Source organism: Clytia hemisphaerica, unplaced genomic scaffold (assembly GCF_902728285.1).
Source record: "Clytia hemisphaerica strain Z4C2 unplaced genomic scaffold, Clytia hemisphaerica genome assembly, whole genome shotgun sequence".
Classification (NCBI taxonomy): domain Eukaryota; kingdom Metazoa; phylum Cnidaria; class Hydrozoa; order Leptothecata; family Clytiidae; genus Clytia; species Clytia hemisphaerica.
The window spans coordinates 34423-177009 of NW_027104146.1; the positions used below are offsets into that span (position 1 = coordinate 34423).

Consider the following 142587-nt stretch of genomic DNA (forward strand, 5'->3'; position numbering starts at 1 on the left):
GTTTTTTAAGAAGTCGTTGCATTGACTCGGGCAAAGACTTTGGAATGTTGACTCTGAATTCGAATGTTGACTCTGTCTTTGAAAAATAAATTCATTGTTGTTTTGAAATTGAAAAGAGACGGTGCTTGATGAAAAGAAATGAAGAAAGCAGCTGAACTGTGGAATGAGAAAGAAAGAAGATGGAATTTTTATTGTTTCATCAACAGGACAGCAGCCTCAACGGAGTTGTTGCTTCGTTGCAAAAAGAGGTTCAAAGCTGAAAAATGAACTGTATTATGATGGTGGGAGAACCATTTCTTGGATGATTGGATCTTGATTCTAGAGAGCACTTAACATGAATTTGGACTTTTAATATGTTTTGAAATGGGAAAAAGATAATATATTTTGGATATGGCTAACCTGGAAAAATTTATTCCTCCCTTTATTGAATGGAAGAAGAACTGTTTGTTTGTTGTTGATTTTTAAATTCTGGCTTGGCCGACCCTCGCTCGATGATGTGGACTCCGTGGTTGTTGTTTGTTGTTTATGAATACGCATTGGTGGTCAGAGAAATAGAACATTGACATGTGATTGTATTTTAAAGGATTTTATTGTTGATAATGATAATGGTAATGACTTGTAAAATTTCAAAATACATCGACAAAACTTGACATTATTCTGTTTTAAATTTCTGTGCTACAATTAATACAGCCTACAGCCGAGAAAAAAGTCACAGATTTTTTTTTACTTTTTTATGTGAAGAGTTTGCTCCTGTTTGTCTCCAACATACTTAAGATTTTAAGAGCCTTTAGATTTCCCAACTTTGAAAAAATACACAGCCAGTAAAACTTAGAGATTTTGCTTAGTAGAATCGTTGAAGAATACTTTAAAAATCTCAGATCTTTACTTTTTATCTGGTTTTTCATTATTTTCATCTCCGGATTTTACAGCGCTAATAGTTTTGATATAATTTTAGAACGTTGTTAAAATTTTCAGAATTTATGATGCAATTAAACGATATTCCTAATTGCTTATGATTATTGAATTTTGAAATCGCATAAAATTCTAGTCTTGAAATTCTCTGTATTTCACATAAACTTTTTGAAGAAGCTAGAGGGTAATTTTTCCACCAGAGACTTTTGCCAAGTTTTCCAGCGGGTATGTGACACAGGGGTACGTGTTTATGTTAGTTCTTTCGTTAAGGGGTTTGTCAAAAACTTGCATTTTGGAAAAAGAGTTTTCGAATGTGCTTTTTATAATTCGAACGTTCGAAATTAAAGATTCGAAAGTTCGATTTCGAACGCAAGGAATTCGAAACCGGAAGTAAAACAAGTTCAAAACAAAAAATAATCACTAAAATTACTTAATGCTTTTAAGGCAGACAAACTTTCCCGAGCAAAAACGATTATTGAACTTTTTATTGAATATTCTTAGAGAGTAGAGAAGAGCATAATGGATTAGATTAGGGGAATATTTTTAACCTCTAAGTCACATTCATTTGAAAGTGCTCATTTTCCAACGATTCATAAAAAGATTTGTATAATTTTCCTCAAATCCGTAGAAATAAACATCGTAGGTTTGTACGCCTGAAGTGTTTGAGTAAATCTCTCAAGTCTTCCTGGACCCTAGCAGTTGTCGGGGTTTCGTGGGGTTACGAATCTATTTTAAAATCGCGTGACCCTATAAATATTTTGCTTGCAACTTGCGAATCGAGTGACTTCCCTGGATCGCTTCGCAATTCTTATATATATACACTAGTATATAGCAGGGGAGCGCCAAGGAAAAATTGATGTGCGTTTTCTACGGTACTGAAAACATCATTTCGATCCATCAGGCGGCACTTTCTCATACATTTCTATCCGTCGCTTCAGTAAATTTGGAACAATTGGTTTTTAGTAGAGGATGTATACCAGATCTAAAATGTTGCGGAGATAATCTTGCCTTGAGTTTCTGTTTCGATTATCTCCCTAATGTTTAAATTAGGAAATTTAAAAAAGAGATTGGAAAATCAGCGCGGGCTGGAGCGTTCAAACGCTCGTTTTTCAAGAAGTCGTTGCATTGACTCGGGAAAAGATTTTCGAACTTTTCCAAATTCGAATGTTGACTCTGAATTCGAATGTTGACTCTGTCTTTGAAAAATAAAATCATTGTTGTTTTGAAAAGAGACGTTGGTGCTTTGAAAAGAAACGGTGCTTGATGAAAAGAAACGAAGAAAGCAGCTGGAGAAAGAAAGAAGATGGAATTTTTTTTGTTTCGTCAACAGGACAGCAGCCTCAACGGAGTTGTTGCTTCGTTGCAAAAAGAGGTTCAAAGCTGGAAAATAAACTGTATTATGATGGTGGGAGAACCATTCCTTAGATGATTGGATCTTGGTAGTAGAGAGCACAACATGAATTTGGAATTTTAGTATGTTTTGAAATGGGAAAAAGATAAAATATTTTGGATATGGCTAACCTGGAAGAATTTATTCCTCCCCTTATTGAGTGGAAGAAGAACTGTTTCTCTGTTGTTGTTTTTAAATTTTGGTTTGGCCGACCCTCGATGATAATGGACTCCGTGGTTGTTGTTTGTTGTTTATGAATACGCATTGGTGGTCAGGGAAATAGAACATTGAAATGTGATTGTATTTTAAAGGATTTTATTGTTGGTAATGGTAATGTTAATGACTTGTAAAATGTCAAAATACATCGACAAAACTTGACATTATTTTTATGATGCACTTTAACTGTTTTTAATTTCTGTGCTACAATTAATACAGCCGAGAAAAAAGTCACAGATTTTTTTAAACTTTTTTATGTGAAGAGTTTGCTCCTGTTTGTCAACAACTCAAGGGTGAAAGACTTGTCATACTTGTCTCCAACATACTTAAGATTAAGAGCCTTTAGATTTCCCAACTTTGAAAAAATACACAGCCAGTAAAATATAGAGCTTTTGCTTAGTAGCATCGTTGAAGAATTCTTTCAAAATTTCAGATCTTTACTTTTTATCTGGTTTTTCATAATTTTCATCTCAGGATTTTACAGCGCTAATAGTTTAATATAATTTTAGAACGTTGTTAAATTTTTCAGAATTTATGATGCAATTATACGATATTCCTAACTGCGTACGATTATTGAATTTTGAAATTGTATAAGTCGACTTATTTCCATTAAATTCTAGTCTTGAAATCCTCCTTCTTTTACATCCCTGTCTCAATAAACTGGGTGATGTTTTAAGTTTGTTTAATTTTGTTGCCTCTGGGTTCTCTGCAAGGGAAACTTTTTGAAGAGGCTAATAAAGGGGTATTTTTCTACCGGAGACGAAATTTTTGCCAAGTTTTCCAGCGGGTATGTGACACAGGGGTGTTTATGTTAGTTCTTTCGTTAAGGGGTGTATCAAAAAATTGCAATTTGGAAAACAAGTTTTCGAATGTTCTTTTTATATTTCGAACGCAAGGAATTCGAAACCGGAAGTAAAACAAGTTCAAAACAAAAACTAAAGTCTGTCCAGATATAATTGGCAGTGGAAACAAGAATGCCTGGAACTTTTGATAGTCAAATATAATTATGGAATTTTTATTTGCTTGTTTCAGAGAATCAAAAGTGCTATATTTGAATGAATTTTTGGTTGAAAAATTCGCGATTTTTAGCGGTTAAATTTGCGATTGCAAAAATTGAGCTTTTTTTCTACTTATGCTATAACGCTCATTTTTACACCAGTGGTAGTTCAACCTTAGGTTAAGAACTTTGTTAAATTTCAAGGCAAACAGAAAAGTCCTTCGGAAGATATGGGACCCGAAATACCCCTTGGTAGCACTTTTCTGTGAAATATCGTATCTCCAACTTATTACTAAAAACGGGGGTTATGTTATCTTTTTTGAACAGTGCAATTAAAAGTTGGAAAGTGTTGGTGCATTGGTATAATTGGTATCATTGATTATTTCGAAACGAAGTGAAATCACAGTATAATTGTTTTTATTGAAAAGATAAGCATGAACTTATATTGCCTTTGCTATTTTTAAGGCATTAAAGAACTTTGCTAATTCCCAAAACACTAAACGCAATTTGGCTATGAGGTCATTAAAGAGATCGTAAAATGTGTTATGATCGAACAACTGTTTTATCATGTCACTACCCCCGTTTTAGTAATAAGTTGGAGATTTGATATTTCACAGAAAAGTGCTACCAAGGGGTATTTCGGGTCTCATATCTTCCGAAGGACTTTTTTGTTTGCCTTAAAATTAAATAAACTTCTTAACCTAAGGTTGAACTACCACTGGTGTAAAAATGAACGTTATAGCATAAGTAGAAAAAAAGCTCAATTTTTGCAATCGCAAATTTAACCGCTAAAAATCGCGAATTTTTCAACCAAAAATACATTCAAATATAGCGCTTTTGATTCTCTGAAACAAGCAAAAAAAAATTCCATAATTATATTTGACTATCAAAAGTTACAGGCATTCTTGTTTCCACTGCCAATTATATCTGGACAGACTTTAATAACTAAAAATACTCAATGCTTAAGGCAGACAAACTTTCCCGAGCAAAAACAATTTTTGAACTTTTTATTGAATATTCTTAGAGAGTAGAGAAGAGCATAATGGGTTAAAGAAATATTTTTAGGGTATATAAATCACATTCATTATTTGAAATTGCTGATTTTCCAACGATTTGTGAAACAATTTGTGTAATTTTCCTCAAATTCGTAGAAGTAAACGTTGTAAGTTTGTTGTACGCCTGAAGTGTTTGAGTAAATCTCTAAAGGGGCACAGTCTTCCTGGACCTGAGCAGTTGTATCTAGGGTTTGTATTTACGATTCTAGTGACCCTATAAATATTTTGCTTGCAACTTGCGAATCGAGTGACTTGCCTGACATATACACTAGTTTGTTAAAATGCAAAGTACAAAAATAGTATAAAGTAATCCAAATTTTACGTAAAATAATCAGAAAAGGTATGGCTAGTGAGGAAAGTCCCCTTTTTCAATGATATTATATTTTGATCACAGACAGAGTCTTTGTGACAAGATCAACACTCGCAACACACCACAGGAAGATAAAATTTTTAGTGATTCACAACAATATCTGACTAAAGTTCAGCTTATTTAAATAGAGTGACTTGAAAAAGTTATATCTGAAAAAATCGATAAGAAACATATTAACAGCGGTGCTTTGTGTGTCTGTATGTCACCACTTTTGTTTTCGCTTTGTTTGTGTTTTAAAATTATGACTTTTAGTCTCTTGCTCCACAAATTTGTTCTATTGGATTCGCACACTTTCGATTTCGCAAGCAATGTTTTGTTCTCGATAATTTTGTTTTGATTGACAGATCGAATAGAGCATGGTTTAGACTTTATTCAGCCTTTGTTTTGAAATTTCAGGCCCATCTACATTTATTAATTTTAATTTCTGCCCAGCTTTGGCCGATCCTGTTTTTTCTTTTCTTTTGTTTGAAATATTTTCGCGAATGTATTTATTAATGACATTCGAATTCTTTTCAAAACAAAACAAGTTTCTTTTATAGAAAAGAACATTTCAAATGTAAATCAAAACATAAAAATTAAAAAGTATGGCGAACAATAACAGCATTCAAATATAAAATAAAAAGCAAGAGAAGAAATTAGTCCATCTTTTTCTTTATATAAAAACATTCAAGTGGTTGATACTGTTAAAAACTGTGTACGTCATTTTACATGTTTAATTTTGAAAAGTTATGACAAGGGTTTAAAAAAAGCAATTTAGAATTGACTTATTTATCTTTTTAAATCTGATAAAAACAAAGTTCGAAAGTTGCACTATTCTTTGTGGCTTTCCCGCCTTTTCCTAAAGAATTGTCATTTATACATTTCATTCCTCTTTACCATGACATTTTCTCAAATTGTTGAAAACTGGACGGCGTATTTAATGCGAGCGAAGCGAGAAAAAGATCTCCAGGGGAGGGTTAGAGTCAAACTTTGAAGATATCTTTTTATTAATTTGACCATTTTTTAAGCCAGCTTCAACATTCAAAGGACTTTTAGTGCGTTCAGCTCCGGGGGGGGGGAGGTACTAGGGTTGGCGAATAAGGGGTATGTGCGGACGGGACCTCCGAAAACCGACCCTTAGAGAGACTAATTTTTGCTGAAATAGTGACCCTTAGAGAGACTTTTTGAATTTTTTTTTCGATTTTTGAAAAAAGTCATACCCTTAGAGAGACTTAATTACAATTTTTTCTCTGGAAATCAAAAGATTTCCTAAAAATCCTGAATTTTCCGACCCTTAGAGAGACTAATTTAAAACTTTCAGATTTTTCCGACCCTTAGAGAGACTTTGAAACGTGAAAAAACCAACTCTTACCGTCTGTACATACCCATCATCCATTTTTGCCTAAGTACCCGGGGTTCAGCTACAGCTTAACTGGCTTGCGGTTTGACATAAAGGACAAAATTCTTATACTAGCCATATTAAACCCCAAGCAATACAACTATGTATATACATGTAGCATTTCAGCGTTGAAATAAATTTAATTTGAACAACTCTATATACGAAAATCAATGAGCTGCCTTGAAGCTTTCTCTATATTTCAAAAAGTGAAAGATTTATATACACATGGTTGTGTAAGAAGGAGTTGCAGATCTCAGCAGCAAAGTACACGCTTTATTAAATGCTACAGTTTATCAAAAATTTTAACTGCTCTAGAGTTTTGCAACTCCTTCATCCCACCCCTACCCCATTTCCCCGGATAAAAAAGTATGCCTCAAGTCATTCAAATAGGTCAAATCGGTTAAGTAGATCATTTCGCCTAAGTAGGTTAACTAAGTTAAACAGGTTTTAAAAACTAAGTGTTGTTGATATGGTGAAAACAAACTCCATCGTGGTCAGAAAAATAAATGTCCTTTATAAAACACTTGACTTCTTTTCTATCCATGAAGTTATCCTTTAAATAAACATGGTCAAGAAGACCACCTGCTAAATGAGTTGGTTCATTCACTACCATTTCATATGAAGAAAGTACTTCACCCAGATGTGCGTTCTCAGGATCTAATGCGTCAATATTGAAATCTCCCACAATAATGTCTATATCATCATATAAAAGTTGCAACAATTCTTCACGTAAAGTATTTTTTGGATAATCAGGAGATTTGTACAAAAGCAAGAGGGAGATTACTAGGGGTTGGTTACTAAATGTCTCTTTTAAAAACTTTACAAGTGTGTAACCAGATGCTTTAAGGCAGTCTAAATTCTCAATTTAGGAATTTGAACAACATGCAGTGTTTTGAAATCTATTAATCAAATTGTTGTTGTATTCAATTTTGAAATTTCCCAGTGTTTGATCAATGTCAGTAGTTTCACTTGAAGGTGATAGTTGAGTTTCAGTAAGGCATAACAAGTCACTGCTCATTAGACTTTCAGATTTAGTTAGGTCAATCACATGTTTTTTCAAAGAGCGGATATTGAGAACTGAAATATTTGAATATGGTTGAAGGACGCCATAGCAGGTGAAAAATATTCAACTTTATGCAAAGGACTATTTTCTCGTAATCGTTCATACTCAATTCCTGCTTCACTGTTAGCACGGATAGCTTTTCTATTGTACTCACCAATCAGGAACAATCCATTTATGTCTGTCACTCTGGATAAACTTACGTACATTTGGCCTTAATTGAAAGATCTTTGTGCAAATAAATCAAAACTTACTACCGCTGATTGCAGTGTTAGTCCTTGGACTTAATGACTTGTGCATGCATAGGACAATACCAGAGGAAAGTTCTCCGAACCATAAAAGGTTTTTCCTTTTTGCTTTTCTTTTTTCCCTTTCTTGTGTTAAAGGTAGATTCCGCCCTTTCAATCAAAGTCCAATTGTTTTCTCTACATACGTGATCTAAATTGGATCCATTTTTGCCTGCTGTGACATCATCAAGCTTAACATAGATACCTGATATCTTATTATATCAAACTTAAATCCCATAACTTGACCGACTTGACCGTTAACCAGTCTATCTGTAATGTCAATGTTTTTGGAGATTAAAATGCGAGCACCTATTCTCATTTCAAGTATGCAGGCCAAACCACCTGATCCTCTTGCCTTAGCATTTTCAATAAATTTCAAATCTTTACTAGTAAAATGTTTTGGAATTTCATCTTGTGCAAATATCAAATGCTTTTCAGTTGATAATTCATTAAGTTTTTGCAGATTGTACGCATCAAATGGTTTATTTTCAGCATAAATATGAGTTGTATCTGAGGGATAGTCTGGACTATCCTTAGCAATGAATCTGGAATTTAAAAGCTCTTCTTTCTTTTCATCACCGTCACGGATTTGGTTTAAGAGGTCTATGAAATCTATATCATCTCTTTTGTCTCATAACTTCAGTTAGTTCTGCCATTTGGAAGCTTCACCACAATTTGAATGCAATTATGCCATGGACTGTTGAACAATCTGGTTTGTAAATAAGATCTCTAAAAATTGGTGGTGGTTGATATAAATCACCACACAGCAGGACTGATTTTCCACCAAAAGGCTTATCAACATCAAATATTTTTCACAATCTTTCGTCAATATTTTTGAATAAACGACTGGGCACCATACTTACTTCATCAATCATGATAATTTCAACACATGAAAGCTTCTTTTGCAAGTTTGATTTGGATGAAGCATTAAGTAGAAAGAAATCAGTTGTTGGGATAATCAAGCCTGTATGTATAGTGGTCCCCCGGGGGGGGGGGGTACTAGGGTTGGTGAATGAGGGGTATGTGCGGACGTCCCGAAAACCGACCCTTAGAGAGACCAAATTTTAGTGAAAAAGTGACCCTTAGAGAGACTTTTTCGAAAAATTTTCTTTGATTTTCAAAAATTTCCTACCCTTAGTGAGACCTTTTTGTAATTTTTTCTCTCAAAATCAAATTTTTTTTCTAAAAATCGTGATTTTTCCCACCCTTAGAGAGACTACTTTGAAATTTCCTGATTTTTGTAACCCTTAGAGAGACTTTGAAAGGTGAAAAACCCGACCCTTACCGTCCGCACATACCCAGCACCTATTTTTGCCTAAGTACCCCCCCCCCCCCGAGTGGTCCCATTCGGTGCAAGTACTAGAATTCTTTCCTTAGTTGTTTCTTCTCCTCTGTACATTAGAAGTTTTGACAAAGAATGATAGATGGTAGTGAGTAAATGGCTTTTTCCCACGCCTCCCCCACCGGTTAGGAATATGTGGAATGGTTCTATATCTTTAGGACACTTAGAGGACATGTTTTTAATGAAATCTCTTCCCCATTTGTGAATTACATCCAAAATTTCTCTTTGTTGATGATTTAATGATCTTATACGTGTATTTATTTCATTATCTGGGAGCAAAATAGATTCAATTAGAATTGCAGCTCTAACATCAGATTTCTATTTTGAAGCTCGCCATTTGTTTCATCGTTCTCCCTTTGCTCATAATCATTCATATTGAGTATCAAGTCGTTTCTGTACCTTTCTAATGCATCATCAACTAAACCAGCATACGGTTGGATCATAGCTCCATTCATCTCAATTGTTTCATTAATACCAGGTTCCAATAGCTTTGCGGGGGTAAGTCTTGTGTTCATCTAAAAGTAATTCGTTTTCATCGTGGAACGGCAAGTACAACATCAAGAGATGACGTGCATAATCCTCTGGTTGTTTATTCCTATTGGGTTGGTGAAGGCGAAGGACAAGTGGAACTTTGCGACATTTTAATTTATCTTTCATTGAGCGGAGTTTAACAATCTTTGGGTATTCATTTGAGGGATGATTTGATTCTATAAAATTATCTTCCAGTTCACTAGGCTGACAATCATTTTCATCACATTCATTGTAAACAACACTGTAAAACCTCCAAAATTCAGCATAACACATTTCAGAAACTGGTTTATAAATTCCGTTTGTATCTTTTGGTCTATCACAGTACCTATCCAGCATATTTTTTTTGAAAATTAAAGTACTATCCTCAGGTAGCTCGCTAATTTCATCTTCACTGTGACACATTCTGAATCTTTTTTCTGGAACATTTGTATTTGCAAAAGTTACACCAAGTTTTCGAAGCCATAACTGTGGCATACTAAGGTAAACTGCTCCTTGTACTGATACTTCCCGTTTTGAGACGTACGCATGAGCAACTGATTTCATTTGTTCAGTGGCGTCACTAGGGTGTCGCTCCTGAAGACTCAGCGACACCCTTTTTTGACAAGCAAAAGTTTTTGAAAGACAAGAAATAAAAAGCGCTGGTAAGAGGAATACGCGCGGTGACTAGCGCTCGTACGGACACGCGCGGCGTGCGGCTTTTTTAGAAAATCACGTCGCCTTCAATGGGCGGTTTTCAATTGGCGGCGATGTTTTAAATTGGCGGAGATATTTAGATTTTAATAAATTTACGGCACCGAATCAAAATTCAGTATTGCGATTCCTTAGCTTAGTAGAGCTCGGTAGAAATGAAGACAATTCCGGGACCGTAAAATAAGAAATTTTTCTTCACTTTGGCCTTCATCGTCTGCACAAAAACAATGACACGGCTACCGACTTTAATATTTATTGTTATCCTCTTTGTTAAATTGTTAGCAGAACAAAAGAGGTCTCGTCGGTGACCGTAAATTATAATTATTTTATCAGAAAACGAGTAGAAGAGGGGACTCATTGATTGCAAGATCTTTCTTCGATTATATTATGATGTGAGACTATTACCATGAGAGCCGAGAGATATATTTGGAATACTGTATCAGAAAAAGTTTTCAAGACCTGATCCCGACCTGATAGTGCTTCTCTTGTTTTTGGGAAGAATTGTACTGATGAAGAAAAAAGAATGCTATTCGTCGTAAAGACAGCAAAAGTTGCTTGTTTCCAGAATGGCAAATAATAAAGTAAAGATTTGTGATCACAGCGTGAAAAGGTCGAATATCCGTGTACTTTAAAGCTTCGGATACGCAAGGATATTGGGAAATATCCTTGCGTATCCTTGAGTAACGCATATTAATATCCTATGCCGAGGATACTGGATTTTGGGAAAAATACAGGTTAGGATACTACAGAATACGAATACATACGTATACAGACAGATGCATACCCGTATGCACGTTTTGTATTCGTATGCATACGATATCAATATCCGTGTAGTAAATCCCGAGGATTCCTATATGAAGGGTCGGATTCTTACGAATATTGAGAAAAATATCCGTCAATATTCACAACTACACACCAATATAACGAGTATTTGACAGTACATATTGGAGGATATTTAGGGGAATTCTGAAGGAAAAATAGAAAATATCCGAACTTGTCTACTCGAGAATCCAAAAATATCTTTTAATTTGACACTAGTTGTTTTTCTCATAATTGTGGAAAGACTGGTCGAAAGAAATGCTTCTAAAATTCTTAGGCTTTTTGTCGTTTGAAAGTAAAAAAAGAGAACAAAATGCATATTCATAGTTATGTATTTTTAAGAATAATGTGTACTACAAAATTTCAACTTATGCTTGGGAAAAAATAAAAACAAAAATTTAGAAAAATAACATTGGAAAAAAATTGAAACAATAAATATGATAAAAAATCCCGATGTTTTTATGACAAAAATATTTCCAAAATAAAAAGTGGACAAAACTCTTTACAAAAAAATACTCTTTATAATTCTTTACAGACTTCAAGATAAAAATTAGAAAAGTTATTTAAAGGTTTAAAATTCTGCTCAAACATTTAAAACAATATAAATCGCTTGATTCTCGGTTGGAATCTGGTAATACTTGTACGGCAAATAAATCCAAACTCATCTCTATCTTGATCAAAAGCGTAGTCCTTGTGACTTCATTTACAGACTTAAGATATCCATGAAAAAAGTTCCTTTCCTCTAACTGGTATACTTTTTGTCTGATGCCGTTGACATAACTAGTTTGTTGATCATATAAATCTGATTGTATGTTCGGGCAAACGTTTCATTTCATTGACCAGATTCTCTTGGCACTTATGTTCCATCCTTCTTGTTGGTCATTACAATGCTAAAAAATACAGAAAATCAATTTGACTTGCAATCTTGGAACTAGTTCCTTTTAAATCTTTAAGAGTGACATAATGGAAAAACTTGGAACTGCTGGAGAAGTAGGCCAAGCATAAATATTCATATGAAAAGGCCATTGGAAATAGGGAAGTATCCTCTGAAGGAAAAGAAGGACACACCAGATTCTTGACAACCTCTATGCCCGAAAACTGAATGTTTGAAAGATAACATAGTCTGACAGGTTCACCAGGATCAATGCAACAATGTTTAAATGAAAACATAAGAATAAAACAAATATAACATACAAACCTATGTCATGTTGCATGTATGGAATTTCATTTGATGGGTGAAGTTTTTCTAGACGATTCGTTTAACTTTGTTTGTGATGTCTACTCTGTCCTCGGTCCTGCTGCACCTGAAAATGTGCGAAGTTTGTTATAATTTCTGATTATGTACCATCAGAACTGGTAACTTACAGTGGAGGGAAACTCTGAAGTGCCTGGCCTGACTAAAGCAGCAAAATTTCAAAACCAAATGTAAGAATATGTTTGACGTGCCAGGACGTGCGATCGTTTTTGGCAAGTTACTTGTCAACCGGTGAATTGCCGATAAGTGTCATTGGATAGTAAAAACTCTTGCAAAATCATGATATTTCAAGAAAACCAAATGTAAGGATACTTTTCACATGCGATCATTTTTGGCAAGTTACTTGTCAAACGGTGAATCGCCAGTAAATAAATAGTGTCATTGGATAGTAAAAAATCTTGCAAAATCATGATATTTCAAGAAAACCAAATGTAAGATTTAAGAATACTTTCACATGCGATCATTTTTGGCAAGTTACTTGTCAAACGGTGAATCGCCAGTAAATAAATAGTGTCATTGGATAGTAAAAAATCTTGCAAAATCATGATTTCAAGAAAACCAAAGGTAAGAATATGTTTCACATGCGATCATTTTTTGGAAGTTACTTGTCAAACGGTGAATCGCCGGTAAATACATGGTGTCATTGGATAGTAAAAAATCATGCAAAATCATAATTTCAAGATGGTGGAAGTTTAGATCTTTGTCAAACTTAGACTTTTTAAAAGCTGTAATCAAAACTTTATTGGAAAATTCAACGTACCATGTGTGTCCAGGTGGGTGTCTTGGTGTCTTTGGCTTTATTGCTTCTTCTCCAATCTTGAAATCAATTACTTGTGATCTCCTAAAAAGAAGGTAGATTTAAGATTGAAAGGCACCCAATCTCTTAAGGCAATATTATAATTTTACAGTCACACTGAAACCAAGTCAGAAGATGAAAATGAGAATTGTATCTATCGCCGATCACAGCCTGCTTCACAAAATAAAAATGTACAATCCACTTCACACTATGTCAGGAGACACTAATGTCAATTTTGCAGACAGAGTATTATAAATCTGAAAATACAAAGATTTCTACAAAATAAGCCTAAAAAATATCTCAACTTTGAGATTGCCATCAACTGATCGAGTGGATTTCGTCTAAAAGTATATAAAAGCTAACGAGCATACGTCTGTAGCCCTTCAAGTTCAACTCACCTATTTAGTTTGAGTGAAAGTGTAACACAAATTCCACACCAACATCTGAAAATATCTTTGTGATCAACACAGTAAATTTCTTGAAATCACTTCTAATGATAATTGAAGTCATTAGGATTCATCTCAAATAATTATTCATCACTAATTGTGCGAAAATTATATGAATTTCTTCGAAAGTCGAGCACTGATGTTGTAAAGTTTCAGCCGACAGTGTTTTGAAGTCTGACATATTGATTTCAACTTTTTACCTCGATAACCCCAATCATACAAAGAAATTGCCTCCAAACGCCAAGCAACTTCGTTTGAATTATCAAGACGCCAACCGGTTGCGGTCCTTGACGCTCAGTGGCCTTTGACGCCAGAAAGACTAGGGCCCCCACCGCCGCGAAGAATTATAAAAAAGCAAAGTAAGGGGCTGTGTGCGAGTTTGAACTTTCTTCCTCTGAAGCAATCTTTTTTGTACAATTACAAAATGGAAAATGCTATATTTTTTGAAAACTAGGCCTCTGATACTCAGGATGAAAGTCACTGGGATCTTGGATGATATACGGGGTTATGTCTCAAAAACCGAAGGGGTTTAATACATTAAAAACCTAAAAGGCTGTACTGGAAGCTTATTTAATGGGTTTACTTGCATTAGTCCTATACCTCGTAGATCACTCCAAGGTCCTCCAATGCAAAAGGCTCGACTGGTTTAAGTCGGTTGAAGAGGGGCAGGAACATTGAGTTTCAAGCCCGAAGGGCTAGAGGTCAATCTCTAACCTTTCTCAGGCAAGAAAAATTGAAGCCTTAAAATATGCGCCGTTTTTGATGACGGATTGAATCTAGCAATTCCTTTGTTTTCGAGTGATATATTTTTCGAAATTAAGCGGTAAATTTTAGTTTCAATCTGTCATTTGTGTAAAAACCAGGCGGGTCGCTCAAGGCCGCGCAACTTTGGTAGGATTTGTTGGCTTCAAATCCTACCAAAGAGATTGACCTCTAGCCCTTCGGGCTTGAAACTCAATGGGCAGGAAGCGAGAAATTTTCAAGGTTTTTAGCTGACAATGCTTTTTCATATGATATTGATATACATCACTCAAATGCAACCACTATATAGTTGTTGAGTGTTGGGTCTTTGCAAAATTATATGCAGTGATCATGTGACAATGAATTTAAGCGAATTAGGCGTTTTTAGAATAGCTAAAGCGTGAATCTACGTTGCTGGCCAAAACTAGCGTTTAAATTTTCGCCGTGAATTTTGAATTTCCCCCGTACCTACTAATTGATCTTGAAAAGTACGGGCGTATTTTGAAAATCACTGGCAACATTATATTGCAGCGTTTCACGGTGTAGAATAGCAAGAAAGTTGAGAATAGGTGATCTCCCCCGGTAACGTCACTGCAACATTTTTCAAATTTAATTTTACCTGGTAAGAACTATCCGCATTATTTCAAATATTGAACCGTAAAGCTACCAGTGCATTATTTCGATTTCTCCGTGAAGTACGTCATAAAATTTTCCATGAAAACTATCAGTGCAGTTTCCCCTTTTATGAAATGATCCGTGAAAACAATCCGTGAATTTCCACGCTCTAAAAAAGGGTGTAAAAATGCCATTTTCACCGCGAATTCACCCAAAAAGTCTTTTCCTTTCCATCGGAGGATGTGCGCGAACATGGTTTTGCACCGACGAGAGAAAATTTCGATTTTGACTTTTTAACAAATGGCTAAAAACGCTTGTTTTGTTCTACATAGATTCTGTATGTGCGCTATTTTTAGCAAGGAAATTTCGATCCACGAATTCTTTTTAAAAAGTAAGGACTTGCCTTATAATATTAGACACTGTTGATACTGTCGATCATGCTGTCAATTAGTGATGATTATTATAAACAACGTCGATATAAAGACTCAATTTGAGATTAACAAAAATCAGGCAGATGGGGCTAAAATATCGGGTTTTGGGTGAGTATGAAAAATCGGGCAAAATATTTTAAGACAGAGGATTAAAAAGTCGGATGAAATTTCTACAGGGGCGTTGAAAGTCGGCTGACAATTTTTCGGAAAGTTTTAGTCACTAGACCAAATTATTTGCTACTTACACCCTTTTTCCTATGATGCATTTTCAATAGTTTGATTCGCAAACCTCTATAGATATATCTCCTATATACGGGAAAGTTTGTCGAATCTTCAAACATTACAAGCGGTTTTAAAAGTTCCGTTTGATATTAATTATCGGAATTAATATATGCGATAAATTATAGAATTTTTTCTATAGTAACATCCTTTAGAAGCAACTTTATCCAGAAACAACAGTCTCGATTTTAGAAACAAAATACTCCCGAGTCAACGTCCTCGCGATGCAACATTCTCCCAAGGCAAAATTCTTTATCCAGAAGCAGTATTCTCAATACACGTTTTTTTTTTATAAGGAACCTTAACTTTGCTCTGAGCCTGGAGTTCCTAATTTTTCCAGAGAATTTCAGCCTCAAAGTTCCTTATCGAGTTTCTTATGACATAGGAAATTTTGAACTTTTTGCCCCTTGAAAGATCAAAATTTGGTCCCAATAAGGTACATTATTTTCAAATCCACTTATTCTCAGCCTGAGCAGTTCCTTAACAATTCCTTATTTTTTGAACCATTCTCAGCCTCGAGTTCCTTATAAACGTGTTCCTTATAAAAAAAAAAACGTGTAAACAACAACATTCTTTCGAGCCAACCTCAAGGGCTCTTCCGAAAAAACTTTTTACATGGGGTATTGACGAACTTTTTTCACTAACCCCCTGGAAATTATGAATAACAAATTATCCCTGGAAATCAGGGGCAGACCCCTCTGGAAAGTGAAAGTTCTTGAAAAGGGGGCTAGTAAATAATTATTGATGTCAGCTAATGAAGCTAATCTGAAAAAGAAATGAAATTCCCTTGGAAAATCAAGGTTAAAAATGGAATAGCGCAATTTTCTCAAGACAAAATATCCTCCAGAACAAAGACCTCCCAATGCAACTTTCTCCATTACAATAACATTCTCCACCGAAGTATTTTTCCAAAAGCAATATTCTCCAGAAAAAAATGTTCTCTCGAGGCAACTTTCTCCAGAAGCAACATTCTCCCGAAGCAAGGTTCTCCCGAGCCAAGTTTTCCATAGAAGCCACATCTCCCGAGCAAGGTTCTCCCGAAGCAAGGTTCTCCCGAGGCAACTTTCTCCAAGACAAAATTCTCCCGAAGCAAGGTTCTCCCGAGGCAACGTTCTCCAGAAGCAACATCTCCCGAAGCAAGGTTTTATCGCGAATATGCATGTAAATGTGAATTGGATATTCTTCTTAAACTGTATCCAAGGTATTCTGACGGATATTCATAAAGTATACATAAGTATCCTCGATGTAAAACAATATACATTCTAAAGATTCTAATACATAATAGTATCCGTGCGTATACTCAGGTAAATATATTAATTGGTTAAGTATCCGTACGTATCTACTGTAACGGATACTTATTAATGGATATTTTTACGGATATTCATGCATACGCAAAAATATCCATATTTAAATACTACAGGATATTCGACCTTTTCACGCTGTGTTTCAAGCATAATAATTTCAATTCTGTTACTGTATCTTTCTTTTATCTTAGAGTATTTTGTTTAAAAAATGAACGAGTTTGAAGAAATAAAACTAAAAATTGAACAAGAAGAAGATCATGGTTGTGATGAAACGAATCATGAACATTTGGAAATTGTTATCAAACTAGAAGATGAATCAATCGGATATCCAGATGACAAAAATATGGAACCATTCAAAAACTGCGAAGGCAAGCTATTCAAAAATTCTTCTAGAAATGTAAAGGGAAACGATGTTACATCATCCGAAGAAACTGACCCACAAAATTATGAAATCACCATTAAATTTGAACATGAGTCAAAACCACAAGCTAATAAGGATGAAAGTCTAAAATTAATGAATATTTCGGAAAATAAAAATTCAGAAAATATTAATGATGGTACGAATCATTTTGATCAGTTCTCCGTAAATGAAGAAATGATTTCACAGATCGGGGAGGAAATCACTATTAAATTTGAAGATGAATTCTTTCAAAACCATGAAAATGAAACTCTACAGGAATGTTTTGAGGCAGACAAGATTGAAAATCAAAACATTGATGAAATAACGAATGGTTTGATTAAGGAACATCAAAGAACTCTACATGATAAACCTTTCAAATGTCAGAAATGGTGGTAATTTTTTCTGCAAGAGAAATTTGTGAGACACCAAAGAACAGTCCATGAAGGTATTAAGGCATTTGAGTGTAAAGAATGTGGCAAATGTTTTGTAGAAAAAAGAGATTTAACTTCTCATCAATTAACAGTCCATGAGGGGATAAATCCTTTTGAGTGTCAAGAATGTGCTAAATCTTTTGCTACAAAGAGTTGTTTGGTGAGGCATCAAAGAACAGTCCATCAAGGTATAAAGCCTTTTAAATGTCAAGAATGTGGTAAATGCTTTGTAGATAAAACCAAGTTAACTTTTCATCAAATAGCTGTCCATCAACTAGGTATAAAGCCTTTCAAATGTCAGGAATGTGTCAAGTCTTTTACAATGAAAAGTTATTTGAAGGCGCATCAAAGAACAGTCCATCAAGGTATGAAACCATTTTTGTGTCAAGAATGTGGTAAATATTTTGGAACTAAAACGAAATTAACTGTGCACCAAAGAACAGTTCATGAAGGTATAAAGCTTTTTAAATGTCAAGAATGTTGTAAATCATTTGGACTTAAATCGACCCTTACTACGCATCAAAGAACAGTCCATGAAGGTATTAAGGCATTTGAATGTCAAGAATGTGCTAAAAGTTTTGGGCAGAAAACGACCTTAACTTTTCATCAAAGAACAGTTCATGAAGGTATAAAGCCCTTTAAATGTCAAGAATGTGATAAGTCTTTTACGAGCAAAAGCTATTTGAAGGTGCATCAAAAAACGGTCCATCAAGGTGTAAAAGCCTTTAAATGTCAAGAATGTAGTAAATGTTTTGCAGAGAAAAAAAACTTAACTTCTCATCAAAGAACAGTCCATCAAGGTATGAAACCATTTTTGTGTCAAGAATGTGGTAAATCTTTTGGGCAGAGAACAAACTTAACTTCTCATCAAAGAACTGTTCATGAAGGTGTAAAGGCCTTTAAATGCCAAGAATGTGATAAGTCTTTTACGAGAAAAAGCAATTTGAAGGTGCATCAAAAAACGGTCCATCAAGGTGTAAAAGCCTTTAAATGTCAAGAATGTAGTAAATGTTTTGGACAAAATACAGACTTAACTTCTCATCAAAGAACAGTCCATCAAGGTATGAAACCATTTTTGTGCCAAGAATGTGGTAAATCATTTGGGAAGAAAACAAACCTAACTTCTCACCAAAGAACAGTACATGAAGGTGTAAAGGCCTTCAAATGTCAAGAATGTGGTAAATGTTTTTCTACAAAGAGTAATTTGAAAAAGCAACAAAGAACAGTCCATGAGAAAGCCTTTTGAGTGTCAGAAATTTGAAAACATTTTTGGAAAGAAATGTTCGTTAAAGAAACATCAAAGAATTTTGAATTTCATTGGTGTGGAAAGTTATTGATGTGGTAGGTCTTTCTTTCTATTGTTCACAGACACGTCAAAAGGAAGTTCAAGAAGGATCGAATGTTTCAATGTTTGAAATGTGTTGCAAACTTAATAAAGATAAAGAGCTACCTTCGGTGCCTTTTTACCTTGTAAATTCGAATATTTCTTGAAAAACACTCAAATTTTCAAGCTAACTTTTCTCCTAAATTGTCCATTATTGGGTCAATGTTCCTACCAAAGAACTTTCATCAAGGAACATGAAAGAATTTATAAATTTCATTGGTTTGAAAAAAGTCAAAACGTGTAAAAGCTTTTCAATGTCAAGAATGTGGTAAATCATTTGGACATAATTCGGCCCTAACTTCGCATCAAAGAACAGTCCATGAAGGTATAAAGGCTTTTGGACGTCAAGAATGTGGTAAATATTTTGTAGAGTAAAGAAACTTAACTTTGCACCTTTGCACCAAAGAACAGTCAATGAAGGTGTAACCGTAAAGGGCTTGAAATATCAAGAATGTGGTTAATGTTTTTCTACAAAGAGTTGTTTGAAAAGGCAACAAAGAACAGTCCATGAGAAAGCTTTTTGAGTGTCAGAAATGTTGAAAACCTTTTTGGAGAGAAATATTCGTTAAAGAAACATGAAAGAATTTATAAATTTCATTGGTTTGAAAAAAGTCATTGATGTGGTATATATTTTTTTAACTTTTATCCACAGACACGTCGAAAGGAAGTTCAAGAAGGATTGAATGTTTCAACGTTTGAAAAGTGTTGCAAATTTAATTGAAGATAACCAAGGAGCAGGCTATTAGCGATGGGGGCGTTTTATTATCTTTAAATATCAAAATTTCAACGAATCTTGTCATTGATAACGCGCTACTGTGCCTTCAACGGAACTTTCTACTGGAAAATTGAAACAAATGATCATATACTTACTGCCAACCTTTCTTAGAAACCCAGAAATTTATAATAAACCTGCCAGTTGAAGCTAATTTTGTCCTAATGAGCCTTCTTTCCATATTTAGACAGACTTTAGTGTTGTTATGGTTTTGCTTATATGCGTGTGATTACTTCTTTTCATCTTTTTGCTAGTTCTTGTATATTCCAAGATGGAATAAAGTATTCTGAAGTAAAGAATTAAGGGCTGTCATTTTTTAAATTTCTTCAACAATTTTACTTAACACTTCTTTAGACATTTTCAAGCATATTAATTTCAATTCTGTTACTGTATCTTTCTTTTATCTTAGAGTATTTTGTTTAAAAAATGAACGAGTTTGAAGAAATAAAACTAAAAATTGAACAAGAAGAAGATCATGGTTGTGATGAAACGAATCATGAACATTTGGAAATTGTTATCAAACTAGAAGATGAATCAATCGGATATCCAGATGACGAAAATATGGAACCATTCAAAAATTCTTCTAGAAATGTAAAGGGAAACGATGTTACATCATCCGAAGAAACTGACCCACAAAATTAGGAAATCACCATTAAATTTGAACATGAGTCAAAACCTCAAGCTAATAAGGATGAAAGTCTAAAATTAATGAATATTTCGGAAAATAAAAATTCAGAAAATATTAATGATGGTACGAATCATTTTGATCAGTTCTCCGTAAATGAAGAAATGATTTCACAGATCGGGGAGGAAATCACTATTAAATTTGAAGATGAATTCTTTCAAAACCATGAAAATGAAAGTCTACAGGAATGTTTTGAGGCAGACAAGATTGAAAATCAAAACATTGATGAAATAACGAATGGTTTGATTAAGGAACATCAAAGAACTCTACATGATAAACCTTTCAAATGTCAAGAATGTGGTAAATTTTTTGCTGCAAAGAGAAATTTGGTGAGACACCAAAGAACAGTCCATGAAGGTATTAAGGCATTTGAGTGTAAAGAATGTGGCAAATGTTTTGTAGAAAAAAGAAATTTAACTTCTCATCAATTAACAGTCCATGAGGGGATAAACCCTTTTGAGTGTCAAGAATGTGCTAAATCTTTTGCTACACAGAGTTGTTTGGTGAGGCACCAAAGAACAGTCCATGAAGGTATCAGGCCTTTTAAATGTCAAGAATGTGGTCAATGCTTTGTAGATAAAACCAAGTTAACTTCACATCAAATAACTGTCCATCAGCTAGGTATAAAGGCTTTCAAATGTCAGGAATGTGTCAAGTCTTTTACAATGAAAAGTTATTTGATGGCGCATCAAAGAACAGTCCATCAAGGTATGAAACCATTTTTTTGTCAAGAATGTGGTAAATATTTTGGAAATAAAATGAAATTAACTCTGCACCAAAGAATGTGGTAAATGCTTTGTAGATAAAACCAACTTAACTTCTCATCAAATAGCTGTGCATCAACTAGGTATAAAGGCTTTTAACTGTCAGGAATGTGGTAAATCTTTTGCTACAAAGAGAAGTTTGAGGACATTTGAGTGTCAGGAATGTGGTGAATCTTTTGCTACAAAGACAAATTTTGTGAAGCATCAAGTAACAGTCTATGAGGGAATAAATCCTTTTGAGTGTCAAGAATGTGCTAAATCTTTCGGAAAGAAATCGAACTTTACCTCTCACCAAAGAACTGTCCATCAAGGTATTAAGGCCTTTAAATGTCAAGAATGTAGTAAATGTTTCGCAGAGAAAAGAAACTTAACTTCTCATCAAAGAACTGTACATGAAAGTGTACAGGCCTTCAAATGTCAAGAATGTGGTAAATGTTTTTCTATAGAGAGTAATTTGAAAAAACATCAAAAAACGGTCCATCAAGGTGTAAAAGCCTTTAACTGTCAAGAATGAAGTAAATGTTTTGCAGAGAAAAAAAACTTATCTTGTCATCGAAGAACTGTTCATGAAGGTGTAAAGCCTTTTCAATGTCAAGAATATGGTAAAGCTTTTGGATGTAAGACGACCTTAACTTCTCATCAAAGAAATGTTCACGAACTTATAAAGCCTTTTCAATGTCAAGAATGTGGTAAATCTTTTGGACGCAAGGCGACCTTAACTTCTCAGAACTGTTCATGAAGGTGTAAAGGCCTTTAAATGCCAAGAATGTGATAAGTTTTTTACGAGCAAAAGCTATTTGAAGGTGCATCAAAAAACGGTCCATCAAGGTGTAAAAGCCTTTAAATGTCAAGAATGTAGTAAATGTTTTGGACAAAATACAGACTTATCTTCTCATCAAAGAACAGTCCATCAAGGTATGAAACCATTTTTGTGTGAAGAATGTGGTAAATCATTTGGGCAGAAAACAAACCTAACTTCTCACCAAAGAACAGTACATGAAGGTGTAAAGGCCAAATATCAAGAATGTGGTTAATGTTTTTCTACAAAGAGTTATTTAGAAAAGCACAGTCCATGATAAAGCCTTTTGAGTGTCAGAAATGTTGAAAAAAATTTTTGGAGAGAAACGTTCCTTAAAAGTGCAAGTAAAATTATAAAATGAGACGAAGTATAAGCACAAAATCAAAATAATTAAACCATCAAATCTCATCAAACTTTTCAACGTTTTCTGGATATTCAAGACACCTCTTAAACGTTCATTCCATAAGTACTCCCTTTCAGACAAAGAGTACTTTCCTCTAGAGTACACGTTTTCAAAGGTACTGAACTGAGAAATCAGTTTTCTCTTTACCAACACTACAAGTTTTCGAGTGTTCCAAAACTGTTTCGTGATTTTTGCAAATGTTCCTTAAACCTTTGACCAAATTTTGTGGTAGTTTTACCAACATTTTTTTTCAAAAAGCATTGAACCGAAATCAATTCAAACAGCCTCTTTTGTCTCCTCTGCATATTATATTGCGACAGACTTTAATTTTGGCGAGGGTGTCACTTATATGTGCTTACTTCGTTTCACCTTTTTGCTTCTTCTTGTACATCACAAGATCAAATAAAGTATTCCGGCGAAAACAATTTAGAGCCGTCATTTTTTAACTTAAACACTGCTTTAAATCTTTTTTAAATAATTTCAATTCTTTTACAGTACTGTATCTTTCTTCTATTTTAGAGTATTTTGTATAAAAAATGAACGAGTTTGAAGAGATAAAGATAAAAATTGAACAAGAAGAAGATCATGGATGTGATGAAACGAATCAAGAACATTTGGAAATTGTAATCAAACTGGAAGATGAATCAATTGGATATGAAGATGACGAAAATGTTGAACCAATTAAAAACCATGAAAGTGAACTATCCGAAGAAACTAACCCACAAAATTATGAAATTAGCATTAAACTTGAAGATGAGTCAAAACCTCAAGATAATCAAAGTACTAAATCAATGCAATTTTTGGAAAATCGAAATTCAGAAAATCTTAACGATGGAACAAATTGTTTTGATCAGTTTTCGCCGACTGCAGGAGTGAGTTCACAGATCAGGGAGGAAATCACTATTCAATTTGAAGATGAATTGTTTCAAAACTATGAAAATGATAATTCACAGGAATTCTTTGAGGCTGATAAGACTGAAAATTCTAATAATGACGATTTGACAGGTGCAGATGGTTTTGATTACGATCAAAGTATTAAACCTTTCAAGTGTAATGAATGTGGTGAACGATTTTACCAAGAAAGCACTCTAACTCAACACAAGGGGATCCATAAACTTAAAGGATATAAGTATAGATGCAAACAGTGTGACAAAGGCTATAATGCTAAAAATGCTTTTATTCAACATCACAAAGATATTCACAAAGATTTGAGACCCTTCAAATGTGACGAATGCCATAAAGCTTTTAGTAGCGAAACTTACTTGACAATCCATCAAAGAACAGTTCACGAGGGAGTTAAACCATTTGAATGTCAAGAATGTGGTAAATATTTTGCAGAAAAAAGACAATTAACTTCTCATCACAGATTTGTCCATGAAGGTATAAAGCCTTATAAATGTCAAGAATGTGGTAAATGTTTTACTACAAAGAGTTATTTGAAGCCGCATAAATTACTAGTTCATGATGAGATAAAGGATTTTGAGTGTCAGGAATGTGGTAAATGTTTTGCTACAAAGAGTTATTTGAAGCGGCATAAATTAACAGTTCATGACGGGATAAAGGCTTTTGAGTGTCAAGAATGTGCTAAATCTTTTGCTACAAAGAGTTTTTTGGTGAGACACCAAAGAACAGTCCATCAAGGTATAAATCCTTTTGAGTGTCAAGAATGTGCTAAATCTTTTGCTACAAAGAGTTGTTTGGCGAGGCACCAAAGAACAATCCATGAAGGTATCAGGCCTTTTAAATGTCAAGAATGTGGTTTTTTTTTTGGGCGGAAATATGATTTGGTGAGGCATCATAGAATTGTCCATGAAGGTATAAAAGCATTTGAGTGTCAAGAATGTGGTAAATGTTTTGTAGAAAAAAGAAATTTAACTTCTCATCAATTAACAGTCCATGAGGGGATAAATCCTTTTGAGTGTCAAGAATGTGCTAAATCTTTTGCTACAAAGAGTTGTTTGGTGAGGCACCAAAGAACAATCCATGAAGGTATCAGGCCTTTTAAATGTCAATAATGTGGTAATTGTTTTGCAGAAAAAAAGACAATTAACTTCTCATCACAGATTTGTCCATGAAAATGTATAAAGCCTTATTAATGTCAAGAATGTGGTAAATGTTTTGCTACAAAGAGTTATTTGAAGCTGCATAAATTACTAGTTCATGATGAGATAAAGGATTTTGTTTGTCAGGAATGTGGTAAATGTTTTGCTGCAAAGAGTTATTTGAAGCGGCATAAATTAACAGTTCATGACGGATACCGTATTACTTCGAATAAACGCCCGGGGCGTTTATTAAATTTTTTCGATTTTAGGAGGGGCGTTTATTCGAGGGGGGCGTTTAAAAGAATGGGGCGTTTATTAAATTATTTGAGTCTAACGTCGAATATTTTGGGAAATCTACTCTTTATTTTAGTTCTATATCAATATTTCAGTGCAGATTTCTTTGGTTTTGGTGACTAAAATTGCATCAAAACTACTCTAGTTACAAAAAATGACTAATATCTTCCTTCAATCCCAATCAATACTTGTAATAAAGTATTAAAATCACAAGTTTCTAATAAACGCCCCTCCCTTAGAGGGGGCGTCTATTCGAAGGGGCGTCTATTTGAGGGGGCGTTTATTGAATAATTTTCCGTTTAGGAGGGTCGTTTATTCGAGGGGGCGTTCAAAAGAAGGAGGGCGTTTATTCGAAGTAATACGGTAAAGGCTTTTGAGTGTCAGGAATGTGGTAAATCGTTTGGAGAGAAATCGAACTTAACTATGCATAAAAAAACTATGGAAATTATTTTGCTGAAAAAGGTTCGTTATAGGAACATCAAAGAAAAGCACATGATAAAATCTAAACTTTTCAATGTCATGAATGTAGTCAATCTTTTGCATTTAGTGTTTTTTTTACAGAGGCGTCAAAAAGATGTTAACGAGAGAAAGAAAGCTTTTACGTGTGAAAGTGTTGCAAACCTTTTGCAGGGAAAACTAATTTGAAGACACACCAAAGAACAAGCGCTTAGGCGATAAGAACATTTTTGGATCCTAAAAACGAAAGTCTCATCGGTTGTCATCGATTAAAGGGCTCCCTACGGTGTCTTAAATAGAGCTTTATTCTTACAAGCTGGAACAGATGATAATGCGCTGCAAACCTTTCTTAAAAACATTCAAACTTGTAATAAATTACCAAATCTACAAAGCTAACTCTTCTCTTGAATTATCGTTTTTTGGCCAATTCTTTCTTGATCATAGATGTGTTTTAGTTATGATGAAGTCATAGTGATGTCAACATAAGCAAGTTACAATTTTGTCTCTTCTAAGGGTGAAAGTTTTTGGATCGAAAAGATTTTTCAAAAGTTTATATTGTTGAAGGGGTCCCTATTATTAGAAAAGTATTGTATGTATAACCCCATTCCTTAATGAGTAATGAAGATGACAAATGAAGAAGAAGAAATTTAACTTCTTGTAGAAAAGTGCTATGATCTTCATTTTTGTATCGGAGATGCTTCAATATTACAACGTCATAACTGCTAAAAACAATTAAGAATATTCATTCAGTCAAAAACTACAGTTTAAAACTTTATTATTTCCGAATTTTTGTTAAATTTTTGTTTTTATTTTTATCATCATTTTTATTTCTATTCCACTCATTTTTATCTTTTCAACAAGCACTAAACTAAAATTAATTAGAATCAAAATTTACAGCCTCTTTTGTCTTCGCTGCAGATTATATTGAGACAGACTTTAGTTTGGTTATGGTTTTACTTACATGTGTGTGATTATTTCTTATCACCTTTTTGCTAGTTCTTCTACAAGGTTGAATAAAGTATTCTGAAATAAAGAATTTTTTAGAAGTCATTTTTTAAATTTCTGCAACAATTATATTTAACACTTCTTTAGACATTTTCAAGCATATTAATTTCAATTCTGGTACTGTATCTTTCTTTCATTTAGAGTGTTTTGTTTAAAAAATGAATGAGATTGAAAAAATAAAAATAAAAATTGAAGAAGAAGAAATTCATGGTTGTGATGAAACGAAACACGAACATTTGGAAATTGTTATCAAACTGGGAAATGAATCAATTGGATATCCAGACGACGAGATTTTGGAACCATTCAAAAACCGTGAAAATGAACTATTTAAAATTTCTTGTAGAAATGTAAAGGGGAATGATGTTACATCATCCGAAGAAACAAACCCCAAAAATTGTGAAATTATCAATAAACTTGAAGCTGAGTCAAAACCTCAAGATGATGAGAATGAAAGTCTAAAATTGATGAACATTTTGGAAAATAAAAATTCAGAAAATATTAACGATTGAATGAATTGTTTTGATCAGTCTATACCGATTGAAGAAATTAATTCACAGATTGGGGAGGAAATCACTATTAAATTTGAAGATGGATTGGATTGCTTTCACAACCATGAAAATAAAATTTCACAGGAATGTTCTGAGGCTGAAAAAAAAAGGAAGTTCAAGAAGGATTGAAAGCTTCAATGTGTAGAGGTGCTGCCAATCTCTTTTAACGTATTTTAATTTAAAGACGTCCAAGTAGCAGGCTATTATCAATAAGAGCGTTTTATTATCTTTAATTATCAGAATTTCAACGAATCTTGTCATTGATAACGAGCTACTGTGCTTTCAACGGTATTTCTACTAAAAAAATTGAAAAAATTAATCATATACTGCCAACCTTTCTTAGAAACACAGAAATTTATGATAAACCTGCCAGTTGAACCTAATTTTGTCCTGACATTTTTTTAGTATTATACAAGTATTTTATTTATAAACATAGGGAAAGTTGATGCCAGCTAGCAAATTATATTTCACAAAAGACGTTATAAAATATAAAATAATGTCTGAAAGGTAAATAGTCTAGAATTATAAGCTGAATTTATTTGGATACTCAACCTCCAGAAACAACCCCTTTGATCTAAAAATCGTTTTGTTAATCCAGGTAGAATTAATTGTTTAAGAGTGAATAATTTAGGTGGACCTTTTTTTATAGTGTGCTAACAATTTTTGGATCTTCTTTCAAGCATGATATTTTCAATGCGTTTATTGTGTTTTTCTTTCATTTAGAGTATTTTGTTTAAAAATTCTGTGAATGAAGAAATAGAAAAAGAAATTGACAAAGAAGAATGTCATGGTTGTGGTGAAACCAATCCTAATAATTTGAAAATTATTATCAAAATGGAAGATGAATCAATTGGATATCCAGACGACGAATTTTTAGAACCATTAAAAAAACCATGAAAGTGAACTATTTAAAAGTTCTTCTAGAAATGTAAAGGGGAACAATTTAACCTCATCCGAAGAAACAAACCCAAAAATTATGAAATCACCATTAAACTTGTAGATGAGTCAAAACCTCAAGATGATAAGAATAAAAGTGCAAAATCAATGGAATTTTCGGATAATCGAAATTCAGAAAATATTAATGATGGTATGAATTGTTTTGATCAGTTTTTACCGACTGAAGAAATTAATTCACAGATTGGGGAGGAAATCACTATTAAATTTGAAGATGAATTGGAAAGCTTTCACAACAACGAAAATGATAATTCACAGTAATTTTTTGAAGCTGACAAGATTGAAAATCGATTTCCCATCAAAGAAATGTCCATCAAGGTATTAAGGCCTTTAAATGTCAAGAATGTGGTAAATCTTTTGCATAGAAAAGAAATTTAAGTTTGCATCAAAGATCTCTCCACCAAGGTTAAAAGGCTTTTAAATGTCAAGAATGTGGTAAATCTCTTGCTACAAAGATTTATTTGAAAAAAACCCCAAAGAACAGTTCATGATAAAGCCTTTAGAGTCTCAAAACTATGGAAATTCTTTTGGTGAGAAATGTTCGTTAAGAAACATCAAAGAAAAGTACAGTACGTGGCCCCCAAAACGTCTATCAAATTTAAAATTTCTCTCAAATCTAGCGGAAAAGAGGTTTTACAAAAATTTTTGCTGCATGAAAAACTTTAACATCTCTACTTTATTTCCCGGAAGTTCTTTTTCAAAATTTTCAATTTCAACAATATTTTTCAATCGCTTAAAGATAGGTAGCTTTTTTCTAATGGCCCCCAAAACGGAGGTTTGCGGTTTGCGGGGGTTTGGAATAAGAATGTCCTGGGTGGAAAATTTTCGAAAATTAATTAGCGGGGCGGGGCGGGGCGGCTAATAGGTACCCAAGAGTAGGGGAAAAAACTACGAACATATTTGTGTTTTCCCTTAAATTTACGACCCGATGGATGTAAAATTTATGATTTTTATGAAATATTTCAAGATTTTTGATATTACAAAGTCCAAACTGAAATTTTAGAAATTTTCAAAATGACAATTTTGATTTAACAACGTCTAAATGAAGTTTCTGAAAACCAATCTCTTTCTAAAATAGTCCCATTTACGTATGGCTGTGAAAATTTTAGAAAAAAAGCTTAACTGAAACTGAAAATATTAAGCTTTAAAGGTATTTTTCTCCTATATTTTGCAAAATATGGCAGAATTTGCCGTTTTCGCTGATTCAGCAAAAAAAATTTTATATATAATGTTAATTTTTTGTTATAAACTATTAACTCAAGCTGATAGGAATGGAATTCCAAGGTTTTTTGCTGTTTCTCATATTTAGAATTTTCGGTTTTATCAATGCTTATCCAAAATACTGGTTGAATTTTAAGATGCTATATCTTTTACCCATCCTCTGAAGTCACAGTTGTATCTGCATTTTCTGAACGGCATTAGGTGTAGAAAGTTTCCTATACCCCATTTTCATAAGTTATTTTCAATATCCAAGGAGCTAGAGTGAGTTATATGCAATTTTTATCTAATTTTGGTGTTACATGATAAAATCTAGCCTTTTCAATGTCATGGATGTGGTCAGTCTGTTGTATTTGGATTTTTGTTAGCAGACTTATCAAAATAGTGAGGTCTGTTAGCACAAAAATACTTCAGATGGTGATTAAAGCATGAAATTTGGCACAGATGATCCTTAGAGGGTCTAAAACTTAATTTTAAACAGTAACACCAAATTTTGTCCCCTGGCCACCTGCCAGACGACGTCATCAGGTGGCTTAGCAAAAATTTATTTTTTTGAAAATATTCAAATATATATGAATATGAATTCATGTATAAAACATGAAATTTGGTCAATTTGTACCAAAATTACGAGGTTTTTATGTTTTGGCTGGAAAGGCTTATGATGACGTCATCAAAAAACTTTCAACCTCCATAACTTTAGGAAGATTTTCAAGGCATGTTTCATACCTCGATTTTTATCAGCATTTCATGCTCTTTCCGCTGGAACCATCATATTTTGAATATTTTCAAAAAAATAATTTTTTGCCCAGCAACCTGATGACGTCATCTGGCAGGTGGCCAGGTGGCAAAATTTGGTGTTACTGTTTAAAATTAAGTTTTAGACCCTCTAAGGATCATCTATGCCAAATTTCATGCTTTAATCACCATCTGAAGTAAAAGCTTAATCTCTAATAAAGATAATCCTGAGTGGGATATTGTCAAAAAAGTACCGGTATAAGTCAGCCCCTTTTGTCTCCGCTGCAGATTATAATGAGAGAGACTTAAGTTTTGGCGAAAACTCCAATCTATATTTTCTTCCTCTATAAGAAACTTTATTCGCTAGAGGATGAGCAGAAGCCTACCTAATTTTTTGGGCCCAAAACAAAAACCGATGTTTCACTTTTTAGTTCCATCATTGATTGATTCCAAATGAAGACTTTTTTCGACCCATCAGTCAAACTTAATTTTAGTAGGGCATCATTTCAACCTCTCAATATAGATTTTCACCGAAATTTAAGGGGTCCGTGTTTTCGCCGAAATTTGAGGGGTGTCCATGTTTTCACAAAAAATTTACGGGGTCCGTGTTTTCGCAAAAATTTGAGAGGGGTCCTTATTTTCGAAAAAAGTTGATGGGGTCCGTGTTTTTGCTAAAATTTTAGGGAGGGTCCGTGTTTTCGCGAAAATCTACGGGGGGTCCGTGTTTTCGTAAAAGTCCGGGGTCCGGGTTTTCTTAGGGTCCATGGTCCGGTCCGGGTCCTGGTTACAGTACGCCTTCTGAAATAAAGAATTTTTTAGCAGTCATTTTTTAATTTCTTCAACAGTTTTACTTAAGGTGGGAGTCTACCCAAAAATAAAAAATCATCGAAAAAATTGTCGAATTCTGGTTTTTGGGTGTTTTGAAATCCTTAGGTCTTTCTGTGTTCTGAACATCTCCTAAAAATTTCAGAGCTATATCTTTATCATTCAGGCCGCAGTGAGCATTTTTATCCTGCTGGGTGCTTGAAAAATCGCCCTAGCAACGAAAAAAAACCCGTTGCTAAGGACTTATTTCTTTAATCTTGGCCGAAACATAGCAATGCGATACACGCCAAAAGAAAGCTCTTTTTACGCCCTTTTCGCTCGAACGTCAAAGTATTATTTTCCGTGGCATTACGTAATCCTTAAAATTAAAGATGGTAGCTTCAGTAGTGTAACACATCAAAACAAGTTGACTAGCCGTATTGTATAAGGGTTGCGAAGCGATCCAGACTCCGCCTCAATTCGCAAGTTGCTAGCAAAATAAGAGACACTCTAAAAATCCCTCTAATAAATAAAGGCAATATAGAGACAGGGTCGTAAGCTAAGAGCCTTAATGCCCCAAACATACACAACATAATCTACGGAGAGGCACAACCACTGACCTTTATATAACCCTGGACAAAGCTTCTCAATCCCAGCCAAGCAAAATCTTTGATCGGAGTTTTTTGAAAATTGGTACCCTAATGTCGGCACTACTCGATAGTGGTGTAAATGCATCGAGAGCGCTAGGTATACTTTTCCTCAAATTCTTTTGATGATGTAGCGGCGTTTTAGACGTTAATTTTTAGCATTGCAATGGCTTCTCCTTGGGTACCAATTCTAAAAAAACTCCAATCAAAGATGGCAGATGTTACTTGGTCCAGGGTTATATAAAGGTCAGTGGGCACAACACCCGCCACCGCCCGCCGCGCATCGCTCTTATTTTCCTTCTAGTTATTCTAGTGTAAATGGTGCCTTAATAAAATCGAACGATATTAGTCGAACGATCGAACATTTTTATTCGAATCACGAATCGTCTGTCGTCATCAAAACATAAAAATAAAACAAAAACAAAAATGTACAAAGATGGCTTGTTGGTTCTTGGGCAGTTTTGATTTATTTCTTGACAAATTGACAAATTTGATTACCTCCGTGCTTCTTTATCATAGAATATCCACTTGGTTTAGCAAGGTAAGTTTCGTTCATTAAAAAAGAGCACTCCTCCCGCCCGCCCGCGCGACATGCAAAAACCTCTCATTGATTGACCTTATTTGATACTTGATACTTGCTGCTAAAAGTCGAGGGATGATGAAGATCCTTTCTGTCAACGTTCAAACTAATTTTTTTTCATATAACAGCAAAATAAACATTTACAACCGAAGAACCACTGCTTAGATTGCTTAGATGCGTGCCGCCCGCGCGGCAATTTGATCAACTTCAGATTCTAAGTCCGTGTTTCGGCTTCCGGTAATTTTGTTGCTGTTCACTGTTAGGGTACACCATTTTAAAACGGCATTTTTCGCAGTCCTAGCTACCAAACCGAGAAAGTTTCTGTGGCTTCAAGGCAAACCATTCAAGGTCATTTTGATAAAATCATCGGTTTGGAGATGTGATTTATATAGCAAATTTTATAGCAAATTTTCGCTTGGGATAGAAGTTAAAGGTACGTGCACAATATAGCAAAACTGCTTCGCTCATAAATTCGCTTCGCAACAAGCCGTATATGTATAAAAGTTGCGAAGCGTTCCAGAGCCTCCTCGATTCGCAAGTTGCAAGCAAAACATTTAATGACCAATGACATACAAACACGACGCAGCATTTGTGCAGTTTTCCTTTACATTTGCTGCAGCCTTTCCGAATATCCTATCATTTGCAAATGTTTTATAGTTCCTCTCTGTAAAAATGACATCTGTAGATAATCTCTCATTGATGAAAAATGAAGCTTCGACCGTTCTATGTACTTTTCATTTTCTAGAATAAATAGCAAAAAAGTTTAAAGAAACAACAATATAAGAAGTAAGATGAAAGTACTACTACAGTAAACACACTCAGGGCCAGTACTGCTCAGGGCATTTTGAACTTAGAAATGAAAACAAACTGTACCCTTATAATCATAAAGGTTGGTGAGTCCAGTCAAAACACAGATTTGATCTATAGCATCACGCTTCACCTTTACAAAAAGGAGGATATCATAAAAACCAAAATGAACTTAGCGTCATATTGGTAGCGTCATATTCAGATTCGTAGCGTCATATTCACTTTCAAATCGAAAGTGCTATCAAAAAGTGTTCTGGCCAACTTGGATCAAACTGTATGTGTTCCAATTATAGAACGGACGGATGCCATACCCATTGGTGACCTTTTAAAGAAAAAATGAAGTTTATAGCTATTTCCGTTCCTGAGATCGGATGCGGAACGTACTACATGGTGAGGTTTCCGAAAGTGTGGAAAAGTGGAATTCTAGTGTTCTGGCCAATTTGGATCAAACTGTTTGTATTCCAATTATAGAACGGACGGATGCCATACCCATTGGTGACCTTTTAAAGAAAAAATGAAGTTTATAGCTATTTCCGTTCCTGAGATCGGATGCGGAACGTACTACATGGTGAGGTTTCCGAAAGTGTGGAAAAGTGGAATTCTAGTGTTCTGGCCAATTTGGATCAAACTGTTTGTATTCCAATTATAGAACGGACGGATGCCATACCCATTGGTGACCTTTTAAAGAAAAAATGAAGTTATAGCTATTTCCGTTCCTGAGATCGGATGCGGAACGTACTACATGGTGAAGTTTCCGAAAGTGTGGAAAAGTGGAATTCTAGTGTTCTGGCCAATTTGGATCAAACTGTATGTATTCCAATTATAGAACGGACGGATGCCATACCCATTGGTGACCTTTTAAAGAAAAAATTAAGTTTATAGCTATTTCCGTTCCTGAGATCGGATGCGGAACGTACTACATGGTGAAGTTTCCGAAAGTGTGGAAAAGTGGAATTCTAGTGTTCTGGCCAATTTGGATCAAACTGTATGTGTTCCAATTATAGAACGGACGGATGCCACCACCATTTGTGACCTTTTAAAGAAAAAATGAAGTTTATAGCTATTTCCGTTCCTGAGATCGGATGCGGAACGTACTACATGGTGAGGTTTCCGAAAGTGTGGAAAAGTGGAATTCTATTGTTCTGGCCAACTTGGATCAAACTGTATGTGTTCCAATTATAGAACGGACGGATGCCTTACCCATTGGTGACCTTTTAAAGAAAAAATGAAGTTTATAGCTATTTCCGTTCCTGAGATCGGATGCGGAACGTACTACATGGTGAAGTTTCCGAAAGTGTGGAAAAGTGGAATTCTAGTGTTCTGGCCAATTTGTTTCGAACTGTATGGGTTCCAATTATAAAACGGACGGATGCCACACCCATTGGCGACCTTTTAAAGAAAAAATGAAGTTTATAGCTATTTCCGTTCCTGAGATCAGATGCGGAACGTACTGCATGGTGAAGTTTCCGAAGGTGTGGAAAAGTGGAATTCTAGTGTTCTGGCCAATTTGGATCAAACTGTATGTGTTCCAATTATAGAACGGACGGATGCCACACCCATTGGTGACCTTTTAAAGAAAAAATGAAGTTTATAGCTATTTCCGTTTCTGAGATCGGATGCGGAACGTACTACATGGTAAGTACGGCGTGGTATGACGAAATTCTTTTGTTTTAGGCCATATTATGCGTAAACTTTAGGGGCTTATATTTTGGGGAGACCTCTTTTATACCAAAAGATACCTATATTTTCTTGCTCAGAATTTTCTAGCGATTCTAATGACATAACGGTATCATGACCGCATAATTAGATTAAAAGCTAAAGTGCACGAAAATAAGAAATCAAATCTGTCTTTGATGAATTTCTATCAATTTTTTTAGAAATAATTTTGGTATCATTTTGATGAGAATTTTTTAGACTGCAAGTTAGTGTAAAATTTGTTACTGGATACTGAAAGTTTAAAAAGTAATGGATCAAAAACGAAAAACATAAAACCACTTTTATAAAAACAGCACATAGAAACCAGCCCTCTTCGCATGACGAGCTGTTTTTTTTCTGAACTTTTTGTAACGACCAAATTAAAGCTAAAACAAAAGAGTTTTCAATAGACACGATCAGAACACTTCGGGTAATCAGAAGCACATTTTCTATTCCATCCCATTTCTTTGACTTATCTGGAATCAAATTATCGCTGACTATGGGTGCTTTTTCACTACGCTAGATAGATAAATGGTTCTCATCAATAGTCCTTTTCATAAATTTTTAAGGGTTGTAAAAAATATACAATGAAGGTCAATGAAGATTCGTGCTTAACATCAGATTTTGATCGCTTCATGTTAAGATTTCAGATTTAACGTCGAAAATTGGTCATTAAACTTTTTGTTCTCCAAGAGAGGGGTAGAGCTCTCTTGGCTTAATGACCAATTAAACCAAAGATACACCGAAAATAAATTGTTTGCAATAAAATAGCATTCAGAGCATCAACATTTGTCAGCAGTGAAATGGTTTGGTTTTTGCATAAAATGAAAGAACTGGCTGCGTTTAGACCAGCCTGGCATTTGTAATTGCTTGCAGTATTCTTTTGAATTCTATTGTTCCGCGCAATTGTTCGGTTTGTCAAATGCCTAATGATGCCAGCGTGTTGGCATTTCGTTGGCATTTTAAATGCCATTTTGAGCAAAGGAATCCCCTTTTCTGGCATTTCAAATCAAACAAAGGAATCAAAACAAAGAGAAAAAATGACATTTTTGATTTTTTAAAGTATTTGCACGTTTTTTATTCAGTTCTTTCTATAGATTGTAAAATTCGCAAGATTTGCCATAGCCTAGCCCTACGGCAAAAAGTTTCAGTCTTAATGACTGCAGTTTTTGAGAAATTCCATGCTTTTCATTGTTTGATCTGTCAAAGTTGAACTTGAGGGAATCACCTTTTCAGTAATGGACTCTAAAAAGACGATTCCTTAAATGCCATGACAGAAAATACAATGGAAAAGCTATTAAAATCGAATCCCTCATGAGTAAATGCCAAATTACAAATGCCAGTTGGTCTAAACGCAGCCAGTGCCTCCACTGTTGGAGAACTGTTTTTAAAAACGACTGACTTATAATTACTTTCAGTTAAATTTTGCCAACCATGCTGCAATTAACTCCAAATTCAAAGGGTCGTAAACGCTTTGACAACTGTTTTGGGAGTCAGTAATATTTTCCTATCAATTTTTTTGTTTCAGCTAATCGATTCTCGCCACACAGTCTCAATGAAAAAGCACCATATGCTAGCTTAAAATACCTGTTAGAGGCGATTTCCGGCTGGACAAGGGTGGGTGGGTTCGATAACTGGGGCGGTGGATGACTTAAACTTTCTAATGATTAGTTTTGAGTGGTCGAAATTGCAGGAAGTAAAAAACGTTATCTCAAATAAAAAGGGTACAGTAGCCCTTGCTCCTTTAGCAAATTCGAACTAACTGCAAAATTAATCACCTCGTTTGTTGTCATAGGTGTCTCTTTATGAACAGTCTGAATTGATCAAAGGAAATTTCTTTTTTGTTACAGACTGAATAAACTAGGAATACTTTTTAAAAAGCAATGATATGATATCAGTACCCGTTTGATTTAGGAAAAGATGAATTTTGTAATTAAGGATTAGAGTTTAACTCTGGTGGAAACCCGAAATTAAGGTCATCCCACCACTCCGTTCATTTTTATGCAAGTTTTCTTACATTTTAAGACTATTCTTAAAAGACATTTATTCTTTGAGGAGGAAGGCTATTTTCTGCATGAACCAAAAGGGCTCTGTTGAATTCGACTTTTGCAGATGAAGTTTTTGGGGAGGGTGTGAGAAATAGGCCAAATATATGCGCGTGTCCTTTATGGATGGTCTAGGTCTCTTGGTAGAAAAAAATATATAAACAAAGAACAATTAGCTGAAAAATGCCTTTCATTAATTTCTTTTTGGTTGATTACTATCTCGTCAGGAAGCTTACATACCTATGGATATGTACCGTGAATAGCACAGGTCAAAATCATATTTTGACGCTGTGCCGACGAATCGAGATTCTATTCAGCGCGCAATCAACGAAAACAAAACCATGACGACCATCCAAGATCTTGGATGAAGTTCAAAGTTGATATTTTTATTCCCGTCTTTGAAAACACAACTTAAAAAATTCATTAATGCTTTGTAAAAAGAGTCAGTGATAGAGAATCATAACATAAAGTCTGTCTATTATTTCGATTCAATTAAAGTGACATTTCCATAACTAAAAGTTTAGTAATTACTGTTATACATTTGGGGATCATGTAAAAGCTTTCTTTTGAAAGAAACTCATTTCAATTACACTTGGAGGTTTCTGGGGAATTCGTAAATAAAGTCTGTCTCGAAATAATTTGCAGCTGGAGAAAAAAATGGCTGTAACTTTTGATAGAATTCGAATCAAGTTGCGGTTTTGTGCTCGTTAAAAAGATATTTGTGAGTGGAATATTATCAAGTAAAAAAATTGAGAAAAAAAAGGAAAATAAAAATGAAAAATGAAGAAGAAAAAAATCAACTTCTTGTAGAAATGTGGTATAATTATCATTTTCACAGGAGTGATTCTTCAATCTTAGATCATTACCACTGTCAAAAAATCTTTCAAAAATATTCATTCAATCAAAAGATATCAAACAAAAGTTATTGCTGGTTGACTATATAAAGTAGTAAAAAACGACAAAAAAAACGAAAAAAACTGCCTTTTGTCGATCAACCAGCAATAAACTTTGTTTGATATCTTTTGATTAAATGAATATTTTTGAAAAATTTCTTCACAGTGATGATGATCTAAAATTGAAGAGTCACTCCTGTGAAAATGATAATTATACCACATTTCTACAAGAAGTTGATTTTTTTCTTCTTCATTTTTCATTTTTATTTTCCTTTTTTTTCTCAATTTTTTTTAATTGATAATATTCCACTCACGAATATCTTTTTAACGAACACAAAACCGCAACTTGATTCGAATTCTATCAAAAGTTACAGTCATTTTTTTCTCCAGCTGCAAATTATTTCGAGACAGACTTTAGTAAACTGCAAACTGATACAGTCTGCTAGATATTAATATGGTAATATTTGCTCTTCATCTTTGATTTTTTTCTACAGTGATTAGATTGACACATGCGCGATAAAATTTCTTTTATTGGTCTTCAGAGGTTAAAATATTCTTTGAAAACTTAACCTCTGATACTCAGGGTAATGGATATGGCCTTTAATGTATTATTTCAATTTTTGTGTTATTTATTCCTATTTTTACAGCAACCATTTTTCTTTTGTTTTCATAATTATTATATTCAAAACAAAATAATATTCTTCGTTTTCTTGTATTCTTTTTGTTCTTCATTTGCCTACTCAAAAATAAAAAAGACTGTCACAGAGTTAATAAAATAGACAATATGGAAATTGACATGGTAGTGCATTGCAAGTGAATTGATTAATCTTTATATGTGGTATGCATTTTGGTTGATATCATAAGTCACATGTGGATATATGTATTTCTATTTTGAAATTATGACGATTGCTGTATCGCTTATCCCTAATGAAGCTTATATTCATTGAATTTCAAATTATCGTAAATTGTCGTCATTTTCAGTCTTCATTAACAAAAAGTCGAATGGATTCGAAAGTTTTCATTACAATCACTAACATTCGATACTGCATATACGCTTGAAGTAATTTATCAATATTGTTTTATTCTGTTTCAACCGATTGCGATATTCTATATTTGCTCATTGGAAACATAAAATTTTATGATTTTCAGCATTTCTATCATAAATCAACTGTCGCACTCAGCCACCAACCGACCATTGACAATAGTAAAATACAGTAACAATTCTTATCGCGATTTCTACGATTCCACTGTGACTTCTTTCGACCTAAGTATCCACACTTGACCTCTATCTTCGAACACTAGAATTCCACTTTTCCACACTTTCGGAAACTTCACCATGTAGTACGTTCCACATCCGATCTCAGGAACAGAAATAGCTATAAACTTCATTTTTTCTTTAAAAGGTCGCCAATGGGTGTGGCATCCGTCCGTTTTATAATTGGAACCCATACAGTTCGAAACAAATTGGCCAGAATACTAGAATTCCACTTTTCAACACTTTCGGAAACTTCACCATGTAGTACGTTCCGCATCTGATCTCAGGAACAGAAATAGCTATAAACTTCATTTTTTCTTTAAAAGGTCACCAATGGGTGTGGCATCCGTCCATTTTATAATTGGAACACATACAGTTTGATCCAAATTGGCCAGAACACTAGAATTCCACTTTTCCACACTTTCAGAAATTTCACCATGCAGTACGTTCCGCATCCGATATCAGGAACAGAAATAGCTATAAACTTCCTTTTTTTCTTCAAAAGGTCACCAATGGGTGTGGCATCCGTCCGTTCTATAATTGGAACACATACAGTTTGATCCAAATTGGCCAGAACACTAGAATTCCACTTTTCCACACTTTCGGAAACTGAACCATGCAGTACGTTCCGCATCCGATCTCAGGAACGAAAATAGCTATAAACTTTATTTTTTCTTTAAAAGGTCACCAATGGGTGTGGTATCCGTCCGTTCTATAATTGGAACACATACAGTTTGATCCAAGTTGGCCAGAACACTAGAATTCCACTTTTCCACACTTTCGGAAACCTCACCATGTAGTACGTTCCGCATCCGATCTCAGGAACGGAAATAGCTATAAACTTCATTTTTTCTTTAAAAGGTCACCAATGGGTGTGGCATCCGTCCGTTCTATGATTGGAACACATACAGTTTGATCCAAGTTGGCCAGAACACTAGAATTCCACTTTTCCACACTTTCAGAAATTTCACCATGTAGTACGTTCCGCATCCGATATCAGGAACAGAAATAGCTATAAACTTCCTTTTTTTCTTCAAAAGGTCACCAATGGGTGTGGCATCCGTCCGTTCTATAATTGGAAAACATACAGTTTGATCCAAATTGGCCAGAACACTAGAATTCCACTTTTCCACACTTTCGGAAACTGAACCATGCAGTACGTTCCGCATCCGATCTCAGGAACGAAAATAGCTATAAACTTTATTTTTTCTTTAAAAGGTCACCAATGGGTGTGGTATCCGTCCGTTCTATAATTAGAACACATACAGTTTGATCCAAATTGGCCAGAACACTAGAATTCCACTTTTCCACACTTTCAGAAACTTCACCATGTAGTACGTTCCGCATCCGATATCAGGAACGGAAATAGCTATAAACTTCATTTTTTCTTTAAAAGGTCACCAATGGGTGTGGCATCCGTCCGTTCTATAATTGGAACACATACAGTTTGATCCAAATTGGCCAGAACACTAGAATTCCACTTTTCCACACTTTCGGAAACTTCACCATGTAGTACGTTCCGCATCCGATCTCAGGAACGGAAATAGCTATAAACTTAATTTTTTCTTTAAAAGGTCACCAATGGGTATGGCATCCGTCCGTTCTATAATTGGAACACATACAGTTTGATCCAAGTTGGCCAGAACACTAGAATTCCACTTTTCCACACTTTCGGAAACCTCACCATGTAGTACGTTCCGCATCCGATCTCAGGAACGGAAATAGCTATAAACTTCATTTTTTCTTTAAAAGGTCACCAATGGGTGTGGCATCCGTCCGTCCTATGATTGGAACACATACAGTTTGATCCAAATTGGCCAGAACACTAGAATTCCACTTTTCCACACTTTCGGAAACTTCACCATGTAGTACGTTCCGCATCCGATCTCAGGAACGGAAATAGCTATAAACTTCATTTTTTCTTTAAAAGGTCACCAATGGGTATGGCATCCGTCCGTTCTATAATTGGAACACATACAGTTTGATCCAAGTTGGCCAGAACACTAGAATTCCACTTTTCCACACTTTCGGAAACCTCACCATGTAGTACGTTCCGCATCCGATCTCAGGAACGGAAATAGCTATAAACTTCATTTTTTCTTTAAAAGGTCACCAATGGGTGTGGCATCCGTCCGTTCTATAATTGGAACACATACAGTTTGATCCAAGTTGGCCAGAACACTTTTTGATAGCACTTTCGATTTGAAAGTGAATATGACGCTACGAATCTGAATATGACGCTACCAATATGACGCTAAGTTCATTTTGGTATCATAAAATGAACCAAGGAAAATTTCATAATTTCAAAAAAGTCATTTTGCACTATCATAATATAACTACCTTAAAAGAAATTTTGGCGGAAAGAAAATTTGGCGGATTTGGCGAATTTGGCCAGAATCCGCCAAATTAAGTTCCCGCCAAAATTGTTTTTTCTGCCATCCGCCAAATTAAATTCCTGCCAAATTATGTTTATGTTTTACTTTTTGAAAATATGATCTCTTTTAAGGTGGTTTTGCATTTTTTTTGCTGTTTTTACGCCATTTTAAGGATAAATTTTTCTGCAAACGCCAAATTAAATTCCCGCCAAATTTAGTTTTTTCGTCCATCCGCCAAATTAAATTCCCTCTAAAAAACCTTTTTGGCCATCCGCCAAATTAAATTCCCGCCAAAATTTCTTCCTTTAAGGTAATAATGTTAAAAAAAGGAAAAAACTTTCAAAACAGGACAAATGCAATTTCATATTCATAATTTCCAACAGATTGCAAGGAGGGAAAAAAATCTTATGGGAAACATTTTTGTAATCTAAAAGAATGCCCAAAGTGGAAGACAACTTCAATTGCCAACAAAAGTTTTCCATATTAGACGTCAAACGTGGAAGAAAATTTCCAAATTGACAAAAAAAGCTTTCCACATTTAAAACACAGATACCGTGAGTGGTCCTAAATCCTACAGCCCTGCCTAAATCCGACCAAATAACTGTTATGAAAAAATGTTTATGTTTACAAACATGCCCTCTCCAAGTTGAATAATAAACTATTGCAAGAACTCTCGAAACAAAACATCTAACAATATGACTATAATGTCAAGATGTCAACTAATGTGATCAAAAACGTGTGAGTTGTAAAAATAATTACTTGTATTCCGTATTCTGAACCCGTTGCTCGTGTTTAATGTTAACAATTTGGACAATTTTTAAATCTTTGAAAGACCTCGGATTTAGGCAGGGCTGTCGGATTTAGGACCACTCACGGTACCAAGTAAGTTCAAGACAGAAGTTTTCCACATTTGAAAAGGTATGCGATCAAAAATGAGAAAAGAGACTTTTTAATCTAATGTTTCCAGACCATCTAAAAAAGAACGACAAACCCTAACTATCAAAGAACGACACATCACCATCCACAACCCTGACAGAAAGTGACTGTACCACCCCTACAGATTCATTCATCATTGTTTGATTCACGGGAATTAACTATGAACTACATGTGGTTTAAAAGAACGCAAAACTATGTATGCATATGAGTCTCTATTAGGGTGAGCTGGAAAGATTAAATGAATTATGAAAAATGATTCATTTGAATGAAGAATGGACTCTACAGAAGCTATAAAGTTGCTGTACATTGGTAATGTTGCAGGATTTCTGCGAAAAACATTTAAGTTGTCCCATTTTGTTTTGAGCATAGACAGTGTGCTTTTGGTGGCTCACATAATGCTTTGTAGTGGATTTAAATGTAACTGAGATATTTCCAAGCACATCATGATGTAACAGAGATAGAAATGTGCATTATACTTTAATGGGATAAACTTTCTCTTTAAAGAATTGAAGCTATGTACCTGATTTAAACAAGGGAACAACAACATCATTCCCTTTTTTGTAGAATCATAAAGAAGTAATGTCAGAAACGGTTGGTTCGAAACGCAGGACACAGGACCCAGGAGGCAGGACACAGGACGCAGGACAGTGCTGACAGGTCAGCTTTAATTGATGTAAAAGACAAAGAAAATGTTTGAAAAACACTTGTAATTGTTAGAAATATCATTCTGAAGGTATTTTATTGGTCTAGAACCTTTTTAAATGTCAAAATCTATCCACATGCTTGCCACGTGCTTTTGCATTTTGTGCCGTGTATAACACGGACCTGTAATACTTGTATTATATATTACACATAAATCATGCATTTATAATAGCAGTTATCTTTTCACATTGGCATGTTACATAATATGTTATATACAAAATACATGTGTTAAAAATATTTATCTCATCTTTAAACAGCCCTTTAAACAGCCCCTGACAGGAAAATAGCTATTTCACAATCACTTTATCATATCTCATTATATCTCCTGCATCACCTTGGGTATGATAACAAAAGTTGACTAAAATAGCGTCAAAGGTTTGTATTTTATTAATATATCAATATTTTTATTCCCTATCTCGTATTTTTGATGAAAATGACATCACTATTTTCATATCTCTAAAAATGCTCTCTTGGAGCATTTAATGTATTCAAAATATTTAAATCTATATCTACTTGCACCGTCAGCATCCTATTTAGCATGAAAAAATATTTTGTTGTAAACTGATTTACACACCTTGTATTTTGTGATAGCGTCATCATTTACATAATTTAAATGTCATTTTGTCAATATTTGGGATTGATGGCTTGTCATTTAAAAATCTTCTAAATAGCGTATTTTGTATAATTATATGGTATAATTTTCCATTGCGTATAATGTTTTTAGAAACATTTTATGAATTATATGTTACGAATGTGTTACAATTTTCCGGTCTGTAGTTTGTATGACCTGCGTCCTGTGTCCTGTCTCCTGCGTCCTGTGTCCTGTCTCCTGCGTCCTGTCTCCTGCGTTTCGAACCAACCGTGTCAGAAATATTCTATATAACTTCCAAAATGTACTAAATATACATAATTAAAATACCTTGAGATAATCTGCAACATATTCTGTAGAACTAACAAAACAATTATATGGAGCCAAAGTGATCAACGAATCCAGTGTGGTAAAAAATTATACACTCATATAAGTCCAAATTCAAGCATAAAAAAATGTAGTTTTATGAAGCAAAACTTTGTTGGTGCTCACAGAAGATGCATCAGGGCACTCAAAATTCAATAAATCTAATTTCTCATCTTTTACAAAATCTCCACATTAAACAAGAAAGAAGTTAGAAAAACAAGCAAACTTCCTTCCGCGTACTTTTTTTGGAAAGCGAAAAAACAAGCAAAAAGAGATAAAAATTGTTATAATTTCTGACGTCAGAAATAAAAAATGAGAGGAATGATGTCAACGCATTGTTCATTTTCCTTTGAAAAAGTGACGTCTCTGGCCAGTGTAGGGTAGACGGCGGGGTCATGCGAAAAGAACCAATTGCATTGCAAAAGTGGTGTAGCCCGCTTTGAAAAAGTAACCGGTTAACAAAAGCAAATTACAATTTTTGATCTGAAATACATGTAACATCTAAGGGTGAAAGTTTTTGGATCGAAATTTTTTTTCAAAATTTTATATTGTTAAGTTGGTTCTTATTCTTTAGAAAATAATTTTGTGATAATCCTGAGTGGAATATTTCCAAAGAAATAAGTCAATAGCAAGACATAATCGAAAAAACTTAACAGAAGCAATGTTAATTTTTATTTTTAGACATGTTTCGATATATTAATATCATCATCAGTAATTATTTAGTGTTCTAAAAAGAAATAAGAATTAGGTTATTAAAAGTGCAAGTAAAATTATAAAATGAGACGAAATATAAGGACAAAATCAAAATAATCACAAAATCAAAATAATCAAACCATCAAATTAACTTTTCAACGTTTTCTGGATATTTAAGACACCTCTTAAACGTTCATTCCATAAGTACTCCCTTTCAGACAAAGAGTACTTTCCTCTAGAGTACATGTTTTCAAGGTACTGAACTGAGAAATCAGTTTTCTCTTTACCAACACTACAAGTTTTCAAGTGTTCCAAAACTGCCGAGGTTCATGATTTTTGGAAATGTTCCTTAAACCTATGATCAAATTTTGTGGTATTTTTACCAACCATTTTTTTTCAAAAAAAGTTGATGAATGAAGATGATGAATTAAGAAGAAGAAATTTAAGTTCTTGTAGAAAAGTGCTATGATCTTCATTTTTGTAATGGAGATGCTTCAGTATTACAACGTCATAAATGCTAAAATAAATTGAAAAAATAGTCGTTCAGTAAAAAGTACAGTTTAAAACTTTTTTATTTCCAAACTTTTTTATATTTTTGATTTTATTTTTATCATCATTTTTATTTGTATTCCACCCATATTTATCTTTTCAACAAGCATTGAACCGAAATCAATTCAAACAGCCTCTTTTGTCTCGGCTGCAGATTATATTTAGACAGACTTTAGTTTTGGCGAGGGTGTCACTTTATGTGCTTACTTCGTTTCACCTTTTTGCTTTTTTCTTGTACATCACAAGATAAAATAAAGTATTCCGAAGTAAACAATTTAGGGCCGTTGTTTTTTAAATTTCATCTACTTAAACATTTAACTTAAGGACTGCTTTAAGTCTTTTCAAGCATAATGATTTCAATTCTGTTACTGTATCTTTCTTTTAGCTTAGAGTATTTTGCTTAAAAAATGAACGAGTTTGAAGAAATAAAAATAAAAGTTGAACAAGAAGAAGATCATGGTTGTAATGAAACGAATCATGAACATTTGGAAATTTTAATCAAACTGGAAGATGAATCAGTTGGATATTCAGATGACGAAAATATGGAACCAATTAAAAACCATGAAAATGAACTATCTAAAAATTCTTGTAGAAATGTAAAGGGGAACGATGTTACATCATCCGAAGAAACAAACCCACAAAATTATGAAATTAGCATTAAACTTGAAGATGAGTCAAAACCTCAAGATAATCAAAGTGCTAAATCAATGCAATTTTTGGAAAATCGAAATTCAGTAAATATTAACGATGGAACAAATTGTTTTGATCAGCTTTCACCGAATGCAGGAATGAGTTCACAGATCGGGGAGGAAATCACTATTAAGTTTGAAGATGAATTAGAAAGGTTTCAAAACCATGAAAATGAAAATATACAGGAATGTTTTGAGGCTAACAAGACTGAAAATTCTAATAATGACCACTTGACAGGTGCAGATGGTTTTGATTACGATCAAAGTATTAAACCTTTCAAGTGTAATGAATGTGGTGAACGATTTTACCAAGAAAGCACTCTAACTCGACACAAAGGGATCCATAAAGGATATAAGTATAGATGTAAACAATGTGATAAAGGTTATAATGCTAAAAATGCTCTTATTCAACATCACAAAGATCTTCACAAAGATTTGAAATCCTTCAAATGTGACAAATGCCATAAAGCCTTTAGCAGCGAAACTTACTTGACAATCCATCAAAGATCAGTTCATGAGGGAGTTAAACCATTTGAATGTCAAGTATGTGGTAAATGTTTTGCACTAAAAAGACAATTAACTTCTCATCACAGATTTGTCCATGAAGGTATAAAGCCTTATAAATGTCAAGAATGTGGTAAATGTTTTGCTAGAAAGAGTTATTTGAAGCGGCATAAATTACTAGTTCATGATGAGATAAAGGATTTTGAGTGTCAGGAATGTGGTAAATGTTTTGCTACAAAAGGTAATCTGAAGCGGCATAAATTAACAGTTCATGACGGGATATAGGCTTTTGTGTGTCAGGAATATGGTAAATCTTTTGCAGAGAAAAGAAACTTAACTTTGCATCAAAGAACTATCCATCAAGGTTAAAAAACTGTTAATGTCAAGAATGTGGTAAATCTCTTGCTACAAAGATTTATTTTTAAAAACCTCAAAGAACTGTCCATGATAAAGCCTTTTGAGTGTCAAAACTATGGAAATACTTTTGCTGAAAAAGGTTCGTTATAGGAACATCAAAGAAAAGCACATGATAAAATCTACACTTTTCAATGTCATGAATGTGGTCAATCTTTTGCATTTAGGTTTTTTTTACAGAGGCGTCAAAAGGATGTTAATGAGAGAATGAAAGCTTTATGTGTGAAAGTGTTGCAAACCTTTTGCAGGGAAAACTAATTTGAAGATGCACCAAAGAACAAGCGAATAGGCGATAAGAACATTTTTAGATCCTAAAAACGAAAGTCTCATCGGATTTTGTCATCGATCTATAGAGCTCCCTATAGTGCCTTCAACAGAGCTTTCTTCTTCCAAGCTGGAACAGATGATAATGCGCTGCAAACCTTTCTTAAAAATGTTCAAATTTGTAATAGATTTTACCAAATTATATTTAACACTTCTTTTGACATTTTCAAACATAATAATTTCAATTCTGGTACTGTATCTTTCTTTCGTTTAGAGTATTTTGTTTAAAAAATGAATGAGATTGAAGGAATCAAAATAAAAATTGAAGAAGAAGAAATTCATGGTGGTGACGAAACGAATCATGAACATTTGGAAATTGTTATCAAACTGGAAAATGAATCAATTGGATATCCAGACAACGAAATTTTGGAACCATTCAAAAACCGTGAAAATGAACTATTTAAAAATTATTGTAGAAATGTAAAGGGGAACGATGTTACATCACCCGAAAAAACTGACCTCAAAAATTATGAAATTAGCATTAAACTTGAAGATGAGTCAAAACTTCAAGATGATAAGAATGAAAGTCTAAAATTAATTGATATTTCGGAAAATAAAAATTCAGAATATATTAACGATGGAATGAATTGTTTTAATCAGTTTTCACCGATTGAAGAAATTAATTCACAGATTGGGGAGGAAATCACTATCAAATTTGAAGATGAATTGGAAAGCTTTCACAACCATGAAAATAAAATTTCGCAGGAATGTTTTGAGGTTTATAAGATTGAAAATCCAACCGTTGACAAAATAATGAAAGGTTCGGTTAAGGAACACCAAACAACAGTTCACGATAAACCTTTTACATGTCTTGTATGTGGTAAGTCTTTTACATTGAAAAGTAATTTGAAGGTGCATCAAAGAACAGTCCATCAAGGTATAAAACCATTTTTGTGTCAAGAATGTGATAAATCTTTTGGAAATAAAACGAAATTAACTTCCCATCAAAGAACTGTTCATCAAGGCATAAAGGCCTTTAAATGTCAAGATTGTGGTAAATGTTTTGCTACAAAGAGAAATTTGGTGAGGCACCAAAGAACAGTCCATCAAGGTATAAAGCCTTTTAAATGTCAAGAATGTGGTCTGCTTTTTGGGCGGAAATATGATTTAGAGAGCCATCATAGAATTGTCCATGAAGGGATAAAGGCATTTGAGTGTCAGGAATGTGGTGAATCTTTTGCTACAAACAGAAATTTGGTGATGCATCAAGTAACTGTTCATGAGGGGATAAATCCTTTTGAGTGTCAAGAATGTGGTAAGTCTTTAGGAAGCAAATCAAACTTAACTTCGCACCAAAGAACTGTCCATCAAGGTATAAAGGCCTTTAAATGTCAAGAATGTGGTGAATCTTTAGCTACTAAGAGAAATTTGGAGAGGCATAAAGTAACAGTCCATCAAGGTCTAAAGGCTTTTGAATGTCAAGAATGTGGTCTGCTTTTTGGGCGGAAATATGATTTGGTGAGGCATCATAGAATTGTCCATGAAGGTATAAAGGCATTTGAGTGTCAGGAATGTGGTAAATCTTTTGGACAGCAAAAGAACTTAACTTCTCATCAAAGAACTGTTCATCAAGGTATAAAGCCATTTAAATGTCAAGAATGTGGTAAAAGTTTTGGGCAGAAAACGAACTTAACTTCCCATCAAAGAACAGTTCATCAAGGTGTAAAGCCCTTTAAATGTCAAGAATGTGGTAAATCTTTTGGACAGAAAACGAACTTAACTTCCCATCAAAGAACTGTCCATCAAGGTATAAAGGTGTAAATTGTCGAAAGTGTGGTAAATCTTTTAGACAGAAAACGACCATAACCTCGCATAAGAACTTAACTTCGCATTAGAGTACCTTAAAGGAAGAAATTATGGCAGAAAGAAAATTTGATGGATTTGGCGGATTTGACTGAAATCCGCCAAATTAAGTTCCCGCCAAAATTTCAACTGAATTCCCGCCAAATTAAACATTTTGAAAATATGATCTCTTTTAAGGTGTTTTTGCTATTTTTTTCGCTGTTTTGACGCCATCTTAAGGTTAAATATTTAAGCTATCAAATTAAATTCCCGCCAAATTTAGTTTTTTCTTCCATCTGCCAAATTAAATTCCCGCCAAAATTTCTTCCCTAAAGGTACTGTCCATCGAGGTATAAAGTCTTTAAAATGTCACGAATGTGGTAAATATTTTTTAGAAAAAGAAATTGAACTTCTCATCAACGATTTGCCCATAGGTATACCAAATTTAAATGTTCTTAATATTGTAAATTTTTGTAGAGAAAAGAAACTTAGTTTTTCACCAAATAATTGTTCATGAAGTTGTAAAGACTTCTAAATGTCAAGATTTTGGTAAATATTTTGAATGGAATATAAACTTCTCATCAAAGGATTGTCCATCAAGGGATAAAGGCATATGATTCTCATTAATGTGGTAAATCTTTTGGGGATAAAAGTAACTTTTTAAGGCTCATCAAGAAAATTTCACGATAGAATAAAACTTTTTTAAAAAATGTTAAGAATGTGGTAAATCTTTTGCACAGAAAAGTCATTTGAAAGCACATCAAAGAACAGTGTATAAGATATAAAATCGTTTGAGTGTCAATAATATGGTAATTGTTTTTGAGACAAAGGTTTGATAAAGAAACATCAAAAACAGTCCATGATATAAATTTGCAATTTTTTTTTGGTCGTACAAATCGGATTTTCTTATTTTGGGGAAATTCCCTCATGTCATATTTAGGGAAAAAGAGCATTACTCGGGATTGGATTGATACTTTTTTATAATTTTTTGCACTTTGATGTAAAATGGTAATATTTATAATGTGATGAAGCCCGATTTTCAAATAATACTTTTTTTGGGCAAATATGGGCCAAAATAATATGCCTAAAAATGGGGTTTTCTGGACTTTATGTGAAATTGCTTCATTTAGTTTGTTCCAAATTTTCGAACTGATCGCTACACTTTCCTACTCTCTTGCTATTTATCTCTTCATCTTTATCTGATTCCGACCACACACGTGACAAAACTGAAAATTGTTCACTGTTTTAAATGGTAAATATCTCCCACAGATGAAAGGATACTAGGGAAATCCTGATAGAAGTTCACTCTAACCCCTTCCTCCCATTGGGGTTATCCATATAGTACGTACGCAAAATGTTTTTAAATATTGGATACCCCATTCCCCCTTAAATGACGTCATTTAAGCAATAATTTTGCTAATTCCCCCTCTCCCCCCTTCACTGCGTACGTACTATGTGGATGGCCCCTTTGAACTTCAAGCTTCAAATAATTTTACGTCTACTTTATTTGTCTGTATCAGATTCATATTTTTCTTTTGTTTACTTTATTTTCAGAGATAACACAACTAAATAATAATGAGTGATATAATTGAAATAAAAATAGAAGAAGATGTAATCGAAACCGAAGAAAATGAGTTTCCACAAACATTATCATTGATTGTGAAGAAGGAAATTGTTGTTTGTGATAGAGTATCAAGTATTCCAATGGTTAAAATCGAATGCAATGATGGAACAGAATCAAACGAAAAAGCACCAGGGTTGAAGTATGGAGAACAGTCTAAAACTGACGCGTTCAAGAAGTTTAAGTGTTCCAAATGTTTTATAAGTCTTAAACGTAAAAGAGATTTAATAAAACATCGTCAAATGGTCCACGGTAGAATTAAGCTTTTCAAATGTAAAGAATGTGGTAAATGTTTTACATTGAGAGTTAAACTTAATGTACATCGAAATCGTGTCCACAATCAAAAGAAATCATTTAGGTGTCAGGAATGTGGTGAAACTTTTACACACAAAACTTACCTTGAGGAACACAAACGATCCTTACATGGAGCTGCAAACCATATAACTACCAAGAAAACTGCATTGTCCATTGAAAAGAAGATTAAACATAAACATTTTGAATGTCAAAAGTGTGGTAAATCTTTTGCTTGTAAGAGATCATTAATGAAACATCAATTAATTCACACTGGCAGTGACTCGCCATGTATGGACAATCTTCCTGATCATACTCACGAGAACTTAAAAGCTTTCATATGTAAGACATTTAAATCAAAGAAGAAGCTGAAAAAACACGTTGACAGAGTGCATAAGAAGATAAGACCACACGTGTGCGATGAATGTGGTAAAGGTTTTACCATGCAATATGAAGTTAAAAAACACCAGGATGCTGTTCATAAAGGTATAAAGCCGTTTGAATGTCAAGAATGTGGTAAATTCTTTGCTACAAAGGGAAATTTGGCGAGGCACCAAAGAACAGTCCATGAAGGTATTAAGGCATTTGAATGTCAAGAATGTGCTCAAAGTTTTGGGCAGAAAACGACCTTAACTTTTCATCAAAGAACAGTTCATGAAGGTATAAAGCCTTATAAATGTCAAGAATGTGGTAAGTGTTTTGCTAGAATGAGTTGTTTGAACCAGCATCAATTAACAGTTCATGACGGGATAAAGGATTTTGAGTGTCAGGAATGTGGTAAATGTTTTGCTACAAAGAGTTATTTGAAGCAGCATAAATTAACAGTTCATGACGGGATAAAGGCTTTTGAGTGTCAGGAATGTGGTAAATCTTTTGGACATAAATCGAACTTAACTATGCATCAAAGAACTGTTCATCTAGATTAAAAGACCTTAAATATCAATAATCCACATTAAATATCTTGCTACAAAGAGAAATTTAGAGAGTCATCAATTTAACAGTTCATGGTAAAACCTTTTCAGTGTCAAAACTATGGAAATTTTTTTTAATGAGAAAGGTTCGTTATAAAAACATCAAAGAAAAGCACATGATAAAATCTAACCTTTTCAATGTCATAGATGTGGTCAGTCTTTTGCATTTAGATGCGTCAAAAGGATGTTAACGAGAGAATGAAAGCTTTTACGTGTGAAAGTGTTGCAAACCTTTTGCAGGGAAAACTAATTTGAAGACGCACCAAACAACAGCCGGCAAGGCGATTAGAACATTTTTGGATCTTAAAAACGAAAATCTCATTGAATCTCAATGCCATTGACAAAGAGCTACCTATGCTGCCTTCAACAGAGCTTTCTCCTTACAAGCTGGAACAGATGATAATGCGCTGCAAATCTTTCTCAAAAACATTCAAAAATTTGATAAGTTACCAAGTTAACAAACAAAGCTATATTTTCTCTTAAATTGTGCTTTTTTGGTCAACTTTTCAAAATCATAGGTGTATTTTAATCATGAAGACAGTCATAGTTATGTCAACAATGTTATAAGCAAATTACAATTTTTGCTCTGAAATACTTGTAACATCTGAGGTTAAAAGTTTTTGGATCGAAAAGTTTTTCAAAATTTTATATTGTTAAATACCGTCAATCCTCAAATAAGTGCTCTGACGCTTATTTAATTTTTCAGGCTCTAAGGGGGGCGGCGCTTATTCAAGCGGGGCGCTAAAATTTTTCATTTCAGAAATTCGTATATCAACAAATTCGGAATCTGCTTAAACTTAACTTTTTCAAAAAAGGTTGGTTTTTCAAAAAAGGATGAATAAAAGAATAATTGGAAAAATCCAATTGACAATGTCTATCATTTTATTCTTAATCGCTTTCTTTCTTTTAAAGACACAAGTATCTACTCAATATCTTATTCAATCAATAACAATATTCAATCAATAACAATATTCGAATAAGCGCACTTCATTTTTGTATCGGAGATGCTTCAATATTACAAAGTCATTAATGCGAAAAAAAAGAAAAATTAAATAAAGTTTATTCAATCAAAAACTACACTTTAAAACTTCTTCATTTCGGAACTTTATTTACATTTTTATTTTCATCAATACTCCAAAGTAAACAATTTGGGCCGTCGTTTTTTAAATTTCATCTACAATTTAACTTGAGGACTGCTTTAAATCTTTTCAAACATAATAATTTCAATTCTGTTACTGTATTTTTCTTTTATCTTAGAGCATTTTGTTTAAATGAAATGAATGAGATTGAAGAAATAGAAATAAAAATTGAAGAAGAAGAAGATCATGGTTGTGATGAAACAATTCATAATAATTTGGAAATTATTATCAAACTGGAAAATGAATCAATTGGATTTCCAGACGACGCAATTTTGGAACCATTAAAAAACCATGAAAGTGAACTTTTTAATAATTCTTGTAGAAATGTAAAGGGGAACGATGTTACTTCAACCGAAGAAACTGACCCCAAAAATTATAAAATCGCCATTAAACTTGAAGATGAGTTAAAATCTCTAGATGATAAGAATCAAAGTGTAGTAAATATTAACGATGGAACGAATTGTTTTGATCAATTTTCACTGATTAAGGAAATGAATTCACAGATCGGTGAGGAAATCACTATTAAATTTGAAGATAAATTGTTTCAAAACCATGAAAATGAAAATAAGCAGGAATGTTTTGAGGCTGACAAGATCGAAAATCCAAACATTGACGAAATAACGAAAAGTTCGGTTAAAGAACATCAAAGAACGATATATCATAAACCTTTTAAATGTCAAGAATGTGGTAAATCTTTTGCTACAAAGAGAAATTTGTTGAGGCACCAAAGAACAGTCCATCAAGGTATAAAAGCCTTTAAATGTCAAGAATGTGGTAAATGTTTCGCAGAGAAAAGGAAATTAACTTCTCATCAAAGAACTGTTCATCAAGGTATAAGGCTTTTTAAATGTCGAGAATGTAGTAAATCTTTTGCTACAAAGAGTTGTTTGGTGAGACACCAAAGAACAGTCCATCAAGGTATAAAGGCATTTGAATGTCAAGAATGTGGTAAAACTTTTGGACAGAAAACGAACTTAACTTCCCATCAAAGAAATGTCCATCAAGGTATAACGGCCTTTAAATGTCAGGAATGTGGTAAATCTTTTGGACAGAAAACGAACTTAACTTCCCATCAAAGAACTGTCCATCAAGGTATTAAGGCATTTGAATGTCAAGAATGTGCTAAATGTTTTGGGCAGAAAACGAACTTGTCTTCCCATCAAAGAACTGTCCATCAAGGTATAAAGGTGTAAATTGTCGAAAATGTGGTAAATCTTTTAGACAGAAAACGACTATAACCTCGCATAAGAACTTAACTTCGCATTAGAGTACTGTCCATCGAGGTATAAAGTCTTTTAAATGTCAAGAATGTGGTAAATATTTTTTAGAAAAAGAAATTGAACTTCTCATCAACGATTTGCCCATCAAGGTATAAGAGCCTTTAAATGTCCTGAATTTTTTAAATGTTTTGTAGAGAAAAGAAACTTAATTTTTCACCAAAGAATTGTTCATGAAGTTGTAAAGGCTTCTAAATGTCAAGATTGTGGTAAATATTTTGAATGGAATATAAACTTCTCATCAAAGGATTGTCCATCAAGGCATAAAGGCATTTGATTCTCATTAATGTGGTAAATCTTTCGGGGATAAAAGTAACTTTTTAAGGCTCATCAAGAAAATGTTCACGATAGAATAAAACTTTTTAAATGTTAAGAATGTGGTAAATCTTTTGCACGGAAAAGTCATTTGAAAGCACATCAAAGAACAGTGTATATGATATGAAATCACTTGAGTGTCATTAATGTGGTAATTGTTTTTGAGACAAAAGTTTGATAAAGAAACATCAAAAACAGTCCATGATAAAACTTTGCAGTTTTTTTTGGAATTTTTTTTTTGGTTGTAAAAATCGGATTTTCTTATTTTGGGGAAATTCCCTCATGTCATATTTAGGGCAAAAGAGGATTACTCGCGATTGGATTGATTCTCTTTTATCATTTTTTGCACTTTGATGTAAAATGGTAATATTTAAAATTTGATGAAGCCTAATTTTCAAATAATAATTTTTTTGGGCAAATATGGGCCAAAATGTGCCTAAAATTGGGCTTTCTGGACTATGTGAAATTGCTTCATTTAGTTTGTTCATTTAGTTCTCCCTTGTGGTTATCCATATAGTACGTACTCAAAATGTTTTTAAATATTCGATACCCCCTTCCCCCTTGTACATAGTGAACAATAGAAATGACGTCATTAAAGCAATAGACATACGCCCCCTCTCCCCCTTCACTGCGTACGTACTATGTGGATGGCCCCTTTGAACTTCCAGCTTCAAATAATTTTACGTCTACTGTATTTGTCTGTATCAGATTCATATTTTTCTTTTACTTACTTTATTTTCAGAGATAACGCAACTAAATAATAATGAGTGATATAATTGAAATAAAAATAGAAGAAGATGTAATCGAAACTGAAGGAAATGAGTTTCCACAAACATTATCATTGACTTTGAAGGAAGGAATTGTTGTTTGTGATAGAGTACCAAGTATTCCAATGGTTAAAATCGAATGCAATGATGGAGCAGAATCAAACGAAAAAACACCAGGGTTGAAGTATGGAGAACAGTCTAAAACTGACGCGTTCAAGAAGTTTAAGTGTTCCAAATGTTTTATAAGTCTTAAACGTAAAAGAGATTTAATAAAACATCGTCAAATGGTCCACAGTAGAATTAAGCTTTTTAAATGTAAAGAATGTGGTAAATGTTTTACATTGAGAGTTAAACTTAATGTACATCGAAATCGTATCCACAATCGAAAGAAATCATTCAGGTGTCAGGAATGTGGTGAAACTTTTACACACAAAACTTACCTTGAGGAACACAAACGATCCTTACATGGAGCTGCAAACCATATAACTACCAAGAAAACTGCATTGTCCATTGAAAAGAAGATTAAACATAAACATTTCGAATGTCAAAAGTGTGGTAAATCTTTTGATTGTAAGAGATCATTAATGAAACATCAATTAATTCACACTGAAAGTGACTCGCCATGTATGGACGATCTTCCTGATCAAACTCACGAGAACTTAAAAGCTTTTATATGTAAGGAATGTGGTAAGACATTGTCATCAAAGAAGGAGCTGGAAAAACACGTTGACAGAGTGCATAGGAAGATAAGACCACACATGTGCGATGAATGTGGTAAAAGTTTTACGATGCAATATGAAGTTAAAAAACACCAGGATGTTGTTTATAAAGGTATAAAGCCGTTTGAATGTCAAGAATGTGGTGAACGTTTTACATATAACAAATATCTTCAAAGGCACTCGTTGAAACATAAAGGAATTAAACCCTTTAAATGCGACCAGTGTTCTGCGAAATTCATAACAAAGTATTCCCTTACCTCTCATGTCAATATCGTTCACAAAAAACTGAAACCTTTCCATTGTACTCAGTGTAGTATGAAGTTTTCTATGAGTGCAGGATTGAAACGTCACATCAACGCAATACACAAGAACCTTAAACCATTCAAATGTAATACTTGTGATACAGATTTTTCACGCAAAGACCATCTTCAATTACACCAAGACACTGTTCATAAAGGACTTAAAAAATATTCCTGCGATCAGTGTGGTGTTAGTTATGGATGCAAATCTTATCTTAAACAACATATAGACTTTGTCCATAAAAAATTAAAGCCACTTAAATGCCATGAATGCGACTCTAAATATAGTAGAAAGAGAGATCTCGATGCTCATATCAATACAGTACACAAGAAGATCAAATCTTTTAAGTGTGAAATTTGTGGAGACCGTTTCAGCCAAAGTAGTTGTCTCTACAGACACCAACAAATTCATAAAGGGACAAAATTCTCATGCAATGTTTGTGGTAATTCCTTTTCAAGGAAAGATAGTCTGAAGAAACACATGGAAACTTGCGAGTAGCCATCAGCCATCAGCCATTAAAACGTGAGGAAACTGGGTTCGAGTTTGTCAGGGAAGAATGACGTCAAAAAGTTGTTGCATTGACATCCTTATAGACAAAGAACGTGACGTCATATCCTTGTAAATTCATTACCAAACCCCTTTAAAGTCGACGATGTCGCTTAAGGGCTAATTAATAGGTGTGTTCAAGGTTACAATTTTCATTTTTTTTATTCACTTGTCTATTCTGTTTTCTTAGGATTTTCAAAAAATTTCATTTCTATTTCATTCCTTTTTAAATAAGAAAACAAATGTCGGTACAGTGCTCCATACGGAAGTATTTTTAAAATACAAGAAATTCAATTCAATTCACATAATGTTTTTTTGTCTCATATTGCTGTTCTTATTTCTTCAATATCCAATTGGCTTTGAGATCTGACGATTTTAGAATTTAGATATGCTCTTAACAGCATTGATAAAATCCCAAATAATACTTATCTCTTTTTTAGATAATCAGGGTTATCTAAAGTCCACCTGCCTTAAGTGTGCAGTGATATTTGTTTTACCTGTCATTTTTCGACCGAAATTCAAACATATGATTTACACACCCCTGTCTCGCAGCCCCGCGGTGGAACTTTTTTCTCAATGGGGATTAAAATTCATATTGAAATCTCAATGGGGATAGGATAATTATTTTTCACTTAAACGAATTGTGAAGCTTTTTTCGGTCTTTCTGTTCCGACAAGTGTAGTATGTATGTTACACTATATTGTTATAAATTTTTTTCTTTTACTTTTTAATGAAGAACATCTGTACTAATTTTCACATTGATAACTCTACTAGAACAAAGATAATCGAGGGTGGTAGAGTCTAATACCCCCCCCTTCCCCCCCCCCCCTTGGGGCTAGAAAAAAAGCTTGGGCTTAATAGGGGTTAAACAAGGTGTAGAGGACATTCTTAGATCTTCTTGCTGCTCGTAAAACGATAAAGGTCATTTCTACGTTTATATTTATATTGTTTTAGAAAATTAAGAAAACATAGTCAATAATACACGAAGTTGCTTTTGGAAGTAAAAAGATAAAGAAAATGTGTCACATAAGCAAAATGATTGCGTCATCAGTATTGACGAGTTGGAAAACGTCAATGAAAATTCAGGAAAATTACGAAAGTTGCAGATGTAAACATGGGATAACGTTGTTTCGAAGATCGAATGTACGAGATTTGGAAAACCATTTACACGAACCAACAACAACTCTCAAAGAAGAATGCCAGATGATGTAGTGAGTATTTCTCTCTTTTTTTCATCTCGTCATTTTTATGGGATTTTACAATCTAACGTGGATATCAAAGGCCGCGTTGGGAGCAGAAAGTTTAAGTAAGTAGTACTAAGTTGATATGGGAATTCAATTCTGATTACTCTTAGTAGGGGGCCAATCCTTAGGATCCGTGACATCTTTTATGCGACGCAACCGCATCTTCTTTTAAGATAAGAACATTCTTAGGCTTAAAACTGAATAAGTTAAGAACATCCGAAGGTTTTAAAAGTTTCGGATGTTCTTATAAAATAACGTGTAATGATCTTAATCTTGGCTTGATCTTAATATTGGATTAGCCCCTTTCCTTTAGAACTCTAGCATGAGTGGCCGCAAATACGCCCATCGAAATATCAGATAAGAGAAAGCTAAACTATGATGCTCACGAAAACTCAATTTTCTGAATTTTTAGTTTTCATCTGTGAATATTCTCATCAGGAAAAGCATGTCACGACTTAGGATTCAAAATCAATTAACACGTGACTGCTTCAAATAACCGAATTCTTAACATGTAATGAGATGTTGTCATGTCTATTGCTTTCTCATTAGAATCTATATAAAAAAATGCGTTCAAAAACTGGAACCTTAGTTATTTAGTCATTTTGAATACATCATCATAAGAATATAAGAATTCGATGGCCAAGAAGCTAAGAACACATAGTCCCCTCCCTTTTATAAAGAGGGGGAACCAATTTTCCAATTTTGAATAGGTGAGGGGGAAATGAAAATTTGAATAGTAAAGGGGGGGGGGGAGAGAGGAGGGAAAACATCGATAGTTGGCAATTTTTTTTTTGGGGGGGGGGAGTGTAAAATCACTTCAATTTTATCTCAGCAACCAGGTCAGTCCACATGATATCATGTGATTAGATCATGATTGAAAAATTAACCAATTTTCGTTCTATTTTGTCTAGTATTTCTTTTGCAGCAAAATTTTACGTTTGTGTCAGGTTGAAATTTGAGATATTTATACGGGTATATGGGGGGAACTGATATTTTCAGAATTTTCTGGGGGGGGAAGCAAAAAAGAGGGGGAAACGAAAAAACTCAGTCATAGGGGGGAAAAAAAGAGGAGGGAGATTTAAAAAAATCAAGAATTTGGTGGGGGGAACAAACCCTGGATGACACTATGGAACATTATAATAAAAGGCTATATGAACTCTAAAACACCCAATTTCCTATAGAAAATTGATTCTACTGTCACTTTCAAGCGGGATAGTGGTTCTGTCAGTTAAAAGATAGTTTGCGGTAAGTTCACTTGTTTTTACGTCAATAAAAGATATTTTCCGTTCCCCTAGAAAAAACTCTATTAAAATTTTTAGCCGCCTATCCCGGAAAGAAACAGTTGAAAACATCTCTTAAAAGTGAGGAGATCTTATCCAAGATAGCGCATCCTGTATCACCCCGAAATCCCACAGGTGATACTGTAAAAAAATTCACAAAATCTGTAAAAAAAACTTGTGAGTAGGATTGCTTTTTTGAAAATTGAACCTTAGTTGAAGCAGTTGGCATGCTAAAAAATGTAAAACCACTCCACGGCAGAGACTTGCGATGAAATGTCTCATAAAAAGAACATTATTCTTTTTAACCTAACCATAACAGACCTAGACTATGCTATAGTCTAAGACGAGTTTCATCTAAGAGGAACAAAGGTGAAGACGGGAATTTTTTACGGGAGTAGCTGTTGTCAACAGTAAACACAGACTCTATCCGCCGCGAAACATATTACGTTTTAGATAATATACAAACTATATTATATCATAATAATACATTATACGGACGATAGCATCGTCTATAACAGACCGTTCGTCGGGGTTCTTTTCGTGCGAGGAAGAGTTTGGTACAGGCTACAGAACGATGGTACATATGATTCAGTTAACATGGCAATACACGAATTTCCTGTCAACAGGTTCATGTAAAAAAGTCACAAAAAAACGTCAAGTAAAGGCTGAATCGGCTGAATATTGCACGCTTAAGCATATTTTTTTAAATGTCTACAAAGCTCTACTCGTCGTTTTTGGCGACTTTTTTATATGAATTTTTTATAGGAAATTTTTATAATTCTGAAAACTGAGTTCACATAATCAAATAAAGCTGACATGTAAATAAGAGCAATCGAATTATGTCACTGTTATTGTTTACATTGTCATCATGTAAAACAACCAAAACGTTACTTTTCAATTTAAAGAAAAAAAACATACAAAAAGGTATTAGAGCTTGTATAACTATCAAATGATTGGTTGGACCTGATAATCACTGGCTCATGTTGAAGAAATACAGTGGAATCTCCATAACTCGAACACGCACGGGAAAACACAAATTGAGAGTTAAGGAAATTTTGAGTTAAGGAGTAAGGTTTATGAGGCATTGTTAACTGACATTGTCAACTTGTTCGAGTTAAGGAGACATTCGAGTTATAGAGTAAAAGAGTTTTCATAAGAAAGTTTCCATCGGCTCGTACGGGATACTCGAGGATGGATTAACTTATACTCGAGCAAAAATTGACTTATCTATAGATAAATATAGAAGATTTTTTAGCTATAGTTAACACTTATAACTCGATTTTTAAGGGCGATTAGTTATTCATCGAATAAGAGCGTCTTTTATCAGAGTTTCTTGTTTGCGGCGACTTTAAATATTATCGAATAATGGAGCGTGTCGAATAGACGTCGTTGAATTAGAGAGTTTCAACTGTATTGCGAGTTTTGCTGAGATCGCGAAGATGTTTTTTTTTTTTTTAACTGACTTTTTAGCCTGGTGATAGCTTGATTTCTCCACAATTAGTAACGATCACGATAGAAGTTTTGAAGCCTTAGGATGTTCTTAGTCTTTTGAGTTTTAAGCCTAAAAATGTTCTCAAGTTGTTCTTATTCTCATCATTTTTTGAGTATTTTTGTCCATTTTTTTAAGAAATCGGGTGCTTAGAGTCTGCAAAACCTTGAAATATTATCTATCAACTTGTCCTTGATATTTTGGCCATCAAAGATTTATGTTCTACTTTTATAGATTGTTCTTATAAAAAAATGCTCAGGTGGTCGAGGGTCAACATTACTTTCGGTACGTACTAGAACTAGAAGTTGGGGGGGGGGGTGATAGAGCTATTTATGTTAAGGGGACAAGGAGATACGCTCAGAATAATCGGTTACGCATAGGGTGCCCAACATTGAGTTTCAAGCCGAAGGCTAGAGGTCAATCTCCTTGGTAGGATTTGAAGCCAACAAATCCTACCAAAGTTGCGCGGCCTTGAGCGACCCGCCTGGTTTTTACACAAATGACAGATTGAAACTAAAATTTACCGCTTCATTTTGAAAAATATATCACTCGAAAACAAAGGAATTGCTAGATTCAATCCGTCATCAAAAATACGGCGCATATTTTAAGGCTTCAATTTTTCTTGCCTGAGAAAGGTTAGAGATTGACCTCTAGCCTTCGGCTTGAAACTCAATGGTGCCCAACAGTTTATGCTACAGATTTTTTTATAAGAACAAATTATATAAGAACATAAGGCTTTGCTGGCCAAAATGTTAAGAACAAGTTAAGAACATTTTAAGGCTTTGTGGTCTCAAAAACACCCTATTTCTTAGGAAAACGGTTAAAATTATCCACAAAATGGTCAAAATTAGAACATTTTCAGAACATTTTTAGGCTTAAAATTGAAGAATTTAACAACATCTGAGGGTTTCAAAAATTTTGGATATTCTTACAAAAAAATGTGAAGGGTGCCCAACAGTTTATGCTCTGTGTCAATTTCACCTTCGTCCACGATTTCGCTGACCAAATATTTACTTTGTCTGTTGATTTTAAGTATACTTGTTGATGAGATGTTTGTTTGTCATCTAATATATAATGGTTGTATGATGCTACACGTTTTTCTAAGAACAAGCTATATAAGAACATAAGGCTTCGATTGCCAAAATATTAAGAACAATTTAAGAACATTTTAAGGTTTCTTGGACTCAAAAACATTCAATTTCGTACAAAAATACTCACAAAATGAATTGCGTAAATAAGAACATGCTAAGAACGTTTTTAGGCTTCAAACTCGAAAAGTTAAGACCATCTAAAGGCTTCAAAAATCTTTGATGTTCGTATGAAAAACGTATAATAAAAATGTATGTTTTCAATGATGTTATTGACGCCGTTGTCTGACTACAACAGTTATCCTGCGGTTGTTCGTGTTCGAAGTTCGTTGCATTTTTACATCAGACATACCTTAAGAGCAGAAATTTTGGTTTTGGTGCAATTTGACGGAATTTATTTTGGCGATTTAATGAAATTTTCTAAATTTGACGAGAATTAATTTTGGCGAACGACCCATTTTTTGTTGAATATTTAAGCTTAAAAAGGACGAAAAAGGGGTTTTTAGGAGAAATAGAGACAAGTGTGAAATAAATTTAAATTTGGTGAGAATCAATTATGGCGAGTGGCCTATAAATTTAAATTTGGCGGAAAGAAATTTGGTGAATTTGGCAAATTTTTTAAGCAGTTTGCCAAATTCGCCGAAATTTTTTCTCGTCAAAATTTCTTCTCTTAAGGTAATTATATCTCCAACAAAGAATACAAGTCAAGGAAAAGTTTTTAAAATTATTATGTCAGATGGAGTAAATATATCATATATTTCTTGTAAAGGTAATAAGATTAATATATTTTTTGTAAGATTAAAGAGGTTCTTGAAAGGTGCTACTTCGAATGTTGTTTATGTTGGACCTTCCCGGTCCCACTAAGGGTCACAAAACCCATAACATCAAATTTCACCGGGGAAGGTTTTTTATCAGGTTCGCCAGGTTGCTGTCACGGGGCATCATATTGATTCAAAGAACTGTCAAGGGTAGAAAAATTCCCACTAGGTCATCTCCCGGGAGACGGGGCACTGACCTTGACGGCCGACGGAGACGTGCCGCTGGAGTTTGAAAAATGGACCCTGTCAGATATTTGGTAAATTTGGGACCCTGTCAGAAAGAAAAATCGAAAAGTTTTCCTATTTTTCCACCCTGAAAAGTGGCCAAAATGGATAAAAGTAGACGAGAAATTGGACTCTGTCAGATATCTTCAGAGCCTAAAAAGGGACCCTGACCAGCGGCACGTCCCCGTACCCAATTTCGCCTGTGTGCCGGGGTCATCGACTGAGGGATTGGAAAATTGCATTTCATGTGTGAGATCGTATGAAAACGTTATAGCATTTGGTCTCTCTGGATTTTTGCTATTTTTTTCCCGTTCAATTGCTGTTTTGCGGTTTTTCAAGCTTGTTGTTTTGAAGTGTGTTTAGCTTATTTCAAGTGATGATTTTCACGTTTTTTTTTATAAGAACATCCAAAATTTTGAAAGCCTGCGAATGTTCCAAAAAATGTTCTTAAACATTTCAGTTCTTATTTTCACTATTTTGTGAGTATTTTTATCCATTTTTCTAAGAAAATAGGTGTTTTAGGGTCCGCAAAGCCTTAAAATGTTCCTAACTTGTTCTTCACATTTTAGCAATGAAAGTGTTATGTCTTATGTAGTTTGTTCTTATAAAAAACGTGTATTTTTCTCTCAAGAAGCGTGAAAACCTCATATTTACCACAATTTTTATTCGGATCTCCTTCTTTCAGTTTTGGTACCCGTTTCATAAAATGTTCCAAACTTATTTTTCTTGAAGAAGGACTCCAAAACACCTACCTTTTGAAAGATTGACCCAGTTTTTGGATATGAAAAATTTCAAATTTTGTCTCAACAATGCTTTAACCAACTTTTTGACGGTTTACACTTTTATCCACCCTGATAAAATATATTTGTCCTGTGTTTTAATGAAATGGGGGCTTGTTGACCGACGAAAAACATCAAAACAAGCTTTAATTCAAATAATAACTGAAAATTCAAATCGTAAACAAGTATATAATAAGGAAAAGACTAAAATTGAAAGTTTTGGATTTGAGAAAGGTGATAAAAGAGAACATTTTTGAGTAAAGATCTTACATTGTTGAACTATTTCTTAACAACTGACACTTGCGGTACTACATGCATTTTACCAACGTACCGACTTCAAGATGAGAACTCTAGCTAATATTAAAATTCGAATTCCAGCAATTATTGTTTCAAAAAGGTAAGAATTTTGAATACTTTTTGTATTTAAAACACCCCCTTCTCACAGACTCACCGGGACCCCTTCCCACTCTGGAAAATTGGTAAAAATATCGTTCCCACTGGAAAATTATGCTTTGATTTTTGTCATCACTAAAAATAATCAGATAAGAAAATCGTCATTGCTAAATTTCGTAATATTTTTTCCATACCACTGAATTTTTTGGCTCGAGAACAATGGAATTCAAACCCCAGCCATAAAAACACGAGAATAGCAATCCCCATCGAGTTTTGGTCCGTTATTTTTATCCCCAGCTGAAAAGATCCTACTGGGTCTGTGAGAAGGGGGTGTTTAAAAAAGATCTTTGTCAAGACCATAAACCCAGGGGTTACTGCCCTCGCCGATTGACATAGATTTTGATTGGGAGGCAAGTGAAGTTAAGTACCGGGTGCAGCAGAAAAAACTTTGGACGTTTGGCGAGCCACTGAGGCCGAACAAAGTCTTGTTTAGACTCAAAACCACTTTTATTAGAAAGAGGACATGCTAACTTAAATTTTGCGGTATAACTTTTTAAGTTTGGTCAAGTAGTTGTCAAGTTATAAGCTTTTGAAGTCAAAATTCACTTTTCGAAAAGTGTAAAAAACACGTAAAAAAAGGTGTATTAAATTTATGCAAATAATGAAAAATAGCTCAGTATTTGACTTATTTAACGACTTTTACGACATAATTAATTGTTAAAATACTTTTAAAAGTAGTTTTCGTTTACAACATAGTCAGTTTTTAGTAAATAGTCAGTTTTTAGAAATATTTGAAAAAAATTCTTATCGAAAACGCTTAAAAATGCTTAATTTAATACCCTTTTATTACGTGTTTTTACACTTTTCGAAAAGTGAATTTTAACTTCAAAAGCTTATAACTTGACAACTACTTGACCAAACTTATAAAGTTATACCGCAAAATTTAAGTTAGCATGTCCTCTTTCTAATAAAAGTGGTTTTGAGTCTAAACAAGACTTTGTTCGGCCTCAGTGGCTCGCCAAACGTCCAAAGTTTTTTCTGCTGCACCCGGTATTATTACGACTCAAAAATATCTCTGTAAACTTAGACTACACAATAGACAGCTCCAGTCTTTTAGGCCTTACTTTGTAGGAGTTTTAAGGCCGGTCTCCACTTGCGCGTGCTGCGATCGCAACTTTGGCTTCAATCATTTTTGCTTGGAGAAAAGATTACGTCATAAAAACGCAGAGCGCGCTTGGAAAAAAAGTTGAATGTATTTCAACTTTTTTTTCAAGCGCGCGATCGTTACGTCATATCGCACCAATGGAGTTGCTTCATTTCTCTTTTGACCAATAGCGTGGAAGCTTTGCTCGAAGAAGTGCGATCGCAGCGCGCGCAAGTGGAGACCGGCCTTTACGCTTGAATCGAAGGAAGATATGACGTAGCCTACCTAAACTAAGACCAGAGGAAGTTGGTTTTGTTTATTCAATACACACACCTCCCAGCTGACACACAACGTTTTAACGTTTTAACGTTCAAATGACGTCATTTGGACGTTATGAATGTCACATGGACGTTGTTTTGACGTTGTGTGTTGTCTGGGTACTAATGGAAGTTTAATGACCAAATTTTAAGTGTTGAAAATGATAACTAAAGGGGTGGTAAAGATATCGCGTTTGTTGAAAAAGATTTAATTTAGATTATGGAAATTTTCGGGGGATTAGAACGCGACAGAGAAAACGGTAGTATAGTAGGGGATTCATGCCAGTGTTTGTATGTAACATAGGATTCACTTTTTTCGATTTTTCTCAACATTTTTGAAGCCTTCAGATTGTTCTTAACTTTTTAAGTTTTAAGCCTAAAAAATGTTCTTAACCTGTTCTTATTTTCACAATTTTGTGATTATTTTTGTGTAATTTCCTAAAAAACTAGGTATTTTAAAAGCCTTGTTTTATTTAGTTTTGACCATCAAAGTCTAATGTTCTTATAAAGTTTGTTCTAATCAGATAACAAGTATTTTCAGAGAAACTTTTGAAATGTTTGTCAAATTATTTAAACTGAAGAATTTAAAATTTTTATCTCCGAAGGATCTTGACACGATCTTTTTTATTTCTAGCGTCTTGGATAATGTTTTTTTTTTCAACGAATTTCATGTTTTTTTTTTGGTTTCCTTGTATTACCGTCAAGTTTTTATAAGAACATCCAAAATTTTTGAAGCCTTAGAATGTTCTTAACTATTTGGGTTTTAAGCCTAGAAATGTTCTTAAAATGTTCTTATTGTCGCACACGGAGATTTAGGTGTGGAACTCCCTGGATATTTCACCAGACAGTTTCACTAAACCCCGAGGCGCAGTGTACCCTGAAAGAGTACAATTTAAGAAGATAGTAACTGGACGATAGTAACTTCGACCGAATGAATTTTATATTTACATAAAAGTGATCACTAATATTTCAATAACTCCAAATAACTGTTCCTTAATATAGTTGTCTAAAAAGTCGATAACACGATAATATCTCCAATTGATGTTATGGAAGGTTCCAGATCTAAATCAGTAACAAGTCTCTTTACTAATAGTACGGTTCGTAACTCTCTAGCTTTCCAGCATGTTTCGACTCTCCAGCACGCTTCCGACTCTCAGCACGCTCTCCGACTCCCAGCACGCTCTCCGACTCCAATAATGATTTTGTGATTCCGGTATTTATAGTTTTTAGTTCTATGAGTATTTAGAGGACTGGATTTAGAGCCTGGGATCAATAGTCACGTTGGTTTAGTTGTCCGCGTCCATTCATTTGGTTGGGATTGCTTCCTCGATCCCAGTTCATAAATCTTTCAGTGTTGTGCGTAGATTGATTCAGTCTCTTGGTTTTGTTCTCGATTATCTCAGTGTGTCAGTGGTATGTAAGATATTAGTCACGCTTGGGCTAACGGGGTTGCAGTCCGTTTTCCTCGATGATCTTCATGCGTAAATCTATTCAACGTGAATGGTATATGATGATTTTCCATTGACTGAATGCTGGTAGCTAGAGAAGGTCTTTTCATGGTCTATTCCTGCGTAAGCACGTTGGACTTGAATGGATAATGTAGATTGTTTATTTTGGGATGAGTGATATTTTCTCAAAATATCTCTACTGTCACATTATTCACACCATTTTGTGACCATTTTCCTAAGAAAACGGGTGTTTTGAGTCCACAAAGCCTTAAAATGTTCTTAACTTGTTCTTAACATTTTTGCCATCGAAGCCTTTTGCAGTTCTTATATAGTTTGTTCTTATAAAAAAACGTTGCTGTCAAGTTTTATTTGAAGTTTGTTTCGGTGTCTGTCTATCATCTTTCTTTATCAAGTCAAATTTGGCTTTCTACACGTTTTTTTATAAGAACAAACTATGACCATAAGGCTTCGAAAGCCAAACTATTAAGAACAAGTTAAGAACATTTTAAGGCTGTGGACTCTAAAACACTTGACTTCTTAAGAAAATTGCACAAAAATACTCACAAAATGGTGAACATATAAGAACATTTTTAGGCTTAAAAATTAAAAACATGGGAAGGATTCAAAAATTTAGATGTTCTTATAAAAGAACGTGTACATCACTCTTTACAAAAGGTTTTTGAGTTTTCTTTGACTTTATGAGAGACAAACTATGGATCGATTCCTTTTGGTATTGACACTGTGAACAAAAAAAGCCAATAGGGTTTATAATTTCTCAATTTTTCTTTTTCAAAAAAAATTAATTCAATTAGTTATCTTTTGTTATTGACAAATAAGAAATAACAAAATTCAGGATTTTTCTAAATTCCGTTCTGTGGCTTTTTGAAAGTTAAGCAAGACCAATTTTATTTGTTGTTCCACGGGCAAATCGTTAGCAAAATATGAGTCGGTCGGTCGGTAAAATAAAGGTAAGATTTTCATTAATCATGGAAGGTAATAAGGCTTTAAGTAATATTTTCAAATAAACTTGATGGAAAATTCATCATTCATCTTTGATGGAGTTTGTAATAAAATCTTTCGTGCATAGAATTCATGATCCTAGATTGTTTTCAACATTAAGCGTAAATATTTTAAATGTACTAATATTAGAAATTTGTGGCATAGGAAATCCAATATTATTACTTTTACGTTTGCAGCAAATGCAGGGTCGGTCAAGCCCGTAGAACAACACATTAAATTGGTCTTGCCTTAGAGGTATGCTGGTTTTTATCTCTCCGTGCAGAGGGTCCGAGCTTATCGAGAAAGACAATGTTTTTCTGCTAAGGTTATCCATCCATTTAAAAGAATGGAGGTTGATGACATTTGATTTTCGAGACGAAGGCTAAAGCTGAATCTTAAACCTTTCTCAAGTAAGAAAATCTGAAGCCTTAAAATTTGCGTGGTATTTTGGATGTCGATTTAATCTCACTTTTTTTTCGTGTTTTAAATTTTTTAAACTATGGCGATTAATATCAAGCTAAGCATTTGTATTATCTGGTACCAGATGTTGAAATTTAATATGACACGCATTGCTCTGGACTGAAGGTCGTGCAAATTTTCGGAATATCAAATGAACATTTGTATAAAAACAACAAATCTAATTCATCAAGATTTAAAAACACCTACTTATAGCCAACACCTTTATAAGGATTATGACTCCCAAATAGTAATGCATTTAAACGTTTTGTACATCCTGTGGACGTTAGATGAATGTTAAAATAACGTTGTGGACTTTAGATGGATGTTAAAATAACTTTGTGGACGTGGGATGGATGTTTAAATAACGTTGTGGATGTTATATGGATGTTAGAATATCGTTGTGGACGTTATATGGATGTTAGAATAACGTTGTGGACGTTAGACGGATGTTAAATTAACGTTGTGGACGTTATATGGATGTTAGAATAACGTTGTGGACGTTAGATGGATGTTAAAATAACGTTGTGTGTCAGCTTAGTATGAAAAATATCTTACTCAACTTTAGAGAAAGAAAAACAGCATCTGTGGCCGGCAGTAGATTTTCTGCTGATATTTTTCTTGCATACGTTATGCAATTTCTCATCAAGTTTTCAAAAAAAAGGATAATTAATTTCTCAATAATGCTTCTTAGATTTTTTACAAGCACAACACTCTCTAAGATACCAACGTTCCGTGAATCAGTGCCTTTTCAACTTTTTGAATTCTGAAAAAGCATCGCTCTCACATTAAGAATATCGCATTTAAAATCTTAAAATTTCTCAAAGAGCGCTGTGGCGATCATATGAGGAAATACTGCATAGATTGGGGCTCAAAAACAGTAGATATTCATATCTATTGAGTATCTAACATAGAAAAATGGTTTTATCTACATAATGTCCCAAATTGATAAAGCTGCTTATTAAAAAAAAAACCGCTATATGTTTTCATAGAGGTATAAAGAAAAACAGGAGTTGAATGTGTCGGTAATTGGTCGTTAAAGTCTTTTGATTTCTTTTATAAAATGTATCAAAAGAAATTCTAAGCTCGCCCGATGAAATAAGACTTTTTAGTTGAACTCAAGTTTGCGCTGAACATTCTAATAATCAGTATTGAAGATTCTAGCCTTTAAATATACGAAAATTAGATAAAACTTCGTCCACGAAACAAGTTTATGTTCCATTTCGCTATCCGTTCAATTTAGTTTTGAAAAGATATTTTCTCATGCCAGAAAATGAAAAGTTCTTTATAAGCACACACGATCTCAGACTCAATTTGTAGACATAAAGTCGCTGGAGAATTTTGGAGGAAAGTATCAAGCAATAGAGGTCACCTTAAAGAAAACATTGATCGAAAAATCTTATCATTTGATGAAGGATTGCCAAGTTTACAGGTCTTTTTAGTCCAAATATTTTCTTACACTGATGTCAGAAACAATGAAACTCGTCTCATCTAATTTCTAAAGCTTAAATGAGCCAATAAGATTTCACCTATGGATAAAAGAGCATTAAAAATGCACGATATATATGAGATTATGAGCATGCATACATCGTAACTTTTTTAATCGGAGGGCGAGCTTGGTTACAATAGCTTACTTCTCCTGTTTCTTTATACCTCTATGATGTTTTGCAATATTGCAAAAATACGAAAAAAGAATCAAGATTTTCCGCGTCAAAAATAAACGTAAACAGAAACAGATTATTACACACTCTTTCTTCAGAAGAACATTTTTATAAGAACAATGAGTCTTAAAAAATGCTAGTAAATAAGAACAATTTAAGAACATTAGCTAGGAAATTTTATTCTACCTACAGTACCTCTGTTTTGCCATAGGAATAAGAACAAAATAAGAACAATTATAGTCTCAAAGTGTCGAAAAAATAAGAACATCCGAGACTGATAAAAGCTTTACTAGTTCTTATGAGAAAGCTTGCAACTGCTGTCTGATTTCATAGGTAAGTTTAGAGGGGAGATTTAAGGAGAGAATTTTTTGAATCTTTGCGGTAAATTCTAGTAGGCAACAAGCGAGTGAATAGATAGGAATGTGGATAGAATGATGACAAATTGTGAAAGAAAATCTGGTTAAGTGGTCGTCGAATGTAATGAAAAGACCTGAAAAGACCGAACTGTTCGTGTCATTGTTTTCTGCGAAAAAGAAATATCCTCTGAAGGGTTTTTTTAACCTGGTATTTGAGTTTTATTGACATTCCTTTGTTTAACAAGATTATGAAGTGCCTCGAATTCTGTAAAGTTTTAACTACAATTTTTACAATATAAAAGTAGCGACTTTTAGTTAGAAAATATATAAAGATTTATAATAAATTTTAGAATATAACTATTTTAACATACTTTAAAATATCAGCATGTCATAATATTTAGACATGATGAAAGGTCTTCAATCTCCCAAGAGTCTTTGGTTTTATTGAACTTTTCTCCTATATATATGGCTTCTATTTAACAGGGGACACCCGGCTCTGTATTGAATGGTCTAGGAGGCTTCTCCTTAGAACCGTCTGCGCTATAGTTTATACTGCCTGCAATCTTTTGAAACACTTTTTTGGATGAGTGCATTAATCCGTTGTGAACCACTAAGGAACAAGGTCAGCACTCCCAACCCATCCACGTTGTATTGTGGAATCGATACTTAACACAGTCACAGAAATAGACTAGTAAACTAGTCGGTTATTACCTATAACCTTATAATAAAACTGTCAATCAAATAATGTAAACACTGACATTCAGCGTGAGAGAAAAGGAAAATAACCGACTAGAAGCTACTTCCAACGCCTTTCTTTCTTCGCCTAAAATCGTAAGGAGAGACATACAGATTTCTGTATGTCTGACCCGTGCGGGATTGCATTTATTTTTCTTTCTGTTTATTGCGTTTTTAGAAATGCTCATTTATTTATATGTTCCCATGTTCAATGTTACTATGAAATATCATTTAGTCAAAAAAGTTGGATGGATTCTCAAAAACCTAAAAAATGTTGTAAAATTAAACAACGTTTTTTGAGGGAAGTAGCTTCTAATCGTTGAAATTCAGAAAAGACACGCAACTTCATCCCTTCGATTCTTTTTATTTGGAGCTTGATTTTTTGTATTATATAGGTCTGTTTTCAACGACTAGTTTACTAGTCTATCACAGAAAAGCTTCTTGAATTTACTTGCCAAGTGATTAACATTCCTTGTGGGAATCGAGCACCAACGATGCCAACAACTACAGTATTACGCCTTTTAAGGCTTGGGAGACGAGAATTTTTTTTCGCGTTGGTGCAATGCAACATGCTCCGTCCCACCAACCAGAAACGCTTTCTCGTGTCTCTACCCCATTTTTCTTTCTACCAATAAAAGTGAGATCTCACTTTTGTCCAAGGGACGAAATCAGCGTGTCTTTTGGGTATTTCCTTAAATTTTTGTCCCATGAAACAAGAAGATAAATCATGAGACACGCACTTTTTCTCTTGTTTTTGTAGGATGGAGCATGATACATTGCATCAACGCGAAAAAAAACTTTTAGTGTTCCCAAGCCTTTAGTGTTAAAATTTACAAAAGTCAATAAATACTTTATCCTTTTTTCTCTAGTCGCAAGTTATTAAAAATGGTGACTACATTCAACAACAGCTCAACCAGACAAAATGGTGGAATCTCTAATACCAATATCACGGTAACCGAAGCTCTAAATGGTTTGTCAGATGGATTGTCATTGGAAACCAAATTAAGCATCTTATGTATCATCTTAACGTTCGCGTTGCTTGGAAACGTAATTTTGATTGTTTCTATATTAAAGACACCACGCATGCGTAAATCATTGACCAATCAACTGATTCTAAATCTAGCATTGTGTGACGTAGTAATCGTTATTACAGGTATTCCAGGCGAAATCATTAACCAGACATTAGGAACCTGGGTACTAGGAGAGATCGGATGCCGTTTACTATATCCCGTATCAACCTACGCCGTAATTGCTGCCGTCACCACGTTACTTATGATCGGCGTAGACCGCTTCTTTGCGGCTTCATATCCGTTCCGGTACCGTACCCTGAAATCGAAATCACATCTTACGCTTGGTATAGTGCATGTGTACGCTCTCGCTTGCGTCGTCCCGTATGCTTTTCATTTGACGTTAACGGAAGATGACGGCGTCATTATATGCGACGAGACGTGGTCAGATTCTACTAGCACTATTTATACTATATTTTTATTCGTGATTCAATACGGCGCTCCTCTTCCCATCATCGTTGCGTTATACGCTAAAACGTGGATACGGATCAAACACCAAAACGATAGCGTCATCAAAAACGCGGAGAGTATGCATCGTGGGAGTAAGAAACGTCAAGACGCTAGAAAACGGGAGAGTGGAGAATACGCCCGGCAAAGTCTTTTATCCGTCGATAATAATTCGTTAGCCCCAAATCACAGCACCCGGCGTCGATCACGGTCACTTTTAGATGCAATACGTGAAAGTTTCATTTCCCTTACGGGGGAAGACGGGGAACACTCGCATAAATACGTTTCACAGACGGCGATAGATCGACATAAACAGACAACGAAACTGTTGAAGCTTTTCATCTGTGTTATTCTTGTGTTTGCAGTTTGTATGTTACCTTATCATATCATTTGGTTAAATATCGCTATAACGGGTAAATCACTTTTATCAAATGAAACTCATTATCTAATAGCGTATTTGTTAACATACGTTAATTCCGTAATTAATCCGATTATATACGGAATTCACCCACGTTTCCGTATTCTTTATAAAAATTGTATAAAAGAGGTTTTAAATTGTTGTACTAATGTATGTTTCAAAAGACAATTTTATGAAACGGAGGAGATACGTGGCAGTACTGCAGACTCTGTCTATTCCGTTTGGACACCAGAAACATTTCGGAAACGGATTTCCCGGACGTTTTCCACCGGTTCAAAGTCTTCACTGAAAAAGCGGAACAAAAGCCGATCAGACAGTTTACCTAAAAATGGAACGTCTAGGCGACGGAGTAAGACTGTTCCACCGACAAATATTCCCGTCAAAAAACGAAGTTTAACGATACCACAAATCACGGTGACGGATATTGAACACGATATAGGCGACGTTTTTACCGACGAGAACCGAGTAAAAGTATCGGTGTCGTCGAGTTGTAGTAGCGAGAACGATGACGTTTTCGTTACGAACAATCAAGCTTTAACAGAATATCGAGCATCTTTTTTTAACAGTAACGATGAAGGGAATTCGAAATTTGACCAACGTGGCCTATTATATATTGACAAAGATTTTGTTATGTCTAGAGAAGGTTTACTATTACTTGAGACAATGTCCGAAAGTGATTGCTAATTATCAGAGTTTGATGAAGAATAGTACACGATTTTTTATGAGAGCATCCAAAATTTTTGAAGCCTTCGGATGCTCTTAACTTTTTAAGTTTTAAGCCTAAAAATGTTCTTAACATGTTCTCACCATTTTTTGAGAATTTTTGTCCATTTTCTTAAGAAATTGGGTGTTTTAGAGTTTGCAAAGCCTGAAAATGTTGAAAGTAAGATAAAACTTTTTGTCTTTTCTTATTCCTGAAAATGTTCTTAACTTGTTCTTAGCATTTTTGCCATCGAAGCCTTATGTTCTTATATAGTTTTTTTATCTTTTCATAAATTACACTACGAAGCATTCGCCTCGTTTCGAGACAATTGTCAAACACACAGATATCTAAGCCCGAAGGGCTAGATAGGCAACTTTAAGCTTTCTCCAGCAAAAAAAAGTGAAGCAAAAATTTGACTTTTTAAATTTCGTGCCGATGGATAGGATCTAGCATTTTAATTGTTTTCGGAGCGCGAGATCAAAAAACGTACGCGGCAAACGCTATTTCACATCTCTCAAACCGGTGAAATTGCATATTTTAGTCAAGTGACTTTGGTAGGAAATCCTTCCAAACCTAGGCTTCACTTTTCGATAAAAGCCGCAAATCTAGCCCTTCGGGCTTTACAGATATCTGTAGTCAAACATCATCAGGAGGGACGGGAAGGAGTTTTTACAAGCTCTTATTTGATTTGTTTGGTCGTTAACCAGTAATAAAACAACTTTGTTACTTTTTCTAAAGAACGCGTCATTTTTATTACTTCAAATGACCAATTATTAAAGCATCTTATAAAAACTCCATTTCATCTGCATCAGGAGTGCTGTAAGTGAAATGCGTCGAATGCTGCTGATTGGAATAGAATTCTGGTCTTGTGGAAGGAAATTTGTAACTTTTTCATTTTTATTTCAATTTTTGGAAAAAAAGGGGACAGAAGAAAAAAGTAAATTTACTCTAATTAATTACGTTTTTCGATATTATTTTTGACCCCACCAACCCTTATACATTATAGATAGTGAATTTTCTGGACGATGAAAACTTTTATTTTGAATACACTCTTCTGGAAAAATCAGAGCCATATTTTTAGAACCCAGGGACAAGCGAAGAACGTATCAAATACATCTTACACTTTCTATCTTTTATTAAAAAAAATATATAAAAACAATGAGGCTCAAAATCGTGAAAAAAAAAAGGCTTCGAGAACAATTCTGAGCCTGAAATTACTCAATTTCAAGCAATTTAGGGGTAGGTAAAAATTGAGTAAAAAGGCTGAAATACCTCAATTACACCCTATAAATAAGAACAGGATAAGAACAATATAAAGCTAAAAGTGTAAATCAATAAGAACAGCTAAACCTCATCAAAAATCTACCGGTTCTTATAAAAAAATGAGTGCGACCTAAAGGTTCCTATAATTTCTTTCAGTACAGTTCCCAGGAGCAATAATTCCATCTCTACTTTGTCATAATTTATATTTTATACTTCATAATATTTACATAATGAAACGTTAAGATGCAACCCAAGCAATCATTATATATTTTTGCTTATAATTTTTAAGATACAAAACTCACATTTTGGCAAAATCCTAACCAATCCGAGAAGATCATGTTTTTTTACTTTTTTACTCGATTTCTACATCGACCGTACTATGCTGTCCAGGGTTTCGGTAGCGTGGGATGATCTATCCCATGACACAGAAATCTTGAAAGCAGACGGGTAAATCTATATCAATCTAATTACCAGTAGTAGGTTTGTTAAAAAAAAAATTGAAGTCAGTGCTGCTTAAGGAAGAGGTGAGAAAGTGTTCTGGGAGCCGATTGGGCTGGGATTGCTTGAGCATAGAAGGTGTAATCAGAACAATGTTTTGAAGAAAAGAAGATGGGCTTTGAACCAAGGTGTCATTGAAATGTCAGACGTGTATGCTAGATAAATCATAACATGGGGCTGTGGGCCATAGAACAAACTTTGAAAAGATGAAGATCCTATTTTTGTCTTGGAGTGGAGACAAAGTCATGTGGCTGTCTAGGCTTTTTGAATGGCCGTAATGGAATAGAGTTGTAGACAGTTGTCTAGGCGAGAAGAAGAAGAAGCATTTAGGACTTCCCCTAGAGTTAGGTGTGCCGGCAGGAGTAAACACTCTTTGCTTTTCTAGAACCAATCCGAGAAGATCATGTTTTTTTACTTCTTTACTCGATTTCTACATCGACCGTATAGTGCAAAGGTAGAGCGTTCGGTTACGTTGCGCAAGGTACTGGTTCAATCTCCGGTCATATCATATCTAAGGCTTCGCACTTAGTGTAAATTACCAAATCTGCGGTATGTGCCGGATAACTTATAATGATGTAAACCTAATAAGATCTCATACAGTAATTTATATACATAATCAATATAATTCATATAATTTTTAGCATTGTTTCTTGAAAAAACTTGTTTGTCTCCCATTCAAATTTTTGGTAATTTTCTCAACCTCTTCAAGCATTTTCTTGTTCTTCTCAGGGACATATCGACATGACTTTGACATCAGATCCGGTGTGAACAGATCAGGACATTGAACGTTACCACTTGTAATTTCAGTACACATTTTCATCAAATCATAATTTATTTCTTCACTAACAACCGAATCAAATTTATATTTCGGATGTGATCGAATGAATTTTCGCATCCAGCTTGCTGTTGTAAGGACCTCCCCTAAAAAGGTAAAAAGGCAAAAGTTTAGTTTGCGCTTATAAAGCGAATGTACTTAAAGAGCCTATAAAATGAAATAATTTGATTGCCACTAGCCTGACAGGTCCCCGGTGGGACCCGAAATTTAGCAAAAATTTCGTCCCAGGTGAAAGGAAACCCAACAAAAAGTTCAGCCCAACTGGGAAATTGACTATGTTGTTATCTCCTTTTTAGATTCAATGGAAACATTGCACTCCAAAACTATCTCAACTGGATTTTTGACCCGGGAACAATAGAATTTCTATCAGTATCACCATTGGGATTTCAATGAAAACATTTATCCCCACTATGGGAAAGAGTTCCATCTGTGAGACGGGTAATAGATAGGCAGCAAACTTAAAAGTATTCAAAATTTGTTCTCCTTGATATTCAAAACTGGATTAGCGAGAATAGAATGTTACAAACCTGAAGCCCTTGCACTGATCAACTTTAGATATTGGCTGATCGTACATCGTGTGTCTGCATCGATATCCAAATGACTCAAATAAAATTGAATCACATTCAACAGACCAGGAAACGTTGTGCCCTACAACAAGAGAAAAAGGTTTTTTTTACAGTTAACTCTTGCTAATTCGAACTCAAACAGGAAGTCTGATTAGTTCGAATTATAGAGAGTACCTTATCGGCCAAAACTTAGTCGGCCTTAATTATTAGTCGGCCCTAATTTTAGTCACCTCGTCAAAATTTAGTCACTAAGGGCCGACTAAGCGGGTTCTATTTACAGTTAATTCGGCTCAAATTTTTAGTCGGCCCTGCTTTTAGTCACCAAGCCAAAATTTAGTCACTTAGGGCCGACAAAGTTTTGGCCCATAAGGTATTTTGCGAAGCCTTCCTCTTGACGGGAACTGAGAATTAGATCTTTTCATAAACTACGTCACGAACATCACTTGCCTTGTATTCAAACAAACAATTACCATGGTAATTATGTCCCTTGCTGAGACATTTAATTATTTTTTCATGAATGGGAAGCAGTTTTGATAAATTCCGATGGGAGTTAATCACCATGGCAATAATTTCAAAACGAGGCAAGTGATGTTCGTGACGTAATTTATGAAAAGGTCTATTGGTTCGAATTATAATACATTCAAATAATAGAAGCTCGAATTAGCGAAAATCCACTTTATTTCTCATCTTTAATGGGTCTAATTTAAGTCTCTGTACTTCTTTTTATAATTTGATCCGAATAGAAGTAGAAAGATATTCACGAGTCTAACTGTATACATTCTTTTTTCTATAAGAGCCAATAGAATTTTGACGAGGCTTGGCTGTTCTTGTTTTTTGGCACTTCGAGTCCCAAATTGTTCTTATTTTGTTCTTATTCAAAGAGTAAAATTGAGGTATTTTAGGTTTTATATCCAATTTTGACTACTTTGACTCCTAAATTACTTGAAATTGAGTAATTCCAGGCTCAGCATTGTTCTCAAGAAAGTGTTCTTATTTTTCGGCAATTTTGAGCCGCATTGTTCTTATGATTAAAAAAGAGTATATCTTTTCGTCTTACCCCGTTGATAATCTCGTTCATTGTCATTTCTTCATTACGTGATTCTGTTTCTTCGGGACCTGAAAGGAAATTGAAGGGTGTTAATTAAAGCTCAAAGGTTATAAGTGTCTTTACCACAGAGTAACCAGAAAAAGGCATTATTCAAATCTAAATGCACTTTGACATACACAGTACATGTTATTTCATAAAGTTTTCATAGGCGTAGCGAGATAGGAGATACCCTGCAAAAGAGCGGTTTTTACGACACTGTAATTATTGTCTTTGTTTTATCAAAAGATAATGAATATGTCATTACCGTCTGCACTACCTCGTAAATTTTGCAGGGTATCTCGCTACGCCTATGGTTTTAAGCCAAGAAATGTTCTTAACCTGTTCTGATTTTCACCATTTTTGTGAGTATTTTTGTTTGATTTTCTAGAATTTTCTAAGAAATCAAGTGTTTTAGAGCAAAGAATTTATATAAAAGAGTCTCCAAAACGTTAAGAATGTTCTTAATTTGTTCTTAATATTTTGTTAATCGTAGCCTATGTTGTTCTTATAAACAAAAGTGCGGTGTACCAAAAAAAAGGGTACCATAAAAAGTAAGATTACCTAAATTAGTTCTAAAAAAGAATTTTTCTTGGCGAGCAGCATCCCTTTTCGAAGCTCTTTCCATATTCTTCTCCACTTTAGACATTGGGATTGCTAAGTTCAATTCATATGATAAACAAACTCTTGTCAACAACACCACGAAACATGTGAAAGCTGCATTTTCGAAGTCTGTGAGTTGCGACTGATAAAAAAAGTTGAGATTTAAATATTTTATCAACATCTAGAATTCTGGACAAAACCCTGTTCATAAACCCTTTTCAACTTCTAAAGACCCTCCTCTCAATTTCAATGTTGTTTTTAAACTTTTCCCCAGTTCCAAAACACTGAAATTGGGGAGAAGGGGTAGACACCCAGTTTTGTCCAGCAGAATTGTAGTGAGTTATCTTTTTTAGCCAAAAAATATTTGAAATAAGTGAAATATAATGGTCTAATAGAATGGTTCAAATCTTCAATTTTTGACCTTAAAACTGATTCTTGATCATTTGAACACAGAACTTTAAGCATGACTACGCACTTAACTCTCTCTAATCGTAATTAAAAAAAACATCGGTCCCTATAAATCTTCTATAACTTGAAGAAGATTCCCCGTCCTTTGAAAATCGAATTAGAGAAAGTACACCCCTTCTTACAGACCCAGTTGGACCTCACCCACTAAAAAAATTGGCCGAAATTTCGATTCGATTGGAAAATTTTATACCAATTTTAAAACTCGCTGCAAATAATCAAAAATATAAATCCTCGCTCAAAAATGTTGTGCACCTTTTTCCATCCCTAATGAAATTTTCAAAACAATGCAATATTCAAATCCCCAGCCTTAAAAAACATAGTAATATCTATCCCCTTATCGAGTTTTGGTGCGTTTCATTTTTACCCCCACTTGTTTAGAACATCCTACTGATTCTACGAGAAGAGGATGTGGAAGTCGGCGATTATAAATATACGGAAAATCCGGAACGAGTGAAATATTTCCATATTGTACGAGCAAATGTCTGATAACTGGTTTATCAGTGACCCAAAAAATACACTTTTTTAGTTGGAAAAAAGCGCAGGGCACTTTTGTAGCAAAGTGACGTTAGATTGCTGCTACCGCTACAATGCAACAACATCTTTTCGTCAATTTATATTTTATACATGTAAAATACAAGATATATTGTACTCTTTTTAACCAATCAGGCCCAATCGCATTGCAGATATTTTTTGGATCGCCGATAATCGTTCTTATTCCTAGAATATTTTCTTATTTTTTTACCTCAATAGGTCGCATCTCGACACGCCATCCCATATTAGCGCCTGGCGGTGGTGGTTTGAACCTCACTGTTTGCCAATTGGTCGAGTTGAACAATTCAAAATGATCCATTTCTTGATCTTCTAACATGTGTTTATAAACGGCAAGTGGGTCACGTGTGAAAAGATGAGCAATATGGCGGGCGAGCTGTTGATCGATGCCTAAAATATTGATTTTGATTGGTCAAAAGGAATTACAATTGACGCTCTTTAATTCGACGTTCTATTATTCGATACGCTCTATCATTCGATAATATTGAAAGTCCCTGTCAACAAGAAACTTTTATAAACGACGCTCTACTATTCGATACGCTCTATCATTCGATGAAAATCAGATTCCCCTTGAAAATCGAATTAATGAACCTCAACACTGTATGAGTAATCAGGACCAAACTATTTTTTTTTTTGCCTCGGAAATAATTTATAAATTTAGCTGATAGATAGATAAAAATCTAAGCCCAAACGTACCCTCATCGAGTAGTATTTTCAAATGTTCATCACGATAAATGATATCAATGTCGTTGTACTTGTCATTCTCCTCAGATAAATACATATCCACGCTTCCGTAGCGCGATTTGTACAAACGACGACGTGTCTTGTCGATCAAAGGCTAATGCGAGAAATGAAATGTGATATCAAGAAGTTATCTATATCTCGGCCTACTGAAAGACCCACTGGGAATCCTTCCCAATAAAAAAATTGGTCAAAAATATCGTCTCCGGTGGGAAATAATCCTCCAATTTTTGTCCCCACTGAAAATAATCAAATAAACCAATCCTCACCAACAAATATTATGCTATTTTCCCATCCCCACTGAATCATTTGACTTGAAAACAAAAGAATTGAAATCCCCAATCATAAAGAATATGAGAATATCAATCCCCATTGAGTTTCAGCCCGTTATTTTTATCCCCCCTTGCTGAAAAAATCCTACCGGGTCTGTGAGAAGGGGGAAATCTCGTATATAGATTGTATCACTTTGTGATTTTACTGATGGAACGTAATACGATCAAAATCATCAAAAGTGAACTAAGGGACTGGGTTCGAGTTTACTATATTGTCCATTTTGTTCAGGAATAATTGAACCAAACTTAGTATTAGCTGGTAATTACTGACTCTTGATTTACCAATTTACCAGCTGAAAAACATTTCTTTGCTTCGTTTTCCTTTTGAAATGATTAAAGCCTTACTTTGAGGTTTTAGAGCACTACATTTAACAGAAATCAGAATTCTCGATTATTTGATCAAGAATAAATTTGTTGAAATCTCACCACTTCACCGAGTTCATCTGCTCTTCGATCGTCACACAATCCAGAAATATTTTCCCATCTGGTGTCTGTCTCCAAAAGGTATCCTTTAATACAAGGAGAACTTGCTGACAATGCCATCTGAAAGTAAAAAATGTGTGTATATATTGTATAGTGAAGTCTCTTTAACTCGAATCTCTGTAACTCGAATGTCTCCTTAACTCGAACAAGTTTTATGGTCTCTTCAGTTAACAATGCCGTCTCAACTAAAGTCTGTTCACGATAAGTGTGCACTCTTTTTTCTTTTACCTATAACTTTTGAAGGAATTCTTCAATCTTTATAAGTTTGGTATCATTGGAAAGATATTAGTAAGTGGAACAATTTGAAATAAAAAAGTCTTTAAAGAAATCCTAAAAACGAAGATGAAAATGAAGAAGAAAAAAATGAAGATCTTGTAGAGAAGTGCTATAACTTTCATTTTCACTGGAGAGATTCTTTGATCTTAGGAGATCATCACTGTGAAGAAATTTCACTAAAATATTTATTCAATATAAAGTTATGATACAAAGTTAATAAGTGATTGACCCCAAAAAACAGCAAAAAACTGCAGAAAACAGCGTTTTTAGACGTCAATCAGCTTATAACTTTGCTTGATATCTTTTGACTGAATGATTATTTTTGAGAAATTTTTTCACAGTGATGATGTTCGATAATCAAGGATTCACTTCAGTGAAAATGATAGCTATAGCACCTTTCTACAAGATCTTCATTTTTTTCTTCTTATTTTCATCTTCATTTTTAGAATTTAAGATTTTTTTATTTCAAATTGTTCCACTCACTAATATCTTTCCAATGATACCAAATTTATAAAGATTGAAGAATTCCTTCAAAAGTTATAGGTAAATGAAAAAAGAGTGCACACTTATCGTGAATAGACTTTAGAGCCTATACAGAACCTGAGTATCAGAGGTTAAGTTTTCAAAGCATATATTAACCTCTGAAGACCAATAATAGAAATTTTATCGCGCATGTGTCAATCTAATCACTGTAGAAAGAATCAAAGATGAAGTTTACTATTTACAAATTCCCCAGAAACCTCCAAGTGTAATTGAAGTGAGTTTCTTTCGAAAGAAATCTTTTACATGATCCCCAAATGTATAACAGTAATTACTAAACTACTAATTATGGAAATGTCACTTTAATTGAATCGAAATAATAGACAGACTTTATGTTATGATTCTCTATCACTGACTTTTTTTAAAAAGCATTGATGACATTATTTAGTTGTGTTTTCAACGACGGGAATAAAAATATCAACTTTGAACTTCATCCAAGATCTTGGATGGTCGTCATGGTTACTTTTGTCTCCATTAATTGCGCGCTGAATAGAATCTGGATTCGTTGGCACAGGTCGATATATGATTTCGACCTGTGCTTTTCACGGTACCTATACAGGCTAAGATTTAAAGAAAAAACTTACGACAATAGGAGCCAAGACTGTTTGTTGATCATACAGAGTTCGTGCTTCTTCGACATTGCATGCTTGGAACGTGGTCTAAAATGGAAAAGAAAATGCTATGAAACCATGGTGAAACGAAACAGTGAATAATTGATGTTATAACTGCTAATTTATCATCCGGGGGTTACTACCTTTACCAAACGAGGGGGTGTTCCGCTGGGGTTCGAAAATGGACCAAACGGGGTACTCGTTTTTTTTTTAATCTTGCCAACATTTGTGAATCCTGAAGCCTGGTAATGAATTATCATTTGTGAAAAAAGTCAACCTATTTTAGTGTTTTTACGACTTTTTCTTACCTGTAAACATCCACAACCGAGACCATTGCATACTGAATCTAAATGAACATGATTCGGTTTCATCACTTCAATATCTTCTGGTGAATCTTTTGGAACGTCAGGATCGATGAAGGGATTTGGTGTGTTTGTGTCACGGAAAACTGAAAAGATTCCAATGTTGTAGAATATCATATCAGATTTGATGATAATTTAGGATCACAGCCGTTATACCACCCGCTGACATCGTTAATTAAGATAAGACTTTTTTTGATGGCTTACTTACTTAGAACATTTCTGAACTGTCTCCGCCTTACGTTTAGTCATCATTTCAGCATCCACCCACCGCCCTTTGTTTCCCGCCCTCTGGTCTACTTACTTGGAGCATTGTTGAACAGTCTCCGCCTTACGTTTTGTCATCATTTCAGTATCTACCCACCGCCCTTTGTTTCCCGCCCTCTGGTCTACTTACTTGGAGCATTTCTGAACAGTTTCCGTCCTTTACGTTTTGTCATCATTTCAGCATACCGCCCGCCGCCCTATATTTCCCACCCTACGGTCTACTTACTTGGAGCATTTCTGAAGAGTTTTCGCCCTTTACGTTTTGTCATCATTTCAGCAAGTTTTCTGAATCGAATATGTGTTTGGTTGAGAACTTCATCAGGGATACAATAGGATCTGGTTGCGTCATTTTCCTCTACCTTGTTTTCCATTGGTGGATAGAAGACATCACGACATCCTAAACGTGGATACGTCGATAACGACAATATACGTTCTTTATCGTCATTGAAATACGACATAAGTTCATCACGTCTGAAAAATAGAGAAACGTTACAGTGGAATGGTGTATTAAAGAAAAGACATTCTGTTTGCAATTCCATGACCATACCGGAAAAAATTCGTCATTAAAAATAGACAAAGAAATCGCTTGGTGAAGAAAACTTATTACCGCGACAAAATCTTTAGCCGTTGGTTATATTTCTAAAATTTTTAAATTTTAATACTTTCGCGACTAGATTTTGGGTTTATGTGATACTTATGACATGGATTGCCATACAAACTAAAGGAAATGCAATAATTTCTAATTTTACTGGTATTTTCCAGCCTTAGTCGATGTTACGCTGGAAAATAATCATCGGTAAAAACTATTCATCGGTAAAAATAGACGATATCGGCTTAACGAAATTCTCCCCGAATGATTACCCATGATGCATTGCGCAAAAAAATTCAGTAAGTCAATATAGTCCGTGAATTTTTTTGCGCAATGCATCATGGGTAATCATTCGGGGTGAATTCGTTAAGCCGATATCGTCTATTGACGAATTTTTTGGCAAAAGACAAAATTTAGACATAGACGACGTTAAACCAACAATACCTTATTTTCATGTTAGCTTCGACTGTATTGAAGTGATCAATGTTTCCTCCATACGGGCGTCCAGGAGATGCTATTTACAACAAAAACCATTGATTTAATGGAAATGGAAAATATAGTCTTTTATGGGATTTTGATAAATATTTTTTTCTATAAGTATAACATATAGAGGCTTTTGGTATCCAAACAATGGCTTTATTGTTAGGAAGAACAATAAAATGCGGAGAATGGTGCGAGCCTGATATAAATTTTCTAAATTTTAATAAACGGGGGGGCCTAATTGCCGGGGGGTTGGAAATTGTCCTTGCAAAAACCCAAAAATAAGGTAAATATAGGCTAAAATCAAGTTATTTAGAGCAGAATAAGGGACCTTCTCTTTGAAAGCTGAAAAAATTCTTAAAAAATAATAAACGGGGGGGGGGGTCCTAATAAGGTCCGGGGGTATCGATATCAATGATGTAATATCAGAGAAAAGCTTACATTCAATCATCCATTCCGTCATTTCAGGTCTCCAGGCAGTGTCTGTGTTGCCAGGGTTAAGATTCTCGGCTTCCGTTAAAGGGCCGATGATGTCTTTAGCTTTACAAACCAACGGAGCGGACTTCTTTTCATCGTCCAATCGAATCATCATCATCTCAATCTAAAGAAGGATAAATTATATTGTAAATATATTGTAAAGGTGTCCATGATATATTACCAACTTGATTTGCGATTTTCCAATAATATAGGGGGATTTTCTAAAGAGAAAAAAAAACCTCATTGTATAGTCTAAATATTGTTCGCCAAATATATTGTGTCGTCTAAGAAGCCTTAGCCATCTAAGAAGTCTTAGAATTTCGACCACTTTTCGTTACTGCCTGGTAGACAACTACCTACTCGTAGCGTAGACATTATGAGTTTTTTTACCCTAAGATTGACTAGTTTTCAAACAAGTAAGCTGAAATTTTGATTATTTCAATTTTAGTTTTAGTCCAAAGAAATCAATTTTGAATTTTTTTGTGTTTTGTAACCCTATAAAGACTCAATTTTATGTGTAACTCTGAAAAGCGATCCCGCAATATGCCCGGAATGTTTGTTTTTGCTTGAGTTAACCTCCAGGGGAACTGATTCGCTATGTTAAGGTGTGTGAATCTACCTCGTCACCCCATTTGAGTGTTTCATAATTCTTATCTTTGATTTTGTTGTAATGTCTGCAGAATTGTTGAATTCCATGTGTCTTCAGAAATTCTTTGTATTGTTGAATCTCTTCAAATGTTAGAGGTGCGAGTTCTCCTAAAATATATGGTTCAGTAAAGAATTAAAAATACTCATCGATAATGTAAATTTGCAAGATTTGACCAAAATTACCTTTTCGGTGGTAAAAAACCGTAAAAAATACCCGATACAGTCTTAATCTCCAATTGGAATCTCAGGAAAAAATATTGAATTCCAAAACCATCCCCACTAGATTTTTTGAGCTGGGAACAAAAAAATTTCTTTTCCCACTGGGATTCAATAGAAATTTTCACCAACACTGTGGGAAGAAGTTCCACCGGGGTTATGAGACAGGGGTGTGTTAGTGTTTGTGACTGTATTTTCCAACCCCCTCCCCTCCTCTGATAATTTATGATGACCCTTAGTCCATTTAAGGTGGCCATCCACTGGGTTTGAAAATAGTGATACTTTTTTGGTGGTTTTTTATTTTTTTGGCTTAAAGTCAAGTACAACTTCTCTGGAACAACCTCTGAAAATTTCAATTCATAAAAGTAAAGAATAAGCAGAAAATTTTAGGTTTTAAAATACCTGCCTTTAAGCTTTTAATGCTTCGCCCACAGACGCCCTGTTTCCCGCCCGTTAGTAAAACAGCAATTCTACCTTCTCTAGCAGCTCGAACGGCTTGAAAATCTTTACGGGTCGTCTTCAAGTCGCTAGAAACATTTCTAGAAGGTTTGAAGTCGCTTGGTGTACCCATATTCAGTTTTCAAATGTTGTAAACAATGACCGCCCTCGAATTTTAAGGTGAATTTTAAAGACAGAAAGATGGTTTTTGGAGGATGAAGCTTACTGACTTTTGCTGAGTGTTTCATCCCCATTTGTTGCTGTAAATGATGTTTTATGGTTCTCTTATTATACAAGGAGGTTTGTAAAGCTCTAAGGAATATTTAATCATGATGTAACTTATGATTTCTTTTGATTAAGAGCACAGTCGGTTGTCGTGTAGTGCGCCAAAGGTATGTAGAACTTTTGTTTACTTGTTTATTCTTTTTAGGGTGCTATTTTAATGTATTTTTGCCAGGAATCTCTTAAAAAACAACACAATCATCTTCAAATTACTTTTTCAAATGTGTGGGATTGGATTGTGGCGGTTTCATTATGTTTTCAGCGATGGCATGAAAGTGAAAGTGAAAGTGCCTGTAACACGATAATGAGTCTTCAGTTCCAGAGCTTTTTGAATGAATATTTTAACTTAATTGATTCCCTGCTGATAGGAATAGTCCAAAATAGTCTTACAATGAATGTGGGCATTGTTATTTACATTTCGGGGTGGTTTTCGTGGTGAAAATGAGTTTTGCGGTCTTTTTTCAAAGTTTTGCGGTTTTCTGGAAATGATCAAAATGTCACTCAAATTGGCCAAAATTTTCACTGTAAATAGATTTTAATCCTTATTTCCTTTGAAATAATGTAGAAAACTCCCTTATAGGCTCAAATCATAAAAAAATCCCTATTGAAAACTATAATCTTTTCATTTAACCGCAATTTATGTTTTAAAAGCACGATTTCTCAAAACGCAAATCTTGGGGTTCGCAATCACTGTGGCGGAAAAATCTCAGGATGTAGTTGACCGATTGGTCTGATTTTTTCAGGGTATTTGCACATCTATCACAGGAAAAAGTATGGAAATCACATGCGTGTGAAAACCAATTTCCGAGCATGTGATCTTGCAAAAAATCACATGCGTGTGAAAATGTAATTCACAATCCATCTTTTTTCACTTGTTAAATAGAATAGAAGTGAGTTACTTTTAGGGTATTAAACCTCTCTCTCTAAGAAAGACAAACAATCCTATTTGTGATTTTAGATCTAGTCAGACACTCCATTTAAGTTGAGAAAAGATGGCTTGTGAATTGTATTTTCACACGCATGTGATTTTTTGCAAGATCACATGCTCGGAAATTGGTTTTCACACGCATGTGATTCACAGATTTTTTCCTGTGTATGAGAGCTATGGAATGAGCGAATGATTTTTCAGATTTCACTAATTCCAGATCTCATATTTTGAAAAAACAGTTTTTTTGGCTTTTACCCCCGGATTTTGGATTTTTCAAAAAAAAATTTCGCTCATTCCATTCTTTGTCCCAAAGTGCCTCAACATACCAAAAATCATTAACCAAGTATTTGTAGTTCTATCTAAAACGTTGACACAAGATTATTTTGATTTTACTGAAAAGTCGTACCAAACCCCCGTCTTCCATTTTTTTTTTTTTTTTTTTTTTAATATTAACTTTAGGTCATAAATAATAATACCTGAAAGTTTCAAGCCCATATCATTTTTAGTTATTGAGTAATCAACATTTAAAGTTAAAAGGTCGATTTTTCAATTTCCAGTGGATGGCCACCTTAAATACTCTAAGGATTCAATGCAGGGTTGGAAATTTCTACAAATACATTTCCGATTAAAAAAAGCCAAATTCGGAAAAAAAGTTAAATTAGGACTTACCTTCTGTAAGAATCCCCATCTCAAAATAAATTTTACAGAATTACAATGCGCTAGCTAGTAAATGAAAAGTCACACTAAAAAACTTGACCCAAACGCCTTATAAGCTTTATCAAAAATGAAACCAAATTCTCTAAAAGCAAAATTTCGAAATGATTTTTCAGCAGTATTGAAAAGTAATTTATTAATTATTAATCTTTATTGAATAACCGTAATGAATGAAAGATATACAATTGAATAAATTATTCAATAATTTCCGAAAATTCTGTATACCTCTACGTAGAGATTTAAGCAACGGCATAATTTTAATATTTAAACACCTTAATAAGCTTTTTCAAACAAATAAAGTATCTTTCCTTCTTCCATCAATCTAAATCACCAGCATCTATTTAAATAATTTGAATACGTCAACCGTTTATTTCAATTATTGATGATTTTTCGGCATCAGCTTTCCACTCTATAAAGTATGGTAACATGTGATTTCGTCATTGATTGGCCTTCTTGTCAACGTACCATTGATTTCAAAGCTCCAAATGAGCTAGATCCGAAACTCCAGGACAGGGAATGAAGCCGCTATTTCCCATCCAGAACACGTGACCCGTGTAAGCCTTAACATTTGCGCCGCATCCAGAATGATGGATTTAATCTATCACTTTCTTCGTTTTTTAAGCAGCATTTCATACTTTTTGAAATATATGGCGATGGATTTTATTTTCATTTTCCATCCAAGAGTATCGGATTTATCTAGTCCCTGCGGGGCTTTAAATTTAATGCTATACAGGGTGCCCCTAATTAAAGTATCGAGTTTGAACATGCGATTGAGTAGAAGAGTTTGTGTGTGTTATCGCTAAAATATAAGAACGTTCTCCATCACACAGGCTTATTAGAAAAGGTAGTTACAACGTATAAATTAATCGTAATGACAAAGAAAAAAGAGGGAGAGCTTAAAATACAATTTTGTGAACACGCACATAAAACTTTCTACTCATAGTTGTGTTTCGACTCGATACTTTAATTAGGGACACCCTGTAGAATATACAAAGTAGCATGATGAAATTTTCTAGATTTCACAACGAAATGTTTCCTAAGTGTCTCCTTTAGGCGTACAAACTTTTCGAGATTTTTGTGAAGTTTAGCCCTTTTCACGAAAATATCGGCTCGCGAAGGTTTGCACGCCTAAAGTATTTCATTTGATCTTTTGTTTTAGAATTTCTTTTATTTGTCCAGCCAACCTTCCAAACGAGGCATGGTTTTCAGGTTTTCAGGTCCCCCCATCTGGGGTCTAAAACCCTCATTTGGTTTTCTCCCTCCACCTACCCCTTTTCCAGGGTTCCCCCTATTGGAAGAATATTTTTGTGAAACCAGCCGATTTGCTATATTTTGCATAAGAACTTAACACAAATAACAATTTTCTGCAATGAATGTACAAATGCTGGAAATATAGACACATTTAATCATCTGTTCGAAATATTATACCTAATCTTTGCACTTTCTATACTCAGGCAAGTTACGGCCTGTGCAAAAATTAACGAATCAAATAATGCGTGACGGCCAGTTGTTCAACCCCCTTTTCGGGAAAAATTTTTGGTTTTTCTCACTCATCATATTAATGCCTTTTCAAAAAGTCCTGGGCCAAAAATTGTGTTTCAGCCATTTTGGTAAAATTAAGGAAAAACACTATTTGCTGACGTCAGCAAAAATTTAAACTGCTAATAACTATTGGAATATTTATCCAAATGAACTCAAATTTGGTACGAAGTTAGGGTTTATAAATATCTCTCGGTTCATAAAAAAAAATTCTCAAAAAATTGATGACGTCAGCAAAAATCAGCAATTTTCTTTTTTCCTCAAAAAATGCTGACGTCATCAATTTATAGGGAAATTTTTTTTTGGAAATGATAGATATTCATGAACCCTACCTATTTACAAAGTTTGAGCTCATTTGAATGAAAATTTCAGGAATTATGGGCATTTTAAGTTTTGACGTCAAAAATATCCGACATTTCCATGACAACCAACACAAAAATCCAACAGTTCATAAAACTCGTGACGGCCAGTTGTTCCACCCCTTTTCTGGAAGAAATTTTTACTGAGTTATGTTCATCATATTAATACCTTTCCAAAAAGTCCTGGGCCAAAAATTCTGTTTCAGCCATTTTGGGAAAATTAAGGAAAAACACTTTTTGCTGACGTCAGCAAAAATTTAAATTGCTAATAACTCCTGGAATATTTATCCAAATGAACTGAAATTTGGTACGAAGGTAGAGTTTATAAATATCTTTTATTTCCAAACAAAAATTTTCCAAAAAATTGATGACGTCAGCATTTTTTTAGGAAAAACGAAAATTGCTGATTTTTGCTGACGTCATCAATTCTTTAAAAAAGATATTTGTAAACCCTACTTTCGTACAAAATTTGAGCTCATTTCAATGAATATTCCAGGAGATATTAGTATTTCAAATTTTTGCTGACGTCAGCAAAAGTGTTTTGCTTTAAATTTCCCAAAATGGCTGAAACAGAATTTTTGGCCCAGGACTTTTTGGAAAGGTATTAATATGAAGAGTAAAAATAACGAAAAATTTTCCCATAAAAAGGGGTGGAACAACTGGCCGTCACGGCCGTCACGATTTATCGATTTTTTTGCACAGGCCGTAACTTGCCTGAGTAAAATTTCCTGAAATCCCCCATTTGCATTTGCATTACATAATACAATACTTTAGGCGTAAAAACGTTCGCGAGCATAAACTTTCGCGAGGACGAAAAATCGCGAAATTCACGACATTTACTTTCGCGAATTTAACGGAAAAATATTTTTCGCGAGCATAAACTTTCGCGAATCAAGACGTAAAATTGAGAATCTTCACATGAAAAAATGGCTTAGAGACACAAATGCTTCTTGGGTTGGCTTGAAACAATTGTCCTTTGACTTATTAGTCTTTTAGCAGGCTAAAAAGTGCCACAAAAGTTACATTTTATTCAAAGTTTGAAGTTTTACAGATTTTCTATTTTGTCAAGAATTTTTCGCGAGCATAAACTTTCGCGAATGGCCGTTCCTAGAATTTTTAAAGACATTTACTTTCGCGAAAAGGGCCAAAATTCGCGAAAATCGCGAAAGTTTCTGCTCGCGAAAGTTTCTACGCCTAAAGTAGTCCCCCAATCAAGGTGAAAATATTCACTTCCCCCTCCATGGCAAAAGTTGACCCCCCATCTTCCTGGGGGGGGGGGGGGGTGATGATCCCATGCGAGGAAGGAACTTGAAAATACAAAACTAAAAGAATAGTTTCATTTTCTCTAAATAAGACTTCTTTTTCAGTTATCATCAAATTTCAATCAAATAATTATCTAATAATAAGCCAACAAAATATTATTTTACAAAATTTTTACTTTCTGCTAACTATAATATCATATATTTACAAAACAAAAAAACTGTTTCAAAAAATACCAAAATTAAAAAGAAAAACGTAATAAGCTTTTCACGAAAACGAGGCTGATAAAAAGCCTAGATGTAGGCTTCAGGCATCCACTAACGGATTCGAGCTCCTTATAGAGGATGCTTAAAGATTTTATTTTTTAATAAGAGTGATATCGTTTGCTTACTCATCAATCTTAATTTACAAGCTTCTTCACATTGAATCAACACAGATGTAGAGCAAGATTGGTCAGAAAGAGGAAAAGAAAAACACTTTTTTGCTTATATCAGCATAATATAACAATGGCAAGACACCGTCCTGGTATGAAATATGTGTCTGTTATGAAACGGAAACACTTATGTAAAAATAAAACCTTTAATAAGTACATCGGCTATAAAAGATTTTTAGCTGACAACAATGGATTCTGTAGACTTCATCGAAGTAAATAAAAAAACCGAACCGAAAAGTAGTTGGTAGAATATTAAGCAAACCTATATTACCTGCAGTTTTGTAGAGGTCAGTGATTCAGACTAAAACCTATGTGGCTTACGAATGGAATCAAAGTCAAGAATCGTCAATCAAAAGAAATATTTGTTAACTAAAGAATTGAAATCACACTAAATAGATCCGAATAGATGGATAAATCAAAATAAACCCCTATCACTTCTGAGATTCGAGCTTTGAATAACCATCTGAAAAACGAAAACAAAGACCGCTCTGCCCCACGCAGTCATCTAGCAACTCGCGAAGAAAGAAAATTAAAAACTTAAAACTATGAATGATCCATGTGTAGATGCATTAAAAAAATAAAAATTATTATAACAAGCTAAAATCCCAGAGTTGTCACGATTTCCAATCAAACGAAAATGTTGCCAAAGTATGCTGATTCTTCAATCAAATCTCCTGAAAGTAGAGTGAGGAAGAGAAAAAGAAATTAAAGATATTCTTCTTTTTTCATCTACATAGGAATGAGGCAAGTCTTGATAGAACTAAAGAATTTCTCAAAATGGGCCATTCCATTTTATATCCATACATGGAGGTGAACGGACATTTCCAGAGGGTAATCCGAGAAAAATTTCCAGGAGGTGTTTTTTCATTTTTCCAAGGGGGGTAAAAAGCTATTCTAAAATTTCCAGGGGATAAAAGACTGATTTTAGTTCGTCCACCCTCACTTTATTTAAGGTATGAAAAGTTCTTTTCTAAGGGTATTTTTGGAAATTTTACTATTTTCCAGGGTGTATCCACACATTTTCAATATTTTTTTTTGACTTGAAAAGGTGCGTCTACCCCCCCCCCCTGTATGGCTTTTTAATGGGACAGCCCAATTTGTGCTCGCGCGGCGTCGAAAGTTGTTTTTTTATCAAAAAATGCTATGTAAGCAAATCTAAGGAGACTGGTTAAATGATTTGTCCTTTAATGAAGATCAATTTCGGTAAATTTCCACCTTCTTTACCCTTCAGGACCAAGGCCAAAATTCAAATTGACGATAGAAAAGTACACAAAAACTTCTTGAAGAAGGTTGTACTATACCCAACTTCCTTTTGATTTAGAAAATGGTCACAAATATTCGCAGTTCAAATGTTGATCAATACTAAGACCAGAAAGGGTAGAGGTTGGTTTGAGCATAAAATTGGGCAAAATTTCCTGAAATTTCATCTTTTAAAAAGTAGGAGCAAAAAAATACACGCTTTTTTTATATGAATAGTGTCCAAAGTACTGAGGGTGAGCATTATTCTTATTTTTCTATTGTTCTAAACAATAGGCCTATTGTCCTAACTCTGATATTCTTATAGAAGTTATTCTTATAAAAACAAGTGATACTTTTATGGACCTACCTGGTTATGCATTTAACACATATATAATTGATATCTATGTGAGCATGACCATTAAACAATCATTCAGAACACAAATAATGATGATCTATTAAAATTAGTCGTTTGTTTCTTATAAAAAACCGTTTAGAAACCAAAATTTCATACTCTTGAAATATTCTTTCATATTCAAGACTTCGTGATCAAAAAAACATATCTCATCAAAAAATTCAGTAATTTTAATAAGAACATTGATTATGCTTATTAATAGTGATTCTTATAGATAAACATGCATTTTTTGAGCTGAAAAATTCTTTTTTTACAAAAATCTGCTTGAACGATCTTTTGCCTACTTTCATGCAAAAAGTCAGAAAAAAAAAAAGATCCAATATTTCACAAAGTCCAAAAAACCTAAAATTAAAATTATTTTAGCCGTTTTCTAGCTGGAATTTACCCCAAAATTTTTTTTTCTCCAAAAATCGAGCTCCGTCACATTCGGGGGTTTATAGTTATGCATCTTTGTGCAAAAAATCATAAAGAATGAAAGAGCCAATCTCGAGAAAAGGTAATACCTAAGTAATTGATAATGGCTTTATCAGGTCCATTATGTGCTAATGAAAAAATATCGAATTTGGCAGGTTTTTCTATAAAAACCTGCCAAGCAACCAAAATTTCACGTCTAAACACACGTCACATTCTTCAAAAGTAAGCCCTCATGAGCAAAAAAACATCTATCTCATAAAAAAATTGAATAATTTGACTAAGAACATTGATGTATGCTTATTAATAGTGATACTTATGGATAAACATGCGTTTTTTGAGCCAACAAAATTTTTTTGCAAAAATCTGGTTGAGCCATCTTTTACCAATGATGTTAGCCTACTTTCATGCAAAAAATCAGAAAAAATTAATGATCCAATTTTTCACAAAGTCCAAAAATACCGTTTTTTAGCCGTTTTTTGGCCCAAATTTGCCCAATAATTTTTTTTTCGAAAATCGGGCTCCGTCACATTTTGGCCACTACCATTTTGCACCTTTGTACCAAAAATCAAAAGATTCCTATGATTCAATCCTGAGAAAAGTTGGTAACAGACGAACGAACGAACGGACGGACGGACTAACACAGGTTAATTTATAGGACCTCCACCCCACCGGGGTAGGTCCAAAAACTAATGAGCCAATCATGAGGAAAGCTAATAACGAACGAACGGACGAACGGGCGAACGGGCGAACGGACGAACGAACGGACAAAGGTTAATTTATAGGACCTCCACCGGGGTAGGTCCAAAAAGCGTGTAATTGAATTCATGATATTCATGACGTAATGTTTTCTACGGAAGAGCCCCGGTTTTTGCAAGCAGTGGCAAATTTTATACAACTTTTGTCTACAGTTTAAATTTGCCACTACTGGTTAAAACCGGGGTACTTCCGTAGAAAACATTACGTCATGAATATCATGAATTGAAAAATAATAGACTTACCATATAATCTGAACTGTTAGAGAATCGATTCCGTTCTTTTCGCGACAAAAGTTGAACATCTTCATTCTTGGAACATACTAAGGGTTGAATAGGCGGTCGTTCCTCTGTAACTAAACGAAAAGAAAAAGTATAGTGGATCCAAGAGGAATTTTCGACAAACTACCAGCATGAGTTATTTCGGCCACCTACCTATTAGCGAGTTTATGTATTTGCACTTTTGCCTCAGTTGGTCAGGATCTAGTCAAATTAGACCCTTACCGTCTTCGCCGCAGAAAAACACACAATACATACATAAACTCGGTATTATCTGCATCAAAGGAACCTGGTTTTAGTGACGTTGGAACTGTCTAAAGGGACAGTGTTTGTAAATTTTCGTAAATTCTCCTAAGCATGGTAAATAAAAAACATCGTACATTGCTTTCCGGGCAGCAAAAAAATACAGACTTCCAGTGTTACAACGACAAGGATGGTTATTTGAACAAAAAAATTTACTTGTATCTCAACTGGACGGATTTTGGTCCACAGAGTAGACGAAAAAGTTGTAACACTAAATTTCCCTCCCATCATAAAGTTGACAATCTCACCTTCAAGTTTTGGATTATTTTGAAGAAGGGCTTCTCGTTCAGCCCGCTTCTGATGTTTCAACTCCAAATCAACGACCGCATAATCCGGGAATTCCTCCACCTCTTCTTTGAGTTGATCATTTTGCGGAACGGGTTCGTTCGGTAAAATACGCTTCTTCAAATCACTATCAACTTTTGTGTATTTATCATCAACATTGTTACCGCTCTGTGAAATATCACTTTTGATCGTGTTATCAATGGTTGAATATTTATCTTCTTCTTCGACCTCAACACTTTTCTTGGGCTCCCCAACCGTTGAGTATTTCTCATCCACCTCCACATTCAACAAAAGATCATGTTTCAAACCATCATCAACAGTTGAATATTGCTCTTCAACATCTTCCTGTTTCAACAATTCACTTTTCAATGTGTTATCAACGGTAGAGTAATTCTCATCTTCTTCATAACTGACTTCCACACTCCGACGAGGGATGAAATGTTCGCTCTCCGAAAACGTTCGACTGGTGTCGCGACTGCTCATTTCGTGTGAGATTACATGAGATCGCGAAGACATCGAATACATCATTGTGGAGGAGAGAGAATTTTCCAGAGGCGTTCTTGGACTACTCCTCGGTGACGAATCTGAAAACAGAACAAATAATGTAGGGGAGGGGGTTTTGGATTTTTTAGCTTATCCATTCATTTGAACACTCCAAGAAAATTAGATTTAGTTTAGAAGGCCGACATTCTGACCTTCCCTATTTAAATTGTGTTTATAATTCATATAGCGGTCATTAAGTAAGCCATTAAAGATTTTTTTTTTTTTCTTTATTGAAACAAAGACACGTGTACACTACGAACATATATTACAAAACATTACTTAAACATAAAATATAGTCCCTCCCCCCGCTAGGAACTAACGTTATATCGCCAGAGGTACTAGACTATGTAAAAAATAAATAAATAAGTAAATAAAGAAAATAAAAAGAAAAAATCTTGGAGAAGGAAGCTACAGTTGTTAGGTAAAAGCCTAAAATAAAGCACCGCTAAACCTTCCAGTTTCGTTAAGAAATTCAACAACAGAACAAAGAATAGATTTATTTAGATTTGAAGTCAAACTTTCATCCCCATATAATAAAAGCCGACAGAAAAAAGGAGGGTTAAGTGGCGGATGAAAAATAATGCCTAGGGTCTGAAGTTTGTCGAACAAAGATTGTCTTGCATGGGAATATATAGAGCAGTGCAGAAGAAAGTGTTGAGTGTTTTCAACAGAGTTAGTTCGGCAACCACAGAAAGGGTCTAAAGTGTCGCGGAAGCCATGTCTAAATTTATGCTCGTTGAGATGGCTGAAACCGACCCGAAGTCGATTAAGAAAGATCACTCCTTGAATGTCAGGAACATCAAAAACATGGAATTGCTTGGGTCTCAAAAATTCATAGATTGCTTTTTTGAAAGTTTTAATTGAAGGTAGATCTCGTATATTACCTCCCAGAACATTCCACTGAGATATGCAGTACGGAAAAAAAGTGTTACGGAAACGTTCAGTTCGTATATTAAGAGGATAAACAGGATTTCTTGTTCTAAGGCCACCTGGTGCTGTAAGTCTTACTGGCAGGTAGTTACGTAAATACGAAGGGGCTAAATTGTTAATAATTCCATAGAAGAATGTCATTCTTCTAGCAAAGCGCCTGTCAGCAAGACTTTCAAGACCAAGTTCTGAATATAGTTTTTCTTGAGACGTTCCACGAAAACAGCCTGTTATAGAAAGGCAGGCATTATATTGAATAGATTCAAGCTTCTGCACAAAGGTAGCATTTCCTGGGCGGTCATATACAATATCACCATAATCAAGATGAGGCCTAATGAAAGATTTATAAATGGTTAGTAGAGATCTCCTAGGCACATGCTTGCGAAGTCGGTTAATAAGACCAATTCCTTTATTGGCCTTTTGTATCTTCTCATCTAGATGGCGATCAAAAGAAAGTTTTGAATCTAAGATTAAACCAAGATGTTTCTGGTACTCACTGGTCGCGATATTAGAGTTATTAAAGGATATTACTGGAGCATTAGGAGGAGTGAGTCTACAGGTAAAATAGACTTCAACAGCTTGCTTAGATGGGTCAGGGTTAAAAGACATCTTCCATTGATGAGCCCAATCAGTTATCCTGGAGAGATCTCTGTTAAGTACATCAAGGCTCAAGAGTTGATCAATCACAAGAGAGAATAAAGAGGTATCGTCAGCAAAGATCTTGGGTTTTGACTCAAGGTTTTCTGGAAGATCATTAATATAAATTAAGAAGAACAATGGACCAAGAATCGAGCCTTGAGGTACCCCTGCATTAAAGATTCAAACGGCGAGCGGTATTGAAAGGTTCCGTGACTCAAATAGTCATACCCGCGCTGAGAAAAGTAAGGCATGTCACGTCAGAGGGCTGAAATATCATTAACCGCCCTGATTGCAGGGCGTTATGCTCATTTGAAGCCCTTTTTGACCGGGCTTTATCGCACTGCAAGGACTTCTTTTTCTTGATTTTCGAATGCTTGGACATTCGAATTGTTTTGAACCCTGGAAACCATAAACACAACACAAAAAAAATCAAAAACCAGCAAAATGGAGGAGGAGAAGGTTGTCAACTTCCACTTTGAAGTTGAATTTGGTCAACTTCCACTTTGAAGTTGAATTTGGTCAACTTCCACTTTGAAGTTGAATTTGGTCAACTTCCACTTTGAAGTTGAATTTGAAGAGCAAAAAGCAGCAGCAGAAGAACCGAGCAGTCAAACGTCAGATTTAGATGAAGCAGAACTGGATAAGCTTGTACTGGACTCAAAACCAGGAAACACAAGGAAATGTACAAACTGGGGATTTTCAAAGTTGAGAACTTGGCTGGAAAAACGAAACATTCCGATTGACTTCAAAACCGTTGAAGCAGACAAGCTTAACGACATCTTGAGGAAGTTTTATGCTGAAGTTAGAAGTGCTAAAAATGAAATGTTTACACCGAGCTCGATGACTGGAATTCGTGCTGCGATAAATAGAACACTCTTGACTCCACCCTATTCCAGAAATATGAACATCATAGCAGACAGAGAATTTAGTACTGCCAATGATATGTTCTCTGCTAGATGCAAAATTTATTATAAGACCAACAACAAGAATCCAAAACATAAAGATTCCATCGAACAGGCTGATATGAATCGGTTGCAAATTTATTTCTCGAACTGCTCTGACGATCCTTCTAAACTTTAAGAATGTGTCTGGTTTAATCTATGCTTAGGACATGAGGACATGAGGGTTAGAGAGAGCTGCAAAAAGAACATTTCACTGTGATGACAGCTGCTAAAGGTAATCGTTATGTCACTATGGTCTTGACAGAAAAAGTACCAAAAATAACCCAGGTGGATACAAACAGAGTGCTCAGGACTATTCTGATGTCAGAATGTACGAAGTAGCTTCGAGTCAATTTTGTCCAGTGAAAGTTTTCCAGTTTTATGTTGAGAAGCTACATCCGGACAATCCAAATCTTTTTGCCAAGTCCAAAAAGTCATTTGTCAAAGACGAAACAACCTGGTATACCTACGAAGTCATAGGGAAAAATCTGTTGGTTAACATTATGAAACAGATTTCAAACAAAGCTGGCCTGAGTAAAGTTTACACGAACCATTGTGTGCGAGCCTCGACGGTCACAAGCCTGTACCAAGCTGGTATAGATACCCAGCAAATTTGCTCGATCACGAAGCACTAAAACGAATCAACACTGAGCCACTACATTTCGGTGAATTTCGATATTGTGATAATTTTTTTTGTTATTTTCGGCATGATAGAACCAGAAATATTTTCGAGCATTGCTCTGAAGGAAGATATTCCCCAAAGCCAAAATTTTCGATAGAAAAGTAATAAGTTTTCTTTTTTCGAACATTGCTCTGACGGAAGATATTGCCCAAAATGTTGGAAATAAAAAAGAAACGTAAATATGAATAATAATAGTAATAGCGCTAAGTTTTCGTTCGTTGTTATTATTTTTGTCCCTTGCAGTTTTTGATTATCGGCCCTCCAGTGCCATTTGCGCGGGCCAAAAATAATAACAACGACCTCAAACTGAACGCTATTGTTATATTAGAGTAGACAAAAAGTGCAGAAAGTTGACAGTTCAAATCTTTGTTAGGAAATAGATTGAAAGAAATCATTACATTGATGTCAAACAGGGGCGATGCATTTGCTTTAGACAGCCAGTTTTCTGCCCACTTCAATTCACAATAAGAATAATAGGCAGGATGAAAAGTGGGCCGTCTAAATCAGAGCTTAAGAAGAGAAAGAACAGACCTCCTATAAACCCATATCAACAAAGATATAATTACAGCATTTCTAATTCAGATTTATTTGCGTCGGCAAAAAATTCTGGGTTCTATAGTACAGTGAGCACTTTTACCTCGGCAAAAGCCAATTTTACGTCGGCATTTGCGTCGGCAATAGCCGAATGCCGACGCAAATTAGAATGGCTGAATTAGGTCATTATAGGTCACATATTACAAGGACGAGCAGCGTCACAATTCATTATCTGTCAGATCTCCTCAACCTTGTTCCCTTGTATTCCTGGTTTTATTTATGTTGCTGATAGACGCCAGATAATAACAAAAAAATCGCAAAAATTAAAAACTTATAAAAATTGAAGAAGACTGAAATACGAATTACCGAACAGTTACCATGAAACCGATTTGCTGTGAATTTCGAGAACACTATTTTCAAGAGAACGAAGAGATGATTGTTCAATTTGTTTTGTTAAAACAAAGGCTATGTGTACTGTTGGATATGTTTGTTATTTACTTGGTTGTTTGAAGAAGCTGCTCACTCTTCTCGATGACTTGCGTGTATTTTGGCTTGTCACCCCTAATGCTTTCAGGACTTGATCGGTAGTTACTGAACTCCACGTCTATCCAAGCTTGGACTTAGCGAAACGCTTACACTCAAGCTCTGATAGACCAGGCAGTCACTCAACTCCGATCTTGCGAAGCAAACAGATATCGAACAAATGTCTTGCGGCTAGAAACATCGATATGCCGAATTATTGAATTTTGATCGAACACTTTCTGAATGGTTTGAGATTACTTTCTACACCCGATCTTTGAAAAGGGCGTGGCTGTTTTTGGAGTCGTTATGGTTAGAAACAAGCGAAACGGGAAGTTCCCGAAAACCGAGAATTCTTGTGGGAAAGAATATGTTTCCGATATTGACAATCATTTCGATGAATTAGCAGCTGCCTGTTGTTAGATAAGCCATGAATGCTATCCAAAGCGAGCTTGCTGAATGAAAAACAAGTTTTGCATGAATGCCCATTCATGCATTCAATGGTACTCTTGCTTGAAGAAACTTTACGAGCCTATTTTCAAACTTATCTGATTGTTTCTTAACAAGATCGACTCTATATTTCAATCAACCTGTTGGCATCTGTCGCTGCTAAAAATTTAATGAAAGGTTTTCACTTCAGTGACTTGTTACAGTAGTTTGGGTATGTCGGACATTCTTGGCAAGATCTTTGAAGAACAAAGACGTTTGAAAAGTGTCATTTCAAACAGAAGCTCAAAGGACCCGCTAAGCTTGCTGGGGACGTACAAAATCCCAAAGAGTACAACAACAACAACACCAACTACAAACCAACAAAGGAAAGAACAAAGGAAGTTTGTGCAACGGGACCAGAGGGACAGCAAAGAAGTCAGCCCTTCACAGGTTCCTCACTCTGAGGAAAGGCCACGGTTCGGGAACCGACGCCTTAAAACACAACCAACTGGTATTCCATCCAAAAAGGAATACGAGAAGAAGCTAGTGCAGCTGAAGAGGTTGCAGAAGAAAGAAGAGAAACACATCAAGCAGCTGAAAGGACGTGTTGAGGAGCGGAAAAGGAAGATCGCCGATTGCCATCGACGTATCGCGGACATCGACGATCCAAAATAAGGTAATAGAACTCATACAATCTTCATAACTCACTCTTACGAGCCTTCGGTTCGTTCAGGTGAGACCGAGGATCTATTGAATACATCGCGACTTGGTCAGATAGCACGGTCCTATCCATACAATCTTCATAACTCACTATTGCGAGCCTTAGGCGCGCTCAAGTGAGACCGAAAGTCTATTGGATACACTGTGATCACTGATCACCACCCAAGCGACCAATTCTAGATTTACCTTAAGATTTGCCAGCTGTTCAACCGTAGATCGCCAACTTGCAAACCAAACCAACAAAGAGATACCAATTGACCGCAATTTGTCTTGCTTGCGCCAGCGACTAGAGAATTCAGACCTCGCACTATGTATGACAACAATAGCGACGATGGCAGCCGCCCACCGTCACTTCCGGAAAAGACCTTTTTGAGACGAAGAAGGAGTTCGCATTACGCACCCTTGTTGGACGATCTCCAGCAGCTGGATGACAGAGACAGAATTGCCTCCAATGGACAACAATTAAGCGATGAAATCGACCGCTTAGCGGCTGAAGTCAAGAGAATTAAGATGGAATCAACACCTTATCCTTCAAAAGAAGAGCCTTCGGACCGCAACTCATTTCCACAGAGAAGACATGGCCTACAGTCACAAAGAGGTAACGACCAAGCTGACTTGAAGTCTTTTTCTGCGGAGGAATCATTTATCGAGTCCATCCACAAGCTGACTCGACCTAATGTTACAAAGAAGGACCTGCCGATCTTCGATGGTACAGAATCAAAGTCGTTCAAGATGTTTCTCCAAGAATTCGAGGACATCACTAAACTTGGTCAATGGTCTGATGAAGATAAGCTTGCTGCTCTCCCAACGATATTGGAAGGCAGACCTAAATTGTATTACCACCGGCTGGATCCCAAGAAGAAAAAGACATATGAAAACGCCATTAAAGCAATCGAGAAGATGTTTGATTCACCCGAGAACATCTGCATTCTAAGACGTGAACTTCGTAACATCCAGCAGGGCGAGTTACCTCTCGTCGAATACCTTGAGCGATTAGAGTATTTGTTCACAGAGCTCTCTGTTCCCGAAGATCGTCACTTGGACCTCCTGACAGGTGGACTCCGGGAAGATCTCCAGGACTACTTGGATCTAAAGGAAATAAAAACCTACGATAGTGCAGTGAGAAGCTTAAAGATGAAGGAATCCGTCAGGAGAACGAAGCCAGTAGATGCACGCCTAACTGCTATCTGCGATAAACTGAGCGCAATCGAAGAGAGGCTGGATGAAGCTCCTGCGGTAAAAGCAGCGGTGAATAACAACCAAGCTGATGTAGCTGCCTTGCTACGAGAGATCAACCGTCTCAAATCACAAAACAGAAGTGGGCAGAGAGGTTACAACCGAAGTAATGGGTACAACCAAGGTAACGGGTACAACCAAAGAGGTGTATACAGCCAAAGAAATACTTACGACCAAAGAAATGCGCAAAACTGCCAAAATTGTGGCAAACAAGGTCACACTGAAGAGACATGCAGAAGTCCTCGAAAAAGAACGGTTGGTGACCTCCTTTGCTGGAACTGTGGTGGTAAAGGTCACCGTGCAAGACAATGTGGGCAAATGTCAGCGAATGTCAGATGCTTGGAAGAGGCCAAAGGCGAAGGACCACTGTTGGCTGTAACCATTGGTGCTTTCGACATAGACGCACTCTGTGATTCCGGTGCTCAAAAGTCCGTTTTGTCTGAAACTTTCGCCAAGAAATTGGGCTTGTCGATTACGAAATCTGAAGAAAAGGCTAGAGGAATCGGTGGATCGTACCTTCATATTATTGGTCATACCCAATTTGAAGTGGAAATTGCCGGAAGAACTTTCACGATCAAGCCAATGGTGCTGAGGGATGTAACCCACCAATTGCTACTTGGTATCGACTTTCTGCAAGAGCATGGCGCCGTAATTGATTTGGTAAATGACAAGATTTTTCTGCAATATTCAGGTGGACAACTGGAGGCGGACATCCGTATGACACTTCCCATGAATCGCCAACCTGTAATTGCAGAGAGAGCAATCCTCCTTCCACCCCAAGCCTCAACAACTTGGAACTTTCTTGAACGAGGTGTTAAAGACGTCCAGTCGCTGCCTCACGCTCCAATCGATGTGAGGGTCATGGCAAAGATGGAGGATGGAGCCCGTATAATGATAACGAACCGGACAGACGATGCGATTGCAGTACAAGCAGGGGAAATGATAGGAGAATGGATATCCGGAGAGGCGGAAATAACAGATCCGAAGAACCTCACAGATGGGAGAAAGGAAATGGAAGAGCTAAGTCCGGACCAAGAAGCAGAGCTGAAGGACTTGGTCGCAAATAATAACGACGTGTTTGCAGATAGTGACGAGACACTGGGCCACACACACTTAATGGAGTACCAGATTGACACAGGTGATGCTCAACCAATTAAGTTGGGTGTCTACAGCACCACACCAGCCAAGAGAGAAGAAATTGATCGTCAGCTGGCAGAACTATTGAAGCAGAAGATTATACAACCGTCCCGAAGTCCCTGGTCGTTTCCTTGCTTATTGGCCAGAAAGCCAGGAGGTGGATGGAGATTTTGTGTTGATTACCGCCGTCTAAACAACGTAACCAAGAAAGATGCTTACCCAATACCAAAGGTTCAAGATGTATTAGATCAACTGACTGGAGCGAAATACTTCTCAACAATTGATCTTCAAGCAGGATTTCATCAAGTACCTCTCTCCAAAGAAAGTGTGCCAAAAACCGCGTTTGTGACCCACCGGGGACACTTTGAATACCTTCGCTTACCATTCGGGCCTACTAATGGTCCAACGGTATTTGAAAGGTTACTCGAGGACATCTTTCGCGCAGAATTATGGAATTATGTCAGTGTCTTTATAGATGACATAATAGTCTATTCAAACACTTTCGAAGATCACCTTCAGCACTTAGACACAGTGTTTGACAGACTGAGAAAAGCTGGACTGAAAATGAAAAGATCGAAGTGCTTCTTCTGTGTACCCACGTTAAATTTCCTTGGTCATGAAATTTCGGCGGCTGGGGTTAAACCAAAAGCAGACAACATCCGACCGCTGATCGATGCGAAGAAACCGACAACAACAAAGCAAGTGCAATCCTTCCTCGGACTTACTGGATACTACCGCCGTTTTATCAAAGATTATGCAGAGATAGCGAGACCGCTATACAAATGTATCCCCACCTATGTGTGGGGAGGTGAGCAAGAGCAATCCTGGAAGACGCTCATCGAGAAGCTGACCAACCCTCCCCTTCTCCAGTTCCCAGATTTTAAAAAGGACTTCATCCTTAACACAGACGCCTCAGGATTTGCTATTGGGTACGTCCTTGGTCAATCCGTGAATGGTGACCACCCACATCCGGTCAGGTACGGAGGGAGAGTCCTAAAGAACGCCGAACTTCGATACACAATAACAGAAAAGGAGCTGCTGGCTTTAGTCTACTCCATTCGAGATTGTAACCAATACCTCGAAGGGAGACATTTTATGGTCTTCACCGACCATCAACCACTCACGTATGCACTAAAATTCCGCGATAAGACCGGTAGAATCTCTCGTTGGGCGGTGATGCTACAACAATATGACTTCACTATCCATTACAAGAAGGGTTCGAAACACAGAGACGCAGACGCAATGACAAGACCACCCATCCAACAAGCCGGAGAAGTCTATTCTGTAAACAGTCTTACCTTGAAGTCCACGGTGGACATCAGAGCAGATCAAGAAAGAGATGTAACACTGATGAGGCAGATTGTTGGGTCAAGAGGCGAATATGCTAAAGATGAAAAGGGTGTTTGGCACCACTTAACAAAGCGAGAGAATCGCGTTATCCACGCTCTAGCTGTACCCCAGAGACATCGCCAAGACATCATTGACGCCGTCCACCGACATCCGACAGGAGGACATTTTGGCGTAGAAAAAACAATGAACAAAATATGGCAATCATACTTTTGGCCGGGAATGTATCAAGACGTGGTGACGTACATCGAAAAATGCCCCGGTTGCAGAGAACACAAGGGAAAATCATTGAAGGCTAGCTTGCAAAGCATCCCTTGCACCCTGCCCTGGCAGGAACTCACAGTTGACATACTCGGTCCATTCAAGATGACCCTTACTGGTAACAAATACATCCTATCCTTTGTTGATAGATTCACTGCCTGGCCAGAAGCTTTTTGCATCCCAAGCTGTGAAACACCAGTATTGGCCCAGATCATGGTGGATGAGATAATCACAAGACATGGCGTGCCTAGAAGCATACTAAGTGATAACGGCCCAAATTTTGTATCCCTATTGATGAAGGAGGTATGCCGAATACTGGGAATGGAGAAAATAACCACTACTCCTTACCGCTGTCAAACAAATGGAATGTGCGAGCGATTCCACCGCTCTATTGCTCGTTGCCTAGCACAATACACAGACAAGCATCAAGACGACTGGGACAAATACCTACCCATGATACTTTTTGCATACCGCACCTCTCTGAATGCCTCACGCAGATTCACCCCATTCTTCCTTAATTATGGGTACGAGGCTAATTTACCCGTGAACGTTGAACTGGAAAATAACGACACTGATTTCATGGATCTCCCGCGTACGCTCAATGGCTTAAGAAGACACTTGCTGAATTTTGGGAGCAATCTAAAAGGAACCTAGAAAGATCGCAACTGGTTGACCATCAACGCAACCAACAAGCTGAGGTACCATACGAGGAAGGTGACCTCGTGTTCATTAAGAACAAAAGAAGAGTCAAAGGAAAATCTTTCAAACTCATGCGGATCTGGTTAGGTCCGTACACGATCACTAGATGTAAACACCCAATCTACTCCATGGTGATTAAAGGAAAAGAGCAGTGGGTTCACTATGATAGAATCAAGCGACACACAAGAACGCAGGAAGCTGAACCTGAATCAGACAAACAAAACGATGCACCAACTTCATTCGACACTCCTGTATTACCTCCAGCCAACGATGAAACAACAGCATCAGCACCTGAAAAGGTTCGCGAACAACCATCAACAGCGAACCTCACTCCTATTCATCAGGGTGAGCTACCTGATGGTCAGTATATTGTTGACAAAATCGTAGCACACAAAAAATGTGGACGTGGCTACAAATATCAGATACGATGGAAAGGCTTCCCTAGTGATGATGACAGCTGGGAACCGAGTAAAAATATCAATCGGGACCTCATCAAAGAATACTGGGAGAGATCAGGCGCTCGACCTAGAACAAGCGCAATAAACTCATTATCTACAGTCGTCCTCTACATGCTATTCATCTTATTGAAGTGTGTTGGTGCCGCTCAAAACAACTCGAAGACACTTGACCTTGGAGTACTCTACGATTGTACTGTGGTAAAGCCAGTCGGTATTTTCGAGTATCCGTCCTTGAAAGATTGTGATCACAATATGGAAGGAGGCAAAGATGACATGTTCACTATTAACGCTGAAATCTTGAAGTATGCGCCGAAAGTTTCAAAATTTGACATCTACATGTGCTCCCTCGAAAAAGTGACACTCAAATGCGACTACGAGAATTTTTTTATATCCCCGGTTAAATCCAGAGAAACTGAAACAATTCGTGTGACATCACAAGACTGCATGAGTGCTGTGAGAAGTGAAAAACTGTTTGTCCTCAGCTCCACTGATGATCACATCGATTTGAAAAAAACCAGACACAACTCATGGGAAACGGATTATGACGAGGAATACAAATGCACAGCTGCCTACACCGAGACGATGTACTACTACTCAGTCACCATCAAAGCTTTCCCAGCTCAAGTGATTGGGGATTCAGCTGAAATCGAGCAGCATCTGGTGGACTCGACTTGTTCTTCACAAATCTTCCCGAGTATTGGCTTTGGGACATGCCGACCGTTCTATGAACCAAAAAAGATTATTGTATGGGAGGACCCAAAGCACAACACCACAGATATGGACAGTTTTGGGGTCCACGAGGTGAAGAGGTCGGGTGACTACATTCTCGTTGAAGACCTTTTGATCGGAGGAGCCGTACAAAGAGAGTATGATGAGGGCCGATTAATACAACTCGACAACGGAATCGTACTCAAAAATCCAAACGTTACAGAAGGCTTATACGAGAAGTTACGTTGGGGACTCAAGTATTACAGTAAGAAGATCGGTGATAACACCCTAGCCCCGATGCTTGAAGCTCACCTTTCTTCAGCAATTATGAACCAAAAGAACCTCATGATGAGGGAGTGGGCACGTATCTGCTTCATACAGAACGAGATGACCAGGGTACACCAATGGATGATTTCAACTTTTCCTACTTCATCAGCGAGGTGGATTCATCAAGAAGCAGGAGTCACCGTTTCACTTGCTGGTGATGCGCTGGAAGTTGGAAGATGTATGAGAGTATCTAATTACCACATCTTCCTTAACCGAACATACAATGGCACTTGTTATTTAGATTTCCCCATCATTACAGTACGCGAGAAAGGAATCAGTTTCTTGAGACTGGTGGACCGTCAAATTGTTTCCGTCAGCGCTCGCATAAACTGCACCGAAAGGCCTCAACGCACATTTATCAAGAAGTCAGAGGGAGTCTTCTACCAAGTCGACCACGAAGGGGATGTCACACTAGTCAAGCTGAAGACCGACACTGCAAAGGAGCCGCATAAGTTGAAGCTAAGAAAACTGAGAGGCTTCGACGAAAAGATATTGAAGAAGATCCCCGACCATCTCGAACCTTATACCATGCTCCAAATGTTCTCCTACGTTCATGACGCCATCAACGAAGTAAAAAACATCCAAGCTAATGTTGGAGGGGGAAGTTTCCTCCTCGGAGTAGGAAGGGCCTTGGGTGCCCTGATAGAAGAGACCGCAGAAGGCACGTCATCCATCATTAGCAGCATTGGCGGTGGGATAAAAGACGTACTAAATGGAGTTGGAGACTCAGGAGAAAAGATCATCACCAGTTTGGGAGACAGCGCCTCAAATATAATAACATCTACCGGTGATGCAGTTGAGAAGAGCACTACAGGAATTGGAAGGATGTTCGGAGGATTCTTCGGTGGAGTCGGTGACATCATAAAATGGGCAATGATAATGTTATTGGTTGCTCTAGTTGCCTACATGAACAGAGCTGCGTTGATGAAAGCCATGAGAAGGTGCTACTACAACAAGAAAGAATCAATCTCCGACCCGAACGAATCACACAGAAATTCACAGGATGCTGATAATGAGAACCGACCGTTCGCACCAACAGAACTAGTAACGCTTCATGAGGCTTCAGAGCTTTATGAAGTTCCACGCCCAGCTACCCCAACGAGAGCACCAAGACCGAGAGAAACAAGAGTGCACTTCGCCGATGGAAGACCGACGACGTGTAGCTCACGTCGCCCTAGTAGGATTTCCACCGTTCGACATCGCTCTGGAAAGTTTATTGCAGATGGCGCTACATGCGACGTTGAAATCTTTGTCGATAAAAGAGTGTTGAAATGTGGTGCAAAAATCGATACAGGGTCCCCGATCACGATCATGAAAGATACTCTTCTGGAAGGCTTGGACATCACCCCATACTTAGAGCCGACAGCCAAGGATTTGAGGAGCCTGACGGACGAAAAAATTGAATGTATTGGCAGCGTTACCGTTCCCGTGTCGATAGGGGTTGACACGTGGACGCACAAAGTCTACGTAGCGAAAGGCATCTTCCACGATTTTCTGTTAGGAACGGACTTCCTTCACCGCGTTGGAGCCATTCTGGATTTCAAACGGCAGAAAATCAACGCTGGATCCGCGATAATGGCAATGGCCTATGAAATGCCACGTGCTAGTCCCAGCCGTTGTGGGCCATTTGTCTACAACAAGAATGTGAGGCGATGCGTAGTTGCTATCATTAGCGTCTTGATTGCGCTAATGATTTTAGGTTACTATCTCCTAGTCATGACGTTTTCAACTCCCTTACAGGAAACCCGCGAAAACATCAAATACAGTGCAGACAACTCGAGCTTTACAACCAACCCACATCCCACGGTCGAAACAGCCTTTCGTACCATCGAAAGCTGGGACGGAATCACAACCACGACAAAAACCTCAACTCGGCCGTCGGGGTACACTACAGATGCTCAGATGGAGGAAGATTCAGACCACCCGTACCTAGGTAGTTTCCGTTCGGAATTGAAAGTCCGAATGGGAAAAGTACTATCTAATTGGACCGAAAGCATCTACGTGATGGAAATGGCGATTCCAGAGCAGCTGAATGATATTCTCCCCTTGGGGAAACTGAAAGTCTCGTGGTCGGACAAGCGGTTTGTGGACGCAACGACGCGACAACCGATAACGATGAAGTGCCGAACGCGAGTATGGAAGCCCGACGAGAAGAACTTAAATGACTAACGAAACACTTAAATTTTTTATTTTATATGTATTTTTTTTGGTAACTGGTTAATTGACGTATTGATAAAGACGATCAATGGTAAAATTTAAGCTATAATTGTTACATTCCGATGGAAAATGCCATTTGGGGTCCAAATGTTTGGGGGCCCCGGCTGTTGTCATGGTGAAGAAACTATATAAAGAATAATCTAGAATCTAGAAAGAAGCTACAAAAATATGAATGTGTGTAAATTATTAAAGACTTTGATTTCAAAAGAACATTTTCGTTTTACAAAAGAGAACACTCGCCCACCGGACTCCGAAGGAGCCGGTCGACGGTGTCAAAATGATTTATTGGCCACCGAGCGGTACGGCCCAGGAAGAGAAATTATGTATTAGATTTATTGGCATTGCTGAGTTAAACCCAGAGAAGGAAAAGACTGCGGAGTTGGGGATCTCCGCAGAGTGAAATAAAACCCAAGTCGTAATAATCTGCAGTGAACAGCGCATCCAGACGTGGATATCTTATGAACTTTTTGTATATATTTATTTGGATTTTATTGTTGGTATCGTGTTTTAACATTGAGTACTTATAATGAACTAAATTCGTGTCCACTCCGTTGAGCCTTGACCCAGGAACTACAAAGGGTACCAACCCGTCTCCTTACCTTCCAGCGGTAAGTCAGGCCGATATCCGGGAAAACTTTTAAATATAAATTTTGTTGTCATTAGCTCAGGTATGATCAGCCTTGAGCAACACGACAATTATTTAATCGCTTGTTGTGAAGGGAGAAGCAGAGCTTGCTGCTCAACAGAGTCTATAGAGTGCTCAAAGAACCGAAGTTCTGAGCGTAATACATCTCTGTTTCAATTTATCCACAGACGGTAGCGGTGGTGGGATATGAGGGATGGAATGTCGAAACTATTAATATCCATAAAAAAACTGATAATATGCAGGAAACGAGGTTGAAATAAGATATTTGATATTACAGTTCGGCAAATTCGAACTTAATTCCTATACCTTTTAGCATAAGGATCATCAGAATTAAACTGCATAGTTAGCGCAAGCTACAACCTGGCCTGGGTAAAATAAAGTCAAAAAATATTTACCTGGAGAACTGCAAGCATCAAAGGAAGAGCCCCTTCTTGATTTATGTTCCGTCAAATGTTTCAATTTATCAACAGAAGGTAGCGGTGGAGGGATATGAGGGATGGAATGTCTTTTTTGTGATAGCTCGCCCGTCCCTGGTCGAAGTTCTTTCGGACTCTTATGCGTATTGATAGGAAGGGAAGCAATTTTATCTTTGGTTGATAATTCTTTCGTTTCATCGATTCCTTCAATCGATTTCTCGATATTCTCGAAAGATTGTTTACGTTTCGATTTCTTGCTCAACTTGAATGGATTCACTCGAGAGAAACGATTCGATTTTGGAGATTTGGAATCTTGCTGCGCATGCGCATGCTCCTTTTTTAATTGTTTTTGTTTATGTTTCGAATCGTGTTTATGTTTCTTCGAAGAAGAATCAATGGCATCTTTCTCAGCCTTCATTTTGTGGCCTAACTTGACTTCTTTGATGGAATCGTACGTGTTACTGCGCTCAAGATCGTGATCGATGTTCGTATTGGATGAAGGTACGAAGGGTTCATAGTTTGATACATCATCACTTTCTTTGCTTCTGTTCATATTAGCAGGGTGGGGTGGCGGTGGAGGCGGGGGCGTGGGATCAACTGGAATGGACGTTGATGACGTATTATCAACTTTGGCGTAAAATCCGGACGCGCCTGAATCTTCTTGTTCTTCGAGGGCAATGACGGGTTGAGCGGCCGGTTCCGCTTTCACCACCACTGCGTATGCGTCAATGGTCGAATTCTCATCTTTTCGTTCCTTATTTTCCGTGGGTTGAACAGACGCGTATAAAGAAGAACCAGCCGAATTCTCTTGCGGTTCGTCAACTTTATCGTCCGCTTGGTCATCATCCGCCGAAGTAGTTTTTTCGTAAATGGAATCATCCGGTGGGAGATCGCACGACTCTTTGGAATCATCATTAGTCTGCCTCCGCACGATTCCACCATTGACAACCTCATATTTTTCTTGCGATTCCTTTATATCGACCACGGCGTATGCTATCTCTTCTTTCTTAGGTACTTGTTTAACCTTGGTGTAAATACTGTTATCACTGGTCTCACTGTTTCCACTTCCACTGGCATTCTTCTCGTCATTGGTGACCAGTTTGGCAACTTTCTGATCCTTCTTGCCGTCTGTTTCTTTGATTGATTCATAAGGATCAACTATGGAATTTTGCGATTGACTTTTTGTGGGATCATAATGGTGGATTTCTTCGGTTGTAGCATTTTCTGTGGGAGCGGAAGGATATTGTGAAGTGGCCGTGTCTTCTTGGATCTCAACTTTCACGTCCTGAAGAAATGTGAAAAAAATCCATTACAGGTCTGTTGGGAGAAGATCGAAATGAACATTTCCAAAAGAAAATGTTTGACAACTGAACCCACAAACTAGCGAGAACAATTCCAAGAAAAAATATACGACGAAATCAATGATAAAGATAATTGATAAAAATAATTCAAAACAAATGCTCGAATACTACCGGTTGTCCCAGAAAAAAGTCCCCCTCTTTGAAGTGAATTTTCTCGAGTTCTATGAATCTTTAAAGAATCAATTCTTTTGCATTGGAAAAAGGAAGGATAAACTTAAATTTTGAGGGGTCATTTGTTAAATTGTCATTTTTCGCCTTTTTTCGACTTTTTTGAAAAGTATTGTTTTAGAATTTAGACGATAACTTTTGATCTAATTGACCAAATTTGACAAATGACCCCTCAAAATTTAAGTTTATCCTTCCTTTTTCCAATGCAAAAGGATTGATGCTTTCAAAGTTCATAGAGCTCGAGAAAATTCACTTCAAAGAGGGGGACTTTTTTCTAGGACACCCGGTACCACATCCTGATGAAATTAAAAATGGTTTGCAGAAGGAGGAAGCGAAAAGTCATATCATCCCCCAAAAAATCATAAGCCTTATTCTTTAAAACGCAAACAGTTCTTTTTTGCATAGAGCAGGGATAGTATTGTAAGGATACCAATTATAAAAACAACATGTTGTTGCATGGAAAAACTGAGTAGAGCTTCAAAACTTTCATGAATGACAAATGGCCTGAATTAACCTAACGACTTAATTAACTTTCTTCTTAAAAACAAGTTATTAATTTTTCCTTTAAAGGAAGCTTCCTAAGCTTAGCGGTTAAAAACATGTTAAATCAAATGATAACATCATTGCTTTTGTCAAACTAAAACGTATAAAAGGGCGTAGGGCGTTATGATATGTCATACCTCATTGTTTATAACAACTTCAGTCGATTCCAGGGTTTGTTTCGAGCCATTTTGTGCCCTGGGTTTCCTGAAAAGCAGAAACGATGAAGTTCAATAATTGTAAGATGAATAGTATCATAACTCGCTACCATGCGACTTTATTACAAGAGCATGTTATCTCAAGCATGGATAAGAAAAGTTGATATGATATTATGATATGATAAGACTAACATCTTGCCCTCTACGATGGAGAGCTTATGTTTAAATGTTGTAGCAACAAGATGAACAAAATTGTCTCCATTATTCGTCGTCCATATGACTAAATGTTCAATCTCAAAATCAGTGTCTTGGAAAATTGGAAATCTTGCAATTCTGCTCTGCCTTTGAGATTGGCCTTTTTGTCATATGAAAACATTGAATATTCCTCTACATGAAAAAAGGGCAATGTCAATCTCAAAGATGACCACCACAGTAAAACTTTGAGTTTTTTAAATTACTTTTTTGAGATTTAACCTTTAGTCATGTGAACGACGATATGTCACAGAGATTTAAAACAGCCACCCAACACCAATGCGTCAATATATAATAGGCCAATGCTGCTTTGTTATAAACAAAATGGAATAGCTCATCCTGCTCAATGATATAGTATAGCCCGAAGGGCTAGATAAGCGGCCTTGGTCAAAAAGTGAAGCTCATCTTTGGAAGGATTTCCTACCAGAGTCACGTGACATTACAATAGAATTTCAGCGATTGACCAATCAGAAGCTTCGCGGGTTTTGGAAAACAATAGCAACAATATTTTTCCGATATTCACTTTTTTTTTGCTGAAGAAAGCTTAAAGTTGCCTATTTAGCCCTTCGGGCTTTACAGATATCTGTGGCTCATCCTGCTCAATGAATACTACCTTAATAAGTTGATTAAACATTCCCAAGCAGATATTTTCATGAAACAAGTTTTATCAAAAATTATTTAACACACAAAATTAAATTTTCGCTTAGAGAAAGTCAGGTTTTGGTTTATAACAAATAGAACAAAAGGGAAGTTTTGTATGAAAAAAAAACTTAACTTTCACATGGATTATATCACTCAAATTTTATGAATCCAAAGATTTTAAAATTTTTTGTGAGGATTAAATTTTGCTAATTATTGTTGAAAAAAAAAACTCGCAAAAATAATGAAATATAATCATAAAGGTAGATAATGTAGAAATCAAGATTGACCATGAAAAGAACGCAAAAGAAAATAATATCTTTCTCCTGAAGAATTGGGAAGGCTGAGCAGAAAGATCACATCTCAACATAAGCAAACAAACAATAGAATAGTGTACCCACAAACCTTTGGACTATGGAACCTCTAGAAAGCCTATACAAGCCAACTTGTAGCTACTCTGTACCAGAGTGTATCTCCCGTTTATCGCTTTGTAGTACACTCTGTGCGCATTGTCTGTTTGATAAAAAATAAATTTGTACCTTGAGACTAGATAGAGATGATATTGTAAACAAAACTGACTCACCCGACATTTTGCTTCTTTTTACCCAAACAAGTGAAGAGAAGGACAATCAAAAGGAAGAGACTTGCAATTGTTGAAGTGAGAGTGACATCCACATCTCTTGAAGTCACTACCGCCATTTCTTGGTTTGTCGGTAATTCATTATAGTTATTTCATTGTTCTCTTCTTTAAAAAAAATCAAAATAGTTTACAGTTACATCATAATATTTTCAAGTCAATGTAAATTAATTTTACAGTACTTAATTTCATTCTTTGGCATAAAGGTTTGCTTGATAGAACATATCATTTTCAGTGACTTACTGTGCTAACTCAGTCAGGAAATTGCTTCGATTGCAGTAATTTTCATTTATGTTTAGCCTGTGCAGGTCTATGTATACGAGTATAAGATACCAGTCGACAAAGATAAACAATTTTCCCAGAGTCACGATCTTTATTAGAAAAGATTCAAAAATCATCACCCTTGGATAGATAGATGTCATCCCTGTATCGCGAAGCAAATTAAAATTGCCCCAGAGTCACGGCTCTATTAGAAAAGGTTTGAATATCAACCCTTGGATAGATATCATCTATGTATCCCGAAGAAAATGAAGATTGCCCCAGAGTCACGGCTTTATTAGAAAAGATTCAAAAATCATAACCCTTGGATAGATAGATATCACCCCTGTATCACGAAGCAAATGAAAATTACCCCAGAGTCGCGATCTTATTAGAAAAGGTTCGAATATCAACCCTTGGATAGATATCATCCCTGTGTCATGAAGCAAATAAAAATTGCTCCAGAGTCACGGCTTTATCAGAAAAGATTCAAAAATCATAACCCTTGGATAGATAGATATCACCCCTGTATCACGAAGCAAATGAAAATTGCCCCAGAGTCATGGCTCTATTAGAAAAGGTTCAAACAAATCAGCTCGTCATGCGAATCACGAATAAGGAGAACTAAAATGAACCCAGATTCTACAGTTAATGAGGGTAAATATTTTTGTGAATTACGCACCAAATTATCACAAGTGAAAGAATCTGCCTCATAGGGTTACGGCAAAAGAGAATGCCCTCTCTCTAAAGTAAATTTTTAAAACATGAAATGGAATTACCCTAATATCAAGAGTCACCTGAGAACTAGACTTAAATAAGATTTATTTTATTCATTATTTCTTTCTTTGATATCACATAAATAAATATTTACATTTTATAAGAATAAAAAATCACCAATATAAATAGTTGCGATTTGTTTAAGTGAAGCAACCCCGTCTCCCCTTTCCATCATTTATTCTAATCGAATTACAAGAAAATCGATCTGCTGCCCTATAGTCACGACTGTCCCCATTTTCACGCTACCCTATAGTAATGATGGATGCGCTTGAACAACTGTTGCTATAATCCTATAATTGCCTTTTTTAATTCTATTGCCTTGGAAATTCATACATTTTCTTCTCTCACCTTGGAAATTTCAAATTTTGGTGAAAACTTTTGACCTCAGAAATCCTGTGTCGTCCGCCCCCCCCTGTTACAGACAAATTCTGAAAAGGCTCATTAGGAATAAGATTGCTAATTAGGAATAATAGTAAAAGTAAGAAAAATGTTCCTAATCCAGACGTAATTAATCGAACCAATCGAACGGTACTTAATCGAACTTTATTGGTCGATTAATGTTCGACTAAGTTTGGTTGTCGAACTTTCGATTACATTAATCAAACTTAATCGAACTAATCAAACTTAATCAAACTTTGTCAAGTTTAAATCAAACAAAAATTTGAGAAAACCCAAGCAACTGAAGGCCGCTCCACTTGCGCGTAATTTGATCGCACTTTTTGCCGGCCTTTGAGGACACTTTGAGGAACTTTGAAGCGCCCCCGCTGGTGCAGGCGTGTACCCTTGCATCCCCCTGACCAGTGGGCACCGATCAAACTCCCCGGAATCCCGGCCGGGACCCCCAGGGGCCGTCCACGGTGGCCTTTCCAAGCCTTTTAAAGGCTTTGGAGCACTGGTGGAGGGTGCTGGCTTTTTGAGGGAGAGCAAGGCAGAGGGTATCCGAAGGGGTCCAAAGGGCTATGGGGGCTGTGGAAGGTTGTAGAGGCCTCAATTGCTCTCACCGACGATTTTTCCTGGTGAGAAAGGGGTGTAGCAGCCTTAATTGAGGAGGTCATTTTTTGAAATTTTTCCTAGCTTTTGACGGCACTTTGAAGGATCCCCAACGGTGCAGGCGTGTACTCTCACATCCCTTCTGACTAGTGAGCACCGATCGGACCCCCTGGCACACCGGCTGGGACCCCCAGGGGCTGTCCGCGGTGGTACCCAAAGGAGATCATTTTTTTTCCAATTTTGACCACTTTTCAAGCCTTTCCGCCTTTTCAAGCCTTTCTGCCTTTTCAAGCCTTTTAAAAGGCTTCGGATGACTGATGGAGGGTGCGGGCTTTGAGGAAAAGCAAGGCCGAGGGTATCCGAAGCGGTATGAAGGGCTGAGTGTGGAGGCTGTAGAGGCCTCGATTGGTCCCACCGGGGCTGGTACCTAAAGGAGGTCATTTTTCGCAATTTTTGCCGGCTGTTGACAACACTTTGAGGAATTTTGAAGAACCCCCAACAGTGCAGACGTGTACCCTCACATCCCCTGACCAGTGGGCACCAATCTGACCCCCTGGGACCTCGGCCGGGACCCCCAGTGGCCGTCCACGGTAGTACCCAAAGGAGCTCATTTTTTAAATAAAAAGAACAACATTTGTTAAAAATTGAAGCAGAAGCTTTTCGGTCTTATGCCATCATCAGTGCTATAGCATAGTGTGCCCCTGTGCAGAGGGGTCTGAACCCCCCATTAATATTTCATCCCCCCTATAAAGGTATCCCCCTATTTTTAAAATTTTTTTATATCCCGCACCATTTACAGGGGTCCGAGCCCCCAGCATATAATTTGTACTCACAGTATTGGGGAAGAATTTTGATGAATGAAATATATTTTTCAGTGTGAATTCGTACCAATAGTCAATGAACTTGAAAACACTAGCAAATAAACGATAATAATAAATAATAAATAAACAATAAACATTTTTTTAACCAAAAAGTTACCATCCCCCCCATTTTTATTTGATCCCCCCCTATAAGCTCAAACCCCCCATTTTAACTGGAAAATTGCCCATCCCCCCTATAAAGCCTTCCTTGAAAACTCGGATCCCCCCCCCCTTAAAAAAAGGGGGGTTCATACTATGTATAGATAGTAAAATTAAAAATCAAAAAAGTTACAAATTTATCAGTCTAAAAACAATTAAAAGCTGTTAAAAAGTTAATAAAAGAAAGTCGTTAAAAATATCTATGTTACACCATTGCCAAATAAAATTTTTTTGAATCTAATTGGTCATTAAGAATAGGTCTCTTGAGGGCAATGAGAGCAGCATCTAAGTTTTTGCGTAATCCTGTGTTCCCAGGTGTATTCAATATTACTTTCCATTGGAACTCATGGTCAGGGTGGTTTAACAGGTGTTTGGCTGGTTCAGAGTTATGTTCAATATTGTTATGCTCTGACCATCTAGTTTCCACATTGCGGTTTGTTTCACCAATGTAATTCATACCACACGAGCATACACCTTCATAATCTTACATGCTGGGTGTGGGTTTTTGTCCTTAGGACTAAATAATTGCTTCACTTTCTTTGTATACCATTTAACTGCGAAATCAATCTTATCATTGGTAAAAGATTTTAATTTGTATATAAATCGTTTAAATAACAATTCATTACTTTCACAGAAAGGAAGCTCAATAAGTTGGACAAACTTTTTTTTCTCTTTAAACAGAAATTCGGGTATCAGACGATCATCATTCAATTTAGTTTCAAAATCTTTAATCACACTTTCAGTGAAACGTAGAGGAAAACCTGCATTTTTGAATTTATCTCTAATCACATCTTTTTCATTTGTAAAATCGTTGCCAATACGATAGAATCTGTTCAAATCTCCATTTATCGCATTATTACGCTTATATCTCTTGGGTACTTTCGATGACCAATGTGTGGGTAATTTTTTTGGCTTTCTCTATGTACAGACGTTACTGCTTTCCCATCGATTAGAGTGATATTACTGTCTAGGAACTTGGTAGGTTGTATTTCAATTGTGAAACGAATGTTTTTGTGGTAGTTGTTCATGGCGTGGAAAAGATGATCTGGTTCTCTAATAGACCTTTTTTCAAAGAGGACGTCCTGTTGAATAATTATGTAGTCCAGCTATAAAAACAATGATAGAACCATGTATAATTACTGTATCATGCATATTGTAACAATTATGAATGGTTTTATTATTGTTTTTCTGCTGAACTACATAATTATTCAACAGGGTGGCCTCTTTGAAAAAAGGTCTATCTTTCTTCTTGTAATGATATCATCAACATTGCGTTTGTAGAGAGGTGGTTTGATAACTGGGATGATCTCTGTTTCGATCTTGGTTAGGTATATGTTGGCAAGAGTAACTGAGAGAGGTCCGCCCATGGTGCAACCATCTAGCTGTTTGTAAAGGCGCGATTGAAAGATGAATGTACTATCTTTAGACAGTTTCAGTAATAGACGTTTCATTATCAGCTGTGTACAAATTATCGGGAGTTTTTTATGTACAGTCATTTTTTGTTGCCGAACTTTTTCAAACAGAGTTTTTGTCGAATTTGTCAAACGGACATTTCTCGTTGTCGAACTTTGTTGAACTTTATATGTTTTGTCAAACTTAATTGAATACTCACAATTTTAGCGACTTTTAAAAAGTTTGATTAAAGAATTTAATCGAACTTTTGTCGTTCAATTAAGTTCGACAAAGTTCAATTAGTTCGGTAATCGAAACTGTTCAATTAATTACGTCTGGCCTGCCTAATCCCATGCCATGGCTAAAGAAAAGATACTGACAGTTACATCAAAATGCCTCGAAAATGTCAATATGAAAATTGTGTAATCAGAGAACGTATGTCTCGCTCATTATAAAAAGGCCGAGACAAACTTTCAATCATAGGATTGTAACATCGAGTTAAGTCCCTTTTGTTAAGTCACCAGGGGGTAAATAAAACAGACCTTGATACATTTATCGTTCGTTTCAACTTGACAATTCGTTTAAAAATCAGCCTCCTAAATATTTGGGGTAGGTAAAATATGTACAAAGAAATTCATACTTTTCCAACCCGCGGCGAATCTTTAAAAAAGAAGCGAACAATAAAATATAATTGCCCTTTCCAAATAAACCTCTTCGGTGGCGAGCGTAGTCTACTCTGACGTAATTGTAAAATTTATGTGATGGGAGTTTGACATAGACATAGTAATGTAATGTTGTCTGGGGGATTATGAAGTTCTCTGGAATTTCGATTGCATTTATTCAGGGGCCAAATTGAAAAGTCCCGTTTCTGTCACGGAAGGAAATCAGAGCCTTTTTTGGTCTATTTTTGAAAAATGGTAAACTTAATGAAAATAGTATTAGTCCTGAATTAAAGCCTTCATAGTACTACTACTTCCAAACCAAAATAAATTTCATATAAGTTTTTCCTCGTTGAATAATTGAACTTTGAAGGTTCTGTCACGGAAGGAACGCAGCAAAGACATTAAAAAAGACAAAAGTATGCTGATTCAGATTCCTGTGAATTTAAAGAAAATTTTAAAACCAAAATACCACTAGAAGAAACTTATGTCTATCTGCTTGTCATTAAAAAAAGAACTGAGTCAAAAAAATTAATTTCAATGGCTACAGGCCTTTGCAACTGAGAAAGGTCAGTGTCACGGAAGGACACCGTCACGGAAGGAAAAAATTCCTATTTTTCAAAATCAGCAATAGCGTAAGAAATGTTGACTGAAACTAGTGAAGTGACACATCATATCATGAATCATAGCCATTTTTACTATTCAGTTCATTTCAAAACCTTGGAACTGTATTTTTATTGTTCAACCATAATTTTGATAATAATTAGGAAATTTTACAGGAAAGATTTTATTTTTTAAGCAAAAAAACGTAAAAACGCGACCTTGCAAGCCAGTGAGCTACTTCCAAAGGCTCTAATTAGCATATTTCCATGGTGCTGAAGCGATTTAGAGGATTTAGAACCAGCTAGGAACAGTAGTTTTGCCAGAAAACCGGTTTTTAGGCCTCCAGAGCCGCCTGGGCTTTACGCTGTAAGCTTACAGCGCTGTACTGGAGCCTTAGTTTTAAGCTTATTCTGAGCTCCATACAGGGCTGAGCTGGTTCCCAATGGTCATAAACCTTGTAGGACACTCCCCTGCAATGGACTAGACCCATTGAAGTCCAGCGAAGGGGGCAGAACCGACAAATTTTCACTAAAATAGCTTAAAAACGCTTAAAAAGCTCTTTTTAAGCGTTTTTAAGGCTTTTTTAAGCAAAAAACGTAAAAACGCAACCTTGCAAGCAAGTGAGCTACTTCCAAAGACTCTAATTAGCATATTTCCATGGTGCTGAAGCGATTTTGATCGTTTAGAACCGTTGGGAACAGTAGTTTTGCCAGAAAACCGGTTTTTAGGCCTCCAGAGCCGCCTGGGCTTACGGGGCTTACGCTGTAAGCTTACAGCGCTGTACTGGAGCCTTAGTTAAGCTTATTCTGAGCTCCATACAGGGCTGAGCTGGTTCCCAATGGTTCTAAACCTCGTAGGACACTCTCCTGCAATAAATTAGACCCATTGAAGTGCAAGATTTCTAAAAATAACAAGATATTTTTAATCCGTCACGGAAGGACAAGGTGAAAGTGTCACGGAAGGACAATAAATTTCAGACCTTGTAAGTGAATATGAAGGAGGTTGCTTTGGAATGTAATTTCATTTTTTATTAGGGGGTACCAATAGTTAGAACTTGCAATAATATCAAGAATAGTGTACTTGCACAAAACTGGTGAAAAAACTTTTTGTCTTGAAATCGTCACGGAAGGAATTCGATATATTTGAAAAAAGTTTCTGCTTGCAGTACTTTTTTGTTGTTTGACTTATTTCAAAATGAACAAACCTATTAAACTAACTAGGGTATGTACTTGTTTTAAAACAACATTTCATTTTTGATTAATCATTTATTTTTCAAAAGAAGGTCCATTATATTTTAACACTTGTCCTTCCGTGACAAACCTCACTAGTTGTGTTTCGATATAATCACCTAATTACAGAGACTAAAAGTGCGACTCATTTGATTTAAAAGTTGAAATTGGAAAATTTAAGGGTTATTTAAAAAAAAAATCACAGTTACTTATATATTTTGTTTGTAAGATTTTTGATTTTGTGTTTTGGTTGACCACTTTTCAATTTGGCCCTCAGGTTGATTTTTTATGACTTCTAATGGTACTTTTTCTAACGAGTTTGATTACTCTGTTCTCACACTTATGTCTTTTTTTTTCGCGTCCTTTTCCGTGATTACTTTTATTTATATTTTTAACTTTAAAGACAGGTAAGAAGGCATATTGATGTAACTGACTGACTGGATGCAAGTTACCTGATGGTTTGCCAACTACATCTGCCAGTTAGTCACACTAGGAAATTAAGCTTTCAGAAAAAACAACATCAGTCATCTACAGGATGTATTTCAACAACAAGGATGAGAGTTACCTGAATCAAGTTCAAGATCCCAAGACAATCAATTAAAACTTGCAAACTTAAAATGTGACAAAATAACCGATTGCGAACGTGCAGCAGCCAAATATCAACCAACCAAATTTTGTCATTCAATTCCCGAGACAGCGCTTCGATTTTTAAGGCCTTGTTTATACGCTAAAGTAAAAATAATTCCGCACATGTAAATGGGTCATTGTTTGAGTTCCGGCAAAATTTCCGGGAAAAAGCCTATCCGGCGGTGCGCGGATCTAGGTGGGTTCCGCCTCCCCCGTAGATCTTTTTCTTGGGAAGTTGCTCTTCAAATTAGTTTTCAAGGTTGGCTTGGCTTAAATTTTTTCATCTATGGCTTAAATTTTAGGCAATTTCTCAAAGTTTTTGAAAATGTTATTTTCATTAAAAAGCGCCGGGTTATTTTTTCATGAATCCCTTTAGAAGTTTTGCGGCGCATTTTTTTGCTTGAGAGTCAAGTAAACGATATAGCGCTTTCGCAGCATTAATCTTTGATATGCATTTTGGCGGGAAGCTAGTGTGACTAACTGTCTGCAAATTTTAATAGCTATAAAGCCAAAACAAAATTTCTATAAACTCTAAACAAAAAGTACCAGATGAGTGTGTTTTTACCCCAACACATATCTGAACAAACAAAATATATAGCTATAAAATGATCAAATAATTAAAAAAATGGACAATTATTATGTAGAAAATCACATCCCCTTCCCCTTCCTTCAAGTAGATAGTTAATCTAACAAAAATGTTATTGCAAGATGGTGATAAATACCTTTGAACTGTGAACCAAAGTTTGCTGAAATGACCAACTTTTCACAAAAAAACCTTCTCTCTGTTAAAAACTTTTAATCTCATCCAGCGGCATCGTAGCGGAACAAGAGGAAATGTTCTAAACTTTCGTTTTCGATCTTGAACTACTTTGCAGAACGTTTAGATTAGGGTCTCGGAGGAGACTGTTTCTCCTTCCTCAAATTAGATTTTTTTTTCCGCGCGACTCTCTTCACATGTTTCCAGAAGGTTCGAAAAGTTTGGAAAGCAAGCGGAAAGCAAAAAGGGAGTCTTAGCTAGAAGAACAACTCAGAACATTTTGCAGAAGCTTGTCTCTCTCCACACCTTTCAAAATGGCTTCCATGGTAATAACTGGTGATAGAACTTCTGGAAACGAGATTCGTGAACAGAATGGTATGTATTTTTTATTTGACTGGGGGTATGTGGAAACGATACAAAGTCCACGCCAAATTGTTATTTTATTAAAGTGAGGTGCACGCCAAAAGAAGTTTGGCTTGTGGAAAAGGCGGGCGAAATTGCAGGGGGGGTTTTGGGGGTGCTGTAAGCCCCCAACGGGTCCAAGGCTGAGCCCTGGTTGGGGTTCAGGGGGCAAAGCCCCCGAAAGCCCTGAGATTTTAATCTTCTCATGCTTAGAATCGTGATTTTAGACTGAAAAAAAACGTTTTTGACGAACATTAGTTTTCACGTTTTTGCCAAAAGTGTAAAAAACACTGGCATATAAATGTATAACAGTCAGGCACATCCTGGCAAATGAACAGGGTATTTTTCATTTGCGACCATTGGCAAATGAACGGGGGGGGAAAACGAAAGTGACGATATAGCGCCGAATACCCAGTTTAATTGAACCGGGTTGGAAATATTTTGCTTCATTTCAAAGAACTGCATAGATGAAATTTTTTTTCCATGGGTCAATTTTGTCTTCGAAGATTGAAGAAACTTTTAATGAAAAAATAAAGTTCCCAGTTCTCTTCCTTTTTTCCCTTTTTCAGTTTGAAGTTCATTTTTATTCATTTTCACGCTTTTAGCCTGAGACGTCCTATCTCATTTACACTGGGTGACGAATACCCCATGAAAATGCTCACCCCGTTCATTTGCCAGGATGTGACTGACTGTATCATACCAAACAGTTACATCAAAATGCCTCGAAAATGTCAATATGAAAATTGCGTAATCAGAGAACGTATGTCTCGCTCATTATAAAAAGGCCGAGACAAACTTTCAATAATTGGATTGTAACATCGAGTTAAGTCTCTTTTGTTAAGTCACCAGGGGGTAAATAAAACAGACCTTGATACATTTATCGTTCGTTTCAACTTGACCATTTGTTTAAAACTCAGCCTCCTAAATATTTGGGGTAGGTAAAATATGTACAAAGAAATTCATCATACTTTTCCAACCCGGCCAATCTTTAAAAAAGAAGCGAACGATAAAATGTAATTACCCTTTCCAAATAAACCTCTTCGGTGGCGAGCGTAGTCTACTCTGACGTAATTGTAAAATTTATGTAATGGGAGTTTGACATAGTAATGTAATGTTGTTTGGGGAATTATGAAGTTCTCTGGGATTTCGATTGCATTTATTCAGGTTGATTTTTTATGACTTCTAATGGTACTTTTTCTAACGAGTTTGATTACTCTGTTCTCACACTTATGTGTTTTTTTTTTCGCGTCCTTTTCCGTGATTACTTTTATTTATATTTTTAAAGACAGGTAAGAAGGCATATTGATGTAACTGCCAAAAACCTTAGTCTACTAATATCACTAATATTGTTAGTCAGTAGTAGTATTTATGATCCATATATTATAGCTATCTAGATTGATTTTCCTTTGTACTAATGAACGGCTTTGAAAGCTTAGTATTTATGAGCTAATCGTTCTTAGTTTTTTATTCACTGTACATATCTTAAAAACGAGAAGAGACTTATCTTATCTTATCTTATCTTAGAAGTTGCTCAAAATTTGTAGACAAAGAGCTTGAATTGTTGGTACTTCTAACAAACAAAATGTATAAAGTTAAGTGAATCATGACCATGAGCCACATTTTAGGAATTGGGGATTATGAGATTAGGGATTAATGAATTAAAAGCACTTTATATTCTATTTACACTCTACGTAGTTATATGACTGTCGCAAGTAGAGCGAGGTGGATGCGTTTAAACCTAGCGTAATGAAAACGGGCGTTAGAATGGTGGTGCTCCTCTCGTCAGCTTGAAAATCTTACTTTATATCCACTCCTTACGCCAAAAGTAATTATTGCCTCACTAATTCCAGCCAAGGTTTTTAGGTATGATTCAAACACCAAAATTATCCATTGTTTTACTCCATACTTAAAACTTCAGTGAAATATTTATTGTAAGTTGGTCTAATCTCGACATACGTCTTCCAATCTCGACACCGGATCTGTAAAATAATCAAAACAAACCTTGAATGAAATTCTTGGTATCATTTTTATCGAACAAGTTCATCCATCAAACTAGAAGTTTAGTAAACATTGCAATCCTTTCAATTAAAAAAACAGCCAAATTATAAGCAGTTTTACACAACACACGAAACGCATGCAAACTTCCTCGTAACTTTCTCGTGTCCATCATTAAAATTTTACGTGATAAAAATAATTTGCGCGCTCAGTCAACCTGGTTTCCATTTCCTTATTATTTATTGCAAGCACACGCTCTAGGCGCTAGGAGGCCGCGTTAAACTTCTAGGCGCCGCACCTAGCACACCTGGTCCCTTTTCAAATTCATAAGGAAACCAGGTTCTTTTAATAATTTTAGGTTCACGGTAAAAAGGTCTACTAAAAAATTCCTCGCATGCAAAATGTTGTTGTAATTTGGGCATCTTCGTTGAAAGCATGCTAATTAGTTTTTAGTGATTACTACATCGTTAAAGTGTTATTTTCAAATATAAGTAATAACAGTTCACATTTCTCATATTATATGTTGGACGGTGAAAAAGAATGCGGCTATTATATTTTGATTTTTCCCATTTCTCATATATTAACAATCTGTGATGTGATAGAGAGAGAGAGTACAATTTAGTGATTGATTGATAACTTTGTTATGAATTTGTTTATGTTTGATTTTTTATTTCGAAGACCAGCCTACAGCTATGTGGAGATTAGAAGACGTATGTCGATATTAGACGATCCTACGGTAATATATTTAAAAATCAGTGATTTTCGATAAAATTTTCAACAAAAATGACATTTTTAAATGTAAATTTTAGTCATTATTTTCAAATTTGAAGCATAAGTACCCATTTTTACAAATTTTGGTGCTATTAACAGCCCTAATTGGTTTAAGCACAAAATTAGGCTGTGGTGTAATAAGGGCCGGCATAAAAAGGGCCGATAAGGTAGTTTCAAAACAATATTTGTCCCCAGGTGAAGGACTTTGGTCAAAAACAAGAAATATCAAAATACTGAAAACATTAAAAAACGTGGTGAAAACTCAGGCCAACCCTAAAAATTATTTTGTTTCTGGTCTACCGGAAAGAAAAAGTCATGCAGGCGGCCGGGAAAATTTTTTTTTTGGTCCTTTTCATGATTTTTAATAAAAAAAATTAAGAAGAAAAGAATCATCTCTCTGGCTGTTAGTGTTGCCCCACATTCTGTCTTTATATTTTTTTCTCTCTTACACTGAAAGAAATGTGTTGCTATTAATTACAAAAAGCTGTACTACTTTGTGATTTTTTCTTCTAAGAATCAACTAAATTTTCATTCTAATAAATTGATTTAATATGCATAACACTATTTATTTGATCTTTAAACGTCCAGAAAGCATGCTAAATAACTGTAGGAAATATGGAACGATGTAACAGTTTGAATGAGTTATGAGTAAAGGTTTTTAAGAAGAAAGTTTCATCTGTTATCTATTTGGTTCTTATGAAGAAAAAAAATGTTGGCCGGTGGACCGGAAACAAAAAATTTTTTCGGGTTCGCCTAGCTACCAAAGTTGCCAATCAATCAGTAAATTGTACTCTTCCTCACGTCACAGATTGTTGATGTATGAGAAATGTAAAGTGTCATTTTTGAAAAGAAAACTTTAATGATGTAGTCATCACCAAATACTAATTAGCATGCTTTCCACGAAGATATAAAAATCAAAACAACTTTCTTTTAGTAGGCCTTTTTACCGTGAACCGAAATTGATAAAAAGAACCCAGATTCCCTTTGAATTTAATAAGACCACCAGACCAAGTTGAAATAAAAAATAAAGAGTCTTATTATGTACGTGCAGCCTCTTTGCGCCTAGAGCGCATGCTTACCAGTGGCATTGTGGCAGGAGCATTTTCGGGGGGGGGGGGCGAAGAACCAGGGGGCCAAAATAAATCAATGAGACTTGGACAAAATAACCTTTATTGGTCAACTCCAGTGACCCTTTACATTTGGTTTCGTAATTTTTTGCCAGCCGCCGAGGACAAGAAGTGCTTTGGATTTGTTTTAAAGTTTTTTAATTCCAATTTTTTTTCCTGATTTTGTTCTCGGACAACCGGGTTATAATCATATGTGTGCATTTGGATGAGCTGTAATTTCATTACGATTTCATAAAGCACGTTGTCGTTATTGCATCAGCCATATTATGACAAACAATTGGTCAAATCTTCTAAATGCTCCGAGAATGATTGCACACTTTTTACAATGTACTTTGGATAAGGGTCAAGTATTCTTCAAAGGTAGGTTGGAATCACTGATTGAAAAAAATATTTTTTCCTCTAACCGCCAATTAGTGACCAACGATTCCAACCTGCATACTAATCCCAACTCTAAAGAAGGGTGTCGGAATTAGGCAAGGGATTGTCGAAATTAAAGGAGGGTTTTCGATAATAGACAAATCTATGGTAACCAATCAATTGATTGGATATTGATTCATTCTGACGATGGATAGGTAATAGAGCCTTTCTTAAGTATAGATTGATTATCGATCATTTTTTAATCAATTATCTATCGCTGAGCGGAATTAATCTATATCCAATTCATTGATTGGAAATCGATTGGAAAAATTATTGATTGAATCGAGTGGGAGAGTCTTGACTAAGACAACTAGAAATTGGCTAAAAAACAGTGTTAAAAGTTCTTCCATCTCTGACAGATTTCCATCTCAGTGAAGAGGCTTTTCCATCTAAAAATTCCATCTTCTAAACTAAGCGGCCACCCTGATTAGGGACTTTACTGGGAAAAGCTTTAACGTCCAAACAAGTGATGTTTTATTGTTGATTTTTCAGTCATGGCAGCCAGCTCCATTGCAAATATTGTCAAAAGCTCGCTTGGACCAGTTGGTCTTGACAAAATGCTTGTTGATGACATTGGGGTAAGGCAGCTGTAATCACTAGAATTGGTCAACATTATTTCCTGAAATTTTTTTCTTCGTTTCATTCTAAAGTAGTCCCTTGCTCAAATATATATATGCTTTTTAGGTTTCACCAAAGGTTAGAATGGTCTTCCTTTTATACTGTTCTTATTTTTATTAGATTTTTGAAACTCAATTCTTTAAGCTCTTGGGATTTGGCAACTTTTTACTCTATTGTTATAGGATGTGACAATCACAAATGATGGAGCTACCATTTTGAAATTACTAGAGGTTGAACATCCAGCAGCAAAAATCTTGTGTGAACTTGCAGACCTTCAAGATCAAGAGGTTGGAGATGGAACTACGTCAGTCGTCATCATTGCGGCAGAACTCCTCAAAAACGCTACAAATCTTCTCAGATATAAATTACATCCAACATCTATCATCTCTGGTTACAGATTGGCCTGCAAGTAAGTGCTTCCTTGTACCTTTCCATAGTATTCATTTACTTGTTATTTCTATCTTCTATTCATGGACTTCTACTTGTAATCTAATTTAGTTTTTTAATCTTTTTTATGCAAGATGATAACTAACTAAAGCTGTTAATTTTGAAATAAGATATGCCAATTCTTGGTTGGTTAACAATGAGTCCTTCTCAATGAAAGGCTTGAACTTTTTTTTAATTGTCTATAAGGAAAGACACAAACATAAGATACAAACACTAAAAGGTTCCAATCCCTCTCGCAAAAAAACTTTCTATTTCTATAAATTAATCCAAAGGGTACAATGTACATTTTCCCGGATATAAATTGTACTGCCAGGAGAAAGGAACCCAATAAAAAAGCGTAAGAAAATTATGATCTAGACTATAAAGACTTAGGAAATTTTAATATTTAAAAGAAACTTAAAGGCATTTACTTATTTTTCAGGTCTGTTTTTAATAAAAGATATAATTCTGATTTTTAGAGAGGCTTGCAAATATATTCAAGAAAACATTGCAATGAGTACCACAGACCTGGACCGTGAAGCATTTCTTAATTGTTGTAAAACTTCCATGTCTTCAAAACTTGTTGGTGTTGATTCTGACTTTTTCGCAGACATGGTTGTTGATGCTGCAAATGCTGTCAAGAAGACAGGAAGCAAAGGAGAAACAAAAGTTCCCATTAAAGCTATCAACGTTCTGAAAGCCCATGGCGGAAATATGAAAGAAAGCATCCTCGTCTCTGGTTATGCATTGAACTGTGTAGTGGCTTGTGAAGGTTATTGTTATTTTTTTGTTGTATTTTGAACTTTGGTTTTAATATCCCTGTTCAGTACTGTTTAGATGTGACAAGGCTTTGTCTTCCTTCGCTCCAATTAAGAAGAGCTCCAGACTCCAAATAAATTTATGTTTTCTGGAAATCTCAATCTGTATTCTTTAATCGTATAAGCAAAACTATGGAAATGTATACTAAATTGAATACCTCATCCTTATACCAATTATGACACTTGAGTCAGTTTAAACTTATACACCTCTAAACCATCTAGCAGATATCTACTACCTATCATTTAATCACTCTTTCGGACCAGCCCCTACCAAATGTTTCCCACTTTAGTCAATGTTGATTTTTTGTACTTTTCAGGGGCAAATATGAACAGCTTGATGTACGTCAGGTAGTAAAGAATTTGAGAATAAAAATTTCTCACAATAACACTTTATTTTCATCTTTTCAGGCATGCCAAAGAAGGTCAGTGGTGCCAAAATCGCCTTCTTAGACTTCAGTTTGATGAAAGCTAAAATGAATCTCGGAGTCTTGGTACAAATTGAAGACCCAGCAAAATTGGACGCTGTCAGGCAAAGGTTTGTACTATAGAATTGAGTTGAATTTTTACTTCAAATGCCATGCACAAAAGACCATTTCAGCAGACCATGCTGTCATTTAAAATTGTTTGGACAAAGTACTTAAAAATCTCCGTTAACATTTTAGTTAACGGATATGTGAATAAAACTTATTGCTTAAACAATAATCCTTATCGGAGTTTTTGATTTTTCTAAAAAAGCGATGCATTGTGGGATTGTTTCGAGTGTATTACAATAGAAATCTCTCGAGTAATTCCTAAAATCAAAAACTCCGATAAGGTCTATTTGTATCAAAATAATAAACAGAACAATGAGTTTTTCCAATCATCAGCTGTACAGCTGTAATAGCTCTAAATCTGAATGTTCTCCCATTCAAACTGCACTTTTTTTTGTTTCCAGAGAAGCAGACATTACAAAAGAGAGAATACAGAAAGTACTTTCAAGCGGAGCGAACGTCATCTTGTTATCCGGAGGTGTTGATGACCTTTGTATGAAATACTTTGTGGAAGCTGGAGCTATGGCTGTCCGCCGCGTCAAAAAAGCTGACCTTAAACGAATCGCAAGGGCCACCGGTGGTAAGTCTTAATTGTTACAACTAGCCGGCATTTTGTGTGCAACACAACCTCCTAAACATAATTCAATATGTGATTACAGCTTGTCTCGCCTCTTAGCAATTTTTTCGAAAATACCTGTTTTCTAAAGTGTGTAAGACAAGCTGGTCTGACTTTCGCAGAAGTGTGGCATTACAGTACAATTATTTATGGTATCAAGGGAATGCGGGCCCTCCTTCGCTTTAACATTATTAAGATGCTTGACAGCAGATCATTATATTTGATGTTTCTTCTCTCTCTAAAAACAAATGTTTACGTTTACGTCCGTAACTTAAATTTCATGAAATTATATTTCATTTTAAAACGAGGCGAATCGAATCTTTCTGTACTTCGAACTATTATATTAGTCCACTGTAAAGTGGTTTAAGTTACTCTCTATAATTCGACTCTTTCTCTAATTCGAATAAAAATTTTTGTCCTTTGAAGATTCAATTAGAGAGAGAGTCGACTGTATTGCCTGTATTTTGTTACAAAAGTAAATTTCATTAAGGTTTTTTGATTTGTGTGTAATGTTTGATTTTTATAAAATTTTAATGTTTTAATTTCTGTTCCTACAGGTACCGTGTGTCTTTCACTGGCCAACTTGGAAGGTGAAGAGAGTTTCGATACTTCATTGTTGGGTCACTCTGAAGAAGTTGTTCAAGAAAGAATTTGCGATGACGAACTTATCCTTATCAAAAAGTAAGAACAATCATTTTCTCGAATATCCTTTCCCCCAAGGTGAAGTCCATGTGATTGGCACTTTTATTTATTTAATTGACTATATTATTTTTTGTTATTTTATCTGGAGGTGGTATTAAAACTTTTGAGTCTTATTACGGGAAAAAGTCAGGAGCAAGCAAAAAATGAACTCTTATCTTGAGATGTCAATAGCTATGGAAAAGTTTCATTAAAAGAGTTTCATTATTAAGCCCAAGATAGAGATTATAACATAAGAGTTAACAGTAAGAGAAAAATCCTTAAACTGAGCTTTGCAAAAAAATTCTATGCGTACAAGACCCTAAATGAAACAATTAACCTAATTTTTTAGTGTGTTGTTGTCTATAACATTTCAATTTTTCATTACTATCTCTCTCTAGCCCGAAAACGAGGCCAGCAGCTTCAATCATCTTACGAGGAGCAAACGACTACATGTGCGATGAAATGGAACGTTCAATTCACGATGCGCTATGCGTCGTCAAACGTGTCATGGAATCCAAGTCCATCGTTCCTGGCGGTGGGTGTGTCGAAGCCGCCCTCTCCATTTACCTCGAAAACTTCGCCACTTCATTGGTAAGCTGCTTTTGCTTCACTCACATAAAACGTTATAAGCTTCTTTTATTATTTAGCTCCAGAATCCAATAATATTTAGACTCGGATCCTACGCCTATACTGTATTGGGGCCTTGCAGAATCGCTTTTTTTCATTTAACACCATCTCGAAAGTCAGTCCTAAAAGGACTCTCAGGACCTAGCCATAATATATCATGGAATCGATTTGTTCATTAGATTTATGATTCTCCAAGCTGAATTGCCTAATTCAATCAAGTTAAAAAAATTCAAGATGGTTTAATTGTGTTAGCCCTCACAACTGATAATCGCTAGAAAAAAAATGTTACTTTTGTTTCTTTCTTTAGGCATCTCGTGAGCAACTGGCCATTGCAGAATTCGCCAACTCACTTCTCGTCATCCCCAAAACGCTGACAGTGAACGCGGCCAAAGATTCGGCTGATCTCGTTGCTAAACTCAGAGCTTACCATAACGCCTCCCAAGTCCAACCAGAGAAAGCCAACTTGAAATGGTAAGCGCTCGTTTGTTTTTAAGGCCGGTCTCCACTTGCGCGCGCTGCAATCGCATCTTTTGGCTCCAATCCTTTTTGCTTGGAAAAACGATTACGTCATAAAAATGTAGCGCGCGCTCGAGAAAAAAAAGTTGAACTGTTTTTTTTCAACCATTACGTCAGATCGCGCCAATGGAGTTGCTTCATTTTTATTTTGATCAATAGCGTGGAAGCTTGGTCGAAAAGTGCGATCGAAGCGATCGCAAGTGGAGACCGGCCTTTAGTTTGGATTTCTAAGTTTCTCAATGTGGGTGAAAAAAAAATTTCATTATAAATCCATTATAAATTGATTCACATCGATTAGTTTAACTATTAGCGTGTACCACTTATCGAAAAACTCCGATTAAAGATTGCGGATATAGCTTGGTTTAGGTTATACAAAGGTCATTGTTTGTAAGCAAACAAAGTTAACGGGCTCGGGCCATATTTTAGAAAGGCATGGCAGCGTCCGTCGGTAGTCAAAAAGGGCACTTTTTCTAGTGTTTTTCCACTAAAAAAGAAGTTTTCACCCAAGTGATTTTAGGAGGGGCAGCGTCCTATAACCGGACGCTAAAAGGGGATAAAAAATGGACTGGGGCTTGCCCACTGAACTAACCTTAAGTCTTTTTCGTGGAAAAGGCATCTTTTTGTGAGCTATCAACAGCGAGTTTATGGTTGTGTGTTTTTCTGTGATAAAGACGGTTAGATTCTGATTTGACTGGATCTTATCTTGCTGACTGAGCACTTTTATCGTCCTCGATTTTGAAATTTTTAAACAGCGGGTTTTTCTCGCTTCAGTCACTCCACGGGAAGTCTGCAAGCTATGGTGGACTGAAAAACACTTCACTTATACACGTATTCAAGTAATGTTACATTTGTCACGAATGATGACACGTGGCTTCCCCTATCTACTTCGTGCTATACAAAGCGTAACAAGCGACGACTTACACATTTTGTGTGGCTTTCCCTATCTACTTCGTGCTATACAAAGCGTAACAAGCGACGACTTACACATTTCGTGTGGCTTTCCCTATCTACTTCGTGCTATACAAAGCGTAACAAGCGACGACTTACACATTTCATACTACACTTCCCTATCTACTTCGTGCTATACAAAGCGTAACAAGCGACGACTAACACATTTCGTGTGGCTTTCCCTATCTACTTCGTGCTATACAAAGCGTAACAAGCGACGACTTACACATTTCATACTACACTCCCTATCTACTTCGTGCTATACAAAGCGTAACATCAAACGACGACTTACACATTTCATACTACACTTCCATGAGTATTTGAAACGTAACCTCACTTATTATGAATGGGTGTCATACTATCATACTACACTTGTAAACACATGACCCTCTACCATAATAATACAACATACAGTGAATACAATATACATCTCGGATAACGGTAATCACGCCCTTACGCCAAACATATCATCGCCCATACAAAGCATAACAAGTTAAGCATAACACCGCCGTCTTTACGAAAAGAGACCTTGGTTCTTCTCTTCTAAAAAATTCACAATAAAATTCAAACTTATCATTTTAAGAAACCGATATAGGTCAATGTCTTTAGGGATGTGAATTTACAGAATTGAAAATCTTAAAATGAACAAAAGCAAGTCCAAGAAAATTCATCAAGCCAATATATTGGGCCATTCCATTTTATGACCATACAGGGGGTGGACCAACATTTCCAGGGGATAATCTGAGAAGAATTTCCAGTGGGTATAAAGAAGTGTTTTTTACATTTTCCCAGGGATTAAAAAGTTATTCTTGAATTTCCAGGGGGTGAAGGACTGATTTTAATTCGTCCACCCTCACTTTAAAACATGAAAATAATTTCTTCCACGGGTTCTTATGCAAACTTTGCCATTTTCCATCTAAAATTTTCCAAGAAATTTGTTTTCACTTGAAAAGGCTCGTCCACCCCCTGTATGGAAATTTTATGGAACAGCCCTTTCAAAGCAAAAGATGAAAATTTTGATTTAAAAATAGCTATATTTGGTATAGTATACATCATTCAGGCAAATGATTTCTGTAAAACAAAAGTTGAGCTTGAAAACGATTTCAAAATCTAAAACAATAAAATGACTAATTAGAATGCATTTTGATAATGGTTGATACTCACTCTTTCTAATCCCTCTTCTACTTTTTCAGGGTTGGTTTGGATCTGATCAACGGTACCATTCGTGACAACAAGAAAGCTGGTGTTTTGGAACCTGCAATGAGCAAAATCAAATGTTTGAAATTCGCCACAGAAGCCGCCATTACCATTCTTCGCATTGACGACATGGTGAAACTCGAACCTGACAAGAAGGATGACAACACTTACCAAGCTGCACGCGCCGCGGGAAGAATCTAACCGCTTTGACGAGGATATGAAACCGTCGCGCGATGATCTTTGAATGGGGAGAGATTTGCTGTATTGAAACGACCGTTACCGGTTTTTCTACCGAACCAAAAATTTTTAGTTCACGATTCTGTAAAATTCCAATTCTATATTATTATGAAATATTTTTATCCTTCAATGAAAATCTTGATGAAGGCACTCAATCAAATTCTGAGTAATTATTTTGAATTTTTATGAGAAATCTGACTTTATGTTGTCCCAGAGAGAAATGTACAAGATGGGTGACACGATAGATTTATAAAGCCCGAAGGGCTAGATGTCAAACTTTTGCTGAAAAGTGTGCCGTAGTTAGTTCACAGATCTGTAAAGCCCGAAGGGCTAGTTAAGCGACTTTTATCGAAAAGTGAAGCCTAGGTTTGGAAGGATTTCCTACCAAAGTCACGTGACTAAAATATGCAATTTCACCGGTTTGAGAGATATGAATTTTTTTTTTTTTTTTTTTTTTTTTTTTTTACAATACAAGAATATATTTACCAGTACATCGTTTTAAACTGGTGTAATAAGGCTAACTATATAACACAAATTTACAGAGTTAAAAATGTTTGGGTCAAATATTTACAGTTAAAAAAAACTAGAATAAAAATATAGTATACATACTAAGGATATTTCCTAAGCGCCAAAAATAGGGAAGTAAATGAAAATAAAAATATATTTAGATTTTGATATTTGTTGTTAAGAGGCTTGTTGATATATCCTCGTTAATGTTCAGGTCTTTCTTACAGAAGACTGATCTGCTACCACGTAGACAGATACCTACAGCTTTGCAAAGCCCAATGGATAGCTTTTGCCTCATCCAGGTGATTACTTCACTGTATGGCTTGTCCTGTTTGCTTGCCATCATTTCGGCCAAACGCGAGATAAATTTTGTACATTCACGTCCCATGCCGCCAGTCGCAGAGAAGACCAAAGGTGTGAACGATCCATGTTCAATCTCTAACACACGTTGGTTGTATGCTCTCTTCTTTTCCCGTTCGTTTGAATCAAAACACTTCTTGAGGTCCTGGGAGACATGTCGTTTTGCAAGTGGGTTAAAAACCCTTATGTCGAAGAATGCAGACTGACCTGTCTGCCAGAAACCTCTGGCGTGGATGTCCAAGCGTGCTTCGTCCCCAGTGATTGCACTGACTTCATGTAGATCTTCACCAGTCAGGGGATGGAGGGCGGGTTCGATTACTACATCTTTACATATGGTTTTAAGCATCAATGCAATGGTGTTTCGAAGTTCATTGTGTCGTAATGACACAAATCCCCCCTTTTTGCATGATAGAGCATGTTGTAAATCGAACGGGATGCCACATTCACAAAGTGTTGGTAGTCGTTTAAGTTGGTACCCATAACGAATGCGAATGAGGTCCCAGAAAAGCTCCTTGTTAAGCTCATAGCCTTCATCCGCAATTGGAAGAAGCGTTAGCCAACTTGAGGCCCCTTTGACACATGCAAGGTCATTCAGCTTAAGGAGATCTGGTGACATTTGATCTCTTAAGTTTGATAGGGCTTCATTCTGGGCTTTTCTTTTGGCTGACTTTAAGCCGTGTTTGATCTTTTTCACCTCATTTGCATCATCAAGAGGGATTCTCTGGTTGATGATGTTACGAGCTAGGTGGTTTGTGAGCTTTTGTGAATTTTCATATTCTCCTGTTGACATTTCAGCGAAAATTGGGATGCCCAGACCCCCAAGCTTTGGTGGTAGGGCCATCAATTTTCTCAAGTTAGTAGAGCAATTGATCCCATTTGTAATAGCAGGGATAAACTCTGTAGTGATGATGTGGTCGAGTTGTGTAAGTTGTTCTTGGATGTTTGGAATAGTGCGCATGGCATAGCAAATTTTATGTTTGTAGCCTGCTACAAAAGCAGCATATGCTGCTTGAGGTTCTGTTTTTCCAATTGCACTTAGTACCCTTATCTCCTCGACCCACTCATCAACTTTGTCTTGCACGAATGCTTTTCTAAAGGATGCATGTCCTAGTGCAGCCCCTAGATGTCTTTTACCTTCTGAGGTGATTTTGACACCTGTTCCCTCGAAAATCTCTTTAGCTTGTGCAAGGAAAGTTTCCTTCACAACAATCCACGTTTTTCCAGCATTTGGAAAATAGCCATAGCTAGGTCCCAGCTGGCAAAGTTTGTCCCACCAGCGACGGAGACCTCTGAGTGTGCCTGCTGCTGTTATGTCTTCGGCATAGGCAGCACTCTTGGTTGTGAGATTTTCTTGGTTAGAGAACTCAACGAGTGTAAGAAGTAGTGGTATGGTGGCTATTGCATAGGTTGCCATGATGGCTACTGGGTCACCTTGGGTTGTGCCTTCCCTAGATTTTAATTCTCCTCCACCGGCGATGAATAAACGAGAGTCAGTTGAATAGCAGTTGTTCACAAACGTTGCTATCACCGGACAAATAATCTTTATGTTGTGGAGGAAGAGTTTTCGGTTGACCGAGTTAAAGGCGTTAGTAGCATCTACTAGCAGCACTGCCTCTGTAGATTCTTCATGGTCAAAAATCTGTTTCATAGCATGGACTAGTGCTTCACAACCTGCTTCGTGACCCGCACAGACTTGAAGAGAACCTACTGAAGACATAATTTCACCTTTAGTTGTAGCTGTAATTGTTTTACCAATAATTCTGCGAAGTACCTCTCCTATTCCAATGGGACGTAGTCCTGGATTTTTGTCGAGGGGAATCAGTCGGCATGCTAAAAAGGCCTCCAAGCTGTTTGGGTCATGATCAGTAATGCATAGCTTTTTACACATGTCAGCAAGTGCTGTACAGAGATCATCACTACTCTTACCAAAACTTTTCGAAGTGAGTATCCTTCGCCACCCAAATGCATCTAGACCGGATGGCCCTGACCCTCCCTTTGTCTTGGCTGCAGCTGTTCTTATTGAAGCTGCATTTATGGACTCAAACCTTACATGATGTACTTTAGTAAGTTGGTCTGCAAATAATAAGTTAGGGTCAGGGTCTTTGGGTGGTGGATGTTTTTCTCTCAGAAGATTTAGGGTTTTCGAGTCAAGCGGAAGTATGCCATTTTGCATGTTGTCCGAAAGTAATTTCAGAGCTGAGTTGATCTCACCTTTTCTTGATCTCTCACCTTGAGAGATGTGAAATAGCGTTTGCCGCCTACTTTTTTTGATCTCGCGCTCCAAAAACCATTAAAATGCTAGATCCTATCCGCGGGCACGAAATTTAAAAAGTCAATTTTTTGCCAGAGAAAGCCTAAAGTTGCATATCTAGCCCTTCGGGCTTTACAGATCTGTGAGTTAGTTAGGAAATCCTAGCTAAGTCACGTGACATTACAAAAGAAATTCAGCGCATGACCAATCAGAAGCTTCACGGGTTTTCGAAAACAAAAGCAACAATTTTTTTTGCCTGCGATTGCTTGAAGACCGACATCTAGCCCTTCGGGCTTTTAAATCTATGGGTGACACCGTTTGACTTGTGGCTTATAAAAATTTCAATAGAAAATGTGCCCTCCCTGCAGAGGAATGTAAAGAGATGGAAAAACAGCTTCTTCAAAACAATAGACAAAGGGCTCGTCATATACCAGGTTCTTTGCCCTTAAGGTGGGAGTCACATGAAAAATTGAGAAAGTTGATTTTTTACATTTTCCTGTATAACTTTTGAACTTGAAGAGATTTTTAAATGAAATTTTCTACAGAGGTAACTTAACAATAGATGATTTCAAAAATGTAAAAAAAAGTCTAAAAATAGCCAAGACGGGGGTAAAATCAGCCAGGGGGTAATGTACTGTGAAAATATTGTGTCAACGTTTTAGAAAAATCTACAAAACCTATCACAAAAATTTTTTTGCAGCTTGTTAATATTTGGATAAGGAGTGTTATGAATGGAATTTTTTTTTGAAATTTCATTCCAGGGGGTCTGGAAACTAAAAAATGCATTTTTTGAATTTAGAAATCAAAAAAGTATTTTTTCAAAAATGTAATCCATTCATAACACTCTAGACCATAAAGGGAATTTCTCCTGAAAATTTCAAGTTCATAGCACTTGTCAATCCTGAGAAAACGTTGCCAAGGTGTGCGAAAACCCCCTGAAACCTATTTTGAGAAAACGGACCGCAAAGTCAGAAGTAGATATATATCTCTATTTCTCTGTAATAAATCAACCGTTTTACAAAATTCTTTCGCTGTTTGACTAAAATGGACTATAGTTCTACTTTATATACTTTAAAAAAGGCTTTGAAATATCAAAATAGTCCAGAAATTCCAGATTATCACTTTCACGTGATGTGCGCCAATCCTAAAATTTTGCGCCAAACTCCACGTCAACATTGATTAAGTCAATTTAAATGTGTTTTCACAACAAAAACCATATTTTCAATGTAATAGATCATCCTAGTATATTTCCTCACTGATTCTGCCAGTTATAGGTTAATCTAAAGTTGATCTGTTGTGATACAAGAATCCACTTGGACATCTCTAGTCGTGCACGATATTCCTTCGTGAATGTAAATAATCCAGCCAGAGGGCGGAGCCGGAGGGAGCGCCCCAGACCTTCAATAATTCATCACACACAATTGTTAAACCAGCCTCCAGGCTTTCAATTCCTTTAACACTTGGATCTTTAAATAGATACATCATTGAATATGCCTTTGGTCTTTGTCCTTCAATAAGTTTTCCGGTGTCGTCAAATAATAACTAAGTTCATATCGAAAACGAGTTTGAGAATCAAGTCTTTGGTTTCACCTAGCTCAAGCTTTCTTAGTTGAGAAGAATGACATTAAAGAGCTAAAAATGTCATCAGTCAATCCAACATTTCCAAATTAAAGCAGTTTTCATAGTCAAAATCACTGCTGACTGGCTGACAGCCTCCAAAATTTGTATGATTTTAAAAATATCATTTCTTTGGTTACCATCTTTGATTACGTCATATTAGGAAATCCCGCGAAAAAAAGGCGGTATTGATTTAGACGCCCGAAAAGGGCGTAAAAAGATCTTTCGTTTGGTATGTCATGATCCTATGTTTAGACAATGTCAATTGAAGAAATACATGGTCAGGAAATCGGGTTTGCGCGAGACCCGAGGTTGAGATTTTTTCTATTTTGGTCACGTGATCAAAACGCATGGGTAAAAGTCGGCGGAGAAGGAGGATGCGAAGGTGCTACTTTAGGACTGAAACTTGTAATTATTTCAAATATTATAATTTATTAACATACTTTCGGACAAAAATAATTAGTCACCCGAACAACAACAAAAACAAAACATTTTTTTCCAAATATCAAAACAAACAATTTTCTTTCAAATAGAAAAAAATGGTGAAGGTGAATGGAGATCGGATGTGTCTTCCCTGGCTGTCCTGTCTATCGTGGTTCTCCCCAATATAAAGGAGTAGGTTTGTTCAAGCTGCCTTCTAGGCCAATTGATGCTGAGTGGAAGAAAAATTTGGTGGATGTGATAAAAATATATCGTGTTATTGACAGTGATTTAAAAAAGAGAATTGAGAGATCTAAAGTTTGGATATGTGGGAAGCATTACAAAGATTCTGACTTTGAGTTTACATTAAGTGGAGTGAGAAAACCAAAGTTAAATGCCTTGCCTACGATCAATCTTCCTGAGAAATCTCATGAAAAAAGTGTAACTACTCCTCGAAGGGTACTTGTTCGTGTGCCTCCACCACCTGTTGCAGACCCAACTCCGGTTGTACCAGTGGTTGAAGAAGAAACTGATGTTGAGGTTGTTGTATTTGAAACTTATGAGGATTTCAAGAGTCAATACAATGTTCGAAGTGGAAACTTTCTAATTGGAAGGTTGTTTTTACTGGTGAGCAATGCTTTCTCACTTATGAGCTTGAGGATTCCAGTCAACATTGCATGCTATCCCTCTTAAATATGACAAAGAAGTTCAAGTTCCATCAGAGATTCGTTATAGAAGTGATGTTTGCGAAGTTCTAGTTCCAGGCAGTAGAGAAATATGTAGAATTTGTAATTCCTCAGAAAAGAAGAAAGATGTTAAAGACAAAAGTAACCTTACTCCAGCTTCAAAGTTTGCACCACTATCAAAGACGAACCCGCAGAAAGTCATCTTAGCCCTGCAACAAGAAAGAGCCCTAACAAAGAAGCTAACGATTGATATTGAACACCTCAAAAATGAAATGGAGTCTAAAGGTATTGCTGTTTCGTCTGGTATGGCTGATGATATCAATGCCATTATGAAAAACCAAAGTGAAGATTCATCGCCTTTCATGAAGCTTTTTTGGCGAGGTACAATGCAAATGCTCTCCGTGTTCAAAGATTCATAACACCCACTCGAACTGGCAATACCAAAGGTGTTCACAGAGGAAAAAGGATGCCGTCTTGGACAGTTGTTGACAGCCAACCACTGAAAAAAAGGCGAACAAACCAGATTGGTGCAAATGGAGAAGATGCAAATGAGGAATAGATTTGAATAGAGGATAGTTGAACATAGTTTTTATGGCCAGTTTAAAAGCTCCCAGTTTAGTTTAGTAAGTTTTTCAATTAATTTTTGCGGTTTTGCCCTTTTTTAGACAAATTTCTTTCATTTTACTAGGGGTTTTGTAAATTTTTGGATGAAATTGGCATAAAATTGTATTTCACGGGTTTGAGTTTAATTTTTTAGCAAATATTAGCTTTTCCACTAATGTCCTGGCAGGTCAACTATTGTATTGTAGTCTAAACTCGAATTAAAATTTGGAAGCCGGCAACAATGAGCGTACCTTGGCAGTCGTGAAACCCCCACCTCTGAGTGGATAGTACGCACACGATTTTGCGGGGGACCGGTAGCCTGTAATTTTTTATTATCAACTTAAACTTTTGAAAAACTGCAGATGTGTTCATGTTCCTTGATCTAAATTTGTATTTTTCCTTTATTTAGAAAAATTGCGGATGAGTTGCCACGTTAGCTTAATGTAAAGCACCTATATATGATATAGGAGATCTAGGTTCAAATCCTAGGCGTGGCAGGTAAATTTTGGAAATCGACTCTGAAAGAAAGAAGTTCACTTCGCTTCACTTCAAAGTAAAGGTGAGAGAGGGAATTCATCTTAAGATTTTATTATTACATAGCAAATATGAGGAGTTGCTGGCTGTTAGGCAGAAAGTGCCAATTTACATACTTACCTGTTAAAGTGCATAAAGCAAGTACCTAACACAGGTTGACCCTGAACATTCCTCAATTTGCCATGTAATAATTATGGATTTATGCGAGGGGTTTTTAAGTACTGAAAAAAATTACGTACATCCTTTAGAAAAATCACAAAAAAATCAAAAATGCCAATGAAGCAGAATGAAGTTTATTCTTTTACTTTAAAAAATAACTTTAGTTTCATGAGGGAGTCCATCCTGCTTTGTCAACATGTCAGCCCAGCTCCACAAAATTTGGTTATGTAATGAAATTAGTTTTTACCCATGTTTTAAAGAGACATGTTGACACTCCTGGGCTTTGGACCAGGCAATGGTGAGTTACCTCCCTCAAGAGGTACACAAATAGCAGTTTTAAGGACCAAAAATTGGCCTACTAAACTGCACAAAGTGATTTTCAACAAAAATCAAACGTACACATCAGCTCAGAATAATCAAAACAACACGTAACAATAACAACTATTAATTTCAATAAACCAAGAGAACTTAACAAATACACAAATTGCAGTTTTAGAGATGATCCCTTGACCCCTCACTAAACTGTGTATATTATTTTTTGTAGCAAACAATGATCATTTTTCAAAAACAAAAGAATCAATCAACAAAAAGCACTTTTAAAGAAAGTCTGTGAGACAATCTCATTAAACTGCATTTGTTGTTAATTTTGCATGAATGCAAATTCAAAAAAAAATTTGAACACTATAGTATAACATCATGTAACTAACAAGAACAAATCTAACCCATAATCATAGAAAAAAAAAGAACATTAACAAAAATATCTTTAACAAGCCAATAAATTTTCAACAGTTTTTTTTATCGTTATTTTTCTTTAAGTTGTTTCGTAGACTCCCCTTTGATTTCTTTCTTTCTCTTTTATTTTGTACTTTTGAATGATATCTTTAGCAAATGAAAATGAGCGCACTCTAACATACAACTCTATCAAACATTTGAGTAATTCTGTCAAAATATCTTCAGGGACATTGTCAAAACTTTGAATGATATTTTGATAATGGCCAACAACAGTATCATTTTTAGACAGAACACTTACAATGAAGGGTATATCGATCGATCTTATATTAGCCTTAGAGGTCTCTTTTCTGAA

General features: G+C 35.8%; 12 protein-coding genes and 1 long non-coding RNA gene across 14 annotated transcripts; 10 read left to right on the forward strand and 3 right to left on the reverse strand.

Annotated features, from left to right (window-relative positions):
• Nucleotides 1–11772: 11772 nt before the first annotated feature.
• Nucleotides 11773–13930, reverse strand: LOC136813797 (uncharacterized). The gene is made up of 4 exons (XR_010847552.1): nucleotides 13497–13930; nucleotides 13063–13143; nucleotides 12246–12351; nucleotides 11773–11937 (listed from the first exon to the last, which is right to left on the reverse strand). It is a non-coding gene; the product is annotated as an uncharacterized lncRNA (long non-coding RNA).
• Nucleotides 13931–17969: 4039 nt separating this feature from the next.
• LOC136813816 (zinc finger protein 567-like) lies at nucleotides 17970–19057 on the forward strand. The gene has a single exon (XM_067070301.1). It carries the CDS (start codon nucleotides 18068–18070, stop codon nucleotides 18989–18991), a length of 924 nt encoding a protein of 307 aa, XP_066926402.1. The 5' UTR covers nucleotides 17970–18067; the 3' UTR covers nucleotides 18992–19057.
• Nucleotides 19058–20476: 1419 nt separating this feature from the next.
• On the forward strand, nucleotides 20477–21468 carry LOC136813817 (gastrula zinc finger protein XlCGF8.2DB-like). Its single transcript, XM_067070302.1, has one exon. The coding sequence runs from the start codon at nucleotides 20610–20612 to the stop codon at nucleotides 21375–21377; it is 768 nt and encodes a 255-aa protein (XP_066926403.1). The 5' UTR covers nucleotides 20477–20609; the 3' UTR covers nucleotides 21378–21468.
• A 720-nt stretch (nucleotides 21469–22188) lies between these two features.
• Nucleotides 22189–25267, forward strand: LOC136813813 (zinc finger protein ZFP2-like). Its single transcript, XM_067070296.1, has 2 exons — nucleotides 22189–22265; nucleotides 23072–25267. The coding sequence occupies exon 2, from the start codon at nucleotides 23089–23091 to the stop codon at nucleotides 24565–24567; it is 1479 nt and encodes a 492-aa protein (XP_066926397.1). The 5' UTR covers nucleotides 22189–22265; nucleotides 23072–23088; the 3' UTR covers nucleotides 24568–25267.
• A 19820-nt stretch (nucleotides 25268–45087) lies between these two features.
• LOC136813815 (zinc finger protein 22-like) lies at nucleotides 45088–52391 on the forward strand. Of its 2 annotated transcripts, none has more exons than XM_067070300.1 (2): nucleotides 45088–46036; nucleotides 51508–52391. In XM_067070300.1, the coding sequence occupies exons 1-2, from the start codon at nucleotides 45148–45150 to the stop codon at nucleotides 51525–51527; spliced, it is 909 nt and encodes a 302-aa protein (XP_066926401.1). In that variant the 5' UTR covers nucleotides 45088–45147; the 3' UTR covers nucleotides 51528–52391. The 2 variants fall into 2 exon arrangements, with proteins under 2 accessions (XP_066926401.1, XP_066926400.1); XM_067070299.1 differs by lacking the exon at nucleotides 51508–52391 and adding an exon at nucleotides 46528–46844.
• Nucleotides 46870–48995, forward strand: LOC136813812 (zinc finger protein ZFP2-like). The gene is made up of 2 exons (XM_067070295.1): nucleotides 46870–48507; nucleotides 48789–48995. Exon 1 carries the CDS (start codon nucleotides 46903–46905, stop codon nucleotides 48430–48432), a length of 1530 nt encoding a protein of 509 aa, XP_066926396.1. The 5' UTR covers nucleotides 46870–46902; the 3' UTR covers nucleotides 48433–48507; nucleotides 48789–48995.
• On the forward strand, nucleotides 50009–51466 carry LOC136813814 (zinc finger protein 567-like). Its single transcript, XM_067070298.1, has one exon. It carries the CDS (start codon nucleotides 50029–50031, stop codon nucleotides 51289–51291), a length of 1263 nt encoding a protein of 420 aa, XP_066926399.1. The 5' UTR covers nucleotides 50009–50028; the 3' UTR covers nucleotides 51292–51466.
• Nucleotides 52392–52560: 169 nt separating the features above from the next.
• On the forward strand, nucleotides 52561–53954 carry LOC136813818 (zinc finger protein OZF-like). The gene has a single exon (XM_067070303.1). It carries the CDS (start codon nucleotides 52613–52615, stop codon nucleotides 53666–53668), a length of 1056 nt encoding a protein of 351 aa, XP_066926404.1. The 5' UTR covers nucleotides 52561–52612; the 3' UTR covers nucleotides 53669–53954.
• Nucleotides 53955–54701: 747 nt separating this feature from the next.
• LOC136813819 (zinc finger protein 160-like) lies at nucleotides 54702–56664 on the forward strand. Its single transcript, XM_067070304.1, has one exon. It carries the CDS (start codon nucleotides 54831–54833, stop codon nucleotides 56349–56351), a length of 1521 nt encoding a protein of 506 aa, XP_066926405.1. The 5' UTR covers nucleotides 54702–54830; the 3' UTR covers nucleotides 56352–56664.
• A 693-nt stretch (nucleotides 56665–57357) lies between these two features.
• Nucleotides 57358–74106, forward strand: LOC136813821 (beta-1 adrenergic receptor-like). The gene is made up of 2 exons (XM_067070307.1): nucleotides 57358–57610; nucleotides 71701–74106. The coding sequence occupies exons 1-2, from the start codon at nucleotides 57417–57419 to the stop codon at nucleotides 73445–73447; spliced, it is 1941 nt and encodes a 646-aa protein (XP_066926408.1). The 5' UTR covers nucleotides 57358–57416; the 3' UTR covers nucleotides 73448–74106.
• A 673-nt stretch (nucleotides 74107–74779) lies between these two features.
• LOC136813820 (glutamate--cysteine ligase catalytic subunit-like) lies at nucleotides 74780–87788 on the reverse strand. The gene is made up of 14 exons (XM_067070306.1): nucleotides 87669–87788; nucleotides 85107–85243; nucleotides 84452–84611; nucleotides 83975–84044; nucleotides 83168–83412; nucleotides 82624–82763; nucleotides 82289–82363; nucleotides 80832–80948; nucleotides 80029–80170; nucleotides 79526–79722; nucleotides 78277–78457; nucleotides 77686–77744; nucleotides 76590–76710; nucleotides 74780–76148 (listed from the first exon to the last, which is right to left on the reverse strand). The coding sequence occupies exons 1-14, from the start codon at nucleotides 87685–87687 to the stop codon at nucleotides 75865–75867; spliced, it is 1947 nt and encodes a 648-aa protein (XP_066926407.1). The 5' UTR covers nucleotides 87688–87788; the 3' UTR covers nucleotides 74780–75864.
• Nucleotides 87789–90945: 3157 nt separating this feature from the next.
• Nucleotides 90946–114260, reverse strand: LOC136813822 (uncharacterized). The gene is made up of 6 exons (XM_067070308.1): nucleotides 114076–114260; nucleotides 112584–112650; nucleotides 110354–111659; nucleotides 94952–95572; nucleotides 94368–94477; nucleotides 90946–91978 (listed from the first exon to the last, which is right to left on the reverse strand). The coding sequence occupies exons 1-6, from the start codon at nucleotides 114189–114191 to the stop codon at nucleotides 91970–91972; spliced, it is 2229 nt and encodes a 742-aa protein (XP_066926409.1). The 5' UTR covers nucleotides 114192–114260; the 3' UTR covers nucleotides 90946–91969.
• An 8335-nt stretch (nucleotides 114261–122595) lies between these two features.
• Nucleotides 122596–134526, forward strand: LOC136813823 (T-complex protein 1 subunit alpha-like). The gene is made up of 10 exons (XM_067070309.1): nucleotides 122596–122815; nucleotides 127645–127730; nucleotides 127953–128179; nucleotides 128676–128968; nucleotides 129423–129549; nucleotides 129949–130124; nucleotides 130718–130841; nucleotides 131240–131432; nucleotides 131776–131939; nucleotides 134126–134526. Exons 1-10 carry the CDS (start codon nucleotides 122755–122757, stop codon nucleotides 134328–134330), a joined length of 1656 nt encoding a protein of 551 aa, XP_066926410.1. The 5' UTR covers nucleotides 122596–122754; the 3' UTR covers nucleotides 134331–134526.
• The last annotated feature ends 8061 nt before the right edge of the window (nucleotides 134527–142587 follow it).

Bases quoted from the DNA above. Each gene is read 5' to 3' on its own strand.
- LOC136813816 (XM_067070301.1), top strand. From the start codon at position 18,068: ATGAAAAGTTATTTGAAGGCGCATCAAAGAACAGTCCATCAAGGTATG.
- LOC136813817 (XM_067070302.1), top strand. From the start codon at position 20,610: ATGAATATTTCGGAAAATAAAAATTCAGAAAATATTAATGATGGTACG.
- LOC136813813 (XM_067070296.1), top strand. From the start codon at position 23,089: ATGAACGAGTTTGAAGAGATAAAGATAAAAATTGAACAAGAAGAAGAT.
- LOC136813815 (XM_067070300.1), top strand. From the start codon at position 45,148: ATGAACGAGTTTGAAGAAATAAAAATAAAAGTTGAACAAGAAGAAGAT. The intron at 46,037-51,507 runs GTATAAAGCCTT...TTTTGCATTTAG, and splicing joins TCACAGATTTGTCCATGAAG to ATGCGTCAAAAGGATGTTAA.
- LOC136813812 (XM_067070295.1), top strand. From the start codon at position 46,903: ATGAATGAGATTGAAGGAATCAAAATAAAAATTGAAGAAGAAGAAATT.
- LOC136813814 (XM_067070298.1), top strand. From the start codon at position 50,029: ATGAGTGATATAATTGAAATAAAAATAGAAGAAGATGTAATCGAAACC.
- LOC136813818 (XM_067070303.1), top strand. From the start codon at position 52,613: ATGAATGAGATTGAAGAAATAGAAATAAAAATTGAAGAAGAAGAAGAT.
- LOC136813819 (XM_067070304.1), top strand. From the start codon at position 54,831: ATGAGTGATATAATTGAAATAAAAATAGAAGAAGATGTAATCGAAACT.
- LOC136813821 (XM_067070307.1), top strand. From the start codon at position 57,417: ATGTGTCACATAAGCAAAATGATTGCGTCATCAGTATTGACGAGTTGG. The intron at 57,611-71,700 runs GTGAGTATTTCT...TTTTTTCTCTAG, and splicing joins GAAGAATGCCAGATGATGTA to TCGCAAGTTATTAAAAATGG.
- LOC136813820 (XM_067070306.1), bottom strand. The intron at 84,045-84,451 runs GTAAGCTTTTCT...TGTTGTAAATAG, and splicing joins GACGGAATGGATGATTGAAT to CATCTCCTGGACGCCCGTAT. The intron at 80,949-82,288 runs GTAAGTTTTTTC...TTTTACTTTCAG, and splicing joins CAGTCTTGGCTCCTATTGTC to ATGGCATTGTCAGCAAGTTC.
- LOC136813822 (XM_067070308.1), bottom strand. From the start codon at position 114,191: ATGGCGGTAGTGACTTCAAGAGATGTGGATGTCACTCTCACTTCAACA. The intron at 111,660-112,583 runs GTATGACATATC...ACATTTCTTCAG, and splicing joins AAGTTGTTATAAACAATGAG to GACGTGAAAGTTGAGATCCA. The intron at 95,573-110,353 runs GTAAATATTTTT...TTCTGTTTTCAG, and splicing joins TGATGCTTGCAGTTCTCCAG to ATTCGTCACCGAGGAGTAGT.
- LOC136813823 (XM_067070309.1), top strand. From the start codon at position 122,755: ATGGCTTCCATGGTAATAACTGGTGATAGAACTTCTGGAAACGAGATT. The intron at 128,180-128,675 runs GTAAGTGCTTCC...TCTGATTTTTAG, and splicing joins GGTTACAGATTGGCCTGCAA to AGAGGCTTGCAAATATATTC. The intron at 131,940-134,125 runs GTAAGCGCTCGT...CTACTTTTTCAG, and splicing joins GAGAAAGCCAACTTGAAATG to GGTTGGTTTGGATCTGATCA.